At 41.2% G+C, this 127468-nt stretch overlaps 1 long non-coding RNA gene and 7 other non-coding genes across 8 annotated transcripts; 3 read left to right on the top strand and 5 right to left on the bottom strand.

Annotated features, from left to right (window-relative positions):
* Nucleotides 1-7281: 7281 nt before the first annotated feature.
* On the top strand, nt 7282-96541 carry LOC147271460 (uncharacterized). Its single transcript, XR_015115778.1, has 3 exons — nt 7282-7549; nt 96152-96241; nt 96478-96541. It is a non-coding gene; the product is annotated as an uncharacterized LOC147271460 (long non-coding RNA).
* On the bottom strand, nt 30597-30668 carry trnaa-agc (transfer RNA alanine (anticodon AGC)). The gene has a single exon. It is a non-coding gene; the product is annotated as a tRNA-Ala (tRNA).
* trnaa-ugc (transfer RNA alanine (anticodon UGC)) lies at nt 34567-34638 on the bottom strand. The gene has a single exon. It is a non-coding gene; the product is annotated as a tRNA-Ala (tRNA).
* On the top strand, nt 36264-36335 carry trnae-uuc (transfer RNA glutamic acid (anticodon UUC)). Its single transcript has one exon. It is a non-coding gene; the product is annotated as a tRNA-Glu (tRNA).
* On the bottom strand, nt 38466-38547 carry trnal-aag (transfer RNA leucine (anticodon AAG)). The gene has a single exon. It is a non-coding gene; the product is annotated as a tRNA-Leu (tRNA).
* trnak-cuu (transfer RNA lysine (anticodon CUU)) lies at nt 40584-40656 on the bottom strand. The gene has a single exon. It is a non-coding gene; the product is annotated as a tRNA-Lys (tRNA).
* trnas-gcu (transfer RNA serine (anticodon GCU)) lies at nt 44330-44411 on the bottom strand. The gene has a single exon. It is a non-coding gene; the product is annotated as a tRNA-Ser (tRNA).
* Nucleotides 96542-109669: 13128 nt separating the features above from the next.
* On the top strand, nt 109670-109741 carry trnam-cau (transfer RNA methionine (anticodon CAU)). Its single transcript has one exon. It is a non-coding gene; the product is annotated as a tRNA-Met (tRNA).
* The last annotated feature ends 17727 nt before the right edge of the window (nt 109742-127468 follow it).

Raw genomic sequence — 127468 nt, 5'->3', positions numbered from 1 at the left:
GCTCAAGTGATGTAATGAATGTTGCTACTAATTTAAAAATGATGCTAAAGTGATGTAATGAGAGTTGCTACGAACCTAAGAAATGATGCGACAGTGATGTAGTGAGAGTTACTAGGATGCTCAAAATGATGCTGACAGTAATGTAGTGAGAGTTGCTTAAAACCTAAAAATTGACGTTAAAGTCATGGAGTGAGAGTTGCTACGAACCTCAAAATGATGCAGTGATGAAGTAAGAGTTGACACTATCCTCAAATTGAGGCTACAGTAATGTAGTAAGAGTTTCTTCTTAACTGAAAATAAAGCTACAGTGATGTAGTGAGAGTTTCTTCTTAACTGAAAATAAAGCTACAGTGATGTAGTGAGAGTTTCTTCTCACATAAGAAATGATAATCAAGTGATGTAATGAGAGATGCTACGAACCTAAGAAATGATGCTACAGTGTTGTAGTGAGAGTTGCTACTAATGTCAAAATGATGCGGACAGTGATGTAATGAGATTTGATACAAACCTAAGAAATAATACTCCAGTGATATGGGGAGAGTTGCCAAAAACCTAAAAATGATGGTGACAGTGATGTAGTGAGATTTGCTACGAATCTCAAAATGTTGCTAAAGTGATGCATAAGAGTTGCCACTAACCTAAGAAATGATGCTGCAGTGATGTGGTGAGAGTTGCTACGATGCTCAAAATGATGCTAAAGTGATGTAATGACAGTTGCTACTAACCTAAGAAATGATGCTACAGTGATGTAGTGAGAGTTGCTACTGATCTCAAAATGATGCTACAGTGTTGTAAAGAGAGTTGCGACGAACCTCAAAATTATGCTTACAGTGATGTAGTGAAACTGCGACTAATCTCAAAATGATGCTTGCAGTGATGTCGTGAGAGTTGCTACGAACCTCAAAATGATGCGAACGTGATGTAATGAGAGTTGCTATTAACCTAAGAAATGATGCGACAGTGATGTAATGAGATTTGCTTAAAACCTCAAAATGATGCTACAGTGATGTAGTGAGAGTTACTACGAACCTCAAAATGAATCTGCAGTGATGAAGTAAGAGTTTCTGCTTAACTGAAAATAGAGCTACAGTGATGTAGTGAGAGTTGCTACTCATCTAAAAATTATGCTACAGTCATGTAATAAGAGTTTCTTCTCAAATAAGAAATGATAATCAAGTGATGCAATGAGAGATGCGACTAACCTAAGAAATTATGCTACAGTGATGTAGTGAGAGTTGCTACTAATGTCAAAATGATGCTTACAGTGATGTAATGAGAGTTGCTACTAACCTAAGAAATGATGCGACAGTGATATAGTGAGAGTTGCTAGGATGCTCAAAATGATGCTGACAGTGATGTAGTGAGAGTTGCTACTAAGCTAAGAAACGATGCTAAAATGATGTAATGAGAGTTGCTACAAACCTAAGAAGTGATGCTACAGTGATGTGGTGAGAGTTGATAGTAATTTCAAAATAATGCTAAAGCAGTGTAATGAGAGTTGCTACTTCCCTAAGAAATGATGCGACAGTGATGTGGTGAGAGTTGCTACGAACCGCAAAATGATGCTACAGTGATGTGGTGAGAGTTGATAGTAATTTCAAAATCACGCTTAAGTGATGTAATGAGAGTTGCTACTTTCCTAAGAAATGATGCTACAGTGATGTGGTGAGAGTTGCTACGAACCTCAAAATAATGCTACAGTGATGTGGTGAGAGTTGCGAGGAACCTCAAAATGATGCTACAGTGATGTAGTGAGAGTTGCTACTATCCTCAAAATGATGCTAAAGTGATGTAATGAGAGTTGCTACAAACCTAAGAAGTGATGCTACAGTGATGTGGTGAGAGTTGATAGTAATTTCAAAATAATGCTAAAGCGGTGTAATGAGAGTTGCTACTTCCCTCAGAAATGATGCTACAGTGATGTAGTGAGAGTTGCTACGAACCGCAAAATGATGCTACAGTGATGTAATGAGAGTTGCTAATAACCTCAAATTGATGCTACAGTGATGTAGTGAGAGTTGCTCATGACATCAAAATGATACTATCAGTCTTGTGAGCTTCATAAAGACCCAGGCCACTATTGGGGGTCATGCATCATTGTGGCTGACCAATGGTCCAACTTCATCAGTCAGTCAGTCAGAGACATTAGCACTTGTCGGCCTGGCCTGCTGCCAAAGACTAACTCTGCTTTAGTTGATTTACCTGTGCAGCCATGTCACGCTCCTCTCGGCCACCTCCACGGTCAGACGCCTGGTTAAACCAGCCAATGGCGGAAGAATCACTCTCAGAATTTGAAGCGCTCGTAGCTGCAGGGTTTTTCCACACAGCTTCTGTTGAGAGACAAAGTCCATCACTTGATTAACTCTCACCAACAGAAATGTGCAGTTTTCCACTCAGGACAGCTGCTGCATGCTGCTGTTTGTAAAAAGAAGGTCCAGTGGATCCGTTCAGTTCTACATTATTCAGCAGAGAGATGTCACCATTGAATAATGACCATATTTCCTAAAATTATAGCTCAACCACAGAGGGACCAGGCTACTAGAATGACCTCTGTTTACTAGAAGTGCTTCTCCTATGGTGGTGAACTCCTCAGCTGTCAGTGGAGTCAAATCTGTCTTAGAGAGGCCAGAGGTTCCCACACTGGTTCCCTCTCATCATGCAGCCCTGACAGCTGTGTGTGCTGTTCCAGCGTGTTGGCACCTCACTGATGAGTTTCAGGGTTGGCCCTCCCATCTGTTGCTGCACCTGAGCCAGCTTCTCCTTGGCTGTAGTGCTGATCTGAAGGATGTGACAGTGTTCCTGGCTTTGTGTCTGATGATGGAAGTGGGGATCTGATCACAGGATTTTCTGACTCCGAGATTCAGACGATGTGCAGTGCAGACTGAGTGGTGAATTTGGAGCTGTCTAGTGGATGCTGTCATGTTTGGTGCTGCGTCGCTCATAAGACACTTGACTTTGTTGGTGATGGCCCAGTCCTCCATCATGCCTCTTTGGACTGGGGCCAAACTGTCAGCAGGGTGACTTTGTGGAAAGTCTTGCACTCCCAACACATTCATTCTCACGAATGCAGTGACAGGTCAGAGCCAAGGGAGCCTCCATGTCCACAGATGTCCACATGGCAGCTGGACTTCCTTTTTCACTCCTTCCCGTTCCTCCTGGTACTTTTTGGCCACCGTTTGTTTGATGGTCTGAAAATGACACCCAGAGGAAATCAATACATTGAAATTAGAGATGAAATAAACTGGAGATATCAACTACTGCTTTAGATCATTTCCACACAAACCTTTCTGGTTGGCAAACATATGAGGCTCAAGGACCTGAACCAGTTCCCTGAACCCTTCCCTCTCAACAGTGCTGAGGGGCTGGCAGTCCTTCAGGATCAAATTCAGCAGAGCCTCATCCAGCATCTGCTTCCTGGAAGCTGGATGGTTAAAGATGAAGGAGAGAAGAAATGAATAGGAATTAATGATCAATGAAGCAACTGTGAGTCAGTTGGAGAGTGGCTGTTACCTGAGTTCATCCTGGTGGATCTGGGACTTCATTCTCATGCCTGGCCCCATCATGCCTCAGCACTGAAGAGGTGCTTTTGTTGAGATGAGACGCTTCTGTCCAACAAATGCGACATTCAACCTGCAGAAAAGAACATGAGTACTCAGCTAAAAGTTCCTTTCTTCATGGTGACTGGTGTTTCTTAGTCTTAGACCACCAGGTTTCCAATGAGGTGTATCGGATACGTTGTTGTGTGCCGCTGAAATCCGTCCAATTGCGGCGTTGTTTCCTCATGAAATATGTTTGCCTTAAAGCTCATTAAAGTGTTGCACCACAATATCGTTCACCATAACTGAGTCAACTTCAAGATAACCTACTTCTACATTCCAGTCCCGGCTGCTCCTGTTCTGCTGCAGTCCAGAAAACAACAACCCGATACAATTGGCGCTCCTTCCCACAGCTCCGGCCCGGATCCGCATGGTTCCGCTAACTGACTGTGAGACGCGCTCCCCCCAGAGTGGCACAGCCCGATGGGGGTCCTTATCTGGCACGGGGGCGTAAAACAGGTGCGACTGGAAAACCTGGTTTATTCTGCGTCGAGGGAACGCGTTGCTCTGCAATACACCGCCAAGCCGCTAGGGGGTGTGGCTTTGTCTTTATTGTTTACGGGGCTCTTGTCGGATTCCTTGGTTTTCTTCCGGTCACAGACAACAATTGTTGGCCATTTGTCAGTCTTTGTAGTGCCGCGAAGAGGCGTTGTAGAGGTGGTCGTACTTGAGCACCTCCTCGATAATCCTTTCTTCAGCTTGGTCCATTTTTTCTTGGAGCTTTCACCACAGAAACTTTGAAAATGGCGGTGTTGCTTTGCTGCGACTGAACCGGAAACAACGTTCTGAGCGGGACCAATCACAGTCCTCGACGTTGACGTCACCACGCGTCGACGCGATGCGTAAGCAGGATTTTTTGGAGGCACGTTTCAGGCGACGGCGTACGGTCTGCGTCGACGGCGTAGGTACGAATACTACTCGACACAGAAGCATAAATCAGGCTTTATAGTCCAACAGGAAGTTAGCATGTCAGGGATGAGACACGCTTATCGTCCAACAGGAAGTTAGCATGTCAGGGATGAGACACGCTTATCGTCCAACAGGAAGTTAGCATGTCAGGGATGAGACATCCATATAGTCCAACAGGAGGTTAGCATGTCAGGGATGAGACACACTTATTGTCCAACAGGAAGTTAGCATGTCAGGGATGAGACACCCTGATAGTCCAACAGGAAGTTAGCATGTCAGGGATGAGACACCCTGATAGTCCAACAGGAAGTTAGCATGTCAGGGATGAGACACCCTGATAGTCCAACAGGAAGTTAGCATCTCCATGGTTCCCTTGACCAGAAGCCAGTGGGATCGTTCTGACATCTTGATTGACATTTGTCCTTCTCTTAGCTAAATAGCTGGCAATCATTTGAAAAAAACCTTGATTTACTTTTTGTATTTTGATCTTCAGCTCATTTGCATACTTTTGTTAAAATTCTCCCCTTTTTGTCTTTTTTTTCTGCTGTTTTTAGCACAAAGTCCACCTGGTGCCTAAAGACCAGTTCAGCATGGACTACGTTGAACCTTCAGTCCGCTGCATCAGCACCCATGGACGGTTCCCCCCTGACAGGTGGATTCTGGTGAGGAACATTAGTGGGACAGCGCTCTTGTTAGAAGGGTTCTGATCCACCTTCCCTCCTCCTGTAGCTCCTCCTGTGTCCCCTCAGCACTCTTGTTAGAACGGTTCTGATCCACCTTCCCTCCCCCTGTAGCTCCTCCTGTGTCCCCTCAGCGCTCTTGTTCGAAGGGTTCTGATCCACCTTCCCTCCCCCTGTAGCTCCTCCTGTGTCCCCTCAGCGCTCTTGTTAGAACGGTTCTGATCCACCTTCCCTCCCCCTGTAGCTCCTCCTGTGTCCCCTCAGCGCTCTTGTTAGAACGGTTCTGATCCACCTTCCCTCCCCCTGTAGCTCCTCCTGTGTCCCCTCAGCGCTCTTGTTAGAACAGTTCTGATCCACCTTCCCTCCCCCTGTAGCTCCTCCTGTGTCCCCTCACGTTTCCAAACTCCCTCCCACTGGCTGGTGCTGAAGGAGGGCCAGAGCTCCTCCTGCAGGAGCCCATCCTGGCCTCCCCCGCTGTAGCTCCTCCACTGCCCTCCCACCAGAGAGATGAGCCCCCTGGTTCAGAGGTGACAGACCACCTCTGGGAGCAGACAACAGAGACCACATCAGGCTGGACTCCGTGCAGGTACGGAGGCTGACGGCTGCTGAGTGAGTGAGTTTACGACGCTCCCACCACTGCTGCTGGATTGATTTAACACATCTGGAATATTTAGATTTATTCTGGGTCAACATCTGCATCTGTTGAAGTCCTCAGTCTCCATGCAGGTGGTGTTGTTCCAGATAAAAGGTCTCAATAACAGCATCACTCCAGGTGAAACCATTCCAAAGAAGGCTAAGTGGAGCTGGCATATCAGCCCCCAATGGAAGCCTGCTGCTGCTGCCAAGCTCTCCATGTCATCATGGAAAAGTTGATTGTTCAACTCAATGTTTTTCCCATTGGGAGGAGATTTGTTGTTCCACCATGAAGTCTTTTCTGGTGATGAGTTTGTGTGTTGTAGTAGCATGAAGATATCTTGTTATCATGATCAACTCATCTGGCCTGGTGGAAGAACGCTGCTGTGTTTGGATTCAGACGAGTCAAATCTGAACCAGGGACTTGTAGTTTTATCCTCTGTCTCTGGACTCATAAAATGGAGACCGGCCCAGTTTGACACTTTTGAACTCCTCCATGATGTTCAAATCTCATGACTGAGATTCGTGATTGGAAACATCGGCGGTTCAGGAAAGAAAACATGTACCATTGAACATCGCTCTCATCCTTTGACTCAGAACGCTGCGGTGGACTCCACCGTGTCCAGGCTTTGGGCAGATACGTCTTCATCCTCCACCACCACCAGCCACTCCACCCCACCCACCCTGTGCAGGTCTACATTACCAGGGTCGGATCTGGCAGGGTGGAGGATCTTTGATTCATCTTAGCTTTCCTGTTCCGGCTGTTTGAGAAACATTCAAATGGAGATGGTTGTTTTTGTCTTTCAGGCCACGCCAACGCCTCCTTCTGTCCCCACGCTTACGGCTGCCGAAACGTGCCGGTGTCTGAAAACCAGATCATTCTGGATGTGCCGGACCACCAGGTCCTACTCACCTGCAGGTTCCTGCAGGCAGAGCCCTGTGGTGGTAGGTTTCCTGCTCCTCTGCTGGACTGATACCCTCTCCCTTTCCCCACACGTATCTGCTGTTTCTACTCTGTGCCTCCTTCTCCTCTGTCAGGCCTGGACTTCTTCCTTCTGTCTCTCCAGGATTACGTCCTGGTGGTGCCTGAGAGCAGCTCCAGCTCCAGCTCCTTGAACCAAGAACCACTGGAGAAATCTGACCACTTCATCAGCAACTGTGGCCTCAACAGCTTTCATGTCAAGTCGGTGTCTCTCAGCCTGAGTTGGTCCCTGTTCTGTATCCCTGAATGTTCTAGAGGAACTAAACTGGGCCTGACTGGGACGCTTCAGTCTGCTCAGATTTGGGTTGTGAATGCATTCAGATGTCATTTACAAGCATTGGAACTAAAGACCTGAGCCTCAAGAATATTTAGTTCTTGATTTACTTTCTCTTGCAGGGTTTCATTTTGTGCAAATTTTCTTTTGAAGATCTTTGTTTTTTTGTTGTCCTTCCATTGAGCAAGTTTGGCTAAGAACCTTTTCCCCACGAAACTAATTTTCCTAAAATGTCTTGCTAATGTTTCCTTTTTCTCTGTCGTCCCTCCTGTCCTTCGTCTCCATTCTGTCTCAGCTCAGCTGTGTCTCTTGGGCTCTCTTCAACAACGGCGCCCTGCCTTGTGCCTGCCATGAGGTTGGAGCTGAGAGTGACACCTGCGAGTCATTTGCTGGTCGGTGCCGCTGCAGGCCCCATGTGATTGGCCGAGACTGCTCCATGTGGGCCGTGGGTTGCTGGGGATTCCCCTCTGCAGACGTGAGTGTCAGATTGGATGAATGATGAGTAATAAGGGCTTTTAATGATGAGTGAGAGGACGGACCAAACCAACCTGTCCAACCATCAGAGGACAGTTTGTTGTTCTAGTTTCAACTCTTACTACATTTCTGTAAGCATCATTTTGAGTTTATTAGCAACTATCACTACATTACTGTCAGCATCATTTTGGGATCTTCAGCAATTCTTACTACATCACTGTCAGCATCATTTTGAGTTTATTATCAATTCTTACTACATCACTGTCAGCATCATTTTTGAATTCATTAACAATTCTTCCTACATAACTGTAGCATTATTTTGAGGTTTTTAGCAGCTCTTACTAGATTACTGTTAGCATCATTTTGAGGTTATTCAAAAATTTCACTCCATTACTGTTAGCATCATTTTGAGTTCATTAGCAATTCTTACTACATCACTGTAGCATTATTTTGAGGTCATTAGCAACTCTTACTACATGACTCTCAGCATCATTTTTAGGTTACTCGCAACTTTCACTACATTACTGTTAGCATCATTTTGAGTTCATTAGCAATTATTACTACATCACTGTCATATCATTTTAGATCATAACCAATTCTTCTGACATCACTATAGCATTATTTTGAGGTTCGTAGCAACTCTTACGACATGACTGTCAGCATCACTTTGAGGTTGTTCGAAACACTTACTACATCACTGTCACATCATTTTGAGATCATTAGCAATTCTTCTGACATCACTGTCCCATCAGTTTGAGATCATTACCAATTCTTCCGACATCACTGTCGCAATATTTTGAGGTTCGTAGCAACTTTTACTCCATTAATGTCGCATTATTTTTAGGTTCGTAGCAACACTTAGTACATGACTGTCAGCATCACTTTGAGGTTATTCGAAACATTCACTCCATTACTGCTAGCATCATTTTGTGTTCATTAGCAATTCTTACTAAATCACTGTCGCATCATTTTGAGATCTTTAGCAATTCTTCTGACATCACTGTCGCATTATTTTGAGGTTCGTAGCAACTCTTACTACATGACTGTCACCATCACTTTGAGGTTATTCGAAACACTTACTACATTACTGCAAGCATCACTGAGTTGATGAGCAACTATCACTAGATTACTGTTAGCATCATTTTAAGTTCATTAGCAATTCTTACTACATCACTGTCGCATCATTTTGAGGTTCGTAGCAACTTTTACTACATTACTGTCGCATTATTTTGAGGTTCGTAGCAACTGTTTGTACATGACTGTCAGCATCACTTTGAGGTTATTCGAAACGTTCACTCCATTACTGTTAGCATCATTTTGAGTTCATTAGCAATTCTTACTACATCACTGTCGCATCATTTTGATATCATTAGCAAGTCTTCCGAAATCCCTTACGCATTATTTTTAGGTTCGTAGCAACTTTTACTACATTACTGTTGCATTATTTAAAGGTTCGTAGCAACTCTTACTACATTACTGTCAGTATCACTTTGAGTTTATTAGCAACTATCACTACATTACTGTTAGCATCATTTTGAGTTTATTAGCAATTCATAGACATCACTGTAGCATTAAATTGAGGTTAGTAGCAACTCTTAGTACATGACTGTCAGCATCACTTTGAGTTAATTAGCAACTATTACTACATTACTGTGAGCATCATTTTGAGTTCATTAGCAATTCTTCCGACATCACTGTCGCAATATTTTGAGGTTCGTAGCAACACTTACTACATGACTGTCAGCATCACTTTGAGGTTATTCGAAACTTTCACTCCATTACTTTTAGCATCATTTTTTGTTCATCAGCAATTCTTACTACATCACTGTCACATCATTTTGAGGTTCGTAGCAACTCTTTCTACATTACTGTGGCATTATTTTGAGGTTCGTAGCAACACTTACTACATGACTGTCAGCATCACTTTGAGGTTATTCGAAAGTTTCACTACATTACTGTTAGCATCATTTTGAGTTCATTAGCAATTCTTCCGACATCACTGTCGCAATATTTTCAGGTTCGTAGCAACTCTTACTACATTATTGTTGCATTATTTTAAGGTTCGTAGCAACTCTTAATACATTACTGTCATCATCACTTTGAGTTGATTAGCAACTATCACTACATTACTGTCAGCATCATTTTAAGTTCATTAGCAATTCTTCCGACATCACTGTCCCAATATTTTGAGGTACGTAGCAACTTTTACTACATTACTGTCGCATTATTTAAAGGTTCGTAGCAACTCTTAGGACATGACTGTCAGCATCACTTTGAGGTTATTCGAAACGTTCACTCCATTACTGTTAGCATCATCTTGAGTTCATTGGCAATTCTTCTGACATCACTGTCCCAATATTTTGAGGTTCGTAGCAACTTTTACTACATTACTGTCGCATTATTTTGAGGTTCGTAGCAACTGTTTGTACATGACTGTCAGCATCACTTTGAGGTTATTCGAAACGTTCACTCCATTACTGTTAGCATCATTTTGAGTTCATTAGCAATTCTTCCTAAATCACTGTCGCCTCTTTTTGAGATCTTTAGCTATTCTACTGACATCACTGTCGCATTATTTTGAGGTTCGTAGCAACTCTTACTGCATGACCATCAGCATCATTATGAGGTTATTCGAAACTTTCACTCCATTACTGTTAGCATCATTTTGAGTTCATTAGCAATTCTTACTACATCACTGTCGCATCATTTTGATATCATTAGCAAGTCTTCCGAAATCCCTTACGCATTATTTTTAGGTTCGTAGCAACTTTTACTACATTACTGTTGCATTATTTAAAGGTTCGTAGCAACTCTTACTACATTACTGTCAGTATCACTTTGAGTTTATTAGCAACTATCACTACATTACTGTTAGCATCATTTTGAGTTTATTAGCAATTCATAGACATCACTGTAGCATTAAATTGAGGTTAGTAGCAACTCTTACTACATGACTGTCAGCATCACTTTGAGTTAATTAGCAACTATCACTACATTACTGTTAGCATCATTTTGAGTTCATTAGCAATTCTTCCGACATCACTGTCGCAATATTTTGAGGTTCGTAGCAACACTTACTACATGACTGTCAGCATCACTTTGAGGTTATTCGAAACTTTCACTCCATTACTGTTAGCATCATTTTTTGTTCATCAGCAATTCTTACTACATCACTGTCGCATCATTTTGAGATCATTAGCAATTCTTCTGACATCACTGTCGCATTATTTTGAGGTTCGTAGCAACTCTAACTACTTGACTGTGAGCATCACTTTGAGGTTATTCGAAACGTTCACTCCATTACTGTTAGCAATATTTTGAGATCATTACCAATTCTTCTGACATCACTGTCGCATCATTTTGAGATCTTTAGCAATTCTTCTGACATCACTGTCGCATTATTTTGAGGTTCGTAGCAACTCCTACGACATTCCTGTCATCATCACTTTGAGTTTATTAGCAACTATCACTACATTACTGTTAGCATCATTTTGAGTTAATTAGCAATTCTCACGACATCACTGTAGCATTGAATTGAGTTCATTAGCAACTCTTACTAAATGACTGTAAGCATCACTTTGAGGTTGTTCGAAAGTTTCACTCCATTACTGTTAGCATCATTTTGAGTTCATTAGCAATTCTTCCGACATCACTTTCGCAATATTTTGAGGTTCGTAGCAACTCTTACTACATGACTGTCACCATCACTTTGAGGTTATTCGAAAGTTTCACTCCATTCCTGTTAGCATCATTTTGAGTTCATTAGCAATTCTTCCGACATCAATGTCGCAATATTTTGAGGTTCGTTGCAACTCTTACTACATTATTGTTGCATTATTTTAAGGTTCGTAGCAACTCTTACTACATTCCTGTCATCATCACTTTGAGTTTATTAGCAACTATCACTACATTACTTTTAGCATCATTTTGACTTGTTGAGCAATTCTCACGACATCACTGTGGCATTAAATTGAGTTCATTAGCAACTCTTACTAAATGACTGTCAGCATGACTTTGAGGTTGTTCGAAACACTTACTACATTAATGTAAGCATCACTGAGTTAATTAGCAACTATCACTACATTACTGTTAGCATCATTTTAAGTTCATTAGCAATTCTTCCGACATCACTGTCGCAATATTTTGAGGTTCGTAGCAACTTTTACTACATTACTGTCGCATTATTTTGAGGTTCGTAGCAACTCTTAGTACATGACTGTCAGCATCACTTTGAGGTTATTCGAAACGTTCACTCCATTACTGTTCAAATCATTTTGAGATCATTACCAATTCTTCTGACATTACTGTTGCATCATTTTGAGACCTTAACAATTCTTCTGACATCACTGTCGAATTATTTTGAGGTTCGTAGCAACTCCTACTACATGACTGTCAGCATCACTTTGAGGTTGTTCGAAACTTTCACTCCATTACTGTTAGCATCATTTTGAGATCATTAGCAATTCTTCCGACATCACTGTCGCATTATATTGAGGTTCGTAGCAACTCTTACTACATGACTGTCAGCATCACTTTGAGGTTATTCGAAAGTTTCACTACATTACTGTTAGCATCATTTTGAGTTCATTAGCAATTCTTACTACATTACTGTTAGCATCAGTTTGAGATCATAGCAATTCTTCTGACATCACTGTCACATCATTTTGAGGTTCGTAGCAACTCTTTCTACATTACTGTGGCATTATTTTGAGGTTCGTAGCAACACTTACTACATGACTGTCAGCATCACTTTGAGGTTATTCGAAAGTTTCACTACATTACTGTTAGCATCATTTCTAGTTCATTAGCAATTCTTCCGACATCACTGTCGCAATATTTTCAGGTTCGTAGCAACTCTTACTACATTATTGTTGCATTATTTTAAGGTTCGTAGCAACTCTTAATACATTACTGTCATCATCACTTTTAGTTTATTAGCAACTATCACAGTTTATTAGCAACTATACTGTTAGCATCATTTTGAGTTGTTGAGCAATTCTCACGACATCACTGTAGCATTAAATTGAGTTCATTAGCAACTCTTACTAAATGACTGTCAGCATCACTTTGAGGTTGTTCGAAACTCTTTCTACATTACTGTAAGCATCACTGAGTTTCTTAGCAACTATCACTACATTACTGTTAGCATCATCTTGAGTTCATGAGCAATTCTTCCGACATCACTGTCGCAATTTTTTGAGGTTCGTAGTAACTTTTACTACATTACTGTCGCATCACTTTGACGTTCGAAGCAACACTTACTACATGACTGTCTGCATCACTTTGATGTTATTCGAAACTTTCACTCCATTACTGCTAGCATCATTTTGAGTTCATTAGCAAATCTGACTACATCACTGTCGCATCATTTTGAGATCATTAGCAATTCTTCCGACATCACTGTCGCATTATTTTGACGTTCGTGGCAACTCTTACTACATCACTGTCGCATCATTTTGAGATCATTAGCAATTCTTCTGACATCACTGTCACATAATTTTGAGGTTTGTAGCAACTTTTACGACATTACTGTCGCATTATTTTGAGGTTCCTAGCAACTCTTAGTACATGACTGTCAGCATCACTTTGAGGTTGTTCACAACACTTACTACATTACTGTAAGCATCACTGACTTAATTAGCAACTATCACTACATTACTGTCGCATCATTTTGAGATCATTAGCAATTCTTCCGACATCACTGTCGCATTATTTTGACGTTCGTGGCAACTCTTACTACATCACTGTCGCATCATTTTGAGATCATTAGCAATTCTTCTGACATCACTGTCGCAATATTTTGAGGTTTGTAGCAACTTTTACTACATTACTGTCGCATTATTTTGAGGTTCGTAGCAACTCTTACTACATGACTGTCAGCATCACTTTGAGTTTATTAGCAACTATCACTACATTACTGTTAGCATCATTTTGAGTTAATGAGCAATTCTCACGACATCACTGTAGCATTGAATTGAGTTCATGAGCAACTCTTACTAAATGACTGTCAGCATCACTTTGAGGTTGTTGGAAAGTTTCACTCCATTACTGTTAGCATCATTTTGAGTTCATTAGCAATTCTTCCGACATCACTTTCGCAATATTTTGAGGTTCGTAGCAACTTTTACTGCATTACTGTCGCATTATTTTGAGGTTCGTAGGAACTCTTAGTACATCACTGTCAGCATCACTTTGAGGTTATTCGAAACGTTCACTCCATTACTGTTAGCATCATTTTGAGATCATTACCAATTCTTCTGACATCACTGTCGCATCATTTTGAGATCTTTTGCAATTCTTCTGACATCACTGTCGCATTATTTTGAGGTTCGTAGCAACTCTTACTACATGACTGTCACCATCACTTTGAGGTTATTCGAAAGTTTCACTCCATTACTGTTAGCATCATTTTGAGTTCATTAGCAATTCTTCCGACATCAATGTCGCAATATTTTGAGGTTCGTTGCAACTCTTACTACATTATTGTTGCATTATTTTAAGGTTCGTAGCAACTCTTACTACATTCCTGTCATCATCACTTTGAGTTTATTAGCAACTATCACTACATTACTTTTAGCATCATTTTGAGTTGTTGAGCAATTCTCACGACATCACTGTGGCATTAAATTGAGTTCATTAGCAACTCTTATTAAATGACTGTCAGCATCACTTTTAGGTTGTTCGAAACACTTACTACATTACTGTAAGCATCACTGAGTTAATTAGCAACTATCACTACATTACTGTTAGCATCATTTTAAGTTCATTAGCAATTCTTCCGACATCACTGTCGCAATATTTTGAGGTTCGTAGCAACTTTTACGACATTACTGTCGCATTATTTTGAGGTTTGTAGCAACTCTTAGTACATGACTGTCAGCATCACTTTGAGGTTATTCGAAACGTTCACTCCATTACTGTTAGCATCATTTTGAGTTCATTAGCAATTCTTACTAAATCACTTTCGAATCATTTTGAGATCATTAGCAATTCTTCTGACATCACTGTTACATTATTTTGAGGTTCGTCGCAACTCTTACTACATTATTGTTGCATTATTTTAAGGTTCGTAGCAACTCTTACTACATTACTGTCAGCATCACTTTGAGTTTATTAGCAACTATCACTACATTAGTGTTAGCATCATTTTGAGATCATTACCAATTCTTCTGACATCACTGTTGCATCATTTTGAGACCTTAACAATTCTTCTGACATCACTGTCGAATTATTTTGAGGTTCGTAGCAACTCCTACTACATGACTGTCAGCATCACTTTGAGGTTGTTGGAAAGTTTCACTCCATTACTGTTAGCATCATTTTGAGTTCATTCGCAATTCTTCCGACATCACTTTCGCAATATTTTGAGGTTCGTAGCAACTTTTACTACATTACTGTCGCATTATTTTGAGGTTCGTAGCAACTCTTAGTACATCACTGTCAGCATCACTTTGAGGTTATTCGAAACATTCACTCCATTACTGTTAGCATCATTTTGAGATCATTACCAATTCTTCTGACATCACTGTCGCATTATTTTGAGGTTCGTAGCAACTCTTACTACATGACTGTCACCATCACTTTGAGGTTATTCGAAAGTTTCACTCCATTACTGTTAGCATCATTTTGAGTTCATTAGCAATTCTTCCGACATCAATGTCGCAATATTTTGAGGTTCGTTGCAACTCTTACTACATTATTGTTGCATTATTTTAAGGTTCGTAGCAACTCTTACTACATTCCTGTCATCATCACTTTGAGTTTATTAGCAACTATCACTACATTACTTTTAGCATCATTTTGACTTGTTGAGCAATTCTCACGACATCACTGTGGCATTAAATTGAGTTCATTAGCAACTCTTACTAAATGACTGTCAGCATGACTTTGAGGTTGTTCGAAACACTTACTACATTACTGTAAGCATCACTGAGTTAATTAGCAACTATCACTACATTACTGTTAGCATCATTTTGAGTTCATTAGCAATTCTTCCGACATCACTGTCGCATCATTTTGAGATCATTAGCAATTCTTCTGACATCACTGTCACATCATTTTGAGGTTCATAGCAACTCTTTCTACATTACTGTGGCATTATTTTGAGGTTCGTAGCAACTCTTGCTACATGACTGTCAGCATCACTTTGAGGTTATTCGAAACTCTTATTACATTACTTTAAGCATCACTGAGTTTCTTAGCAACTATGGCTACATTATTGTTAGCATCATCTTGAGTTCATTAGCAATTCTTCCGACATCACTGTCGCAATATTTTGAGGTTCGTAGCAACTTAAATACATGACTGTCGCATTATTTTGAGGTGTGTAGCAACACTTACGACATGACTTTCAGCATCACTTTGAGGTTATTCGAAAGTTTCACTCCATTACATTTAGCATCATTTTGAGTTCATTAGCGATTCTTACTACATCACTGTCGCATTATTTTGAGGTTCGTAGAAACTCTTGCTACATGACTGTCAGCATCACTTTGAGGTCATTCGAAACACTTACTACATTACTGCAAGCATCACTGAGTTGATTAGCAACTATCACTACATTACTGTTAGCATCATTTTAAGTTCATTAGCAATTCTTCCGACATCACTGTCGCAATATTTTGAGGTTCGTAGCAACTTTTACTACATTACTGTCGCATTATTTTGAGGTTCGTAGCAACTCTTAGTACATGACTTTCAGCATCACTTTGAGGTTATTCGAAATCTTCACTCCATTACTGTTAGCATCATTTTGAGATCATTACCAATTCTTCTGACTTCACTGTCGCATTATTTTGAGGTTCGTAGCAACTTTTACTACATTACTGTCGCATTATTTTAAGGTTCGTAGCAGCTCTTAGTACATGACTGTCAGCATCACTGAGGTTATTCGAAACACTTACTACATTACTGTAAGCATCACTGAGTTGATTAGCAACTATCACTACATTACTGTTAGCATCATTTTGAGTTCATTAGGAATTCTTCCTACATCACTGTCGCAATATTTTGAGGTTTGTAGTAACTTTTACTACATTACTGTCGCATTATTTTGAGGTTCGTAGCAACTCTTAGTACATGACTGTCAGCATCACTTTGAGGTTATTCGAAAGTTTCACTCCATTACATTTAGCATCATTTTGAGTTCATTAGCGATTCTTACTACATCACTGTCGCATCATTTTGAGATCATTAGCAAGTCTTCCGACATCACTGTCGCATTATTTTGAGGTTCGTAGCAACTCTTGCTACATGACTGTCAGCATCACTTTGAGGTTATTCGAAACACTTACTACATTACTGCAAGCATCACTGAGTTGATTAGCAACTATCACTACATTACTGTTAGCATCATTTTAAGTTCATTAGCAATTCTTCCGACATCACTGTCGCAATATTTTGAGGTTCGTAGCAACTTTTACTACATTACTGTCGCATTATTTTGAGGTTCGTAGCAACTCTTAGTACCTGACTGTCAGCATCACTTTGAGGTTATTCGAAACGTTCACTCCATTACTGTTCAAATCATTTTGAGATCATTACCAATTCTTCTGACATCACTGTCGCATTATTTTGAGGTTCGTAGCAACTATCACTCCATTACTGTCAGCATCATTTTGAGTTCATTAGCAATTCTTTCTAAATCACTGTCGCATCATTTTGAGATCATTAGCAATTCTTCCGACAATCTGTCACATTATTTAGAGTTTCGTAGCAACTCTTACTATATTATTGTTGCATTATTTTAAGGTTCGTAGCAACTCTTACTACATCACTTTCACCATCACTTTGAGGTTATTCGAAACTCTTACTACATTACTGTAAGCATCACTTTGAGGTTGTTCAAAACTCTTACTACATTACTGTTAGCATCACTGAGTTGATTAGCAACTATCACTACATTACTGTTAGCATCATTTTTAGGTGACTCGCAACTTTAATCACATGACTATCAGCCTCACTTTGAGGTTGTTCGAAACACTTAGTACATTACTGAAAGCATCACTGATTTTATTAGCAGCTATCACTACATTACTCTTAGCATCATTTTGAGTTCATTAGCAATTCTTACAAAATAACTGTGGCATTATTTTTAGGTTCGTAGCAACTCTTACTACATGACTGTCAGCATCACTTTGAGGATATTTGCAACTTTCACTACATTACTGTTAGCATTATTTTGAGTGCATAAGCAATTTTTACTCCATCACTGTCGAATCATTTTGAGATGATTATCAATTCTTCCGACATTACAGTCGCATTATTTTAAGGTTCGTATCAACTCTTACTAAATTACTTTTGCATTAGTTTGAGGTGAGTAGTAACTCTTACTACATGACTGTCAGCATCACTTTGAGGTTGTTCGAAACACTTACTACATTACTGTAAGCATCACTGAGTTCATTAGTAACCATCACTACATTACTGTTAGCATCATTTTGAATTCATGAGCAATTCTTACTACATCACTGTCGCATTATTTTTAGCTTCGTAGCAACTCTTTCTACAAAACTGTCAGCATCATTTTTAGGTGACTCGCAACTTTAATCACATGACTTTCAGCCTCACTTTGAGGTTGTTCGAAACACTTAGTACATTACTGAAAGCATCACTGATTTTATTAGCAGCTATCACTACATTACTCTTCGCATCATTTTGAGTTCATTAGCAATTCTTACGAAATAACTGTGGCATTATTTTGAGGTTCGTTGCAACTCTTACTACATGACTGTCAGCATCACTCTGAGGTGGTTCAAAACACTTACTACATTACTGTAAGCATCACTGAGTTTATTATCAACTATCACTACGTTACTGTTCGCATCATTTTGAGTTTAATAGTATTTCTTACGACATCACTGTCAGCTTCATTTTTAGGTTATTAGAAACTTTCACTCCATTATTGTTAGCATCATTTTGAGTTCATTAGAAATTCATGCGACATCACTGTCACATTATTTTGAGGTTCGTAGCAACTCTTACGACATTATTGTTGCATTATTTTAAGGTTCGTAGCAACTCTTACTACATTACTGTCATCATCACTTTGAGGTTGTTCGAAACAGTTACTACATTACTGTCAGCATCACTGAGTTTTTTAGCAACTATCACTACATTACTGTTAGCATCATTTTGAGTTCATTCGCAATTCTTACGACATCACTGTAGCATTATTTTGAGGTTTGTAGCAACTCTTACTACATGACTGTCAGCATCACTTTGAGGTTGTTTGAAACACTTACTACATTACTGTAAGCATCACTGAGTTTATTAGCAACTATCACTACGTTAATGTTAGCATCTTTTTGAGTTTAATAGCAGTTCTTATGACATCACTGTCAGCATCATTTTTAGGTTACTTGCAACTCCAACAGCATGACTGTCAGCATCACTTTGAGGTTATTCGAAACTTTCACTCCATTACTATTCGCATCATTTTGAGTACATTAGCAATTCTTACTACATCACTGTCGCATCATTTTGAGATCATTAGCAATTCTTCCGACATCACTGTCGCATTACTTTGAGGTTTGTAGCAACTCTTACTACATCACTGTAGCATTATTTTGAGGTCATTAATAACTCTAACTACATTACTTTCAGCATCATTTTTAGGTTACTCGCAACTCAAACCACATGACTGTCAGCATCACTTTGAGGTTATTCGAAACTTTCACTACATTACAGTTAGCATCATTTTGAGATCATTATCAATTCTTCTGACATCACTGTCGCATTATTTTGATATTCGTAGCAACTCTTACTACATTACTGTCAGCATCACTTTGAGGTTGTTCGAAACATTTACTACATTACTGTCAGCATCACTGAGTTTATTAGCAACTATCACTACATTACTGTTAGCATCATTTTGAGGTTAATGGCAATTCTTACGACATCGCTGTCAGCATCATTTTTAGGTTACTCGCAACTCTAACCACATGACTTTCAGCATTACTTTGAGGTTATTCGAATTTTTCACTACATTACTGTTAGCATCATTTTGAGTACATTAGCAATTCTTACTCCATCACTGTCGCATCATTTTGAGATCATTAGCAATTCTTCCGACATCACTGTCGCATTATTTTGAGGTTTGTAGCAACTCTTACTACATGACTGTCAGCATCACTTTGAGGTTGTTCGAAACACTTAGTACATTACTGTAAGCATCACTGAGTTTATTAGTAACCATCACTACATGACTGTTAGCATCATTTTGAGTTCATTCGCAACACTTACTACATGACTGTCAGCATCACTCTGAGGTTTTTCGAAACACTTACTACATTACTGTCAGCTTCACTGAGTTTATCAACTATCACTACGTCATTGTTAACATCATTTTGAGTTCATTAGCAATTCTTACGACATGACTGTCAGCATCATTTTGAGGTTCGTAGCAACTCTTACTACATGACTGTCAGCATCACTTTGAGTTTATTAGCAACTATCACTACATTACTGTTAGCATCCTTTTGAGATGATAAGCAATTCTTACGACATCACTGTCGCATCATTTTGAGATCATTACCAATTCTTCTGACATCACTGTCGCATTATTTTGATATACGTAGCAACTCTTATAACGTTACTGTTGCATTATTTTAAGGTTCGTAGCAACTCTAACCACATGACTGTCAGCATCACTTTGAGGTTGTTCGAAACACTTACTACATTACTTTCAGCATCACTGAGTTTATTAGCAACTCTCACTACATTACTGTTAGCATCATTTTGAGTTCATTAGCAATTCTTACGACTTCACTGTAGCATTATTTTGAGGTTTGTAGCAACTCTTACTACATCACTGTAGCATTATTTTGAGGTTCGTAGCAACTCTTACTACATCACTGTAGCATTATTTTGAGGTTATTAGCAACTCTTACTACATCACTGTCAGCATCATTTTTAGGTTACTTGCAACTCCAACAGCATGACTGTCAGCATCACTTTGACGTTATTCGAAACTTTCACTCCATTATTATTCGCATCATTTTGAGTTCATTAGCAATATTTACTACATCACTGTCGCATCATTTTGGGATCATTAGCAATTCTTCCGACATCACTGTCGCATTATTTTAAGGTTCGTAGCAACTCTAACCACATGACTGTCAGCATCACTTTGAGGTTGTTCGAAACACTGACTACATTACTGTAAGCATCACTGAGTTTTTTAGCAACTATCACTTCGTTACTGTTAGCATCTTTTTGAGTTTAATAGCAGTTCTTAAGACATCACTGTCAGCATCATTTTTAGGTTACTTGCAACTCCAACAGCATGACTGTCAGCATCACTTTGAGGTTATTCGAAACTTTCACTCCATTATTATTCGCATCATTTTGAGTACATTAGCAATTCTTACGACATCACTGTCGCATCATTTTGAGATCATTACCAATTCTTCTGACATCACTGTCGCATTATTTTGATATTCGTAGCAACTCTTAATACGTTACTGTTGCATTATTTTAAGGTTCGTAGCAACTCTAACCACATGACTGTCAGCATCACTTTGAGGTTGTTCGAAACACTTACTACATTACTTTCAGCATCACTGAGTTTATTAGCAACTCTCACTACATTACTGTTAGCATCATTTTGAGTTCATTAGCAACTCTTACTACATCACTGTAGCATTATTTTGAGGTTTGTAGCAGCTCTTACAACATGACTGTCAGCATCACTTTGAGGTTGTTTGAAACACTTACTACATTACTGTAAGCATCACTGAGTTTATTAGCAACTATCACTACGTTACTGTTAGCATCTTTTTGAGTTTAATAGCAGTTCTTAAGACATCACTGTCAGCATTATTTTTAGGTTACTTGCAACTCCAACAGCATGACTGTCAGCATCACTTTGAGGTTATTCGAAACTTTCACTCCATTATTATTCGCATCATTTTGAGTACATTAGCAATTCTTACTACATCACCGTCGCATCATTTTGAGATCATTAGCAATTCTTCCGACATCACTGTCGCATTATTTTGAGGTTCGTAGCAACTCTTACTACATCACTGTAGCATTATTTTGAGGTTATTAGCAACTCTTACTACATCACTGTCAGCATCATTTTTAGGTTACTCGCAACTCAAACCACATGACTGTCAGCATCACTTTGTGGTTATTCGAAACTTTCACTACATTACAGTTAGCATCATTTTGAGATAATTATCAATTCTTCTGACATCACTGTCGCATTATTTTGAGGTTCGTAGCAACTCTTACTACATCACTGTAGCATTATTTTGAGGTTAGTAGCAACTCTTACTCCATGACTGTCAGCATCACTTTGAGGTTGTTCGAAACACTGACTACATTACTGTAAGCATCACTGAGTTTTTTAGCAACTATCACTTCGTTACTGTTAGCATCGTTTTGAGTTTAATAGCAATTCTTACGACATCACTGTCAGCATCATTTTTAGGTTACTCGCAACTCTAACCACATGACTGTCAGCATCACTTTGAGGTTATTCGAAACTTTCACTACATTACAGTTAGCATCCTTTTGAGATGATAAGCAATTCTTACGACATCACTGTCGCATCATTTTGAGATCATTACCAATTCTTCTGACATCACTGTCGCATTATTTTGATATTCGTAGCAACTCTTAATACGTTACTGTTCCATTATTTTAAGGTTAGGAGCAACTCTTACTACATGACTGTCAGCATCATTTTGAGATGATTAGCAATTCTTCCGACATCACGGTCGCATTATTTTAAGGTTCGTAGCAACTCTATCCACATGACTGTCAGCATCACTTTGAGGTTGTTCGAAACACTTACTACATTACTTTCAGCATCACTGAGTTTATTAGCAACTATCACTTCGTTACTGTTAGCATCATTTTGAGTTCATTAGCAATTCTTACGACTTCACTGTAGCATTATTTTGAGGTTTGTAGCAACTCTTACTACATCACTGTAGCATTATTTTGAGGTTTGTAGCAACTCTTTCTACATGACTGTCAGCATCACTTTGAGGTTGTTTGAAACACTTACTACATTACTGAAAGCATCACTGAGTTTATTAGCAACTATCACTACGTTACTCTTAGCATCTTTTTGAGTTTAATAGCAGTTCTTAAGACATCACTGTCAGCATCATTTTTAGGTTACTTGCAACTCCAACAGCATGACTGTCAGCATCACTTTGAGGTTATTCGAAACTTTCACTCCATTACTATTCGCATCATTTTGAGTACATTAGCAATTCTTACTACATCACTGTCGCATCATTTTGAGATCATTAGCAATTCTTCCGACATCACTGTCGCATTATTTTGAGGTTCGTAGCAACTCTTACTACATCACTGTAGCATTATTTTGAGGTTATTAGCAACTCTTACTACATCACTGTCAGCATCATTTTTAGGTTACTTGCAACTCCAACAGCATGACTGTCAGCATCACTTTGAGGTTATTCGAAACTTTCACTCCATTTTTATTCGCATCATTTTGAGTACATTAGCAATTCTTACTACATCACTGTCGCATCATTTTGAGATCATTAGAAATTCTTCCGACATCACTGTCGCATTATTTTGAGGTTCGTAGCAACTCTTACTACATCACTATAGCATTATTTTAAGGTTTGTAGCAACTCTTACTACATGACTGTCAGCATCACTTTGAGGTTATTCGAAACTTTCACTACATTACAGTTAGCATCCTTTTGAGATGATAAGCAATTCTTACGACATCACTGTCGCATCAATTTGAGATCATTTCCAATTCTTCTGACATCACTGTCGCATTATTTTGATATTCATAGCAACTCTTAATACGTTACTGTTGCATTATTTTAAGGTTCGTAGCAACTCTAACCACATGACTGTCAGCATCACTTTGAGGTTGTTCGAAACACTTACTACATTACTTTCAGCATCACTGAGTTTATGAGCAACTCTCACTACATTACTGTTAGCATCATTTTGAGTTCATGAGCAATTCTTACGACTTCACTGTAGCATTATTTTGAGGTTTGTAGCAACTCTTACTACATCACTGTAGCATTATTTTGAGGTTTGTAGCAACTCTTACTACATGACTGTCAGCATCACTTTGAGGTTGTTTGAAACACTTACTACATTACTGTAAGCATCACTGAGTTTATTAGCAACTATCACTACGTTACTGTTAGCATCTTTTTGAGTTTAATAGCAGTTCTTAAGACATCACTGTCAGCATCATTTTTAGGTTATTCGAAACTTTCACTCCATTATTATTCGCATCATTTTGAGTACATTAGCAATTCTTACTACATCACTGTCGCATCATTTTGAGATCATTAGCAATTCTTCCGACATCACTGTCGCATTATTTTGAGGTTCGTAGCAACTCTTACTACATCACTGTAGCATTATTTTGAGGTTATTAGCAACTCTTACAACATCACTGTCAGCATCATTTTTAGGTTACTCGCAACTCAAACCACATGACTGTCAGCATCACTTTGAGGTTATTCGAAACTTTCACTACATTACAGTTAGCATCATTTTGAGATAATTATCAATTCTTCTGACATCACTGTCGCATTATTTTGAGGTTCGTAGCAACTCTTACTACATCACTGTAGCATTATTTTGAGGTTTGTAGCAACTCTTACTACATCACTGTCAGCATCATTTTTAGGTTACTCGCAACTCAAACCACATGACTGTCAGCATCACTTTGAGGTTATTCGAAACTTTCACTACATTACAGTTAGCATCATTTTGAGATAATTATCAATTCTTCTGACATCACTGTCGCATTATTTTGAGGTTCGTAGCAACTCTTACTACATCACTGTAGCATTTTTTTGAGGTTTGTAGCAACTCTTACTACATGACTGTCAGCATCACTTTGAGGTTATTCGAAACTTTACTCCATTACTGTTAGCATCATTTTGAGTTCATTAGCAATATTTACTACATCACTGTCGCATCATTTAGGGATCATGAACAATTCTTCCGACATCACTGTCGCATTATTTTAAGGTTCGTAGCAACTCTAACCACATGACTGTCAGCATCACTTTGAGGTTGTTTGAAACACTTACTGCATTACTGTAAGCATCACTGAGTTTTTTAGCAACTATCACTTCGTTACTGTTAGCATCGTTTTGAGTTTAATAGCAATTCTTACGACATCACTGTCAGCATCATTTTTAGGTTACTCGCAACTCTAACCACATGACTGTCAGCATCACTTTGAGGTTATTCGAAACTTTCACTACATTACTGTTAGCATCATTTTGAGTTCATTAACAATTCTTACTACATCACTGTCGCATCATTTTGAGATCATTAGCAATTCTTCTGACATCACTTTCGCATTTTTTGAGGTTCGTAGCAACTCTTACTACATTACTGTTGCATTATTTTGAGTTTAGTAGCATCTCTTACTACATCACTGTCAGCATCACTTTGAGGTTGTTAGAAACACTACATTATTGTAAGCATCACTGAGTTCATTAGCAATTCTTTCGACATCACTGTCGCATCATTTTGAGGTCATTCGCAATTCTTACGACATCACTGTAGCATCATTTTGAGATCATTACCAATTCTTCCGATGTCACTTTCGCATTATTTTGAGGTTCGTAGCAACCCTTACTACATGACTTTCAGCATCACTTTGAGGTTATTCGAAACTTTCACTCCATTACTGTTGGCATCATTTTGAGTTCATTAGTAATTCTTACTAGATCACTGTCGCATCATTTTGAGATCATTAGCAATTCTTAAGACATCACTGTAGCATTATTTTGAGGTTATTAGCAACTCTTACTATATTACTGTCAGCATCATTTTTAGGTTACTCGCAACTCTAACCGCATGAGTGTCAACATCACTTTGAGGTTATTAAAAACTTTCACTACATTACTGTTAGCATCATTTTGAGTTCATTAGCAATTCTTCTGACATCACTGTCGCATTATTTTGATATTCGTAGCAACTCTTACTACATTATTGTTGCATTATTTTAAGGTTCGTACCAACTCTTACTACGTGACTGTCAGCATCACTTTGAGGTTGTTGTAAACACTTACTACATTACTGTAAGCATCCCTGAGTTTATTAGCAACTCTCACTACATTACTTTTAGCCTCATTTTTAGTTCATTAGCAATTCTTACGACATCACTGTTGCATTATTTTGAGATTGGTATCAATTCTTACTACATCACTGTCGCATCATTTTGAGAGCTTTAGCAATTCTTCCGACATCACTGTCGCATTATTTTGAGGTTCGTAGCAACTCTTACTACATGACTGTCAGCATCACTTTGAGGTTGTTCGAAACACTTACTACATTACTGTAAGCATCACTGAGTTTATTAGCAACTATCACTACATTACCGTCAGTACCATTTTGAGTTTATTAGCAAGTCTTAAGAATATCACTGTCACCTCATTTTGAGATCATTAGCAATTCTTCTGACATCACTGTCGCATTATTTTTAGGTTCGTAGCAACTCTTACCACATTACTGTGTCATTATTTTAAGGTTTGTTGCAACCCTTACTACATTACTATCAGCATCACTGAGTTTATTAGCAACTATCACTCCATTACTGTTCGCATCATTTTGAGATCATTAGCAATTCTTCCCAAATCACTGTCGCATTTTTAGGTTTGTATCAACTCTTACTACATTACATTCAGCATCACTGAGTTTATTAGCAACTATCACTACATTACTGTTAGCATCATTTTGAGTTCATTAGCAATTCTTACTACATCACTGAAGCATCATTTGGAGATCATTAGCAATTCTTACGACATCACTGTCAGCATCATTTTTAGGTTACTCGCAACTCTAACCACATGACTGTCAACATCACTTTGAGGTTATTCGAAACTTTCACTACATTACTGTTAGCATCATTTTGAGATCATTAGCAATTCTTCCGACATCACTGTCGCATTATTTTGAGGTTAGTAGCAACTCTCACTACATGACTGTCGCATTATTTTGAGGTTCGTAGCAACTCTTAATACAATACTGTTGCATTATTTTAAGTTTAGTAGAAACTCTCACTACATCACTGTAGCATCATTTTGAGGTTTGTAGCAACTCTCACTACATCACTGTAGCGTAATTTTATCCTTGAGATTGGGGACCAATAATTTTATTTTCCATTTTTGGGACATGTACTGTACACAGACACACAGATTTATGAAAGTCACTTTCAGGTGCCTGAAATTCCTTTGGGGACTAAAGTCTAGAAAAGTAATTTGAACATTTGTGTGTACTTTGTTTTGTGATGATAAGATTTACACCGACCAAGTCAGCCATATTGGCACCACAATCCAATTGGCATGTCAATAAACATCACCCAATAAACCAAGGTCTTCTGTCTAAATGTATGTCACTGAAACATACTGTATTGTATTGCCTCACACTTACAGCATACAAGGATGCATGGCGTGGGTGGAACTGCCTGAATCTCTTCTGCAATGGAAGTTTGGTCAACCGTGTGGAACATTCCTGCACGATCCCCTTTGAGTGGGAAAGTAGCATCAACACAGCACCACGTGGTCCACCAGCAGCTTGGATTTCTGCTCCTTGTCTTGTAGTTCCACTTGACTTCTCCAAGGGAAGAGACTGCAAATAGTCAAGAACTCTGGGAAATTTGGTGGCTGTGGCCTCCTCAAATTCCACATTGATGTGGACACCAGTTCAAAGTTTGAAGTGCAGTTATCAACTCTGCACTGAAGTTGTTTCGTTAAAGGATAAATGATTTCCATTGTCCAATGATTATTTTACATTCCAATCCTCTAAAGTGATGGAGTGATACTGTAAATATGTAGAAATTCTCTATTGTTCAAAGTACAGATTCTGTGTTTATACATTGTTGTAGTTTTTATACTTGGAGAAACCAGAATCTAACAGGAAATCACTGTAGAAAGTTGGCTCAGTTTCATAAAGTAACAACTAAATAGCTTCAATTGACAGTGATTGACCTTAAACTTGGCAATTTTAATCACTATGCTTGCTTTTCCACTGTCAAATGAACTTTTTAATGGGAAATTCCTGCTCATAGACTGGTTTGTTTCATACATGAACCAGTAAGAGCCCTGAACTTAGAGAAGAACCTGAAAGGTCCTTGTTCTTCATGTGTTTTTACGTGATGGGCCTTTTTTCCTGCAGTTTAATTCACATTTATCAACAATTAAAGGGCACCTAGAATGAAAATCATTGTTTTTGTGTTTTTGGTGTTTCTTCAACGTCCCCCAGCTGTGGGTAACACACACCAAGTGTGAGGCAGTGTCATAACCTCTGTTTGAAGGATCTCCCCTTTTTTGAATCGCCGTGGGAAAATGGACCAATGCGATTTTGGCTGAAGTGTTACGTCACAGTTCAGTCAGTGCCCCCCCCCCCCCACTCACACACACCCCTTTGACATATTTCGGGGGGGGGGGGGGCGATTATGCGAGCGAGCCGAGTGAGTGCAGCGCTCTTGTGTCGCAACTGGAGCCTGCAGCAGCAGCACTGACTGAGCAGATTGATTGAAGGAATGGCCTCGATACAATTGAGACCTTTGTTTTATCTGCGCTGTCTGTCGCTAGCTGGCCTGGCCTGGCTTGAGGGGGAAGGAATCTCGCCAGCCAGGCAGGCTACCAAGGGGCCAGGCCACCAGGAAAACTCCCAGTTGTCCCGACGGTCACCCCGCCGCTGCATATACGGCTGGATCTGCGAATGGGCCGTGGCTACTTGGTATCTTATCTTACAAATGTTGTTGTATGATATGGAATGTTGTCAATTGACAGTAGCCGTCACACTTAGCACTGGCGACAGTTAGCTGAGAAAGTGGGAGTACTTTCTTTTCAGTGACAGTGAGGGCAGCCAATCACCGAGTAGTAGTTAAATGAGGTTGCCAGATAAACAACTGCAACTGATCTCCGTCAACTCATGCACTTGCATAAATAATGAGGTTGCCAGATGAGGTCAGAAACGACCCCAATAGGGACAAATGAGGCATTCTAAACCCAACATGGTAACATAGCGGTTTCAGAGAGCCTTTTAGGAAGCTTCTGAGCCATCACAGACCCAACCATTTTTTGTGGGGTTACATATCACACCACAGAACAAGAATTAATATCCCTTCAACCTCTCTATGGCACCTTTAATGTACTGTAATTTAATGAGTTGGGACTGTGAAAGCTGCTGTGTATTTTTACAGTTTATTCCATGTAATTTTGTGGAACAGTTCATCACTGTAATTTGACGGTATTCGTCTGGAAACTCTGCTGCCAGACTTTTTACCGTTTTTTTATAGTTTTTTTTCTTGACAGTGTACACAGAGGTCTCGTGGTTGAGCCGGGGCACACAGAGTCCCGCCCCCACACAGCTGAGAAACGCAGCTCTGAGCAGCTGCCTCAGTCACACAGAAGATAGACGCGTTTCCTGGTTGGCGAGTGCAGACACAACTTCTCTGAGTGCAGGGTTCACTTCTCTCATTGCTGTTTGTTCACTGTTGAGGTTTTATTCCTCCACCAACCTGCTTCTGTCTGGAAAGAAACAAATAACTGGAGTGCTGCACATCAACAGACTTGGTGTTTGGACACGGACGAATGAAGTTTGGCTTTTTGTTTCTTCCATCAGATCAGAGCTGATAGGAAAAACAATCAGGTGGTTTATTAAACCAGCAGTGAGCTGGACTTCAGCCCAGGTCCTCAGTCCCACTGTCAGTTCACTTCAACATGGACGAACAAAATCCAACCCTCACCTGGCCTGGAAATCAATAACAATTACATAACAACTCCTTTATTTCTCTCCTGTTCAGGTCCAGTTGGACTCCATCCATCATCATCTTCCGCTTATTCCTTACTATTAAGGGTCGCGGGGGGGCTGGAGCCTATCCCAGCATCTACGGGCAAGAGGCGGGGTACACCCTGGACAGGTCGCCAGTCCCAGTTGGACTCATTCATCTCTATTTGTTAGGATTTCACTTCATGAGTTCAGAAGCATCTTCACATGAGATGCTGGTTCCTCAAATTGATTGATCGTTGAATTCTGTGTTTGATGTCTGAATTCTGTCTTTGATCTCTGGGTTCTGTGCATTGAATTCCTGCTCCAGTCTTTGATCTCTGACTGATTCTAAACTCATCAAAGGATCACATCAGCATCTTGGTCCAGACTCCAGATGGTGATTTTACCAAGTGCACCACAGTCCTTGTTGCTGTCTGCTGTTGGGTCACAGCAAAGTAAGGAAACAGCCTGACGGTCCTCAGGAGGAAATCCAACAACCTCCAAAGATGGAGGCGAATCTAGACCCTCTCATGTTGGCCATCCTTGATGAACTTGGGCGGTACTCTGGTGCAGGGATGAGGTCATGGAGCGTATCTGGGAGCAGTCCTGATGTTAAATGCTGTGATGAAGGACAGTGTGGAGGCAAAATGGACAAAATGTGTCAACATCAAATAAAGTTGTAAACCTGTTTGAAGTCTTATTTTGTGTTTGATGGACATTTTTAAAATCACTAATGATTTTTTTGACTGAACGTCCTGGATCCTGTGGTGCCTGATGAGGAGACAACTTGAGTACAGAGTTGGAGAAGAGGGTTTTTGGAGGGGAGATGATTTTTGCAGTGCTACAAAAACCTCAAAATGTCCTCACTAAGATGGTTATTAATTCTCTCTCTCCCTCATTCTCAGCTGCTACAGCCTTTAAAGAAAACCTTTGACTGGTGGATCTAACAAAGATCAGATGTTGTCTCCTCTAGAACATCAACAGCTTAACGTTGTGGGCAGGACTCCTACCTGAGCAGGGAGACCCCAATGGATTTCTAGTCCTGATAGGGAGAGGGAGCCTCCTGGGTCACGGAGTGGGGAACCTGATAGGGAGTGGGATGACCCGCCCATTGTGGGTGATTGACAGGGCAGGTTTGATCTATGTTTTCATTTTCAAAAGTAATTTTGAATATTTGTGGAAAGTTAGCCCAACTTGAACATGGAGAAGATGTCTTCTGATAGTGAATCGACTGTTGTCACATTTAAGGATCACTTGAGCTGATAAGATGAAGGCTACACAGGACCAGCTGGAGATGCCAGGGATTGAACCCAGGGCCTCATACATGCTCAGCATGCGCTCTACCACTGAGCTACACCCCCTCTGGTAGAGTCACTGTTTAACTGATGCAGGAACACAAACACAGACACAACATTTATTTTCTTCATTTTAGGGATGTCTGTGTAGGTTCTCATTCATCCAGGTCATCGTAGATCGAAGCGAAGTAAAATCTGGTCAAATGGACGTAAGTTTATCTTGAAGACGTTTCACCTCTCATCCGAGAGGCTTCTTCAGTTCTAGTGAAGAGTGTGGAAACTCCAGCTTATAAACCTATGTGGGAGTGGTCAGTGCTATTGTGGTGGAAACGACCCTCCCGAGACTCACCTGGCCTCCCCAAACGACAGTCGTTGTGCGGTGTCAGGGAGTTTCACCGACCACTCAGATGCTAATGGACTGTGCTGGCAGCAGCAACTCAGTCGCGTTTTAAGGTCTCATATGTGTGAATGTCACTGAGAAGAGAACTGATCTTGTCCTGGTAGTCAGTTGTGTCAAGGACCACCATGCATCTTCCTTTGTCAGCCGGAAGGATGGTGATGTTCTCATCTTTGCTCAGTGCATTCAAGGCCTTCCTTTCCTGGACCGAGAGGTTGGCAGAGGGGACCTTCGCTTCGGAGAGGGCCGCTGTGACCTTGAGTCGTAGTTCATCTGCTTTTGTGGTGGAGAGGTTGTTCTTCTTGATGGCGGATTCTGTGGCAGTGATGAGGTCCACCGTCGGGAGATGTTTCGGGGTGACAGCAAAGTTCATTCCTTTGGCAAGGACGCGTTTCTCAGGACTGGTGAGCTCCCTGTTGGATAAGTTCCTTATCCACCTGTCCTGTGAGTCCGCTGGGGTTGGGCCTTCTGCTTCTCGTTCCCGGTCGAGGCGAGACTGGAGGCGAGCGAATGTCCTTTTCTGCCTCTCCTTGCTCTTCTGATGTTGAGATAGTTGGGCTGTCCCAACGAAGGAGGTGACCTTGTCCAAGATGGCGGGTGGCAAAAATGGCGATAACTCTTGATTAAGGTGATCTAGCTTGGTCTTTAGTCCCTCGATGGTGAAATGGACCTGTCTCACTCTCTCGTTGAGAAGCTGATTTTGTGCCCGTTCCAAAATCTTGCTGGCCCTGTGGCCCCTCACGGTGGATCCTAGTAGTAGGCTAGTGGGAATGAGGTTGTGTTGGCGGCATCGGAGGTTGGAACGTAGATGGTTCCTGTAGTCTGCGATTTTCCTTGCAGTCCTTTCGCATTCCCGCACCACACTAAGGATGTCCTTCCCATAGTGTTCGGCAAGATGTCTGTGTAGGTTCTCATTCATCCAGGTCATCGTAGATCGAAGCGAAGTAAAATCTGGTCAACTGGACGTAACTGAGCCTGTGATCTCAAAGGCTCTGTGATCTCTGTCATTTCACTGTGATGTCAGCCCTCACAGTCTGAAGGCGTGTTCACATCAATCGTGACACAAATTTTCGTGCAACAAGTTCACATGTAAAGTCCATGTAGAGAGCTGAACTGGTGTGTGTACTCGCCGGCAACGTGAGTGACGCGTATTCATGCATTTGAAAGTATTCAACTTTTGTGACAAATTCTCATGACAAGGAGTCCAGAGAGCCTGTCAGCGTTGAGATTCCCCTGGCGTCAGGGAAGTCATGTCAACGGTCCTGGAGCCTGGAGTTGGTGTTGGACCTTGATATCCTGGCACCGATCCTCACAAACAGGTCATCGAACAGGAACCTCGTCAGCCTGAAGTATCGCTGGAAACGGCCGTCGTCCAGGCGCAGTTCTTGGAGAAAGAGAGTTAAGAAGTTTAGAGGTCCAAGAAGCTTCTTCAGTTCAAAACTTGCCTTTAACCTTCAGTCTAACGCTGTTCCAGCATTGGATGAAAGAGACTGGTGCTCTTATCTTCTTCAACACTGACTTGTTCTACCAGGACAAGAGAATCTGAGCTTGGATGTCATTTAGCAGTCAAAGGCTTGTTAAACTGGTCAACATCAGCTGGTGTTCACTCTGATGATGTAGCGATGGTCTGGATTCTTCCTTCTGGAGCACCAAGCTGCTGGGAAGAAGCCTGATGATGTCAGAGTTGTGTTCAGTGGCTCCTGCTGGGTCCACCACCTACTGAATTGGATGATAAAATGCATTTGTTGGACTTTTGGTTTTTGGTGACAGCGCCACCTATCGAATTAGATTATAGCAAAATACTACTTTCTAACTGTAGTATTAAAGGTTTATTCCACCAAAATACTACTTCCTGTCCTTTAATTTCTAACTACTGTATAAAAGGTTTATTCCAATTCCTCCAAAATACTTTCTAATTTATAGTTTTAAAGGTTCATTCCACCAAAATACTTTCTAATTTATAGTTTTAAAGGTTCGTTCCACCAAAATACTTTCTAATTTATAGTTTTAAAGGTTCGTTCCACCAAAATACTTTCTAATTTATAGTTTTAAAGGTTCATTCCACCAAAATACTTTATAATTTATAGTTTTAAAGGTTCATTCCACCAAAATACTTTCTAATTTATAGTTTTAAAGGTTCATTCCACCAAAATACTTTCTAATTTATAGTTTTAAAGGTTCATTCCACCAAAATACTTTCTAATTTATAGTTTTAAAGGTTCGTTCCACCAAAATACTTTCTAATTTATAGTTTTAAAGGTTCCTTCAGTTGAGGGCTCCTGGTTCTGTGTGAGGGGTTGAGGGTCGATATGGGATGATGAGGAAGATTTCATGTCACGATGGTCCTGCTAAAGTAACTGTGAGTCATGAAATCAAACAATGTCATCAAAATACGCTTGAACTCTTAAAATGGCAATAAAATCAACTGACTCATTTTACCACAAACACTTTTATTGTGTTTTTGTGAGCATCATTTTTCAAACATTATAACATAAACTTTAAAAAGGGTCCATTCACTAACACTCTTACTTGAAGGTAGTCACTGATATCAGTAAACAGCTGATAAAGATTTGTGTTCATGTTTTAATTCTCTACTCTGACCTGTGCTGAGACACTGGACCAGAGAGGAAGACCTGCTCAGCCTCCTGCATGGACCAATTCTGCAGCTCAGTGATGACGACGAGGGATTCAGCATTGAGTTCATTTTTAAACTTTTTGAGGAAACACCTGTAAATTAACCAGCAGTTACTGGTGATGCTTCACAGTTTCCAAGCTCAAACGGCCTCCTGCTTGTTGGACTCACAATTTCCAAAAAATGTAGACATCAAAAGTCAAATCATGTTTTTGTTTGGTTTTGTGTTGTTTTGTTTTTTACTGGAGGAAAACTTCAAATTGTGATGATGTGTCTGACTTAGAAACTGAACCCCCAAAAATCAAAAAAGTCTCCTTCTTCTGTGCCGTGATCTCTGAGCTGATCATGATTGATCTCATCAATAATCCTTGGCAGCCGACCAGTCACACACAGCCCCCCCACACACACACACACTGAGACATGCAGCAGCTCACAGTAACTGCCTCAGTCACACAGCAGATAGACTCCTTTCTGTAACAGGATAAACAGTAGAAAATGGATGGAAGTGATGATGAACTGATGAACAGGTGATTTGTCCAAAAGTCAACATCAGATTCATTTCCAATCTGTGGAAGCAGTTTCATCTTGAGGTTCCAGGTAAGAACAGCCAGCTGTGGGCTGACACACATCTCTTCAGGAGCACTTCTATGCTCCAAACTTGCCAGGTTGAATTGTGTCTGTATTCTGAGGGCAGCAGGAGGACGGAGGAGTGAGGACACACACATTTGGAACTGAGAGCAGCTGTGTGTGGGATTTCCCCAGCAAAGATAAAACCAGCTCCTTCATGCTGGCTATGAAGGCTCACAGTCACACTGACCCAGCTACAAATACTTTGATATGCAACAGACTGGTTTCTCTTCTGGTAGTTTGTTATCAACTGTTGTCACATTTAAGGATCAATTTAGCTGATAAGATGAAGGCTCCAAAGGACCAGCTGGAGATGCCAGGGATTGAACCCGGGGCCTCATACATGCAAAGCATGCGCTCTACCACTGAGCTACACCCCCTCTGTCAGAGTCACTGTTTAACTGATGCAGCAACACAAACACAGACACAACATTTTTATTCTTCATTTTAGGGATAAAAAGGAAGTCAGCCTGTGATCTCAAAGGCTCTGTGATCTCAGTAGTTTCACTGTGATGTCAGCCCACACAACCTTAGACCACAGAGGCAAGTCAGGCTCCAGGAAGCTGAGGCTGCTCCGTTCTCAGTCCAGTCCAGAGTGAAGGTTTTCCTCTCAGAAGCTTTCCAATCCAGGCCAGATCCTCTCTGACTAGCAGGAGTCTTTGACCAGGAAATGAGAATTATATTGAACGTCTGCTCATCTTCAGAATGAAGTAAAAGTATTTGTGTTCCTAAAATAATCTCCAGATGCTAAGATCAGTTATTAACATTGATTGACAGCTCTAAACTGAGCCACCATCACTATACAGTTGCAACTGAAATATTTAGAAATATTTCAAGGAAGCAGCAGGCCCTCATCCGCCCCGGTCCACCCGACTGTGTCCCCTGAGACAGATGACAGCTCACTTCTGGCAGAGGCAGTTAGGTTGAGGACCGTTGCTGATGTCATCAACTGATGTCTCCATCACCAAAGGTGACAGACAGGATGGTCATGGACATAAAACAGAGGTCGAAGAATGAGAAAGAATGGTTGTCCTGACTGAAGTTTAGCTTGAGCTTTTTAATTTGTTACAAAAGAAAGTATTGGTACAAGTAAAGGCAGGCGAACTTTCCACAAATATTCAGAATTAACTTTGACAACCAAAACATGAACCAAGACGACAAAATAGTGAACATGAAAAAGGGACCAGTCCCACCTTCTTGTGTGTTCCTGCTGAAGTAAATGTTTATGAAGATTTGTTGTGTTCTTTTTCCAAAGGTCCAGCCAGCATTGCAGGTCTCAGGAGGAGGAGCCACTTCAGCAGGATCTGTGGGACAAATCCCCCCACGGTGAGACCTGTCCAGCTCCCTGCAGCTCTGCAAGTGTTACCAACTCTTCATTCCAGCTGTTTGGTTGAATCCCATTTTTTCACCTTTGAACCTTTTGAACACTGATGAGGAGGTGAGGCTGGAGGCAAAACCACAACCTCACGTCATCTCACAGGATGAACCAAAATGCCAGACACTTCCTGTCACTGCTCCAGCACCACCTGTCTCCCCTCCATGTCTTTACCATCTGTGCAGCTTCCTGCTGTCCCTGGACCCTCACAGGTGATCGCTCCACCTGGAGCCTCACAGATGGGTTCAAACCTCCCAATACCTGCAGCCCAGCCTCGACCCACTCAGACACAGTCACCCGTTCAAGCTGGGCCTGGTACCACACTCCAGTACAGACAGAGAGAAAGAAGACACACGGGATCCTTTGAAGAAAATGTAATAAAGACAGGAAGCCCCCATCACATTGTCAGTGTTTCAGTGACTGGCATTGGGAAGAGACTGAGACAAAGTCAGTTATGAATGGAGGGCTGAGTTGGAGCAGAGGGGGACAGGATCCTTGGGGTGGACTGTCTTTAGGAGGCTGAGGTGTCTGGTGGTCTTGGTGGACCCTCTGCATCTCAAGCTGAGACAACAGAGTCCTGTGTTCTTGAGTCATTGTCTATAGTCTCTGTTGTTGGAGAGCTCAGTGTGGTCCCTGGTGGTCTAGTGGCTAGGATTCGGCGCTTTCACCGCCGCAGCCCGGGTTCGATTCCCGGTCAGGGAATGAGTTATTTAGAGGTTGAAGGAGAGGTGATCAGGTGGTCCACATGATGGTGGAGGTGATGAACTGTGAATCCATCATGGCTCCACTCTCACCCCCATTGTAGTGTTCTTGGTTCACTCCGCCATGGCCCCACGTTGAAGGGTGACTGTCTCATTCAGGTTCAACCCTTTGTTAGACTCTATTAAGTCACTGACTCCCAAACTCTGTAATCCTCCTTAGTAGCTTTGGTTCCTTGCAGCACAGAAAGTCTGTTCACTGATGTAGGAACTGAAAATCTTAGAGCTCCGGTCCTTCGTTCCTTCCTCCACTGAGCAGAAGAAACACAGAATAGTGGGCAGTTCCTCCTACAGTTCTCAGAAAGTCTGAGGGCACCAAAGAAAGGAGGGAAATGCAATCAATGTTGAATTATTTTACATTTCTTATATTTGATCAAAGATAGAACTTAATAAGCGTCCATCAACCTGCAGGACAAACTCCTTCACTGTGTGGGAGGTTCAGAGTCCCTGGTTTGATTGCAGCTTTGACCTGAGCAGGTGTTCATCCTCATCTCAGTAACAGGGGACACTTTATCACAGCAGTGGACAAACATCAGCATTCATCACCCAGCAGCTCCTCTGATCAACAGAACAAGCTGAAGTATTCTGAGAATGAGGGCATGGATCCCTCTACCTCCCACATGCTAAGCTAGCACTCTACCATTGGAGCTAAGTCCCCTTTTGAGCTTCCATTTGAGTTTTCTGTTCCCATCTCTATGGTAACGGTCAGTTTTGACCCACATCTTCAATCAGCTGTAAAATTCACTAAAAACAATTTTCTATCATCCAAGTTGTTTCCATCTCTTGGTTTCCTTGTTAGGCTTCCTTATCCATGGAAATATTGGTTTGAATATTTTGTTGTGGGCCTCTGGACCTTTTTTTAGTCAGTAAACCCTCGATTTCAATTAAAAAAATGATAAAATGAACCTTTGGGTTTGGCATAAAAGTCTTTTTTTCAGCAACAGAACTTTAATATAAACACAAAATGAAAAGCAGAACAGGCCAGAACACAAACTCTGCTCTGCCGTCCTTCCTGGTTACTGGGCATGGACTGCTGGAAGGGGCATTTTCCTCAGAAAGGGACAAGACGTTCATCCACTCTCACCTCTGGCCCTGGGATGAATGTTGGTGCAAGGAGCTGCACCCATCTTTCCCAGACATCCCCAATGGGGGCAAGCTTGTCAGTTCTTGCTCCGGTGTCTCTGTCGTCAAATCTGAGGACTCTTGATGTTCGTTGAAAGTTCTGAAGTGGCCTTGTGGCCCGGAAAATATTTCTGCCTGTCGATGCGTCCCAGAGACGATCAGTGGCCTCACTGCAGGATCTGAACACTCCAGGAAGAAGAAGAACACCAACAGAAGCATCCAGGTGTCCCTCATCAATGTCTTTCCACTTGTCACCATGGACTTTTTTTCCTTTGAGGTTTGTCACAGCAATGCTGACTCTTTTTAGTGACAGTGGCATGAACAGAACCATCAACCATAAACAGCTCCAAACATGTCTTGATGTCACTGCCTCTCGTCACAGCAAACCTTGTGATTCCAGGGCTCATTTTGATGACATCAGCAGCAGCTGCCCTGCCATGTACATCAGGAGACACTGAGCTCCAGCCAATGTTCCCTGTAGTTTTTCATGTGTCTGGTTATCCTCACAAGCTCCCTGAGCTCACTGAGGACCACTGTGAGCACTGAAACTGGGAGACGGTTCCACAGGAGGGGAGCCTGATAGCTGAAGGCTCTGGCTCCATTCTACTTCTAGAACTCTAGGAACCAACAGTAACCCTGCATCCTGGGAGCGAAGGGTTCTAGCTGGATAATAGGGGACAAGGAGCTCTGTCAGGTAGGAAGGAGCCTGACTGTTGAGGACTTTGATGGTAGAAGGAGAATTTAGAATTCTATTCTGAATGTGACAGGGAGCCATGCAGAGAAGCCAGTACAGGAGAGACATGGTCTCTTCTACCAGTTCTAGTCAACACACGGGCAGCAGTGTTCTGGACCACCTACTTCTTCTTTTGGTCACAGGTTTGAAGATACCTGTGGAAGTGAAAGGAAAGGCTGCGAGAGACCTGCCACACCTCTCCTGTGACCTGGGACATGATGGCAGTGGTGGGATTTGAACCCACACCTCCTCAGAGACTGGAGCCTTAATCCAGCGCCTTAGACCACTCGGCCACACTACCTCACTGTGCTGTTCTCTGAGTTGGTCTGCTAAAGGCATGTTGAAGAGGAAGTAACAATGATATCAAACTGATTCTGAAGGGGGACCCCTTTCCTCCCACGGTCACAGGAAGTGACGACAGCGCTGCTAGAGGCAGGAAAGAAATGGTAAAAGGACTCAGTTTGTACAGAGCCTTTCTACCTCAGCAGCACTCAAGGAGCTGAACAATGTCCTCTCATTCACACACTCACACACTGATGCTGAAGGCTGCCATGCAAGGAGCCAACCTACTCATCAGAAGTATTTAGGGGTTCAGTATCTCACTCAAGGACACTTTGACATGGTCACTGGAGAAAGTGAGGATCAAACCAGCCACCCTTTGGTTGCCAGACGGCCACGCTAATCCTGAGTCATGTGACCTGGATAAGATTGTGAACTACAGCTGATCGCCACGCTAGCAAACCTCTTTTGTTTGGTTTGGTTGTTGTTTAGTGACTGTGGATGAATACACAGGAGAAGCTGAGCATAAATTTGTGTTCCCTGTTCACTTGAATATATGCAGGAGTGTGAGGTGGAAATACTACTTGGAGGAGAATGAGAGTTAAGTCTCAGCGCTATGACCTGTGCTGACACTAAAACATGTCAGCCCACAGAACAAAGATGGCAGTCCTCTGGGAGATCAGGTACACCACACATACATGAAGAAACCCTACAGGAAACAAATATGTTGCCAGAGACTTTTACTCTGTTTTTGTTGTTTACCAAAGTACAGGATTGGAAGGAGACTGATGGTCGCTGTTTGGGTCATGTGACTGAAGTCATCCAGTCACGTGACTGAAGTCATCCATTCATGTCAGTGATGTCACTTGACAGGACTCTCATTACCAAATCGGCTGCTCTGCAGCACAAGACACAATCATTAGCTCAGTGCTACGTGAGCCAAGAGCAGCAGGTGAGCAGACAAGCCGCGTTACCTGTCCGAAGCAAAACATCCGGCGCGGAAATGACGTCACCCGTCAGGAGCAGCGAGAGAGAGACAGAGAGAGAGATGGGGCAGGGAGGGAATCGCCCCTCTTATGAGTGAGGGCGCCTCCGGTGGTTGGCTGTGCAATTGCCAATTAGGCATGACAGCTCACAGCTGTCTGTGCTGCCACACACCGATTCAGGCCTGGGCTCCTGTCTCGCTGCCAAACTCCGCCTGACTCCGTAGAGCTGGTCAGCCTCCACTCAGTCCTCTTCATTTGTTTGGAGGTCACCATCGTTCATCCTACACACCTTTCCACCTGCCTCTTAGCCGTCTACTTGAAGCTCAGATAAATCCAGGCTAATTCATACCTGCTACTCAATATGGGCCTTAATTACTCTGCTGGAATTATCACTCTGTCTTAAGGGTTTTCTTAATTGTATTAAATCCTCTTTAATTTCCAAGAAGTCTTCCAACTCATTCATTCATGCAAGCCACTGATCCACAAGACCTCATTGATGAGCTTCAACCTGAGACTGAGTGTTTCTCGTTGGACGAGACACCCATTAAATGAGACTCATTGTCAGTCCATTGAAATCTACTGGTGTTCCTGGTGAGTTGATTTAACAACATGAGCTGACAGAATCTACGTTCAGGTAGGAACCACCACATCCAGGGGTCTGGACCTTTGAGCAGGCAGAGCCATCAAAGTAGCAGACTAAGCTAGCAGACATTAGCATTGAGAAGAAACTGATACCTGAGCCTACTTTTGGGTCTGGTCAGGTGATGACACAATAATATGAGATCATTGTCAGACTGACGCCTGCTCAACACTGACCAAACACTATGGCATTGTGGGAAATTTCTGCTTGGCTCGCGCCCATCAATACATATGAAGAAATTTCTCCAGAATCAGAATTGACAGTGGATACAATTGAGTCCACACTGGTTTTTTCATTCTGAGTCGGGTGCAGGTGTGGACCTTCAGACACAGCCTGTGTTTGTGTTGTTCATTCAGTGATTTTTCTTTCAATTCCAATCAAAGCCCCACAGCTGCAGAAAGTGAGAGGACAAGCAGGGATGTTCAAGATGAACGCCCAACGTGTGGCTTGAACCCACGACCCTGAGATTAAGAGTCTCATACTCTACCGACTGAGCTAGTCAGGCAACATCTGAGTAGCTTCAATAGCCTGAACTGATCAGAGTGAGAGACGCTACAAGCTCTCCATCAGACTCACAGTCACATGAGCCATCACATGATTGATGAATGACCACAAACACCTTCATCTTTGACAAAGAAGTCAAATAAAAGGTGAACCACAGATGAGACACCAGTGGTAAAAACACTAAAGTGCTGTCAAGGAGAAACAGGATACGAGCAAACACACACACAAGTTACAGAGAGAGAACTCTCCCAGAGGGAACCACTCAAAGGAGAACCATAGAGATCATCAGGCTGGATGACCTCATCAACATGAGACAGGTGGATAGGAAACAAGCTCAGAGATGTCAGGAACATGAGATCCAAGTGGTGAGAGAGCAAGAACTGGTGAGGTTCCAGAACCAGGAGTGAGGTGAAGCCTGCATCACCTACTGGGAGCTTTTAGTCTAAGGTTCAACTTGGACTTGAATGATTTCTGCAGAGACAACGTGCAGGGAGGGAATTTGGAGATGAAGAACAAGTTCCTCTCAGGCTTTCATGGAGTTTTCAGGAGTCAAACAGACCCTCCTCTGATTGGTTGTCAGATGTGTTCTCATTGCACCACAGCCTCCAGGTTGAGGGTTCTGATCCTAGTCAGACACATTGACTCTGATGCTGCTGAGCCTGAAGGGAGGATGAAGAAAGGAGTGTCTGAGAGAGCTTCACCAGACAAACTGTCCAGTTGAACAACAAACACTAGTCAGTAGGAATGTTGCTGCTGGGACCCTGATTCAAACCAGGGTTGCTGCAGCCACAACACAGAGGACTGACCACTGGAGGATCAGGGCCTCCTGGAGGCTGAGGTTGGAGCTGCTCTGTCTTTGTCTCACTGAGAGATCAGAGACAATTGGAGTCCACAAAGAAATCATTGAGAAATCAAGGAGAGATCAAAGAAAGAATTCTAAGATTAAAAATAGAACTCTGAGATCAAAGGTTGAAGTTCCCCAAGGTTCAGTTTTAGCTCAGACCCTCTTTAATATCTCTGTACTGCCACTTGTCGTCAGGAGACTCAGTATAAACCTCCACAGTCCTGCTGATGTCACTCAGCTGGACATCGCCGTGTCTCCTGGTGACTCAGGACCAGTTGATGTCCATTAACCTGTCATGGAGGCAGAGAACAAAACTGAGGTCTTAATTAAAGCTGGAGGCAGTGTTGTTAGGGCCTGAGCCTCCTTCTGTCCACTGCAGAAAAGTAGCAGGAGTCGTCCTGAATCCAAGGATGTATTTTATGAGAGCGGTGGGACTTGTAGTTTAGGAGGTAGAAGCCTCAGTGTGACACCAAGTGAGAATCAGAGCTGAGCTTCTAAGAGCCCCTCCCCCGCTGCTCTCTGTCAGAGTGGAGAGGAGAGAGGATTTTTGGAGAGTTTGTTGTTTGAAAAAGGCTCATCAATCCCCAGATTGTGGTCAAAAGTTGAATGTAACATATTTTAGTAGGCATTTTTGTCAGGAATGTAGTGAAGTTATTTGTGAAGTGGAGAGAGTTACAGTGTAGACGAGAGAAGCGTCAGTTTGAGGCTATGTGTGTCTGAGGAGACAGCCTCCCATTGGTTTACATTGTAGGGTGAAAAGTGGGTCCTGGACTTTGTCATGACTCAAACAATTTGTAGTTGGTTTCTGTTGGTTTGGTTTGCTTGACTGGTTGTTGTTTGTTGACCTTGCAAATCCATATTTTGGGTTCTGGCTTGTTCTGCTTTTCATTTTGTGTTTGTATTAAAGTTCTGTTGCTGAAAAAATAAATCCAGGGTTTAGTGACTAAAAAAAGGTCCAGAGGCCCACAACTAAATATTCAAGCCAATATTTCCATGGATAAGGAAGCCTAACAAGGTCACCAAGAGATGGAAACAACTTGGAGGATAGAAAACTGTTTTAGTTTATTTGACAGCTGATTGAAGACGTGGGTCAAAACTGACCGTTACCATGGAGATGGGAACAGAAAGCTGACACAAGAGGGAGGTTCCAGCTCTAAAAAAGGAGTTTGATCAAAATCTTGAACTGCCAGTAGAAATATCCTTTTGTATGTTGACCTTTGTTGACAGAAGTCACTTTAGCTTGGCAGTGAAAAGAACGGCTGCTAGCTTGACAAAGAACTGCACAAACCAGGTTCAAGCTGGACTTTGGACCCTGGTATCTGCAACGACTCCATCAACTCCTAATCTAGCAGCTCTGCTGGGTCCAACTATTTTACAGAACATTTGACAGACCTGTGTAGCAGTGAGGACACACATGAGTGGACCTTTGCTATCTGGGTGTCCTCCAGTCACGTGACTGAAGTCATCCATTCATGTCAGTGATGTCACTTGGCAGGACTCTCATTGCCGTCTCATTCCAGAAAAGAATCCAGACTCCACCTGTGGCTCCATGATAACTGATGGACCTCTGGTTGGAGGCTGGACGATGATGTTTGGACTGGAAGGAAAACTCCTTGTCCAAATTCCATGGTGTTCAAGTTTAAAGTCCCACAATAAGAAGTAGCTGAATCTGACAGGTGGAGGTTTGGAACTACAAGATGGTGATGTTTTCTTGACTTGATGCTCTGACTGTCAGGGTGGATGACAGCTTCTTCTGTTGCTGCATCTGAGTGGCTAGGATTGGAGGTTTTACCTCCCAAGGTTGTTTGGTTCCAGGGGAAATTTTAAAATTCCAGTCCCCAACCTGGGCTGTTCTGAAACTCTTCTCCTGAATCACTCCTGAGCTGCAGCAAGAACAAATACCAGTGCCAACCAGATCAACTTCATGGCTGCTAACAGCCTCAGACACTTGATTTCCATCAATCTGGAGCCAAGAAGGCCCTCACCTGTGGTTCTCCTCCAGGAGGGTCCAGGTTCTGCCATTGGGGCTCCTGGTGCCACTGCCAGAGAGCCTCAGCTGCACACTGCAACATTTCAACAGGAGATTGACATTCCTTCAAATGTCCTGACATCTGATTCCAATGGTTCTGTTCCATGTTTATATTTTAAAATCAATCACACAATGAAAGCTGCCTCAGCTGCTTTAAGAGAGAGAACAAGCTAAGAGATCTGAAACCAGTAAAATATGCTTTTCTGTGTGCAAACTAGTGAGGGGCATGGAAGGATATTTTACCACCAATACAGAACCCAGACTTTAGTCATGTGATGAGATGGAGACTCTGATTATGAAGTTAATGGACAAAATGTGACTTGAAAGAAAACACATTAAAAAATACTAACTAAACTAAATAAATAAATAAAGAAGCAGCACAAATAACGTTTTCTTCTGCACAAATTTACTGGTATTAGACTGCATTTTTGGTTAATGAGTAGATGAAAGAGTGTCACATATATATTATATACATGTGATACATGAACGTGGCTTTGGACAAAAGCTCAATGAAACTGTAGGATTGTAGAATTATTTAAACGTTCCAAGTGGACTGTTTCAGGTTTCTGGAAGACGCTTCAGCTCTCATCCAAGAGGCGTCTTCAGTTTTCTTCACTGATGGGAGGATTTATGGCTCTAAGGGGGCGGGACCTTCTACAGAGGTGATTGACACATGTGAGCTCTGGGTGTCAGAGTTGTTTTGGTCAGGTTGTGAAAGGGAAGTTGACTCAACTGGTGTCTGTGTCAGTTAAAAGCCTCACAGTAATTCCAGAATCTAGGAGTAGAAACCAAAGTCTCCTACGACGAGGATGGGATTCGAACCCACGCGTGCAGAGCTCAATGGATCAGCAGTCCATCGCCTTAACCACTCGGCCACCTCGTCTGCTAACAGCAACCCTGACCTTTTAAACAGCTGAACTCTTTGGAGCCCATTTGTCAGAAATGGACCCAGCAGGAGCCACTGAACACAACTCTGACATCATCAGGCTTCTTCCCAGCAGCTTGGTGCTCCAGAAGGAAGAATCCAGACCATCGCTACATCATCAGAGTGAACACCAGCTGATGTTGACCAGTTTAACAAGCCTTTGACTGCTAAATGACATCCAAGCTCAGATTCTCTTGTCCTGATAGAACAAGTCAATGTTGAAGAAGATGAGAGCACCAGTCTCTTTCATCAAGGAAACAAGCCTCCTATCACTGTCCTATGCAGAGTTTCTTTAAAAAAAAAAGTGAGACAACCTCAAGATTTTCTGTTTCCTCTTGTAGGATTTTGCCACAGAGAATCAGAGACAATCAAAAGCTTGTTGGACTTTAATGTGGGAGGACTGAACAAGTCATGACATCATCAGTTTTACCTTCACAGGTGCTCCATTTACTTTACTTTCAATTTTACAGAGGTAGAACCTGAAATCAAAGCTGTCTGTCCAAAGAAGTGAGAGCTTCCCAGGTTGTGATGTTCTTGTCTACAGACTCTGTCTTGTATGGAGCTTCAGTCTTTAATGAAAAGACTCCTCCATTAATAACATCACTGTGCCTCTGCAGTGAATCAGTCACTCCATCCATTTTCTATACCACTGATTTGTTAAAGGTTATGGGGGGGGGGGTGACATTTGGTGAGAGCAGGGTTCACCCTGAACAGGTCACCAGTCCTCAGGTCCACTGAACAGGTCCCCCATGTGGGATGATGGCGTTGAAGCAGAGGAGAAGTCCAGGAAGAAAAGGCGGACATAGGAGTTCCTGCTCTCCAGATGGGTGAGGGCTGCGTGGACCACTGGTGAAATGGCGTCATCAGTGGAGCGGTGTTGCCTGTAGGCGTACTGGTGGGGGTCCACAGAGATGTCGATGGAGAGCTCTATGTGGGCCTTGACCAGCCTCTCAAAGTACTTCATGACTACTGGGGTGAGTGCAATGGGTCGGTAGTCATTTAGGCCTGTCACTGTGGAGCACTTGGGGACAGGGACAATAGTGGCAGTCTTTAGGCAGGTGGGGACAGATGACAGCGCCAGTAAGGTGTTGAAGATGTCCGCCAGCACCTCGGACAGCTGTTGTGCTCAGTCCTCACCCTGGGATGTTGTCAGGGCCTGCAGCTTTGCGAGGGTTGATTCCCTGAAAGGTCTTCCTCACGTCTGCTGTGGTCACACTGAGGGGCGTGTCGTCAGGTGGTGGTGTGAGTCTGGTGCTGGGGGGGGGGGGGGTGTCAGGGTCCTCGAAGCAGAGAAGAAACTCATTGAATGAGTGAGGCGCTGGACCTGCTCTACTTGTGAAGTGTCATGAGATAACATTTGTTGTGATTTGGCGCTGTACAAATAAAACTTACGACTTAAATGGAAATTGTCTGGGGGGGGGTGTAGCCTCCATCGGGGATGTGTTTGATGTCTGAATTCTGTCTTTGATGTCTGAATTCTGTTCATTGATCTCCTGCTTCAGTCTTTGATCTCTGAGTGATCCTAAACTCATCAAAGGATCACATCACCTTCACAATCTGTAAAGAACCTGGGTGTCATTTTGGACTCTGAGCTGAATTTCATTCCACATGTCAAGAACATAACTAAGAGAGGTTTTGATCATCTTAAGAACAGAGCCAGAGTCGCCCGTTCCTCTCAGGCCAACACGGAGGTGCTGATGCATGCTTTTATTTCCAGTCCTTCAGATTCTTGTAGTGCCCTGCTGCTCTCTGGTCTCCCCAAAACAACCATCTATAATCTACAATGACTCCAGAATTCTGCAGCACGTGTGCTGACGAGGACCAGAGGGCGGGAGCTCATTACACCGGTTTTAAAGTCGCTGCATCGGCTCCCCGTGTGCTTCAGGATCAACTTTAAGGTTCTTTTAGTAGTTTTTAAGTGTCTTAATGGTCTTGGCCCACCTTCTTTATCTGAACTGCTTTCATCATATCAACCATCGCGGACCCTGAGGTCCTCTGGCACCGGCCTTCTAGTCGTTCCAAGACTCAGAACTAAAACCCACGGGGAGGCTGCATCCAGCCATTATGGCCCAAAGTTCTGGAACAGCCTGCCAGAGAACATCAGGACCGCAGAGACTGTTGATGTTTTTAAAAGGAGGCTCAAGACTCCCCTTTTTAGCTTAGCTTTTAACTGACTTAGTCTCTCTTGTCCTTTCATTTTATCACAATATCTTATTGTTACTTTTGTCTTTCAATTATTTTATTCTACTTTTTTGTTAGCTCTTAAACTTTTAGATTTTATATATATTCTATGTCATTCTGATATTTTAATATCATTGTAATTTCTGTTCTTTACTGTTCTACCTTCTTTGAGTCTTTTAGTTTTTAGCTCCAGTGTTTCCTGGTGGGGGCCCTCCACACTGGGAGGTGTGTCTGGTCCGCCCGCGGGAGCGTCGTCCTTGGGATCGTCCAGGCCCGGAGAGCTGGGGGGCTCTGCATTATATGTGGAGTGTACCCGTCTGTCCGGGTCGGGGGGGTCTGGGTGGCGGCGCTCCCTGTGGTTGTGGGCTGTGGCACCTCCTGGTGAGGATGGCCCCCCATAGGTGGTCTTTCCTCACTAGGATTTTCAGTGCCCTGCCATGTTCCTACTGACAGTCAGTGTGTGGTTGTGTGTGTGTGTGTGGGAGGGGGGGGGTGGTGTGTGCATGTATGAGGTCATGTGGGTTGGGAAGGCCGGGTTCTTAACATGTATTTATTGTATTGTTTTATATTTTATTAAACATTTTCTCTCAGTTCTGTGAAGCACTTTGTGTTGCAGTCTCTGGATGAAAAGTGCTGTACAAATATAAATAAAGTAAACTAAAGCAGACGGACGACTCGAGAATGAGAGAGGAAAGAGTAAACAAAGCAGACTCTTTTGAGGTCTTCTCCTTGGTCCCTTCATTTTTTGAGAAGACACTGGACTCAACTGCTGTCCATGATTCTGGATTGTGTTGATTGCGTTGTGAACGAGGATTTGGCCAGGTTTTGTAGGCGGGATCACTGGTGTGCGAACACACCTGACGCTGTGGAGAAAAGATGGCGAGCCACCCACAGGAGAGAGAGAGTCGGAGTGGAAAATGGCGCTGCAAACCTCACCCACCCAGGTGACACTGACCCTGACGGTGGGATTGTGGTAGGACAGAACTGACAGGTTTCACAGAGACACCTTGAATTTCTTTTGGACTGATAACGGACTGAACGAAAAGACTGGTGCTGAAAGGGAGAGACTCTGATTATTGATTTGTGAGATTGAGTTGTAAATTGAAATACTTTGGCACTGAGTTTTATTTTTATAACTTTGTTTTGTTCACGTTTCCTGATTGTGTGCCAAATCGGTGTTCCATGAGTGGGTTGTTGAAAGGGAGTTCAAGCTTGGATAGAGCCGGTGAAACAACCCAACAGGAAGAGGGAACGTAGAACTAAAACTCATCAATAGGCTGAACCAAGATCAAATGAGAACCTAGACTGAGGAAACTCAAATAGACACCGTGAAGTAAACAAACAATCATAGAAATCCAGCCACCAAATCAAACCTCAACTCAAATAAGTCGGGTTAACTTCAAATAAGACTCAAAAGAGGTCAATAACCTGATTCTCCTGAGGTCTGATTTCTGTCTGTTGGTTGGAGGGAGACTCCTTTATTGAATGTGTGTGGATGTAAAGGGTTTGGTACCACTAGTTTTTGTTTTTCTGACATTTTCTGTCTATAAAGAAGTCGGCAGTTTTATTCACTGACTAGTCTGTGGTCTGTTATTCTTGCATTAGAATCAACCACTCACATGAGCCTAAAATCTCTGGTCCTCCTCCTGAAGTGAGACACATGGGAACTTTGACCCTCATCAACCATGCAGGGAGGAGTTCTCAGAGTTTGATTGTGCTGATGAATCATCAGAACTCTCCATCACGCCGTGACGAGGACATCTCAGTGTCAAATCTGTCATTTCCTGCTGCCAGTAGGTGGCGCTGTGGTCACTGCTGACCTGTAGATGTGTTCAGACTGGGATGTTGATCAAACCTGGAAGTTTCAAACAGATCTGACAGGTGGAGAGGATTCAGAAGAATTGAAGCTTCATTTTAGTTGGAGCCTGAAAATGAGGTGAGACTGAGGGCTCACAGGAGTTGCAGGTAGGTGCTGCCCCCTAGTGACTCAATGGAGAACAACATGTAATGACGTGAACGTTCTACATTTTTCCAGTTCTTGACTTCATTCATCCTCAAACTTCTTCAAGCTGGAAGAGAGTGAGATCATTTAAAGTAGAGAGTCAATAATCAGCATCTCATCACTCATTTGTTCTCTGGTGGTGACCTCACGACTCTGCAGTGTGACATCACACATTTCGCTGATGTCATCCTCAAGTGTGTCACTCAGTTCATGCAGCCTTCATTGTTTTATTTTATTATTTCCTTTCACTTTGATCTTCACAAAGACGAAGTGCGTCTGATGGAGGCAACACTGATAGAGTGGAATGTTTCCATGTTGCCATGACAACGTGAGGCCCCTCACCTCCTCTGTTCCTTCTGCCGGTCGGCGTCAGAAGAGCAAGATGGCTGCTTCTCCATCTGGGTGGATGAGCAGCTCCTCCCATCTCAGGCAGACGCTCCCTGGCTGCATGTCAGCAGCTCCTCAAAGCTCCTTCTGCTTTCTTTGCTCTCCTGATGCTGCGCTGGTGGATTTGTCCACCTCTCATTCTCCAGGGTTCTCAGCCTCATGTTCTCTCCCTCCTGTTCCAGCTCCTCCAAGTTTCCAGTGGAAGTTTGGCTTTTGTTTGCTACTTTGTCTTTTCTCCTCTGTTGGTGCTTTGAGTTCCTTTGTTGTTCTTTGTCTTTTCATCATTCAAGCCTCCTTTTGTTGAACGCTCCTCTCCCCCGTCTGTATTTGGGTCCTGTTCTCCTCCACTTTGGCCAAGAAGGCGGCCCAACAAGAGTCACCAGTGATGTCACAGCTCCTGGATGCCCCGCCCCTTCACCTGGTGCAGGTCGTGTGATGTCACTGAATCCCACTCAGACCAAACCAGTCAGAGATCAGTGTGTTTGTGTCAGTGATGTCATCGCTGCTGACATCACAGCCCTCCATCCACACACGCCAGACTGAGGTGGAGGAGGTGATGTTGGGGTTTTCAAGGTCTTCGTCATGAGTGGGAGGGGCTGAGCTGGTGAATGATCAGCTGACCAGGTCTGGGCTCAGTTCAGATGTTGAGCCACTGCTGACTGCCGTTTGCCTGAGGAAGACCCAACGTTCCCCTCAAGAAATGGAGGGCAGTTTTTAGTGCAGCGTTCATTCTGGTTGGAGTTTTCCTTTCCTTTGCCCTGCACCTCTCTGGTGGGGAGGTGCTCCCTGTTGACAAGGACTCAGTGGAGAAGACTGGACCAGGACCTTCACTGGTTCAAGGAGCACCGAGGCAAAGGGAGGCCCAGACCAGCAGCCAGGGTGACCAGTTTGAAAACCTGCTCCTCTTCCATGCTGACTTGTTGGTGTCTCCTCTTTTATTCCTGAGAGATTTTAATCTCAGCTCTCTGAACCTGAATGGAGCAGAACCAGGAAATCATTGCAGGAAATCATGGAGGAGAAATGAATGAATGAGACTTCCAGTCAAACTGAGACAAACGTCCAGGTTTGGTCATCAAAGATATCTGACATTCATCAGTAGACTGACAAAGATGCTCATTATTATTGCAGCAGATTAAACGAGAGAATAAAGAGGGTCTCTCTTTGGAAAAAATATTGCAGGATATTTTTGTTTTATCAGAGAGGCTTTAATGTCTGTCTTTGATGTCTAAACTCTGACTCTGATGTCATTGGTGGTGACTGAATTCTACCCCCTGACACACTGAAGGCTCATATTGGTGATGCAGGTAGGTGCTGCCCCCTAGTGACCCAATGGAGAACGACATGTAATGACATGAAGATTCTACATTTTTCCACTTGTGAGATAAAAATACCTCACAGCAAGAAGGTTCAGGGTTCCAGTCCCGGCTGGAGCACAGGATCTTTCTGTGTGAGTCTGCATGTTCTCCTGTTCCTGTGTGGGTTCTCTCTGGTTCTCCAGCTTCCTCCCACAGTCCAAAGACATCAAGAGGGGACGAGGCTGATTGATACTCTAAATTGACTGTAGGTGTGACTGTGAGAGTGAATGGTTGTCTGTGTCTATGTGTTGGTCCTGTGATGGACTGGTGACCTGTCCAGGGTGAACCCTGCCTCTCACCTGTAGATGCTGGGATAGGCTCCACCCCCATGACCCTTATCAGGAATAAGAGGAAGACAACGGATGGATGGATATTGGAAACGACTGCAATACAGTATATAAATATTCTAGTTCCATACATGGGAACCTGGTTCTCCTGCTCTTTAACATCCTCCAATAGGAATGGACCGTCTATGACAAAGTATCAATAAATCTATCAAGGAGGAAGAAGAATTCTGATCAAAGAACTGAAGTCAAGCTGGAGATCAGTTGATCTCTGGAAGGAGGAGGAGGAGGCATCCTGTGCTTTTATCTCTCTGTTCATGTTTCCTGCTGAGTGTGTGTGTGTGTGTGTGTGTGTGTGTGTGTGTGTGTGTGTGTCCCAGCTGCAGCAGTCAGTTCAGGTTCCTTCAGTGTGACTGAGGGAGGTTTCTGTCCGATGGTTTCTCCCAGTGTGAACACAGCCTGACTGCTGATGCTGTGCCGACTCTGACAGTGGTTCAGTTTTTCTCAGTGGCTTTGTTGCTGCTCTCAGATCAGAATGAAAGTTCTCTCAACTCTGAGTTCAGCCTCCACAACATGGAGTCACTTGTTTCTCCTTCCTTTGATCAAATAGCGAACGCTTTTGGACGAGGAGGGAGGAAACCACGGCGTTTCACTGCTTTACATTTAGAATCTCACGCCAAGCCGGAGAAGCAGGTCCTGAATCAGTCACGTGGTCACTGCTGGCTGGAGAGGCTTCGGACGTCACCACATACGTCATCAATACGCGCTTCACAGAACGAGAAGAAGACGCGGGAGGTTTTCAAACAACAAGGAAAGAAGGAGAAGTCCGGGAACCCCCGGCCTCGGTCTTTGTCTCCTGAAGGCTGAGTGGCGCACGCACACACGCACACGCGCACACACACACACACACACACACACAGCCTGTCTTCAGTATAAAATGGTCTGTCACGTTCTCTCACGTTGGAAGATTTCTCTGACTCCATTGTGAATACAGAGATTCTTCATCTGCCACCTGAGTCTTGATCCACTGATTCCTCTGATCCACCTCTTTCTGCTCCAACAAGGCTGACATGGATCAGGTGGGTCCATGTCATCCAATCAGGAGGTTTCTCCTCTCAGTTAATTTTCTTCATCCCAGTTTAGATTGATTCTTCTCAGCCTGATGAAGGAGCATCTGATCAGGTGTTTGACTGCTTGTTGGTTGTAATTCCATAGATTTTAATCTCAGATGTTATAGAATTAAGAATGCAATGGCAGTCCTGCCAAGTGACATCACTGACATGACAGGATGGCCCAGTCATGTGACTGAAGGAGCTGAGAGCTTCTACACATCATTGTTGATGGTGTCTTCCACTGTAGTCAGCAGCCTCAACTCCTCTATCAACACCTGTCAGAGACCTGCTGGAGGCCCCACTGAGGTTTGAACTGGGATCACTGGATTCAGAGTCCAGAGTGCTCACCCTTCCACCATGGAACCATCAAAGATGAAACATGTGAGACAAACTATGGCACTAATCATGTATGAGGGACTGCAGTGGTTTTCTGGATCTAATTTCCACAAACAAATGATGATTTAGGGAAAGGTCTGACAAAGTCTGACAAACATACCCTGATTTTTTCACAAACAAATGATGATTTTTAGACAGTGAGACAGTGCTCTTATTTTGGAGGGCCATCAGGATGTGAAATATCCCAGACCTCTGAGATCAGAGCGTTCACTTTGATCTCAGGGTCCTGAATTTGGAGGTTCCTTCTTTGGTCTCCAAGTTCTAACTCCCATCTGAGTGAATCCTTTTTTTAATGAGCTCCTCAGACCCTGATGATGTCAGGAAGAAATCCAGACATTCAGTTCTCATCTCAGCTGTTCTGACTGAGACGTCAAGCAGTCAGGAAAAAAGTGTTACGACCCAAAGTGGGACCTTTACAGGAGCTAACAAAGTGTCTTTTTCCTAAACTACTTGAGGAACTGGTTAAACCAGTAAAATATGCATTTCTGTGTGCAGACCAGTGGGGAGCCTGGGTGAGTGGAAGGATGTTTACCACCAACACAGAACCCAGACTTTAGTCATGTGATGAGATGGAGACTCTGATGATGAAGTTAATGGACAAAATGTGAATTGAAGGATGAACACAAATGGGTTTTTGAACCAAACACATTTCTTCAGCAGACTTTGATCCAACATTGAAGTTAGAGTTTGGTGGCTGCTCCATGTTGGAGGAAACCAGGCGATGTTGGACCGTCACAGGGAAGCTCTTTTGCCTCCTCTGCTGCCAGTTCAACAACTCACTCCCATCAGTGGAGAGCAGCTTCAACTGGGTTTGGAATTTACCACTGTGGATGCATAGGAATGTGGAGAAAATGTCCTTTGTCAGAAGTGGGATTCAAATCCACGCCTCCAGGAGAGACTGCGACCTGAACGCAGCGCCTTAGACCGCTCGGCCATCCTGACAGAAACTTAGTTGCAGACTGAATTAATTCACTGACAAAGTAGAATTTTTTTCCACAGGAGCTACTGGCTCCTTAGTTGTTGCATTTATTGTTAACATTAAACACACAGTCTGAGTTCATGGCAGTAAGAAATGATTTTCATTTTTCTAAAGGACAAGAAATGAACCAGAACATTAGAACCACGTAACATCTCTTGATCAGTTTGTTACATGGGACACATTCCAGACAGGAAGGTCCTTCTGAGACTTGAACTGGGATCCCTGGACCCAGAGTCCAGAGTGCTCACCATTCCACCATGGAACCAAACACAAGGAGGAGGTTCCTCTAAATACCACTTGACATCACCTGCAATCAACCTGTTGCTATTCAGAGGTTCATCTTGCTCTTGTTCCAGACTAAATTGGCAAAAGGAACAAGAACCACAAGGAAATCATGGAACTCCAGATTGATTCAGGACTTTCTAACTCCATCGTATGACCTGGGAGCAAAGACTGGCCAGGCCTTCCTTAATTTATCAGTTAATTACTGCTTCAACAAACATGCCACTTAATTAAGTTACCAGAATTTCTCTCATTGAAAAACCCACCAGCCTGATTTCTTGACATGACATGAAAAATTCTCCAAGAACCCACAGTTGGGTGGAAAGATACCAGGTTAACCAGGAGGAGTCCTGTTCCTGAACCATGGATGGAACAAAGTCCACTGGAAAACTCAGCAGCTCCTGAGTGCCAGATCCATCCGGGAGCTTGGGTCTCCCCTTGACTGTGGTGATCCATGAGATCAAGGAGGACAGAGGAAAGAAGGATCCTGTTGGAGATCTCCTCCCTTCTTCCTCCACTTCACTACTACTTGGATGTCAGGAATATGAGGTACTTTACTCAAATGAGGTATTAGGAGTTTCCTGTTTGACAAGAAGGAAGTCAGAGGTTCATCCCTCACTTGTTGGTGGTGCCCTCAACCTGCTGAGAGCATCACTTAGTTCTCTACAGAGAAACATGGCAGCTCTGCTGAAGGCTGCAGGAAACCTGCTGGAACTGAGACTTGGACTCAGGTCACTGGATTCAAAGTCCAGGGTGCCAACAGGTCCACCAGGGCATCTGTGCTTTACTTACCGTGTAAAAAGGACCACAGCGGTCGTCTGGTTTTAATTTAACAAACAAATACGCTTGAAAACTTTGAGACAGAGACACAGGGCTCTTATTTGAAGGGCCATGGGATGTGAAATATCCCAGATCTCTGAGATCAGAGCGTTCACTTTGATCTCAGGGTCCTGACTTTGGGGGTTCTTCCTTTGGTCTTCAAATACTTGTGGTTTTTATTGGCATAACTTTCAACTTGCATGCAAAAAGAGAATCACAGTCAATGTAAACCCAGCAGACAGTGTTTATTTCTAATAAATCAGACAATCGCACAAATGAGAATGAAAGGAAAAAACAATGAAAGGTTTTAAAATCCTTCTCCACTCTAAAGCTTTTTAAAGTTCATTTGAAGGTTCAAAGGTGGAGGTGAGGAGGTCACCCTGATCCTCCCTGTCGTCACTGCCAGGATTCTTTCTTCTGTTGCTGTGGTTCTTCTGATGAAGGGGGCGCGATGTTTGCTGTCTCAGGCTCCACCAAATGTCCTCTTCAGGACGCCACAATGTGGCCTCTTCACTGCTCCATCTTCCCTGCATCGGAGACACCAGGGTTCCTCCTGGTGCCGACCCCATCGTCCTGCTACCCAATGGTGCGGCCATGGATCCTCAGAGGAGGCTGGGATCCTTCTTCTCATCGGAACCACAGTTTTTCCTGGAGGGAACAACAGGAGCTTTGTTGTAATGTTTTGCTCGGTGTTTCCTGCTCAGAGCGTCAGGATCTGTGACGCCATCTTGTGGTAGGGGGTCATCATCTTGTTGTGTGGTAGTGGATTCATTGATCTGCTGTTTCAACACATTCAAGTTCATTAACCTACAAGTCAAAGTACATTTGGTGTGGAGTTTTAGTTTCTGGCCTCAATCATAACGTGTGCCTTTCTTCTTCATGAACATTTCTCAGCTTTGTAAGTTTATTCTAGTTTTTCTTCCTCTCTTTTCTATTCCATTGTTGAAGATTCTACTGCAGGTTGGAGTTCCCTGTTGACTGAAGCAGAAACAGGAACAACAAGCTGGAGGCTGTCAGACCTTCAAGTTGGGGGCTGATATTAAAGTAGGAGATGAACACATCCAGGTTAGCATCCCTCTCAGAAGCTGCTACTTTAGCTCTTCAGAATACAGCAGCCTAGCATAGCTTCATCTGGCCAGTTAGTGGCCCACTTTGATGTCTGGGATATCAGGTTCAAGGTTCTTCACAGCTCTGAATGAAGGCTTTCTAAAGTGTTAACCAGTACTCCAGTTGTAAAAAACAATCAGGGGGGATGGTAGATTTTGATGTTTAGGAACAGATCATTTGTGCTGATGACAGCGCATCAGGTGAGAGACCAACAGTGTACCCTTACTCCTCTCAAACAACATGCATGCTATGGATATTACCTGTCTGCTACTCCTGTCATTGATCTTGACCAAGCCCCCAGGCTGACACTGCTACCACTGCTCCTCCATAGTTACAGTCAAATGCAGAGGACATTTTCCCACCGGGTGCAAGTGCAACTTCATACTCATGCTACCTATAAATCTGGGAATTCATCTATATTTTGAAACAAAACATTCTCAAGTCAAGTCCATTTTAATTAAAGTGCAAGAGAAAAAGAATGAAACAAATGTACTGTGGCAGGATAGCGCTACACTCCCCACCATGAGGGGCAGTGTGGCAGACGATAGTGAGTGGTCAACTAGAAATAGACCTGGTCCGACCCTTCTCCGTCCTTTCCACTTCCTCTCCCTCCTTTACGGAGCCGACAGCCGTGCGTGGTGGCGTCTCGCTGGTCAGCAGATCGGTTACAAACAAAGGTACCTCAAAACCTCAAAATAATGCTACAGTGATGTCGGAAGAATTGCGAATGATCTCAAAATGATGCTAACAGTAATGGAGGAAGAGTTGCTAATAACCTCAAAATGATGCTACAGTGATGTCAGAAGAATTGCTAATGATCTCAAAATGATGCTAACAGTAATGGAGGAAGAGTTGCTAATAACCTCAAAATGATGCTACAGTGATGTCGGAAGAATTGCTAATGATCTCAAAATGATGCTAACAGTAATGGAGGAAGAGTTGCTAATAACCTCAAAATAATGCTACAATGATGTCGGAAGAATTGCTAATGATCTCAAAATGATGCTAACAGTAATGGAGGAAGAGTTGCTAATAACCTCAAAATGATGCTACAGTGATGTCGGAAGAATTGCTAATGAACTCAAAATGATGCGACAGTGATGTAGTAAGAATTGCTAATGAACTCAAAATGATGCGAGCAGAAATGTAGTGAAAGTTTCGAATAACCTCAAAGTGATGCTGACAGTCATGTACTAAGAGTTGCTACGAACCTCAAAATATTGCGACAGTGATGTAGTAAGAATTGCTAATGAACTCAAAATGATGCTAACAGTAATGTAGTGATAGTTGCTAATAAACTCAGTGATGCTAAAAGTAATGTAGTGAAAGTTTCGAATAACCTCAAAATAATGCTGACAGTCATGTAGTAAGAGTTGCTTCGAACCTCAAAATAATGCGACAGTGATGTTGGAAACATTGCCAATGATCTCAAAATGATGCGACAGTGATGTAGTGATGGTTGCTAATTAACTCAGTGAGGCTTACAGTAATGTAGTAAGTGTTTCGAACAATTTCAAATGATGCTGAAAGTCATGTAGAAAGAGTTGCTACTACCCTCAAAATAATGCTACAGTGATGTCGCAGGAATTGCTAATGAACGCAAAATAATGCGAAAGTAATGTCGGAAGAATTGCTAATGATCTCAAAATGATGCTACAGTGATGTCATAAGAATTGCTAATGAACTCAAAATGATGCTAACAGGAATGTAGTGATAGTTGCGAATAAACTAAAAGTGATGCTGACAGTCAGGCAGTAAGTGTTTCGAACAACCTCAAAGTAATGCTGACAATCATGTAGAAAGAGTTGCTACGAAGCTCAAAATGATGCGACAGTGATGGAGTAAGAATTGCTGATAAACTCAAAATGATGCTAACAGTAATCTAGTGATAGTTGCTAATGATCTCAAAGTGATGCTGACAGTAATGTAGTAAGTGTTTTGAACAACCTCGAAGTGATGCTAACAGTCATGTAGTAACAGTTGCTTCTAACCTATACAGTAATGTAGGAAGAGTTGAAACTCACCTCAAAATGATGCGACAGTGATGTAGTAAGAATTGCTAATGATCTCAAAATGATGCGACAGTGATGTCGTAAGAATTGCTAATGATCTCAAAATGATGAGACAGTGATGGAGTAAGAATTGCTAATGAACTCAAAATGATGCTAAGAGTAATGTAGTGATAGTTGCTAATGATCTCAAAGTGATGCTAAAAGTAATGTAGTGAAAGTTTCGAACAACCTCAAAGTGATGCTGACAGTCATGTCGTTAGAGTTGCTACGAACCTTAAAATAATGCAACAGTGATGTTAGAAGCATTGCTAAAGATCTCAAAATGATGCGACAGTGATGGAGTAAGAATTGCTAATAAACTCAAAATGATGCTAACAGTAATGTAGTGATAGTTGCTAATGATCTCAAAATGATGCTTACAGTAATGTAGTAAGTGTTTCGAACAACCTCAAAGTGATGCTAACAGTCATGTCGTAAGAGTTGCTAATAAACTCAAAATGATGCTAACAGTAATGTAGGAAGAGTTGAAACTCACCTCAAAATGATGCGACAGTGATGTCGTAAGAATTGCTAATGATCTCAAAATGATGAGACAGTGATGGAGTAAGAATTGCTAATGAACTCAAAATGATGCTAAGAGTAATGTAGTGATAGTTGCTAATGATCTCAAAGTGATGCTAAAAGTAATGTAGTGAAAGTTTCGAACAACCTCAAGGTGATGCTGACAGTCGTGTAGTAAGAGTTGCTACTTACCACAAAATAATAATACAGTGATGTCGGAAGAATTGCTAATGAACTCAAAATGATACTAACAGTAATGTAGTGACAGTTGCTAATCAACTCATTGATGCTGACAGTGATGTAGTAAGTGTTTCGAAAAACCTCAAAGTGATGCTGACAGTCATGTAGTAAGAGTTGCTACTAACCTCATAATGATGCTAACAGTAATGTAGTGAAAGTTGCTAATGAACTCAAAGTGATGCTGACAGTAATGTAGTAAGAGTTTTGAACAACTTCAAAGTGATCCTGATAGTCATGTAGTAAGAGTTGCTACTGACCTCAATTTAATGCTACAGTGACGTCGTGAGAATTGGTAATAAACTTAAAATGATGCTAATAGTAATGTAGTGATAGTTGCTAATTAACTCAGTGATGCTTACAGTAATGTAGTAACAGTTGCTTCTAACCTCAAAATGATGCTAACAATAATGTAGTGATAGTTGCTAATAAACTCAGTGATGCTTAAAGTAATGCAGTAAGAGTTTCGAACAACCTAAAAGTGATTCTGACAGTCATGTAGTAATGGTTGCTACGAACCTTAAAATAATGCAACAGTGATGTCAGAAGAATTGATAATGATCTCAAACTGATGGGACATTGATGTCGTAAGAATTGCTAATGAACTCAAAATGATGCTAACAGTAATGTAGTGATAGTTGCTAATCAACTCAGTGATGCTTAGAGTAATGTAGTAAGTGTTTCGAACAACCTCAAAGTGATGCTGACAGTCATGTCGTAAGAGTTGCTACGAACCTCAAAACAATGCGACAGTGATGTCAGAAAAATTGTTAAAGAACTCAAAATGATGCGACAGTGATTTAGTAAGAATTGCTAATGAACTCAAAATGATGCTAACAGTAATGGAGTGCATGTTTCGAATAACCTCAAAGTGATGCTGACAGTCATGTAGTAAGAGTATCTTCGAACCTCAAACTGATGGGACAGTGATGTCGTCAGAATTGCTAATGAACTCAAAATGATGCGAACAGTAATGGAGTGATAGTTGCTAATAAACTCAGTGATGCTTACAGTAATGTAGTAAGAGTTTCGAACAACCTCAAAGTTATGCTGACAGTCATGTAGTAACAGTTGCTTCTAACCTCAAAATGATGCTAACAGTAATGTAGTGATAGTTGCTAATAAACTCAGTGATGCTAACAGTCATGTAGAAAGTGTTTCGAACAACCTCAAAGTGATGCTAACAGTCATGTAGTAACAGTTGCTTCTAACCTCAAAGTGATGCTGACAATCATGTAGTGACAGTTGCTTCTCACCACAAAATAATGTGACAGTGATGTCAGAAGAATTGGAAATGATCTCAAACTGATGGGACAGTGATGTCGTAAGAATTGCTAATGAACTCAAAATGATGCTAACAGTAATGTAGTGATAGTTGCTAATTAACTCAGTGATGCTTACAGTAATGTAGTAAGTGTTTTGAACAACCTCAAAGTGATGCTGACAGTCGTGTAGTAAGAGTTGCTACGAACCTTAAAATAATGCAACAATAATGTAGTAAGAATTGCTACGAACCTCAAAATAATGTGACAGTGATGTCAGAAGAATTGCTAATGATCTCAAAATGATGCGACAGTGATGTAGTAAGATTTGCTAATGAACTCAAAATGATGCTAACAGTAATGGAGTGAAAGTTTCGAATAACCTCAAAGTGATGCTGACAGTCATGTAGTAAGAGTTGCTACGAACCTCAAAATAATGCGACAGTGATGTCAGAAGAATTGCTAAAGATCTCAAAATGATGCGACAGTGATTTAGTAAGAATTGCAAATGAACTCAAAATGATGCTAACAGTAATGGAGTGAACGTTTCAAATAACCTCAAAGTGATGCTGACAGTCATGTCCTAAGAGTTGCTACGAACCTAAAAATATTGCAACAGTGATGTCGGAAGAATTGCTAATGAACTACAGATGATGCTAACAGTAATGCAGTGATAGTTGCTAAGAAACTCATTGATGCTGACAGTAATGTAGTAAGAGTTGCTACGAACCTTAAAATAATGCAACAATAATGTAGTAAGAGTTGCTACGAAACTCAATATAATGCGACAGTAATGTAGTAAAAGTTTCTACGAACCTCAAAATAATGCGACAGTGATGTCGGAAGAATTGCTAATGATCTGAAAATGATGCGACAGTGATGTAGTAAGAATTGCTAATGAAGTCAAAATGATGCTAACAGTAATGGAGTGAACGTTTCGAATAACGTCAAAGTGATGCTGACAGTCTTGTACTAAGAGTTGCTACGAACCTCAAAATATTACGACAGTGATGTCGGAAGAATTGGTAATGATCTCAAAATGATGCGACAGTGATGTAGTAAGAATTGCTAATGAACTCAAAATGATGCTAACAGTAATGTAGTGATAGTTGCTAATCAACTCAGTGATGCTTACTGTAATGTAGTAAGAGTTTCGAATAACCTCAATGTGATGCTGACAGTCATTTAGTAAGAGTTGCTAATGAACTCAGTTCAATGCTACAGTGATGTCGTGAGAATTGCTCAACAACTCAAAATGATGCTAACAGTAATGTAGTTATAGTTGCTAATAAACTCAAAGTGATGCTGACAGTAATGTAGTAAGAGTTGCTACGAACCTTAAAATAATGCAACAATAATGCAGTAAGAGTTGCTACGAACCTCAAAATATTGCGACAGTGATGTCGGAAGAATTGCTAATGAACTCAAGATGATGCTAACAGTAATGTAGTGACAGTTGCTAAGAAACTCAGTGATGCTAAAAGTAATGTAGTAAGAGTTTCGAACAACCTCAAAGTGATGCTGACAGTAATTTACTAAGAGTTGCTAATGAACTCAATTTAATGCTACAGTGATGTCGTGAGAATTGCTCAACAACTCAAAATGATGCTAACAGTAATGTAGTGATAGTTGCTAATAAACTCAAAGTGATGCTGACAGTAATGTAGTTAGAGTTGCTACGAACCTTAAAATAATGCAACAATAATGTAGTAAGAGTTGCTACGAACCTCAAAATATTGCAACAGTGATGTCGGAAGAATTGCTAATGAACTCAAGATGATGCTAACAGTAATGGAGTGAAACTTTCGAATAACCTCAAAGTGATGCTGACAGTCATGTAGTAAGAGTTGCTAGTGAACTCAATTTAGTGCTACAGTGATGTCGTGAGAATTGCTCAACAACTCAAAATGATGCTAACAGTAATGTAGTGATAGCTGCTAATAAACTCAAAGTGATGCTGACAGTAATGTAGTAAGAGTTGCTACGAACCTTAAAATAATGCAACAATAATGTAGTAAGAGTTGCTACGAACCTCAAAATATTGCGACAGTCATGTCGGAAGAATTGCTAATGATCTCAAAATGATGCGACAGTGATGTAGGAAGAATTGCTAATGAACTCAAAGTGATGCTAACAGTAATGGAGTGAAACTTTCGAATAACCTCAAAGTGATGCTTACAGTCATGTAGTAAGAGTTGCTACGAACCTCAAAATAATGCGTCAGTAATGTAGTAAAAGTTGCTACGAACCTCAAAATATTGCGACAGTGATGTCGGAAGAATTGCTACTGAACTCAAGATGATGCAAACAGTAATGTAGTGATAGTTGCTAAGAAACTCAGTGATGCTTACAGTAATGTAGTAAGAGTTTCGAAAAACCTCAAAGTGATGCTGACAGTCATTTAGTAAGAGTTGCTAATGAACTCAATTCAATGCTACAGTGATGTCGTGAGAATAGCTCATGAACTCAAAATGATGCTCACAGTAATGTAGTGATAGTTGTTAAAAAACTCAAAGTGATGCTGACAGTAATGTCGTAAGAGTTGCTAAGAACTTTAAAATAATCCAACAATAATGTAGTAAGAGTTGCTACAAACCTAAAAATAATGTGACAGTGATGTAAGAAGAATTGCTAATGATCTCAAAATGATCCGACAGTGATGTAGTAAGAATTGCTAATGAACTCAAAATTATGCTAACAGTAATGGAGTGAAAGTTTCGAATAACCTCAAAGTGATGCTGACAGTCATGAAGTAAGAGTTGCTATGAACCTCAAAATAATGCGACAGTCATATAGTAAGTGTTGCTACGAACCTCAAAATAATGCAACAGTAATGTAGTAAAAGTTGCTACGAACCTCAAAATATTGCGACAGTGATGTCGGAAGAATTGCTAATGAACTCAAGATGATGCTAACAGTAATGTAGTGATAGTTGCTAAGAAACTCAGTAATGCTTACAGGAATGTAGTAAGAGTTTCGAACAACCTCAAAGTGATGCTGACAGTCATGTAGTTAGAGTTGCTAATGAACTCAATTTAATGCTACAGTGATGTCATGAGAATATCTCAACAACTCAAAATGATGCTAACAGTAATGTAGTGATAGCTGCTAATAAACTCAAAGTGATGCTGACAGTAATGTAGTAAGAGTTGCTACGAACCTTAAAATAATGCAACAATAATGTAGTCAGAGTTGCTACGAACCTCAAAATGATGCGACAGTGATGTAGTAAGAATTGCTAATGAACTCAAAATGATGCTAACAGTAATGTAGTGATAGTTGCTAATCAAGTCAGTGATGCTTACAGTAATGTAGTAAGTGTTTCGAATAACCTCTAAGTGATGCTGACAGTCATGTAGGAAGAGTTGCTACGAACCTCAATATAATGCGACAGTGATGTCGGAAGAATTGCTCATGAACTCAAAATGATGCTAACAGTAATGTAGTGATAGTTGCTAATCAACTCAGTGATGCTTACTGTAATGTAGTAAGAGTTTCGAATAACCTCAAAGTGATGCTGACAGTCATTTAGTAAGAGTTGCTAATGAACTCAGTTCAATGCTACAGTGATGTCGTGAGAATTGCTCAACAACTCAAAATGATGCTAACAGTAATGTAGTTATAGTTGCTAATAAACTCAAAGTGATGCTGACAGTAATGTAGTAAGAGTTGCTATGAACCTTAAAATAATGCAACAATAATGTAGTAAGAGTTGCTACGAACCTCAAAATATTGCGACAGTCATGTCGGAAGAATTGCTAATGATCTCAAAATGATGCGACAGTGATGTAGGAAGAATTGCTAATGAACTCAAAATGATGCTAACAGTAATGTAGTGATAGTTGCTAATGAACTCAAAGTGATGCTTACAGTCATGTAGTAAGAGTTGCTACGAACCTCAAAATAATGCGTCAGTAATGTAGTAAAAGTTGCTACGAACCTCAAAATATTGCGACAGTGATGTCGGAAGAATTGCTAATGAACTCAAGATGATGCTAACAGTAATGTAGTGATAGTTGCTAAGAAACTCAGTGATGCTTACAGTAATGTAGTAAGAGTTTCGAAAAACCTCAAAGTGATGCTGACAGTCATTTAGTAAGAGTTGCTAATGAACTCAATTCAATGCTACAGTGATGTCGTGAGAATAGCTCATGAACTCAAAATGATGCTCACAGTAATGTAGTGATAGTTGTTAAAAAACTCAAAGTGATGCTGACAGTAATGTAGTAAGAGTTGCTAAGAACTTTAAAATAATGCAACAATAATGTAGTAAGAGTTGCTACGAACCTCAAAATAATGTGACAGTGATGTAAGAAGAATTGCTAATGATCTCAAAATGATCCGACAGTGATGTAGTAAGAATTGCTAATGAACTCAAAATGATGCTAACAGTAATGGAGTGAAAGTTTCGAATAACCTCAAAGTGATGCTGACAGTCATGAAGTAAGAGTTGCTATGAACCTCAAAATAATGCGACAGTCATATAGTAAGTGTTGCTACGAACCTCAAAATAATGCAACAGTAATGTAGTAAAAGTTGCTACGAACCTCAAAATATTGCGACAGTGATGTCGGAAGAATTGCTAATGAACTCAAGATGATGCTAACAGTAATGTAGTGATAGTTGCTAAGAAACTCAGTAATGCTTACAGGAATGTAGTAAGAGTTTCGAACAACCTCAAAGTGATGCTGACAGTCATGTAGTTAGAGTTGCTAATGAACTCAATTTAATGCTACAGTGATGTCATGAGAATATCTCAACAACTCAAAATGATGCTAACAGTAATGTAGTGATAGCTGCTAATAAACTCAAAGTGATGCTGACAGTAATGTAGTAAGAGTTGCTACGAACCTTAAAATAATGCAACAATAATGTAGTAAGAGTTGCTACGAACCTCAAAATGATGCGACAGTGATGTAGTAAGAATTGCTAATGAACTCAAAATGATGCTAACAGTAATGTAGTGATAGTTGCTAATCAAGTAAGTGATGCTTACAGTAATGTAGTAAGTGTTTCGAATAACCTCTAAGTGATGCTGACAGTCATGTAGGAAGAGTTGCTACGAACCTCAATATAATGCGACAGTGATGTCGGAAGAATTGCTAATGAACGCAAGATGATGCTAACAATAATGTACTGATAGTTGCTAATCAACTCAGTGATGTTTAAAGTAATGTAGTAAGTGTTTCGAATAACCTCAAAAGTGATGCTGACAGTAATGTAGTAAGAGTTGCTAGGAACCTTAAAATAATGCAACAATAATGTAGTAAGAGTTGCTACGAACCTCAAAATAATGTGACAGTGATGTCAGAAGTATTGCTAATGATCTCAAAATGATGCGACAGTGATGTAATAAGAATTGCTAATGAACTCCAAATGATGCTCACAGTAATGGAGTGAAACTTTCGAATAACCTCAAAGTGATGCTTACAGTCATGTAGTAAGAGTTGCTACGAACCTCAAAATAATGCGACAGTGATGAAGTAAAAGTTGCAACGAACCTCAAAATATTGCGACAGTGATGTAGTAAAAGTTGCAACGAACCTCAAAATATTGCGACAGTGATGTCGGAAGAATTGCTAATGAACTCAAGATGATGCTAACATTTATGGAGTGAAACTTTCGAATAACCTCAAAGTGATGCTGACAATCATGTACTAAGAGTTGCTACGAACCTCAAAATAATGCGACAGTGATGTCGGAAGAATTGCTAATGATCTCAAAATGATGCGACAGTGATGGAGTAAGAATTGCTAATGAACTCAAAATGATGCTAACAGTAATGGAGTGAAACTTTCAAATAACCTCAAAGTGATGCTTACAGTCATGTAGTAAGTTGCTACGATCCTCAAAATAATGCGACAGTAATGTAGTAAAAGTTGCTACGAACCTCAAAATATTGCGACAGTGATGTCGGAAGAATTGCTAATGAACTCAAAATGATGCCAAGAGTAATGTAGTGATAGTTGCTAATCAACTCAGTGATGATTACAGTAATGCAATCAGTGTTTCGAATAACCTTAAAAGTGATGGTGACAGTCATGTAGGAAGAGTTGCTACGAACCTCAAAATAATGCGACAGTGATGTCAGAAGAATTGCTAAAGATCTCAAAATGATGCGACAGTGATTTAGTAAGAATTGCTAATGAACTCAAAATGATGCTAACAGTAATGGAGTGAACGTTTCGAATAACCTCAAAGTGATGCTGACAGTCATGTACTAAGAGATGCTACAAACCTCAATATAATGCGACAGTAATGTAGTAAAAGTCGCTACGAACCTCAAAATATTGCGACAGTGATGTCGGAAGAATTGCTAATGAACTTAAAATCATGCTAACAGTCATGTAGTGATAGTTGCTAAGAAACTCAGTGATGCTTACAGTAATGTAGTAAGTGTTTCGAATAACCTCAAAAGTGATGGTGACAGTCATGTAGGAAGAGTTGCTACGAACCTCAAAATAATGCGACAGTGATGTCAGAAGAATTGCTAAAGATCTCAAAATGATGCGACAGTGATGTAGTAAGAATTGCTCATGAACTCAAAATGATGCTAACAGTAATGGAGTGAACGTTTCGAACAACCTCAAAGTGATGCTGACAGTCATGTGGTTTGAGTTGCGAGTAACCTAAAAATGATGCTGATTGTAATGTAGTAAGAATTGCTAATGATCTCAAAATGATGCGACATTGATGTCGTAAGAATTGCTATTGAACTCAAAATGATGCTAACAGTAACGTAGTGATAGTTGCTAATACACTCAGTGATGCTTACAGTAATGTAGTAAGTGTTTCGAACAACCTCAAAGTGATGCTAACAGTCATGTAGTAAGAGTTGATACGAACCTCAAAATAATGCAACAGTGATGTCAGAAGAATTGCTAATGAACTCAAAATGATGCTAACAGTGATGTTGAAAGAATTGCTAATAAACTAAAAATGATGCTAACAGTAACGTAGTGATAGCTGCTAAGAACTTAAAAATGATGCTACAGTGATGTAGGAAGATTTTAATAAAATCAAAAATGATTTTGACAGTGATGTCTTATGAATTGCTAATGAACTCAAAATGATGCTAACAGTAATGTAGTGATAGTTGCTAATAACCTCAGTGATGCTTACAGTAATGTAATAAGTGTTTCGAACAACCTCAAAGTGATGCTGACAGTCATGTAGTAAGAGTTGCTACTAACCTCAATTTAATGCTACAGTGATGTCGTAAGAATTGCGAATGAACTCAAAATGATACTAACAATAATGTAGTGATAGATGCTAATACACTCAAAGTGATGCTGACAGTAATGTAGTAAGAGTTGCTACGAACCTTAAAATAATGCAACAGTAATGTAATAAGAGTTGCTACGAACCTCAAAATATTGCGATAGTGATGTTGGAAGAATTGCTAATGAACTCAAAATGATGCTAACAGTAATGTAGTGATAGTTGCTAATCAACTCAGTGATGCTGACAGTCATGTAGTAAGAGTTGCTACGAACCTCAAAATAATGGGACAGTGATGTCGGAAGAATTGCTAATAAACTCAACATGATGCTAACAGTAATGTAGTGATAGTTGCTAATCAACTCAGTGATGCTGACAGTCATGTAGTAAGTGTTTCGAACAACCTCAAAGTGATGCTGACAGTCATGTAGTAAGAGTTGCTACGAACCTCAAAATAATGCGACAGTGATGTCGTAAGAATTGCTAATCATCTAAAAATGATGCAACAGTGATGTCGCAAGAATTGCTAATGAACTCAAAATGATGCTAACAGTAATGTAGTGATAGTTGCTAATAAACTCAAAATAATGCTGACAGTAATGTAGTTAGAGTTGCTACGAACCTTAAAATAATGCAACAGTAATGTAGTAAGAGTTTCTATGAACCTCAAAATAGTGTGAGAGTGATGTCAGAAGACTCGGTAACGATGTCAACATGATGCGACAGTGATGTCGTAAGAATTGCTAATGAACTCAAAATGATGCGACAGTGACGTAGTAAGAATTGTAATGAACTCAAAATGATGCTAACTGTAATGAAGTGAAAGTTTCGAATAACCTCAAAGTGATGCTGACAGTCATGTAGGAAGAGTTGCTACGAACCTCAAAATAATGCGACAGTGATGTCAGAAGAATTGCTAAAGATCTCAAAATGATGCGACATTGATGTCGTAAGAATTGCTATTGAACTCAAAATGATGCTAACAGTAACGTAGTGATAGTTGCTAATACACTCAGTGATGCTTACAGTAATGTAGTAAGTGTTTCGAACAACCTCAAAAGTGATGCTGACAGTAATGTAGTAAGAGTTGCTAGGAACCTTAAAATAATGCAACAATAATGTAGTAAGAGTTGCTACGAACCTCAAAATAATGTGACAGTGATGTCAGAAGTATTGCTAATGATCTCAAAATGATGCGACAGTGATGTAATAAGAATTGCTAATGAACTCCAAATGATGCTCACAGTAATGGAGTGAAACTTTCGAATAACCTCAAAGTGATGCTTACAGTCATGTAGTAAGAGTTGCTACGAACCTCAAAATAATGCGACAGTGATGAAGTAAAAGTTGCAACGAACCTCAAAATATTGCGACAGTGATGTAGTAAAAGTTGCAACGAACCTCAAAATATTGCGACAGTGATGTCGGAAGAATTGCTAATGAACTCAAGATGATGCTAACATTTATGGAGTGAAACTTTCGAATAACCTCAAAGTGATGCTGACAATCATGTACTAAGAGTTGCTACGAACCTCAAAATAATGCGACAGTGATGTCGGAAGAATTGCTAATGATCTCAAAATGATGCGACAGTGATGGAGTAAGAATTGCTAATGAACTCAAAATGATGCTAACAGTAATGGAGTGAAACTTTCAAATAACCTCAAAGTGATGCTTACAGTCATGTAGTAAGTTGCTACGATCCTCAAAATAATGCGACAGTAATGTAGTAAAAGTTGCTACGAACCTCAAAATATTGCGACAGTGATGTCGGAAGAATTGCTAATGAACTCAAAATGATGCCAAGAGTAATGTAGTGATAGTTGCTAATCAACTCAGTGATGATTACAGTAATGCAATCAGTGTTTCGAATAACCTCAAAAGTGATGGTGACAGTCATGTAGGAAGAGTTGCTACGAACCTCAAAATAATGCGACAGTGATGTCAGAAGAATTGCTAAAGATCTCAAAATGATGCGACAGTGATTTAGTAAGAATTGCTAATGAACTCAAAATGATGCTAACAGTAATGGAGTGAACGTTTCGAATAACCTCAAAGTGATGCTGACAGTCATGTACTAAGAGATGCTACAAACCTCAATATAATGCGACAGTAATGTAGTAAAAGTCGCTACGAACCTCAAAATATTGCGACAGTGATGTCGGAAGAATTGCTAATGAACTTAAAATGATGCTAACAGTAATGTAGTGATAGTTGCTAAGAAACTCAGTGATGCTTACAGTAATGTAGTAAGTGTTTCGAATAACCTCAAAAGTGATGGTGACAGTCATGTAGGAAGAGTTGCTACGAACCTCAAAATAATGCGACAGTGATGTCAGAAGAATTGCTAAAGATCTCAAAATGATGCGACAGTGATGTAGTAAGAATTGCTCATGAACTCAAAATGATGCTAACAGTAATGGAGTGAACGTTTCGAACAACCTCAAAGTGATGCTGACAGTCATGTGGTTTGAGTTGCGAGTAACCTAAAAATGATGCTGATTGTAATGTAGTAAGAATTGCGAATGATCTCAAAATGATGCGACATTGATGTCGTAAGAATTGCTATTGAACTCAAAATGATGCTAACAGTAACGTAGTGATAGTTGCTAATACACTCAGTGATGCTTACAGTAATGTAGTAAGTGTTTCGAACAACCTCAAAGTGATGCTAACAGTCATGTAGTAAGAGTTGATACGAACCTCAAAATAATGCAACAGTGATGTCAGAAGAATTGCTAATGAACTCAAAATGATGCTAACAGTGATGTTGAAAGAATTGCTAATAAACTAAAAATGATGCTAACAGTAACGTAGTGATAGCTGCTAAGAACTTAAAAATGATGCTACAGTGATGTAGGAAGATTTTAATAAAATCAAAAATGATTTTGACAGTGATGTCTTATGAATTGCTAATGAACTCAAAATGATGCTAACAGTAATGTAGTGATAGTTGCTAATAACCTCAGTGATGCTTACAGTAATGTAATAAGTGTTTCGAACAACCTCAAAGTGATGCTGACAGTCATGTAGTAAGAGTTGCTACTAACCTCAATTTAATGCTACAGTGATGTCGTAAGAATTGCGACTGAACTCAAAATGATACTAACAATAATGTAGTGATAGATGCTAATACACTCAAAGTGATGCTGACAGTAATGTAGTAAGAGTTGCTACGAACCTTAAAATAATGCAACAGTAATGTAATAAGAGTTGCTACGAACCTCAAAATATTGCGATAGTGATGTTGGAAGAATTGCTAATGAACTCAAAATGATGCTAACAGTAATGTAGTGATAGTTGCTAATCAACTCAGTGATGCTGACAGTCATGTAGTAAGAGTTGCTACGAACCTCAAAATAATGGGACAGTGATGTCGGAAGAATTGCTAATAAACTCAACATGATGCTAACAGTAATGTAGTGATAGTTGCTAATCAACTCAGTGATGCTGACAGTCATGTAGTAAGTGTTTCGAACAACCTCAAAGTGATGCTGACAGTCATGTAGTAAGAGTTGCTACGAACCTCAAAATAATGCGACAGTGATGTCGTAAGAATTGCTAATCATCTAAAAATGATGCAACAGTGATGTCGCAAGAATTGCTAATGAACTCAAAATGATGCTAACAGTAATGTAGTGATAGTTGCTAATAAACTCAAAATAATGCTGACAGTAATGTAGTTAGAGTTGCTACGAACCTTAAAATAATGCAACAGTAATGTAGTAAGAGTTTCTATGAACCTCAAAATAGTGTGAGAGTGATGTCAGAAGACTCGGTAACGATGTCAACATGATGCGACAGTGATGTCGTAAGAATTGCTAATGAACTCAAAATGATGCGACAGTGACGTAGTAAGAATTGTAATGAACTCAAAATGATGCTAACTGTAATGAAGTGAAAGTTTCGAATAACCTCAAAGTGATGCTGACAGTCATGTAGGAAGAGTTGCTACGAACCTCAAAATAATGCGACAGTGATGTCAGAAGAATTGCTAAAGATCTCAAAATGATGCGACAGTGATTTAGTAAGAATTGCTAATGAACTCAAAATGATGCTAACAGTAATGGAGTGAACGTTTCGAATAACCTCAAAGTGATGCTGACAGTCATGTACTAAGAGATGCTACAAACCTCAATATAATGCGACAGTAATGTAATAAAAGTCGCTACGAACCTCAAAATATTGCGACAGTGATGTCGGAAGAATTGCTAATGAACTTAAAATGATGCTAACAGTAATGTAGTGATAGTTGCTAAGAAACTCAGTGATGCTTACAGTAATGTAGTAAGTGTTTCGAATAACCTCAAAAGTGATGGTGACAGTCATGTAGGAAGAGTTGCTACGAACCTCAAAATAATGCGACAGTGATGTCAGAAGAATTGCTAAAGATCTCAAAATGATGCGACAGTGATGTAGTAAGAATTGCTCATGAACTCAAAATGATGCTAACAGTAATGGAGTGAACGTTTCGAACAACCTCAAAGTGATGCTGACAGTCATGTGGTTTGAGTTGCGAGTAACCTAAAAATGATGCTGATTGTAATGTAGTAAGAATTGCTAATGATCTCAAAATGATGCGACATTGATGTCGTAAGAATTGCTATTGAACTCAAAATGATGCTAACAGTAACGTAGTGATAGTTGCTAATACACTCAGTGATGCTTACAGTAATGTAGTAAGTGTTTCGAACAACCTCAAAGTGATGCTGACAGTCATGTAGTAAGAGTTGATACGAACCTCAAAATAATGCAACAGTGATGTCAGAAGAATTGCTAATGAACTCAAAATGATGCTAACAGTGATGTTGAAAGAATTGCTAATAAACTAAAAATGATGCTAACAGTAACGTAGTGATAGCTGCTAAGAACTTAAAAATGATGCTACAGTGATGTAGGAAGATTTTAATAAAATCAAAAATGATTTTGACAGTGATGTCTTATGAATTGCTAATGAACTCAAAATGATGCTAACAGTAATGTAGTGATAGTTGCTAATAACCTCAGTGATGCTTACAGTAATGTAATAAGTGTTTCGAACAACCTCAAAGTGATGCTGACAGTCATGTAGTAAGAGTTGCTACTAACCTCAATTTAATGCTACAGTGATGTCGTAAGAATTGCGAATGAACTCAAAATGATGCTAACAATAATGTAGTGATAGATGCTAATACACTCAAAGTGATGCTGACAGTAATGTAGTAAGAGTTGCTACGAACCTTTAAATAATGCAACAGTAATGTAATAAGAGTTGCTACGAACCTCAAAATATTGCGATAGTGATGTTGGAAGAATTGCTAATGAACTCAAAATGATGCTAACAGTAATGTAGTGATAGTTGCTAATCAACTCAGTGATGCTGACAGTCATGTAGTAAGTGTTTCGAACAACCTCAAAGTGATGCTGACAGTCATGTAGTAAGAGTTGCTACGAACCTCAAAATAATGGGACAGTGATGTCGGAAGAATTGCTAATAAACTCAACATGATGCTAACAGTAATGTAGTGATAGTTGCTAATCAACTCAGTGATGCTGACAGTCATGTAGTAAGTGTTTCGAACAACCTCAAAGTGATGCTGACAGTCATGTAGTAAGAGTTGCTACGAACCTCAAAATAATGCGACAGTGATGTCGTAAGAATTGCTAATCATCTAAAAATGATGCAACAGTGATGTCGCAAGAATTGCTAATGAACTCAAAATGATGCTAACAGTAATGTAGTGATAGTTGCTAATAAACTCAAAATAATGCTGACAGTAATGTAGTTAGAGTTGCTACGAACCTTAAAATAATGCAACAGTAATGTAGTAAGAGTTTCTATGAACCTCAAAATAGTGTGAGAGTGATGTCAGAAGACTCGGTAACGATGTCAACATGATGCGACAGTCATGTCGTAAGAATTGCTAATGAACTCAAAATGATGCGACAGTGATTTAGTAAGAATTGCTAATGAACTCAAAATGATGCTAACAGTAATGGAGTGAACGTTTCGAATAACCTCAAAGTGATGCTGACAGTCATGTACTAAGAGATGCTACAAACCTCAATATAATGCGACAGTAATGTAGTAAAAGTCGCTACGAACCTCAAAATATTGCGACAGTGATGTCGGAAGAATTGCTAATGAACTTAAAATGATGCTAACAGTAATGTAGTGATAGTTGCTAAGAAACTCAGTGATGCTTACAGTAATGTAGTAAGTGTTTCGAATAACCTCAAAAGTGATGGTGACAGTCATGTAGGAAGAGTTGCTACGAACCTCAAAATAATGCGACAGTGATGTCAGAAGAATTGCTAAAGATCTCAAAATGATGCGACAGTGATGTAGTAAGAATTGCTCATGAACTCAAAATGATGCTAACAGTAATGGAGTGAACGTTTCGAACAACCTCAAAGTGATGCTGACAGTCATGTGGTTTGAGTTGCGAGTAACCTAAAAATGATGCTGATTGTAATGTAGTAAGAATTGCTAATGATCTCAAAATGATGCGACATTGATGTCGTAAGAATTGCTATTGAACTCAAAATGATGCTAACAGTAACGTAGTGATAGTTGCTAATACACTCAGTGATGCTTACAGTAATGTAGTAAGTGTTTCGAACAACCTCAAAGTGATGCTGACAGTCATGTCGTAAGAGTTGATACGAACCTCAAAATAATGCAACAGTGATGTCAGAAGAATTGCTAATGAACTCAAAATGATGCTAACAGTGATGTTGAAAGAATTGCTAATAAACTAAAAATGATGCTAACAGTAACGTAGTGATAGCTGCTAAGAACTTAAAAATGATGCTACAGTGATGTAGGAAGATTTTAATAAAATCAAAAATGATTTTGACAGTGATGTCTTATGAATTGCTAATGAACTCAAAATGATGCTAACAGTAATGTAGTGATAGTTGCTAATAACCTCAGTGATGCTTACAGTAATGTAATAAGTGTTTCGAACAACCTCAAAGTGATGCTGACAGTCATGTAGTAAGAGTTGCTACTAACCTCAATTTAATGCCACAGTGATGTCGTAAGAATTGCGAATGAACTCAAAATGATGCTAACAATAATGTAGTGATAGATGCTAATACACTCAAAGTGATGCTGACAGTAATGTAGTAAGAGTTGCTACGAACCTTTAAATAATGCAACAGTAATGTAATAAGAGTTGCTACGAACCTCAAAATATTGCGATAGTGATGTTGGAAGAATTGCTAATGAACTCAAAATGATGCTAACAGTAATGTAGTGATAGTTGCTAATCAACTCAGTGATGCTGACAGTCATGTAGTAAGTGTTTCGAACAACCTCAAAGTGATGCTGACAGTCATGTAGTAAGAGTTGCTACGAACCTCAAAATAATGGGACAGTGATGTCGGAAGAATTGCTAATAAACTCAACATGATGCTAACAGTAATGTAGTGATAGTTGCTAATCAACTCAGTGATGCTGACAGTCATGTAGTAAGTGTTTCGAACAACCTCAAAGTGATGCTGACAGTCATGTAGTAAGAGTTGCTACGAACCTCAAAATAATGCGACAGTGATGTCGTAAGAATTGCTAATCATCTAAAAATGATGCAACAGTGATGTCGCAAGAATTGCTAATGAACTCAAAATGATGCTAACAGTAATGTAGTGATAGTTGCTAATAAACTCAAAATAATGCTGACAGTAATGTAGTAAGAGTTGCTACGAACCTTAAAATAATGCAACAGTAATGTAGTAAGAGTTTCTATGAACCTCAAAATAGTGTGAGAGTGATGTCAGAAGACTCGGTAACGATGTCAACATGATGCGACAGTCATGTCGTAAGAATTGCTAATGAACTCAAAATGATGCGACAGTGACGTAGTAAGAATTGTAATGAACTCAAAATGATGCTAACTGTAATGAAGTGAAAGTTTCGAATAACCTCAAAGTGATGCTGACAGTCATGTAGGAAGAGTTGCTACGAACCTTAAAATAATGCAACACTAATGTAGTAAGAGTTACTACGAACTTCAAAATGATGTGACAGTGATGTAGTAAGAATTGCTTATGATCTGAAATGATCGGACAGTGATGTAGTAAGAATTGCAAATGAACTCAAAATGATGCAAACAGTAATGTAGTGAAAGTTGCGAGTAAACTAAAAATGATGCTGACAGTAATGTAGTAAGAGCTGCTGATAACCTCAAAATAATGCTACAGTGATGTCGGAAGAATTGCTAATGATCTCAAAATGATGCGACAGTGATGGATTAAGAATTGCAAATAAACTCAAAATGATGCTAACAGTAATGTAGTGAAAGTTTTGAATAACCTCAAAGTGATGCTGACAGTCATGTGGTTTGAGTTGCGAGTAAATTAAAAATGATGCTGACAATAATGTAGTAAGAGTTGCTACGAACCTCCAAATAATGCGACAGTGATGTCAGAAGAATTGGTAATGATCTAAAATTATGCGACAGTGATGTTGTAATAATTGCTAATGAACTCAAAATGATGCTAACAGTAATGTAGTGATAGTTGCTAATAACCTCGAAATGATGCTAACAGTAATGTAGTGACAGTTGCGAGTAACCTAAAAATGATGATGAGAGTCATGTAGTAAGAGTTGAAACTAGAACAACAAACTGTCCTCTGATGGTTGGACAGGTTGCTTTGGTCCGTCCTCTCACTCATCATTAAAAGCCCTTATTACTCATCATTCATCCAATCTGACACTCACGTCTGCAGTGGGGAATCCCCAGCAGCCCGCGGCCCACATGGAGCAGTCTCGGCCAATCACGTGGGGCCTGCAGCGGCACCGACCACCAAATGACTCGCAGGTGTCACTCTCAGCTCCAACCTCATGGCAGGCACAAGGCAGGGCGCTGTTGTTGAAGAGAGCCCAAGAGACTCAGCTGAGCTGAGACAGAATGGAGACGAAGGACAGGAGGGACGACAGAGAAAAAGGAAACGTTAGCGAGACATTTTAGGAAAATTAGTTTAGTGGGGAAAAGGTTCTTAGCCAAACTTGCTAAATGGAAGGACAACAAAAAACAAAGATCTTCAAAAGAAAATTAGCACAAAATGAAACCCTGCAAGAGAAAGTAAATCAAGAACTAAATATTCTTGAGGCTCAGGTCTTTAGTTCCAATGCTTGTAAATGACATCTGAATGCATTCACAACCCAAATCTGAGCAGACAGAAGCGTCCCAGTCAGGCCCAGTTTAGTTCCTCTAGAACATTCAGGGATACAGAACAGGGACCAACTCAGGCTTGGAGACACTGACTTGACATGAAAGCTGTTGAGGCCACAGTTGCTGATGAAGTGCACCTGCATGGAGACTGAGGACTTCAACAGATGCAGATGTTGACCCAGAATAAATCTAAATATTCCAGATGTGTTAAATCAATCCAGCAGCAGTGGTGGGAGCGTCGTAAACTCCCTCACTCAGCAGCCGTCAGCCTCCGTACCTGCACGGAGTCCAGCCTGATGTGGTCTCTGTTGTCTGCTCCCAGAGGTGGTCTGTCACCTCTGAACCAGGGGGCTCATCTCTCTGGTGGGAGGTCAGTGGAGGAGCTGCAGCGGGGGAGGCCAGGATGGGCTCCTGTAGGAGGAGCTCTGGCCCTCCTTCAGCACCAGCCAGTGGGAGGGAGTTTGGAAACATGAGGGGACACAGGAGGAGCTACAGGGGGAGGGAAGGTGGATCAGAACCGTTCTAACAAGAGCGCTGAGGGGACACAGGAGGAGCAACAGGGGGAGGGAAGGTGGATCAGAACCGTTCTAACAAGAGCGCTGAGGGGACACAGGAGGAGCTACAGGGGGAGGGAAGGTGGATCAGAACCGTTCTAACAAGAGCGCTGAGGGGACACAGGAGGAGCTACAGGGGGAGGGAAGGTGGATCAGAACCGTTCTAACAAGAGCGCTGAGGGGACACAGGAGGAGCTACAGGGGGAGGGAAGGTGGATCAGAACCGTTCTAACAAGAGCGCTGTCCCACTAATATTCCTCACCAGAATCCTCCTGTCAGGGGGGAACCGTCCATGGGTGCTGATGCAGCGGACTGAAGGTTCAACGTAGTCCATGCTGAACTGGTCTTTAGGCACCACGTGGACCTTGTGCTAAAAACAGCAGAAAAAAAGACAAAAAGGGGAGAATTTTAACAAAAGTATGCAAATGAGCTGAAGAACAAAATAGAAAAAGTAAATCAAGGTTTTTTTCAAATGATTGCCAGCTATTTAGCTCAGAGAAGGACAAATGTCAATCAAGATGTCAGAATGGAACGATCCCACTGGCTTCTGGTCAAGGGAACCATGGAGATGCTAACTTCCTGTTGGACGATAAGCGTGTCTCATCCCTGACATGCTAACTTCCTGTTGGACTATCAGGGTGTCTCATCCCTGACATGCTAACTTCCTGCTGGACGATAAGCGTGTCTCATCCCTGACATGCTAACTTCCTGTTGGACGATCAGGGTGTCTCATCCCTGACATGCTAACTTCCTGTTGGACGATAAGCGTGTCTCATCCCTGACATGCTAACTTCCTGTTGGACGATAAGCGTGTCTCATCCCTGACATGCTAACTTCCTGTTGGACGATAAGCGTGTCTCATCCCTGACATGCTAACTACCTGTTGGACTATGAGGGTGTCTCATCCCTGACATGCTAACTTCCTGTTGGACTATAAAGCCTGATTTATGCTTCTGTGTCGAGTAGTATTCATACCTCCGCCGTAGCCTGAAACGCGCCTCCAAAAAATCCTGCTTACGCATCGCGTCGACGCGTGGTGACGTCAATGTCGAGGACTGCGATTGGTCCGCTCAGAACGTTATTTCCGGTTCAGTTGCAGCACAACACCGCCATTTTCAAAGTTTCTGTGGTGAAGGCTCCAAGAAAAAATGGACCAAGCTGAAGAAAGGATTATCGAGGAGGTGCTCAAGTACGACCACCTCTACAACTCCTCTTCGCGGCACTACAAAGACTGACAAATGGCCAACAATTGTTGTCTGTGACCGGAAGAAAACCAAGGAATCCGACAAGAGCCCCGTAAACAATAAAGACAAAGCCACACCCCCTAGCGGCTTGGCGGTGAATTGCAGAGCAACGCGTTCCCTCGACTCAGAATAAACCAGGCTTTCCAGTCGCACCTGTTTTACGCCCCCGTGCCAGATAAGGACCCCCATCGGGCTGTGCCACTCAGGAGGGAGCGCGTCTCACAGTCAGTCAGCGGAACCATGCGGATCCGGGCCGGAGCTGTGGGAAGGAGCGCCAATTGTATCGGGTTGTTGTTTTCTGGACTGCAGCAGAACAGGAGCAGCCGGGACTGGAATGTAGAAGTAGGTTATCTTGAAGTTGACTCAGTTATGGTGAACGATATTGTGGTTCAACACTTTAATGAGCTTTAAGGCAAACATATTTCATGAGGAAACAACGCCGGAATTGGACGGATTTCAGCGGCACACAACAACGTATCCGATACACCTCATTGGAAACCTGGTGGTCTAAGACTAAGAAACACCAGTCACCATGAAGAAAGGAACTTTTAGCTGAGTACTCATGTTATTTTCTGCAGGTTGAATGTGGCATTTGTTGGACAGAAGCGTCTCATCTCAACAAAAGCACCTCTTCAGTGCTGAGGCATGATGGGGCCAGGCATGAGAATGAAGTCCCAGATCCACCAGGATGAACTCAGGTGTACAGCCACTCTCCAACTGACTCACAGTTGCTTCATTGATCATTAATTCCTCTTCATTTCTTCTCTCCTTCATCTTTAACCATCCAGCTTCCAGGAAGCAGATGCTGGATGAGGCTCTGCTGAATTTCATCCTGAAGGACTGCCAGCCCCTTAGCACTGTTGAGAGGGAAGGGTTCAGGGAACTGGTTCAGGTCCTTGAGCCTCATATATTTGCCAACCAGAAAGGTTTGTGTGGAAATGATCTAAAGCAGTAGTTGATATCTCCAGTTTATTTCATCTTTAATTTCAATGTATTGATTTACTCTGGGTGTCATTTTCAGACCATCAAACAAACGGTGGCCAAAAAGTACCAGGAGGAACGGGAAGGAGTGAAAAAGGAAGTCCAGCTGCCATGTGGACATCTGTTGACATGGAGGCTCCCTTGGCTCTGACCTGTCTCTGCATTCGTGAGAATGATTGTGTTGGGAGTGCAAGATTTTCCACAAAGTCACCCTGCATCATTTTGAGGTTCGTAGCAACTCTCACTACATCACTGTCAGCATCATTTTGACATTTGTAGCAACTCTCATTTCATCACTGTAACATCATTTCTTAGGTTAGTAGCAACTCCCATGACATCACTGTAGCATCATTTTGAGGTTTGTAGCAACTCTCACCACATCACTGTAGCATCATTTTGAGGATAGTCGCAACTCTCGCGACATTACTGCGGCATCATTTTGAGATTCGTAGGAACTCTCATTACATCACTGTAGCATCATTTTGAGGTTCGTAGCAACTCTCACCACATCACTGTCGCATCATTTCTCAGGTAAGTAGCAACTCTCATTACATCACTTTAGCATCATTTGGACATTTGTAGCAACTCTCATTACATCACTGTCGCATCATTTTGAGGATAGTCGCAACTCTCACGACATTACTGGAGCATCATTTTGAGATTCCTAGCAACTGTCATTACATCACTGTACCATCATTTTGAGGTTCGTAGCAACTCTCACCACATCACTGTAGCATCATTTCTTAGGTAAGTAGCAACTCTCATGACATCACTGTAGCATCATTTTGCGGTTCGTAGCAACTCTCACTACACCACTTTAGCATTATTTTGAAATTACTATCAACTCTCACTACATCACTGTAGCATCACTTCTTAGGTTTGTCGCAACTCTCATTACATCACTTAACATCATTTTGAGGAGCGTAGCAACTCTCACGACATGACTGTAGCATTATTTTGAGGTTTTAAGCAACTCTCACAACATTACTGGAAGCATCATTTTGAGCATCGTAGCAACTCTCACTACATCACTGTCGCATCATTTCTTAGGTTAGTAGCAACTCTCACTACATCACTGTCGCATCATTTCTTAGGTTAGTAGCAACGCTCACCACATCACTGTAGCATCATTTCTTAGGTAAATAGCAATCCTCATTACATCACTGTAGCATCATTTCTTAGGTAAATAGCAATCCTCATTACATCACTGTAGCATAATTTTGAGGATAGTCGCAACTCTCGCGACATTACTGCGGCATCATTTTGAGATTCGTAGGAACTCTCATTACATCACTGTAGCATCATTTTGCGGTTCGTAGAAACTCTCACTACATCACTGTAGCATCATTTCTTAGGGAAGAATCAACTCTCATTACACCGCTTTAGCTTTATTTTGAAATTACGATCAACTCTCACTGCATCACTGTAGCTTCATTTCTTAGGTTAGTAGCATCTCCCATGACATCACTGTAGCATCATTTTGATGTTAGTAGCAACTCTCACAACATTACTGGAAGCATCAGTTTGAGCATCGTACCAACTCTGCCTACATCACTGTAGCATAATTTCTTCGGTTATAAGCAACTCTCATGACATCACTTTAGCATGATTTTGAAATTACTATCAACTCTCACCACAACACTGTCAATATAATTTCTTAGGTTAGTAGCAACTGTCATAACATCACTGTAGCATCATTTTGAGGATTGTAGCAGCTCTCACCACATCACTGTAGCATCATTTTGAGGATCGTAGCAACTCTCAATACATCATTGTCGCATCATTTTGAGGATAGTCGCAACTCTCATTACATCACTGTCGCATCATTTCTTAGGTTTGTAGCAAATCTCGTTACATCACTCGAGCATCATTTTGCGATTCGTAGCAAACCTCACTACAACACTGTAGCATCATTTTGAGGATTGTAGCAACTCTCAATACATCATTGTCGCATCATTTTGAGGACAGTCGCAACTTTCACGACATTACTGTAGCATCATTTCTTAGGTTTGTAGCAAATCTCATTACATCACTAGCATCATTTTGAGATTCGTAGCAACTCTCATTACATCACTGTAGCATCATTTTGCGGTTCGTAGCAAACCTCACTACATCACTGTAGCATAATTTCTTAGGGAAGTAGCAACTCTCATTACACAGCTTTAGCATTATTTTGAAATTACTATCAACTCTCACCACATCACTGGAGCATCACTTCTTAGGTTTGTAGCTACTCTCATTAAATCATTTTAGCATCATTTTGAGATTAGTATCAATTGTCACTACATCACTGCCACCTCATTTTGAGGATCGTAGCAACTCTCACTACATCACTGTCGTATCATTTTGAGGATAGTCGCAACTCTCGGGACATAACTGTAGCATCATTTTGAGATTCGTGGCAATTCTCATTACATCACTGTAGCATCATTTTGAGGTTCGTAGCAACTCTCACCACATCACTGTACCATCATTTCCAAGGTAAGTAGCAACTCTCATTACATCACTTTAGCATGATTTTGAAATTACTATCAACTCTCACCACATCACTGTAGCATCATTTCTAAGGTTTGTAGCAACTCTCATTACATCACTTAAGCATCATTTGGACATTTGTAGCAACTCTCATTACATCACTGTCGCATCATTTTGAGGATAGTCGCAACTCTCACGACATTACTGGAGCATCATTTTGAGATTCCTAGCAACTGTCATTACATCACTGTACCATCATTTTGAGGTTCGTAGCAACTCTCACCACATCACTGTAGCATCATTTCTTAGGTAAGTAGCAACTCTCATTACATCACTGTAGCATCATTTTGCGGTTCGTAGCAACTCTCACGACACCACTTTAGCATTATTTTGAAATTAGTATCAACTCTCACCACATCACTGTAGCATCACTTCTTAGGTTTGTCGCAACTCTCATTACATCACTTAACATCATTTTGAGGAGCGTAGCAACTCTCACTACATCACTGTCGCATCATTTTGAGGATAGTCGCAACTCTCACGACATGACTGTAGCATTATTTTGAGGTTTTAAGCAACTCTCACAACATTACTGGAAGCATCATTTTGAGCATCGTAGCAACTCTCACTACATCACTGTCACATCATTTCTTAGGTTAGTAGCAACTCTCACTACATCACTGTCGCATCATTTCTAAGGTTAGTAGCAACTCTCATTACATCACTCTAGCATCATTTGGTCATTTGTAGCAACTCTCATTACATCACTCTAGCATCATTTGGACATTTGTAGCAACTCTCATTACATCATTGTCGCATCATTTTGAGGATAGTCGCAACTCTCAAGACATCACTGTAGCATCATTTTGCAGTTCGTAGCAACTCTCACTACACCACTTTGGCATTATTTTGAAATTAGTATCAACTCTCACCACATCACTGTAGCATCACTTCTTAGGTTATTCGCAACTGTCATAACATCACTGTAGCATCATTTTGAGGATCGTAGCAACTCTCACCACATCACTGTAGCATCATTTTGAGGATCGTAGCAACTCTCATTACATCACTGTAGCATCATTTTGAGGATAGTCGCAACTCTCGCGACATTACTGCGGCATCATTTTGAGATTCGTAGGAACTCTCATTACATCACTGTCGCATCATTTCTTAGGTTAGTAGCAACTCTCACTACATCACTGTCGCATCATTTCTTAGGTTAGTAGCAACTCTCACCACATCACTGTAGCATCATTTCTTAGGTAAATAGCAACCCTCATTACATCACTGTAGCATCATTTTGCGGTTCGTAGCAACTCTCACTACATCACTGTAGCATCATTTCTTAGGGAAGAATCAACTGTCATTACACCGCTTTAGCTTTATTTTGAAATTACTATCAACTCTCACTGCATCACTGTAGCTTCATTTCTTAGGTTAGTAGCATCTCCCATGACATCACTGTAGCATCATTTTGAGGTTAGTAGCAACTCTCACAACATTACTGGAAGCATCAGTTTGAGCATCGTACCAACTCTGCCTACATCACTGTAGCATCATTTCTTCGGTTATAAGCAACTCTCATGACATCACTTTAGCATGAATTTGAAATTACTATCAACTCTCACCACAACACTGTGAGTATAATTTCTTAGGTTAGTAGCAACTGTCATAACATCACTGTAGCATCATTTTGAGGTTCGTAGCAACTCTCACCACATCACTGTAGCATCATTTTGAGGATCGTAGCAACTCTCAATACATCACTGTAGCATCATTTTGCAGTTCGTAGCAACTCTCACTACACCACTTTGGCATTATTTTGAAATTAGTATCAACTCTCACCACATCACTGTAGCATCACTTCTTAGGTTATTCGCAACTGTCATAACATCACTGTAGCATCATTTTGAGGATCGTAGCAACTCTCACCACATCACTGTAGCATCATTTTGAGGATCGTAGCAACTCTCATTACATCACTGTAGCATCATTTTGAGGATAGTCGCAACTCTCGCGACATTACTGCGGCATCATTTTGAGATTCGTAGGAACTCTCATTACATCACTGTAGCATCATTTTGAGGTTCGTAGCAACTCTCACCACATCACTGTCGCATCATTTCTCAGGTAAGTAGCAACTCTCATTACATCACTTTAGCATGATTTTGAAATTACTGTCAACTCTCTGCACATGTCTGTAGCATCATTTCTTAGGTTTGTAGCCACTCTCATTACATCACTTAAGCATCATTTGGACATTTGTAGCAACTCTCATTACATCACTGTCGCATCATTTTGAGGATTGTCGCAACTCTCACGACATTACTGGAGCATCATTTTGAGATTCCTAGCAACTGTCATTACATCACTGTACCATCATTTTGAGGTTCGTAGCAACTCTCACCACATCACTTTAGCATCATTTCTTAGGTAAGTAGCAACTCTCATTACATCACTGTAGCATCATTTTGCGGTTCTTAGCAACTCTCACGACACCACTTTAGCATTATTTTGAAATTAGTATCAACTCTCACCACATCACTGTAGCATCATTTCTTAGGTAAATAGCAACCCTCATTACATCACTGTAGCATCATTTTGCGGTTTGTAGCAACTCTCATAACATCACTCTAGCATCATTTGGTCATTTGTAGCAACTCTCATTACATCACTGTCGCATCATGTCTTAGGTTTGTAGCCACTCTCATGACATCACTTAAGCATCATTTGGACATTTGTAGCAACTCTCATTACATCATTGTCGCATCATTTTGAGGATAGTCGCAACTCTCAAGACATCACTGTAGCATCATTTTGCAGTTCGTAGCAACTCTCACTACACCACTTTGGCATTATTTTGAAATTAGTATCAACTCTCACCACATCACTGTAGCATCACTTCGTAGGTTATTCGCAACTGTCATAACATCACTGTAGCATCATTTTGAGGATCGTAGCAACTCTCACCACATCACTGTAGCATCATTTTGAGGATCGTAGCAACTCTCATGACATCACTGTAGCATAATTTTGAGGATAGTCGCAACTCTCGCGACATTACTGCGGCATCATTTTGAGATTCGTAGGAACTCTCATTACATCACTGTAGCATCATTTTGAGGTTCGTAGCAACTCTCACTACATCACTGTAGCATCATTTCTTTGGGAAGAATCAACTCTCATTACACCGCTTTAGCTTTATTTTGAAATTACTATCAACTCTCACTGCATCACTGTAGCTTCATTTCTTAGGTTAGTCGCATCTCCCATGACATCACTGTAGCATCATTTTGAGGTTAGTAGCAACTCTCACAACATTACTGGAAGCATCAGTTTGAGCATCGTACCAACTCTGCCTACATCACTGTAGCATCATTTCTTCGGTTATAAGCAACTCTCATGACATCACTTTTGCATGATTTTGAAATTACTATCAACTCTCACCACAACACTGTCAGTATAATTTCTTAGGTTAGTAGCAACTCTCACCACATCACTGTAGCATCATTTTGAGGATCGTAGCAACTCTCAATACATCATTGTCGCATCATTTTGAGGATAGTCGCAACTCTCATTTCATCACTGTAGCATCAGTAAGTAGCAATTCTTACTACATCACTGTCGCATCCTTTTGAGATCATTAGCAATTCTTCCGACACCACTGTCGAAACTTTCACTCCATTACTATTAGCATCATTTTGAGATCATTACCAATTCTTCTGACATCACTGTCGCATTATTTTGAGGTTCGTAGCAACTCTTACTACATGACTGTCAGCATCACTTTGAGGTTATTCGAAACACTTACTACAATACTGTAAGCATCAATGAGTTGATTAGCAACTATCACTACATTACTGTTAGCATCATTTTGAGTTCATTAGCAATTCTTCCGACATCACTGTCGCAATATTTTGAGGTTCGTAGCAACTCTTACTACATTTCTGTTGCATTATTTTAAGGTTCGTAGCAACTCTTACTACATTACTGTCAGCATCACTTTGAATTTATTAGCAACTATCACTACATTACTGTTAGAATGATTTTGAGTTTATGAGCAATTCTCACGACATCACTGTAGCATTGAATTGAGTTCATTAGCAACTTTCTAAATGACTGTCAGCACCACTTTGAGGTTGTTCGAAACTCTAACTACATTACTGTAAGCATCACTGAGTTTCTTAGCAACTATCACTACATTACTGTTAGCATCATCTTGAGTTCATTAGCAATTCTTCCGACATCACTGTCGCAATATTTTGAGGTTCGTAGCAACTTTAACTACATTACTGTCGCATTATTTTGAGGTTCGTAGCAACTCTTACTACATGACTGTCAGCATCACTTTGAGGTTCTTCGAAAGTTTCACTCCATTACTGTTAGCATCATTTTGAGTTCATGAGCAATTCTTACTACATTAATGTCGCATCATTTTGAGATCATTAGCAATTCTTCCGACATAGCTGTCGCAATATTTTGAGGTTCGTAGCAACTCTTACTATATTACTGTTGCAGTATTTTAAGGTTCGTAGCAACTCTTAGTACATGACTGTCAGCATCACTTTGAGGTTATTCGAAACGTTCACTCCATTACAGTTAGCATCATTTTGAGTTCATTCGCAATTCTTACTAAATCACTGTCGCATCATTTTGAGATCATTAGCAATTCTTCTGACATCACTGTCGCATTATATTGAGGTTCGTAGCAACTCTTACTCCATGACTGTCAGCATCACTTTGAGGTTATTCGAAACACTTACTACATTACTGTAAGCATCATTGTCTTGATTAGCAACTATCACTACATTACTGTTAGCATCATTTTGAGTTAATGAGCAATTCTCACGACATCACTGTAGCATTGAATTGAGTTCATGAGCAACTCTTACAAAATGACTGTCAGCATCACTTTGAGGTTGTTCAAAACTCTTACTACATTACTGTAAGCATCACTGAGTTTCTTAGCAACTATCACTACATTACTGTTAGCATCATCTTGAGTTCATTAGCAATTCTTCTGACATCACTGTCGCAATATTTTGAGGTTCGTTGCAACTTTTACTGCATGACTGTCAGCATCACTTTGAGGTTTTTCGAAACGTTCACTCCATTACTGTTAGCATCATTTTGAGTTCATTAGCAATTCTTACTAAATCACTGTCGCATCATTTTGAGATCATTAGCAATTCTTCTGACATCACTGTCACATTATTTTGAGGTTCGTAGCAACTCTTAATACATTATTGTTGCATTATTTTAAGGTTCGTAGCAACTCTTACTACATTACTGTCAGCATCACTTTGAGTTTATTAGCAACTGTCACTACATGACTGTAAGCATCACTGAGTTTCTTAGCAACTATCACTACATTACTGTTAGCATCATTTTAAGTTCATTAGCAATTCTTCCGACATCACTGTCGCAATATTTTGAGGTTCGTAGCGACTTTTACTACATTACTGTCGCATTATATTGAGGTCCGTAGCAACTCTTACTACATGACTGTCAGCATCAGTTTGAGGTTATTCGAAACACTTACTACATTACTGTAATCATCACTGAGTTGATTAGCAATTATCACTCCATTACTGTTAGCATCATTTTGAGTTCATGAGCAATTCTTATTAAATCACTGTCTCATCATTTTGAGATCATTAGCAATTCTTCTGACATCACTGTCACATTATTTTGAGGTTCGTAGCAACTCTAACTACATTATTGTTGCATTATTTTAAGGTTCGTAGCAACTCTTACTACATTAATGTCAGCATCACTTTGAGTTTATTAGCAGCTATCACTACATTACTGTTAGCATCATTTTGAGTGTTTGAGCAATTCTCACGACATCACTGCAGCACTAAATAGAGTTCATTAGCAACTCTTACTACATGACTGTCGGCATCACTTTGAGGTTGTTCAAAACTCTTACTACATTACTGTAAGCATTACTGAGTTTCTTAGCAACTATCACTACATTACTGTTAGCATCATCTTGAGTTCATTAGCAATTCTTCCGACATCACTGTCGCAATATTTTGAGGTTCCTAGCAACTTTTACTACATTACTGTCGCATTATTTTGAGGTTCCTAGCAACACTTACTACATGACTGTAAGCATCACTTTGAGGTTATTCGAAAGTTTCACTCCATTACTGTTAGCATCATTTTGAGTTCATTAGCAATTCTTCCGACATCACTGTCGCAATATTTTGAGGTTCGTAGCAACTCTTACTACATTATTGTTGCATTATTTTAAGGTTCGTAGCAACTCTTACTACATTACTTTCAGCATCACTTTGAGTTTATTAGCAACTATCACTACATTACTTTAAGCATCATTTTGAGTTGTTGACCAATTATTCCGACATCACTGTCTCAATATTTTGAGGTTCGTAGCTACTTTTATTACATTACTGTCGCATTATTTTGAGGTTCATAGCAACTTTTACTACATGACATTCAGCATCACTTTGAGGTTATTCGAAACTTTCACTCCATTACTGTTAGCATCATTTTGAGTTCATTAGCAATTCTTATTACATCACTGTTGCATTATTTTGAGGTTCGTAGCAACTCTTCCTACATGACTGTTAGCATCACTTTGAGGTTATTCGAAACACTTACTACATTACTGTTAGCATCATTTTGAGTTCATGAGCAATTCTTACTACATCACTGTCGCATCATTTTGAGATCATTAGCAATTCTTCTTACGTCACTGTCGCATTATTTTGAGGTTCGTAGCAACTCTTACTACATTACTGTCAGCATCACTTTGAGGTTGTTCCAAACACTTACTACAATACTGTTAGCGTCACTGAGTTTATTAGCAACTATCACTACATTACTGTCAGCATCACTTTGATTTCATTAGCAACTCTTACTACATTACTGTCAGCATCACTTTGAGTTTATTAGCAACTTTCACTCCATTAATGTTAGCATCATTTTGAGTTCATTAGCAATTCTTACTAAATCACTGTAGCATCATTTTGAGATCATTAGCAATTCTTCCGACATCACTGTCGCATTATTTTGAGGTTCGTCGCAACTCTTACTACATGACTTTCAGCATCACTTTGAAGTTGTTCGAAACACTTACTACATTACTGTTAGCATCGTTTTGAGTTCAATAGCAATTCTTGCGACATCACTGTCAGCATCATTTTTAATTTACTCGCAACTCAAACCACATGACTGTCAGCATCACTTTGAGGTTGTTCGAAATGTTCACTCCATTACTGTTAGCATCATTTTGAGTTCATTAGCAATTCTGACTAAATCACTGTAGCATCATTTTGAGATCATTAGGAAGTCTTACTACATCACTGTCGCATCATTTTGAGATCATTAGCAATTCTTCTGACATCACTGTCGCATTATTTTGAGGTTCGTAGCAACTCTTAGTACATGACTGTCAGCATCACTTTGAGGTTGTTCGAAACGTTTACTCCCATACTGTTAGCATCATTTTGAGTTCATTAGCAATTCTTACTAAATCACTGTCGCATCATTTTGAGATCTTTTGCAATTCTTCTGGCATCACTGTTGCATTATTTTTAGGTTCGTAGCAACTCTTACTACATGACTGTCAGCATCACTTTGAGGTTATTCGAAACTTTCACTCCATTACTTTTAGCATCATTTTGAATTCATTAGCAATTCTTACGACATCACTGTCCCATCAGTTTGAGATCATTACCAATTCTTCTGACATCACTGTCTCATTATTTTGAGGTTCGAAGCAACTCTTTCTACTTTACTGTTGCATTTTTTAAAGTTCGTAGCAACTCTTACTACATGACTGTCAGCATCACTTTGAGGTTGTTCGAAACTCTTACTACATTACTGTAAGCATCACTGAGTTTCTTAGCAACGACCACTACATTACCGTGAGCATCATTTTGAGTTCATTAGCAATTCTTCCGACATCACTGTCGCAATGTTTTGAGGTTCGTAGCAACACTTACTACATGACTGTCAGCATCACTTTGAGGTTATTCGAACCGTTCACTCCATTACTGTTAGCATCATTTTGAGTTCATTAGCAATTCTTACGAAATCACTGTCGCATCATTTTGAGATCTTTAGCAATTCTTCTGACATCACTGTCGCATTATTTTGATGTATGTAGCAACTCTTACTACATTACTCTAAGCATCACTGAGTTGATTAGCAACTATCACTACATTACTGTTAGCATCATTTTGAGTTCATTAGCAATTCTTACGACATCACTGTCCCATCAGTTTCAGATCATTACCAATTCTTCTGACATCACTGTTGCATTATTTTGAGGTTCGAAGCAACTCTTACTACTTTACTGTTGCATTTTTTAAGGTTCGTAGCAACTTTTATTACATTACTGTCGAATTATTTTGAGGTTCGTAGCAACTCTTACTACATGACCGTCAGCATCACTTTGAGGTTATTCGAAACTTTCACTCCATTACTTTTAGCATCATTTTGAGTTCATTAGCAATTCTTCTGACATCACTGTCGCATTATTTTGATGTTCGTAGCAACTCTAACTACATTACTTTTGCATTATTTAAAGGTTTGTAGCAACTATTACTACATTACTCTCAGCATCAGTTTGAGTTTATTAGCAACTTTCACTCCATTAATGTTAGGATCATTTTGAGTTCATTAGCAATTCTTACTAAATCACTGTTAGCATCATTTTGAGATCATTAGGAATTCTCACTCAATCACTGTCGCATCATTTTGAGATCTTTAGCAATTCTTCTGACATCACTGTCGCATTATTTTGAGGTTCGTAGCAACTCCTACTACATGACTGTCAGCATCACTTTGAGGTTTTTCGAAACACTTACTACATTACTGTAAGCATCACTGAGTTGATTAGCAACTATCACTACATTACTGTTAGCATCGTTTTGAGTTCAATAGCAAATCTTACGACATCACTGTCAGCATCATTTTTAATTTACTCGCAACTCAAACCACATGACTGTCAGCATCACTTTGAGCTTGTTCGAAATGTTCACTCCATTACTGTTAGCATCATTTTGAGTTCATTAGCAATTCTTACTAAATCACTGTCGCATCATTTTGAGATCTTTAGCAATTCTTCTGACATCACTGTCGCATTATTTTGAGGTTCGTAGCAACTCTTACTACATGACCGTCAGCATCACTTTGAGGTTATTCGAAACTTTCACTCCATTACTTTTAGCATCATTTTGAGTTCATTAGCAATTCTTACTACATCACTGTCGCATCATTGTGAGATCATTAGCAATTGTTCTGACATCACTGTCACATTATTTTGAGGTTCGTAGCAACTCTTACGACATTATTGTTGCATTATTTAAAGGTTCGTAGCAACTCTTACTACATGACTGTCAGCATCACTTTGAGGTTGTTCGAAACTCTTACTACATTACTGTAAGCATCACTGAGTTTTTTAGCAACTATCACTACATTACTGTTAGCATCATTTTGAGGTTAGAAGCAACTGTTACTACATGACTGTAAGCATCACTGAGTTGATTAGCAACGATCACTACATTACTGTGAGCATCATTTTGAGTTCATTAGCAATTCTTCCGACATCACTGTCGCAATGTTTTGAGGTTCCTAGCAACACTTACTACATGACTGTCAGCATCACTTTGAGGTTATTCGAAACGTTCACTCCATTACTGTTTGCATTATTTTGAGTTCATTAGCAATTCTTACGAAATCACTGTCGCATCATTTTAAGATCTTTAGCAATTCTTCTGACATCACTGTCGCATTATTTTGATGTTCGTAGCAACTTTTACTACATTACTTTCGCAATATTTTGAGGTTCGTAGCAACTTTTACTACATGACTGTCAGCATCACTTTGAGGTTATTCGAAACGTTCACTCCATTACTGTTAGCATTATTTTGAGTTCATTAGCAATTCTTACTACATCACTGTCGCATCATTTTGAGATCATTAGCAATTCTTCTTACATCACTGTCACAATATTTTGAGGTTCGTAGCTACTCTTACTACATTATTGTTGCATTATTTGAAGGTTCGTAGCAACTCTTACTACATTACTTTCAGCATCACTTTGAGGTTGTTCAAAACTCTTACTACATTACTGTAAGCATCACTGTGTTTATTAGCAACTATCACTACATTACTTTTAGCATCATCTTGAGTTCATTAGCAATTCTTATGACATCACTGTCCCAACAGTTTGAGATCATTACCAATTCTTCTGACATCACTGTCGCATTATTTTGAGGTTCGAAGTAACTCTTACTATTTTACTGTTGCATTTTTTGAGGTTCGTAGCAACCATTACTACATGACTGTCAGCATCACTTTGAGGTTGTTCGAAACACTTACTACATTACTGTAAGCATCACTGAGTTTATTAGGAACTATCACTACATTACTGTTAGCATCATTTTGAGGTTAGAAGCAACTGTTACTACATGACTGTCAGCATCACTGAGTTGATTAGCAACTATCACTACATTACTGTAAGCATCACTGAGTTGATTAGCAACTGTCACTACACATCATTTTGAGTTCATTAGCAATTCTTCCGACATCACTGTCGCAATATTTTGAGGTTCATAGCAACACTTACTACATTACTGTCGCATTATTTTGAGGTTCGTAGCAACTCTTAGTACATGACTGTCAGCATCACTTTGAGGTTATTCGAAAACTTTAACTCCATTACTGTTAGCATCTTTTTGAATTCATTAGCAATTCTGACTACATCACTATCGAATCATTTTTAGATCATTAGCAATTCTTCTGACATCACTGTCACATTATTTTGATGTTCGTAGCAACTCTCACTACATTACTGTCAGCATCACTTTGAGTTTATTAGCAACTATCACTACATTACTGTTAGCATCATTTTGAGTTTATTAGCAACTCTTACGACATCACTGTAGCATTAAATTGAGTTCATTAGCAACTCTTACTACATGACTGTCAGCATCACTTTGAGGTTGTTCGAAACTCTTACTACATTACTGTAAGCATCACTGAGTTTATTAGCACCTATCACTACATTACTGTTAACATCATCTTGAGTTCATTTGCAATTCTTACGACATCACTGTCGCAATATTTTGAGGTTCGTAGCAACTTTTACTACATTACTGTCAGCATCACTTTGAGGTTATTCGAAACGTTCACTCCATTACTTTTAGCATCATTTTGTGTTCATTAGCAATTCTAACTACATCACTGTCGCATCATTTTGAGATCATTAGCAATTCTCTGACATCACTGTCGCATTATTTTGAGGATCGTTGCAACTCTTTCTACATTATTGTTGCATTATTTAAAGGTTCATAGCAACTCTTACTACATTACTTTCAGCATCACTTTGAGTTTATGAGCAACTATCACTACATTACTGTTAGCATCATTTTGAGTTAATTAGCAATTCTCACGACATCACTGTAGCATTAAATTTAGTTCATTAGCAACTCTTACTACATGACTGTCAGCATCACTTTGAATTTGTTCGATACACTTACTACATTACTGTAAGCATCACTGAGTTTCTTAGCAACTATCACTACATTACTGTTAGCATCATCTTGAGTTCATTAGCAATTCTTACAACATCACTGTCCAATCAGTTTGAGATCATTACCAATTCTTCTGACATCACTGTTGCATTATTTTGAGGTTCGAAGCAACTCTTACTACTTTACTGTTACATTTTTTAAGGTTCGTAGCAACCATTACTACATGACAGTCAGCATCACTTTGAGGTTGTTCGAAACACTTACTACATTACTGTAAGTATCACTGAGTTTATTAGGAACTATCACTACATTACTGTTAGCATCATTTTGAGGTTAGAAGCAACTCTTACTACATTACTGTAAGCATCATTTTGAGGTTAGAAGCAACTGTTACTACATGACTGTCAGCATCACTTTGAGGTTGTTCGAAACACTTACTACATTACTGTAAGCATCACTGAATTTATTAGCAACTATCACTACATTACTGTTAGCATCATTTTGAGGTTAGAAGCAACTCTTACTACATTACTGTAAGCATCACTGAGTTTATTAGCAACTATCACTACATTACTGTTTGCATCATTTTGAGTTCATTCGCAATTCTTACTACATCACTTTCACATCATTTTGAGATCATTAGCAATTCTTCCGACATCACTGTCGCATTTTTTTGAGGTTCGTAGCAACTCTTACTACATGACTGTCAGCATCACTTTGAGGTCATTCGAAACGTTCACTCCATTACTGTTAGCATCCTTTTGAGTTCATTAGCCATTCTTACTAAATCACTGTCGCATCATTTTGAGATCTTTAGCAGTTCTTCTGACATCACTGTTGCATTATTTTGAGGTTCGTAGCAACTCTTACTACATTATTGTTGCATTATTTAAAGGTTCGTAGCAACTCTTACTACATTACTGTCAGCATCACTTTGAGTTTATTAGCAACTATCACTAAATCACTGTTAGCATCATTTTGAGTTCATTTGCAACTATCACTACATCACTGTTAGTATCATTTTGAGTTCATTTGCAATTCTTACGACATCACTGTAGCAATATTTTGAGGTTCTTAGCAACGTTTACTACATTACTGTCGCATTATTTCGAGGTTCGTAGCAACTCTTACTACATGACTGTCAGCATCACTTTGAAGTTGTTCGAAACACTTACTACATGACTGTCAGCATCACTTTGAGGTTGTTCGAAACTTTTACTACATTACTGTAAGCATCACTGAGTTTATTAGCAACTATCACTACATTTCTGTTAGCATCATTTTGAGTTCATTAGCAATTCTTCCGACATCACTGTCGCAATATTTTTAGGTTCGTAGCAACTTTTACTACATTACTGTCGCATTATTATGAGGTTCCTAGCAACTCTTAGTACATGACTGTCAGCATAACTTTGAGGTTATTCGAAACGTTCACTCCATTACTGTTAGCATCATTTTGAGTTCATGAGCAATTCTTCTGACATCACTGTCGCATTATTTGGAGTTTCGTAGCAACTTTTACGTCATCACTGTTGCATTATTTTTAGGTTAGTATCAACTCTTATTTGACTGTCAGCATCACTTTGAGGTTGTTCGAAACACTTACTACATTACTGTAAGCATCACTGAGTTTAATAGCAACTATCACTATGTTACTGTTAGCATCATTTTGAGTTTAATAGCAATTCTCACGACATTACTTCCAGCATCATTTTTAATTTACTCGCAACTCTAACCAAATGACTGTCAGCATCACTTTGAGGTTATTCGAAACTTTCACTCCATTACTGTTAGCATCATTTTGAGTTCATTAGCAATTCTTACTACATCAGTGTCGCATCATTTTGAGATCATTAGCAATTCTTACTACATCACTTTCACATTATTTTGAGGTTATTAGCAACTCTTACTACATTACGATCAGCATCACTTTTAGTTTATTAGCAATTCTTACGACATCACTGTCGCATCATTTTGAGATCATTAGCAATTCTTACTAAATCACTGTCGCATCATTTTGAGATCTTTAGCAATTCTTCTGACATCACTGTCGCATTATTTTGAGGATTGTAGCAACTCTTACTACATTACTGTTAGCATCATTTTGAGTTCATTAGCAATTCTTACTACATCACTGTAGCATTATTTTGAGGTTATTCGCAACTCTTACTACATTACTGTAGCATTATTTTGTGTTCATTAGCAATTCTTACAACATCACTGTCGCATTATTTTGAGGTTCGTAGTGTGGCAAGGCGAGCGGTGGAGAACAGTTGCCAACAACGCCACCTGGGGGCTTTCACCCCAGGATATAAACAAAATTTCAAAATGACCAGGCTTCCATTTGAACAAAGGCACACAGGTCGAGAGATACAACAGGACAGGAAAGTGATTTCCAATTATAAGAATACTTTTATTCGAAAAATAGTTTAAAATGAGCAACAGACTAAATGAATACCAATGGATATAATAAGGAGTGCAAGAGGAATGACCAAAAGGAAAAGGGGACAGGGCTGGGGCTTACCACGACAGCGGTAACGAAAAGGGGAGGGATAAAAAAAAAAAACTACACTGCACCCGTGACACAGCAAACCAAAAAAACATGAATAAGGAACCACCACCAGGGGGACCGCTGCCGCTCTGGGCCCTCAACACCTGTCAAAGAAAAGAAAAGAACACCATCAAAAAAATGAAATCAAAGCAACCCTCACACACGAACTAAATATCACTACCACAAATAACCCAACAGAAACTGTTTTAAATCCAAATGATCAAAATGGGGAGCAAAAGGCAACAATAATAATAATAATAATAATAATCATAATAATAAGGGTTCTAAACAATAAATCAAATGTAACCCACAAAAACTAACAGTAATAATTCAAAGAAAGAAATAACAAATAGAAAAGGAATAAACTCAAGTAATTAAGGAAATGTCTGCCCCTCTAATTAAAACCAGGCTCCAAGGGGGATGGCTCAGCGCCGATGAGGGTCGGGATGCCCTCTCTTGGCCCACGTTGAGGCTCTTATAAAGGCCGTAGTGCACGGCTTTAACCGCCGTCACTGGGAGCAGAGCCGTTATGAGCCGAATCAGCAAGAATCCAGACTGAAGAAGAGGAGAAGAGAAGAAGAAGAAGAAGCAAAACAGCAGCGAGGCTCACAGCAGCAATTGACGGCTGCGCACTGCAAAATAAACAAGTTAACCTAATTAAAATTTGGATGAAGGACATTAAAGAATAACAAAAGCTAAGAATAAACATTTCCTACCGGAGAGCAGAATCGTGGCGTCAGACGAGGCAGGAGGAGGAAGCCCGCAGCCCAGACTACACAAACGATGGCCGGGAGAGGATAATCAGAACACCACAGACCATCGGCAGCTTGATATGAAAGGCAGACAACTACGCGTCTTACCCACAGAAAGCGCACCACACACACACCGGCCCCAGGGAGACAGCCCAGCTCCCGGTAACACCACACCGCTGGACGGAGCAAAACTGGAGTAAACAGGGGGCCGATGACACTGAATAATGGAGCAGAGCAAGCATGCATACCTTTGTTTGTAACCAATCTGCTGACCAGCGAGACGCCACCACGCACGGCTGTCGGCTCCGTAAAGGAGGGAGAGGAAGTGGAAAGGACGGAGAAGGGTCGGACCAGGTCTACTTCTAGGTGACCACTCACTATCGTCTGCCATACTGCCCCTCACAGTGGGGAGTGTAGCGCTATCCTGCCACAGTACATTTGTTTCATTCTTTTGCTCTTGCACTTTCATTAAAATGGACTTGACTTGAGAATGTTTTGTTTCAAAATATAGATGAATTCCCAGATTTATAGGTAGCATGAGTATGAAGTTGCACTTGCACCCAGTGGGAAAATGTCCTCTGCATTTGACTCTAACTATGTAGGAGCAGTGGTAGCAGTGTCAGCCTGGGGGCTTGGTCAAGATCAATGACAGGAGTAGCAGACAGGTAATATCCATAGCATGCATGTTGTTTTAGAGGAGTAAGGGTACACTGTTGGTCTCTCACCTGATGCGCTGTCATCAGCACAAATGATCTGTTCCTAAACATCAAAATCTACCGTCCCCCTGATTGTTTTTTACAACTGGAGTACTGGTTAACACTTTAGAAAGCCTTCATTCAGAGCTGTGAAGAACCTTGAACCTGATATCCCAGACATCAAAGTGGGCCACTAACTGGCCAGATGAAGCTATGCTAGGCTGCTGTATCCTGAAGAGCTAAAGTAGCAGCTTCTGAGAGGGATGCTAACCTGGATGTGTTCATCTCCTACTTTAATATCAGCCCCCAACTTGGAGCTCTGACAGCCTCCAGCTTGTTGTTCCTGTTTCTGCTTCAGTCAACAGGGAACTCCAACCTGCAGTAGAATCTTCAACAACAATGGAATAGAAAAGTGAGGAAGAAAAACTAGAATAAACTTACAAAGCTGAGAAATGTTCATGAAGAAGAAAGGCACACGTTATGATTGAGGCCAGAAACTAAAACTCCACACCAAATGTACTTTGACTTGTAGGGTAATGAACTTGAATGTGTTGAAACAGCAGATCAATGAATCCACTACCACACAACAAGATGATGACCCCCTACCACAAGATGGCGTCACAGATCCTGACGCTCTGAGCAGGAAACACCGAGCAAAACATTACAACAAAGCTCCTGTTGTTCCCTCCAGGAAAAACTGTGGCTCTGATGAGAAGAAGGATCCCAGCCTCCTCTGAGGATCCATGGCCGCACCATTGGGTAGAAGGACGATGGGGTCGGCACCAGGAGGAACCCTGGTGTCTCCGATGCAGGGAAGATGGAGCAGTGAAGAGGCCACATTGTGGCGTCCTAAAGAGGACATTTGGTGGAGCCTGAGACAGCAAACATCACGCCCCCTTCATCAGAAGAACCACAGCACCAGAAGAAAGAATCCTGGCAGTGACGACAGGGAGGATCAGGGTGACCTCCTCACCTCCACCTTTGAACCTTCAAGTGAACTTTAAAAAGCTTTAGAGTGGAGAAGGATTTTAAAACATTTTATTGTTTTTTCCTTTCATTCTCATTTGTGCGATTGTCTGATTTATTAGAAATAAACACTGTCTGCTGGGTTTACATTGACTGTGATTCTCTTTTTGCATGCAAGTTGAAAGTTCTGCCAATAAAAACCACAAGTATTTGAAGACCAAAGGAAGAACCCCCAAAGTCAGGACCCTGAGATCAAAGTGAACGCTCTGATCTCAGAGGTCTGGGATATTTCCCATCCCATGGTCCTTCAAATAAGAGCCCTGTGTCTCTGTCTCAAAGTTTTCAACCGTATTTGTTTGTTAAATTAAAACCAGATGACCACTGTGGTCCTTTTTACACGGTAAGTAAAGCACAGATGCCCTGGTAGACCTGTTGGCACCCTGGACTTTGAATCGAGTGACCTGAGTCCAAGTCTCAGTTCCAGCAGGTTTCCTGCAGCCTTCAGCAGAGCTGCCATGTTTCTCTGTAGAGAACTAAGTGATGCTCTCAGCAGGTTGAGGGCACCACCAACAAGTGAGGTATGAACCTCTGACTTCCTTCTTGTCAAACAGGAAACTCCTAATACCTCATTTGAGTAAAGTACCTCATATTCCTGACATCCAAGTAGTAGTGAAGTGGAGGAAGAAGGGAGGAGATCTCCAACAGGATCCTTCTTCCCTCTGTCCTCCTTGATCTCATGGATCACCACAGTCAAGGGGAGACCCAAGCTCCCGGATGGATCTGGCACTCAGGAACTGCTGAGTTTTCCAGTGGACTTTGTTCCATCCATGGTTCAGGAACAGGACTCCTCCTGGTTAACCTGGTATCTTTCCACCCAACTGTGGGTTCTTGGAGAATTTTTCATGTCATGTCAAGAAATCAGGCTGGTGGGTTTTTCAATGAGAGAAATTCTGGTAACTTAATTAAGTGGCATGTTTGTTGAAGCAGTAATTAACTGATAAATTAAGGAAGGCCTGGCCAGTCTTTGCTCCCAGGTCATACGATGGAGTTAGAAAGTCCTGAATAAATCTGGAGTTCCATGATTTCCTTGTGGTTCATGATCCTTTTGCCAATGTAGTCTGGAACAAGAGCAAGATGAACCTCCAAATATCAACAGGTTGATTGCAGGTGATGTCAAGTGGTATTTAGAGGAACCTCCTCCTTGTGTTTGGTTACATGGTGGAAGGGTGAGAACTCTGGATCCAGTGATCCCAGTTCAAGTCTTGGTGGGACCTTCCTGTCTGGAAGGTGTCCCATGTAACAAACTGATCAAGAGATGCAATGTGGTTCTAATGTTCTGGTTCATTTCTTGTCCTTTAGAAAAATGAAAATCATTTCTTCCTGCCATGAACTCAGACTGTGTGTTTAATGTTAACAATAAATGCAACAACTAAGGAGCCAGTAGCTCCTGTGGAAAAAAATTCTACTTTGTCAGTGAATTAATTCAGTCTGCAACTGTGCTGCTTCTTTATTCATTTATTTAGTTTAGTTAGTATTTTTAATGTGTTTTCTTTCAAGTCACATTTTGTCCATTAACTTCATAATCAGAGACTCCATCTCATCACATGACTAAAGTCTGGGTTCTGTATTGGTGGTAAAATATCCTTCCATGCCCCTCACTAGTTTGCACACAGAAAAGCATATTTTACTGGTTTCAGATCTCTTAGCTTGTTCTCTCTCTTAAAGCAGCTGAGGCAGCTTTCATTGTGTGATTTATTTTAAATATTTTAAATTTTTCCTGGAGGAGAACCACAGGTGAGGGCCTTCTTGGCTCCAGATTGATGGAAATCAAGTGTCTGAGGCTGTTAGCAGCCATGAAGTTGATCTGGTTGGCACTGGTATTTGTTCTTGCTGCAGCTCAGGAGTGATTCAGGAGAAGCGTTTCAGAACAGCCCAGGTTGGGGACTGGAATTCTAAAATTTCCCCTGGAACCAAACAACCTTGGGGGGTAAAAGCTCCAATCCTAGCCACTCAGATGCAGCAGCAGAAGAAGCTGTCATCCACCCTGACAGTCAGAGCATCAAGTCAAGGAAACATCACCATCTCGTAGTTCCAAACCTCCACCTGTCAGATTCAGCTACTTCTTATTGTGGGACTTTAAACTTGAACACAATGGAATTTGGACAAGGAGTTTTCCTTCCAGTCCAAACATCATCGTCCAGCCTCCAACCAGAGGTCCATCAGTTATCATGGAGCCACAGGTGGAGTCTGGATTCTTTTCTAGAATGAGACGGCAATGACAGTCCTGCCAAGTGACATCACTGACATGAATGGATGACTTCAGTCATGTGACTGGATGACTTCAGTCATGTGACTGGATGGCAGTGCAGATTCCAATGTAGAGGTTGGGGAAATAGTCTCTGAGAATCCAACTTGAAGCCACGCCCTCCTTGTTCTTCAAAAACCCAAACAGCGACCATCAGTCTCCCTCCAATCCTGTACTTGGTTCAATGTTGCTGTTCCATTTTGCAGCATTCATCCCCTCATTCTGGAGGCTTTAACATGAAAATGAAAATGCTGTGAGACACAAATGCAAATCAGGGTATTTGACCAGAGGTGACATATCTTTTAATGCCTTTCTTGTTATATTTGTTATATATGTTCTGTATGGTTATATTTGTTATGGTTGTTATGGAGTTTATGGTTATTATCTCTGTTTCTTGTGTCTTTGTCTTTGTTGTCCTCCCCTTCGTCCGTCCTGGATTTTTGACCTTGGTTGCAGGAAGCGTGTGACCTCAACTCCTTTTTCTGTGTTGCTGAACGTAGAGCCTTGCTTCATTGTGCTCGCTAAAGTGTGATCCTCCCTGCTAATTCCTTATTTCGTTGACTAATTACCCACCAAAAATTAATACCTTCTTGCTTTATTTGGCTGAAGTTTAAAAGACCATCATTCTGGTAGCAACAGTCTTTCTGCCTTGTAAAAACGCTAAGCTAACGATGGCTTCTCCCTCTTGTTCTCCTCTCTCCTGCTCAGAGTGCCACATGTTTTCTTCCTCCTCTGCCTCCTTTAGTGATACTGATAAGTGTGTTAAATGTAGTTTTCTTGTTGTGTTGGAGGTGAGGCTTAGCGAGGTTGAATTGGACCTGCAGCGGCTCTGCACCAAAAGCTGCGAGAGCTAGCCAATGCTCACTAGCTGGTGCAGACCAACTTAGCTTAGCTCCTGGCTTAGGCCCAACTAGCGCTCCCCAAGAAGCTCCCAAGCATCTGGGAGAGCGCCAAGAAAAGTTGGGCCTAAGCTAGGATGTGCTTGCTCATGAAGAATTGTTGGGTGTAAATTCATTTAAGGAGTGTTGAACTGGACCTGTTCTACTTGTAAAGTGTAACTTTTGTTATTTGGTGCTTTACAGGGTGATGACTTGCTGGGGACACTTTATCACAGCAGTGGACAAACATCAGCATTCATCACGCAGCAGCTCCTCTGATCAACAGAACAAGTTAAAGTGTTCTGAGAAGGAGGGCATCGATCCCTCTACTGCTCACATGCTAAGCTAGCGCTCTACCATTGGAGCTAATTCCCCTGTTAAGGAGCACAGCAGATAATGCACCTTGACCTTCATGCATGGTTTAATGAGCGTCACCAGTTGAAGCTTCTCTGGTTGACCAATGTAATGGAGACCAAGGGTTCCATGACATAAATGATGAATTGAAGGTAGCATTTGTCTTGGTATTAACAGTTTATGTAAATTAGAGGATCACACACATGTTAATGGTGAGGTTTATTGAATCAGCAAACAAGTGAAACATTTTCTATGCCATGTGTTCCAGGGAGGGACCTGGGAAGCACAGGGGGACCGGCCATCCTGCCTGTGGAAAATGAAGACCCCAGTGTCAGTCAGTGGGAATCACTGTGCAAGGCCTGGTATTTAGTGTTTGTCAAGTTTGTCTCATGTAAATGTGGCAGTTTCAGTCGTCACGTCAGTCCTCACCTCTTCCTGGTGGTTTCCTTAAAGGGGGTGGAGCCAAAAGGGGAGAGTGGCCCAAGGAAGCTCCTTAAGAGCTGTAGGTGCAAACCTTTGCTCCCAGATGGGGGAGGGGGTACAATCACAGACAAGGTTCATTGAATGATTATGTGGATGTATGACTGAGTTGGTGTAGTAGTCTGGAATCATGTATATATTTAGTCAGGTTAAGTTGTTGCTGGTTTGATGTAAATATTGATTGTAGAGCATGGTTGTGGTCTCACCTCCAGTCTATGGGCCATCCATCGTCATCTTCTGCTTATTCCTTACTAGTAAGGGTCGCGGGGGGGCTGGAGCCTATCCCAGCATCTATGGGCGAGAGGCGGGGTTCACCCTGGACAGGTCACCAGTCCATCGCAGGGCCAACACACGGAGACGAACAACCATTCACGCTCACGCCTACGGTCAATTTAGAGTATCAATCAGCCTCGTCCCCAAATTGCATGTTTTTGGACTGTGGGAGGAAGCTGGAGTACCAGAGAGGACACACGCAGGCACGGGGAGAACATGGAGACTCCACACAGAAAGATCCCGCGCCCGAGCCAGGACTTGAACCCGGAACCTTCTTGCTGTGAGGGCACAGTGCTGACCACTGCACCACCGTGCAGGCCCGCTATGGGGGCTGGTCTGTCTAATTTCCTGCAGCCAGGAGGGAATTAAAGGCAGTCAGGGGTTTTTAATGTAAGTTGATGGTGTCTCATGCAATCTCTTTCAATACTCCAGTGGTGGTTTAAGTGAAGAAATACATGGGTTAGTCAGTAGGACTCTGTGTGTGTGTGTGTGTGTGTGTGTGTGTGTGTGTGTGTGTGTGTGTGTGTGTGTGTGTGTTTCCATGCAGACTTTCCCTTGTGACAACCGATTTGATTTGGAAACCATCTCATCTAAATCTCCTCTCCAAAAACCCTCTTCTGCAACTTTGTACCCAAGTTGTCTCCTCATCAGGCACCACAGTATCCAGTAGGTTCAGTTCAAACAGTCATCAGTGATTAATGTTTGTTTGTTTGTTTGATAGTATATTTATTTGTACCTAGAATTCTGTCTTTGATCTCAGGAGGACATGAAAGAAACCCAATTGAGGAAAGTAGAGGAGAACATTCAGCTTCATTAGAAACACTTGAACTGTTGAACAGTAGAATTTGTTTGAAACAGTTTACAACACTGAGTGACAGGATTGAAGAGGGGAGATTTTTGTATTTTCAGTTTAATTCTAACTTTAAACTGGGCATGAACATTTTTAGTCGTTCATATTCTAACATACAGAGGAAGTCATGACATTCCCTTTTTTTTAACCTGTCCTGTTCAGGAAATGGAAATGGAAATTTAGCTGCTATGTTGAATCAGAAGAACCTTTTGAAGTCTACTTTTGCTTCAGTCAGAAAGTAGACTGTTGTTAACTCTCACAATGGTTGGTGATTGTGGAGGAAGACAAAATCCTTATGAACCTCTTTTTAACAGACACACATTTCTAAAGACACTGGTTCATTTTATTTTTCTTCTTCTAGCAGAGGATGGTTTTGATCCATCGACCTCTGGGTTCTGGGCCCAGCACGCTTCCTCTGCACCACTCTGCTCTACCATTGTCTGAACAGTCCTTGTTTTATGAGAGCATTCTCTGTGTGTGTCTCTGCCCTGCTCTCCTGCTCTCTTTCCCCTCATTTAGTCCTTGACATGATCCATGCTCTACAGCTCTGCGGGTGGAATGAAGACCTGCGTCTGCTCTGCCCGTGCCGTCCTTCGTCTCAACCTAAATTGTTTGACCCACCTTTATAATGCTGCAGACAACACAACCAAACTGGCCCCGATCAGGATTTGACAGGCCGAAACATGCCCTAAAAACACCAAGAATAATATCCACCACCTTCTGAACGGAGCCTGGCCCGTCTCCTGCATCAGGGGCCGCCGCAGTCGCGCATCAGCTGTTCAACAGCTGTTCGCCGCAACACTCAATGAGACAAAGACATCGAAGCTCAAACTGCTGTTGAGGAAGTCGTGATCGTATAGTGGTTAGTACTCTGCGTTGTGGCCGCAGCAACCCCGGTTCAAATCCGGGTCACGGCAGCATGAGATAAATTTCTTTGTGTGTATTGATGGACACAAGCCAAGCAGAAATTTCCCACAATGCAATAGGGCAGTGTTTGGTCAGTGTTGAGCAGGCGTCAGTCTGACAATGATGTCATATTATTGTGTCATCACTTGACCAGACCCAAAAGTAGACTCAGGTATCAGTTTCTTCTCAATGCTAATGTCTGCTAGCTTAGTCTGCTACTTTGATGGCTCTGTCTGCTCTAAGGTCCAGACCCCTGGATGTGGTGGTTCCTACCTGAACGTAGGTTCTGTCAGCTCATGTTGTTAAATCAACTCACCAGGAACACCAGTAGATTTCAATGGACTGACAATGAGTCTCATTGAATGGTAAACATGTCAAATATGAAGTCATCACCTGAAGAGGTCTGCTGCTGGAATGAAGCTCCAGATATTCACAAGATATTCTAGATCTTAAAATAAAGCATTTTTATATTTGATTTCTTATTCATTCAGGTCATCCAGTCACGTGACTGAAGTCATCCAGTCATGTGACTGAAGTCATTCAGTGATGTCACTTGGCAGTCATTGCCGTCTCATTCTAGAAAAGAATCCAGACTCCACATACAAGATGGTTGATGTTTTCTTGACTTGATGCTCTGACTGTCAGGGTAGATGACAGCTTCTTCTGCTGCTGCATCTGAGTGGCTAGGATTGGAGGTTTTACCTCCCAAGGTTGTTTGGTTCCAGGGGAAACTTCAAAATTCCAGTCCCCAACCTGGGCTGTTCTGAAACTCTTCTCCTGAATCACTCCTGAGTTCTTGTTAAGAGCTGGAAATGAGCTGCTGCAAGAAAAAATACCAGTGCCAACCAGATCAACTTCATGGCTGTTTTTGTAGTGATTTGATGCCTCATGAGGAGAAAATTTGGGCACAAATGTTGGACAAGAGTGTTTGTGGAGGGTGTTTTTTGTTGTTGTTGCAGTGTTGTAAGTCACTGTACCTGCAGCTAAAAGATTGAACTTTCTCAAAATGTCCTCAAGATGGTTTCCAATGACATCAGTTGTCACAAGAGGAAGTCTGCATGTAAACACACTCAGGTGTGCCCAGCTATTCTTATGAGAACATTCGATCAACTTCATTCTATGTGCAGCCTAACCTTAATCTTAATCTTAATCTTAACCAACTGAATCTTAATCTTTATTTGAAACTAAACTCAATCCAGACCTTGACTCTGAAATTCATGCAAGAACTCACAAACTGCATTGCGCTGCATCAGGGCCGGTCTTTGGTCCCCATGAGGACGGGGACTCCTGATCAGTGTTGATGATGGAAATGGTCTCCAACACAATAAAACAAGAAATACACACACGTGTAAACACACACAGTGACCCCGCATGTCGTTTCAGTCCAACTTAAATTTTCATTCATTACCCAGAACCTCTCAAAAGCCCTGAAGAAAAATTGAATATTTGGAGTTTGAAAGCCATAAATCACATCCATATCATCTCGTCCATCTCAGTCTGACCTCATCTTTGTTTGTTGTTTTTTTTAAAGAGGGACAAATTGGTACTTGGTCAAAAAAGCACTCTGGGAAAATGATCCTGCTTTCAGGGAGGTCTTTGGTGAGTTTGCTAACAATGCAGAGAACCATGACGGAACCAAGCACAAGGCTGCTGCCCTCTGCATCACAGCTACACTTTGGAGTCTGTTTGAACTGAATGTGAAGGGCCTGACATCATCACACCAGTACGACAAAAACTGACCGTGAAACAAAGAAAACCTTCACTGATGAGTCCATGGATCTCATTGATCTGTGCCATTTTCTGATCTTCAGGGTCTGTCTTTGATTTCTTTCTTTGATCTCTAAATTCTGAGCTTTGGTGTCCTTGGTCAGTCTTTGAATTTCTGTTAATGAAAAAAAAAGAACTCCCAGCATATTTCTGCAGACCATTGATAGGGATTTTACCAACTGCACCATAGCAACCCTCTTGCTGTCTGCTGTTGTGCCATTGAAAAGTAAGACAGCCTGACAGTCAACAAACTGGGCTCAACAGAAAAATGTCAACTAAAGATGGATTAAAGACCAGGAGGAAATGTAACCAACCTACAAAGATGGAGGGGAATTGAGACCCACATGTTTGCCATCCTTGATGAACTGTCCACTGGTGCAGGGGATGAGGTCATGGCGATGATCTGGGAGCCAGTCCTGGATGTTAAATGCCCTGATGATGGACAGTCTAGTGGCAAAATGTCCGGTCCACTGACTGAACTCTGCCACAAATGAGGAACAACAGTCAGCAAGGAGTAGAAACGAAGAGGAGAAATGGAGAGAACAGAAAAAATGAGAGATCATGGAGGAAAGAGGCTGATATTTGCAAGTGTCCTGACTACAACACAGCAATCTAGAGAAACCATGACCTGGATTACTGAGGACCTCCACTGGCAGTTCATTTCTGTTGATCATAGGGCCATGCTGGGTGAAGCAGGAATGAATCCTGGGACTGAGGTTGTGGAGCAATGGTCACCTTTCCTGCTGAAACTGTCAATTCTTCTGCTTGGTTCTCTCCACAAAACCAGTCCCTTAACGGAGCTCAAACCCCAGTTACAGCTGTGAGAGCCCAGAATCTGACACACTGGACCATCAGGAACAGCTTTGTGCTTTCAAACAACAGAGACGACACTCAAGGACTCAGGGAACGCAGGAATCTCTGGCCTCAGCTGACATGTTGAATTTCAGCAACACTTCATGATGCTGAGTTTAGCAAACCAATGAGAAGATGAAGGAGGCCGTCAACTCCTTCAAGCTCAACATCTCCACTGCTTTACCTCAGGAGGTCAAAGCAGAACCTGCACCCTCCTCCTCTGATGTTTACTCCACACAGAGATGGGGGTCGGTTCAGAAGAGTGAGCAGGAGTCTGGGCAAGTCTTTTCATTCAGTCAATTGTCTCCACCATCTTCAATATGGGTCTAGACCTGCACGGGTTCCAATTCCTGTCTTGGTCCCAAGGGTTTGTTGAACCAGAGAAGCTTCAAGTGGTGACGCTCATTCAACCATGCATGAAGGTCAACCTCCATCATCTGCTGCTCATTAGCAGGGACTTAGCTCCAATGGTAGAGTGCTAGCTTAGCATGTGAGAGGTAGAGGGATCGATGCCCTCATTCTCCAGAATACTTCAGCTTGTTCTGTTGATCAGAGGAGCTGCTGGGTGATGAATGCTGATGTTTGTCTACTGGTGTGACAAAGTGTCCCCTGTTACTGAGATGAGGATGAACACCTGCTCAGGTCAAAGCTGCAATCAAACCAGGGACTCTGAACCACACAGTGAAGGAGTTTGTTATCAAGATTTATGGCAGCTTTTAAACTTCCCACCATCTCCTGAATGTGGAGCAACTTGTCCTGCCAAAACTGTCCCCTCTTCCATTCTTAATAACACCTGTCCTGACTGGCAATCACGCTGGGCTGCAGCAGTGAAAGTGCTGAATGCAGCCAGGATACACAATGACTCAGGATACACAGGAATCTGTTGACTCAGCTGGAGAAGCAGAGGGTCCACCAAGACCAGCAGACACCTTCATTCTTGATTCTTGATTTCAAGGGCAGCCCCTTGAGATGCACCATCTCATTTTGGAGGGGGTCCTGACAAATAATGACCAACAATACAACAATAATAAAAGTAGATTCTAAACAAAATACCAAACATTTCAACACAAGGACACACACATCATACATCCAGGTACAGGCCAACAATGTTCCCCAAAGCCCCCCCCCACCATCCAGTATTATACAAAGTATGATCAGAGATCCCACTGCAAAGTAGGAGTGGGCCTGTGTTCACATACGCATACATTTAAACACCCATCTAAATAAATACTGCTTCCATGCACCATTAAAGTACACAATGCATATTCATACACAAATATCCACATATTTACAGTACAGAGAACAAACAAGAACAAGTCGAGAGTGAATCCTGGAGAGAAAAGGGGAGGTGCATCAGAAACAAGAGCAGATGTTTGAAAATGCTTGATGATTTGAAGATGAAAAGGAAGTGAGAGACCAAAGTGAGGAGGAAAGGTTGTTCCAATCTGATGGAGCTTTAAATACAACCGGTCAAAGCAGAAGGCCGTCCCCACTGATCCTGGATCTGCTCGACCTTCCTGCCTGTTAAAAGGAAGGTTTTCCTCACCACTGTTGCAGGATTTGCTGCTGGTGGAGAATTGTTGGGTGTAGATTCATTGAAGCAGTTTGGTGCTGGACCTGCTCTACTAGTAAAGAGTCATGAGAGAACTTTGTTGTGATTTGGTTCTAACAAATAAAATGACTTGACTTGATTTGGTGCCTCAGGAGGAGAAAATTTGGGCACAAAAGTTGGACAAGAGTGTTTGTGGAGGTTGTGGACCAAAGTTCTATTTATATACAACACATAGAATCAAACAATGTGAAGCAGGCTAATGAACAATAAATCAAACATAAAAATGCTATATTTCAAGATCTAGAATATCTTGTGAATATCTGGAGCTTCATTCCAGCAGCAGACCTCCTCAGGTGATGACTTCATATTTGACATGTTTAACATTCAATGAGACTCATTGTCAGTCCATTGAAATCTACTGGTGTTCCTGGTGAGTTGATTTAACAACATGAGCTGACAGAATCTACATTCAGGTAGGAACCACCACATCCAGGGGTCTGGACCTTAGAGCAGGCAGAGCCATCAAAGTAGCAGACTAAGCTAGCAGACATTAGCATTGAGAAGAAACTGATACCTGAGCCTACTTTTGGGTCTGGTCAAGTGATGACACAATAATATGACATCATTGTCAGACTGACGCCTGCTCAACACTGACCAAACACTGCCCTATTGCATTGTGGGAAATTTCTGCTTGGCTTGTGTCCATCAATACACACAAAGAAATTTATCTCATGCTGCCGTGACCCGGATTCGAACCGGGTTGCTGCGGCCAAAACACAGAGTACTAACCACTCTAGGATCAGGGCCTCCTCAACAGCAGTGTGAGCTTCTATGTCTTTGTCTCATTGAGTGTGGCGGCGAACCGCTGTTGAACAGCTGATGCGCGACTGCGGCGGCCCCTGATGCAGGACACGAGCCAGGCCCCGTTCAGAAGGTGGTGGATATTATTCTTGGTGTTTTTAGGGCATGTTCCCACCCATCTTCACGTGGGTGACAAAAATGGATTTTTTGTAAAGATTTCGGCGCGAGTTCGGCCTGTCAAATCCTGATCGGGGCCAGTTTGGTTGTGTTGTCTGCAGCGCCTGGCGCGCTCAGCGGGAGCGAGTCCGATCATTATAAAGGTGGGTCAAACAATTTAGGTTGAGACGAAGGACGGCACGGGCAGAGCAGACGCAGGTCTTCAGGCAGACTAAGCTAGCAGATGTTAGCATTGAGAAGAAACTGATACCTGAGCCTACTTTTGGGTCTGGTCAAGTGATGACACAATAATATGACATTGTTGTCAGACTGACGCCTGCTCAACACTGACCAAACACCGCCCTATTGCATTGTGGGAAGTTTCTGCTTGGCTTGTGTCCATCAATACACACAAAAAAATTTGTCTCATGCTGCCGTGACCCGGATTTGAACCAGGGTTGCTGCGGCCACAACACAGAGTACTAACCACTCTAGGATCACGGCCTCCTCAACAGCAGCTTGAGCTTCTATATCTTTGTCTCATTGAGTGTTAGGGCGAACAGCTGTTGAACAGCTGAGGCGCGACTGCGGCGGCCCCTGATGCAGGAGACGGGCCAGGCCCCGTTCAGAAGGTGGTGGATATTATTCTTGGTGTTTTTAGGGCATGTTTCGGCCTGTCAAATCCTGATCGGGGCCAGTTTGGTTGTGTTGTCTGCAGCGCCTGGCGCGCTCAGCGGGAGCGAGTCCGATCATTATAAAGGTGGGTCAAACAATTTAGGTTGAGACAAAGGACGGCACGGGCAGAGCAGACGCAGGTCTTCATTCCACCCGCAGAGCTGTAGAGCATGGATCATGTCAAGGACTAAATGAGGGGAAAGAGAGCAGGAGAGCAGGGGAGCAGGGCAGAGACAAAGACAGATAATGCTCTCCTAAAACAAGGACTGTTCCGTCAATGGCAGAGCAGAGTGGCGCAGAGGAAGCGTGCTGGGCCCATAACCCAGAGGTCGATGGATCGAAACCATCCTCTGCTAGAAGAAGAAAAATAAAATGAACCTGCATCTTTAGGAATGTGTGTCTGTTAAAAAGAGGTTCATAAGGATTTTGTCTTCCTCCACAATCACCAACCATTGTGAGAGTTAACAACAGTCCACTTTCTGACTGAAGCAAAAGTAGACTTCAAAAGGTTTTTCTGATTCAACATAGCAGCTAAATTTCCATTTCCATTTCCTGAACAGGACAGGTTAAAAAAAGGGAATGTCATGACTTCCTCTGTATATTAGAATATGAACGACTAAAAATGTTCATGCCCAGTTTTAAGTTAGAATTAAACTGAAAATACAAAAACCTTCCCTCTTCAATCCTGTCACTCAGTGTTGTAAACTGTTTCTAACAAAGTCTACTGTTCAACAGTTCAAGTGTTTCTAATGAAGCTGAATGTTCTCCTCTGCTTTCCTCAATTGGGTTTCTTTCATGTCCTCCTGAGATCAAAGACAGAATTCTAGGTACAAATAAATATACTATCAAAGCCCTCTGATGACGTCATCATCAATTCTGACTTTGATCTGGAGGCTCTTGCTTTAATCTTGGCTTTGATCTGACTAATGTTTCCTGACAGGTTGCTGTTTCCACTCCAGAGCAACCAGTAGTTGATCCTATCAGACCAGTCTGATGAACGAAGCTTTTCACTGTCAGTGGAATCACTGGGAAAAGAAACTCCTCCTGTCAGATGAAGGCTTCACAGTGTTGAGGAGGGTTTGTTCAGATGATTCTGGAAGAATAAATCAAAACCTCATCATTGAACATGAACATTAATCACTGATGACTGTTTGAACTGAACCTACTGGATACTGTGGTGCCTGATGAGGAGACAACTTTGGTACAAAGTTGCAGAAGAGGGTTTTTGGAGAGGAGATTTAGATGAGATGGTTTCCAAATCAAATCGGTTGTCACAAGGAAAAGTCTGCATGGAAACACACACACACACAAACACACACACACACACACACACACACACACACACAGAGTCCTACTGACTAACCCATGTTTTTCTTCACTTAAACTTACTTAAAAAGTATTGAAAGAGATTGCATGACACACCATCAACTTACATTAAAAACCCCTGACTGCCTTTAATTCCCTCCTGGCTGCAGGAAATTAGACAGACCAGCCCCTAGAGCGAGGCTGCACGGTGGTGCAGTGGTCAGCACTGTGCCCTCACAGCAAGAAGGTTCCGGGTTCAAGTCCTGGCTCGGGCGCGGGATCTTTCTGTGTGGAGTCTCCATGTTCTCCCCGGGCCTGCGTGCGTCCTCTCTGGTACTCCGGCTTCCTACCACAGTCCAAAGACATGCAATTTGGGGACGACGCTGATTGATACTCTAAATTGACCGTAGGTGTGAGTGTGAATGTTTGTTCGTCTCTGTGTGTTGGCCCTGCGATGGACTGGCGACCTGTCCAGGGTGAACACCGCCTCTCGCCTGTAGATGCTGGGATAGGCTCCAGCCCCCCCCCCCCCCCCGTGACCCTTACTAGTAAGGAATAAGCAGAAGATGATGATGGATGGCCCATAGAGTGGAGATGAGACCACAACCATGCTCCACAATCAATATTTACATCAAACCAGCACCATCTCAACAACTTAACCTGACTAAATATATACATGATTCCAGACTACTACACCAACTCAATCATACATCCACATAATCATTCAATGAACCTTGCCTGTGATTGTACCCCCTCCCCCATCTGGGAGCAAAGGTTTGCACCTACAGCTCTTAAGGAGCTTCCTTGGGCCACTCTCCCCTTTTGGCTCCACCCCCTTTCAGGAAACCACCAGGAAGAGGTGAGGACTGACCGTGACGACTGAAACTGCCACATTTACATGAGACAAACTAGATCAACACAAAATACCAGGCCTTGCACAGTGATTACCACTGACTGACACTGGGGTCTTCATTTTCCACAGGCAGGATGGCCGGTCCCCCTGTGCTTCCCAGGTCCCTCCCTGGAACACATGGCATAGAAAATGTTTCACTTGTTTGCTGATTCAATAAACCTGACCATTAACATGTGTGTGATCCTCTAATTTACATAAACTGTTAATACCAAGACAAATGCTACCTTCAATTAATCATTGATGTCATGGAACCCTGGGTCTCCATTACATTGGCCAACCAGAGAAGCTTCAACTGGTGACGCTCATTCAACCATGAAGGTCAACCTGCATTATCTGCTGTGCTCCTTAACAGGGGAATTAGCTCCAATGGTAGAGTGCTAGCTTAGCATGTGAGAGGTAGAGGGATCGATGCCCTCATTCTCCAGAATACTTTAACTTGTTCTGTTGATCAGAGGAGCTGCTGGGTGATGAATGCTGATGTTTGTCCACTGGTGTGATAAAGTGTCCCCTGTTACTGAGATGTGAATGAACACCTGCTCAGGTCAAAGCTGCAATGAAGTCAAGTCATCACCCTGTAAAGCACCAAACAACAACCAAAGTTACACTTTACAAGTAGAACAGGTCCAGTTCCACACTCCTTAAATGAATTTACACCCAACAATTCTTCATGATCAAGCACATCCTAGCTTAGGCCCAACTTTTCTTGGCGCTCTCCCAGATGCTTGGGAGCTGCTGGGGGAGCGCTAGTTGGGCCTAAGCTAGGAGCTAAGCTAAGGTGGTCTGCACCAGCTAGTGAGGGCTGGCTAGCTCTCGCAGCTGTTGGTGCAGAGCCGCTGCAGGTCCAATTCAACCTCGCTAAGCCTCACCTCCAACACAACAAAAAAACTACATTTAACACACTTATCAGTATCACTAAAGAAGACAGAGGAGGAACAAAACATGTGGCACCCTGAGCAGGAGAGAGGAGAACAAGAGGGAGAAGCCATCGTTAGCTTAGCGTGTTTACAAGGCAGAAAGACTGTTGCTACCAGAATGATGGTCTTTTAAACTTCAGCCAAATAAAGCAAGTAGGTATTAATTTTTGGTGGGTAATTAGTCAACGAAATAAGGAATTAGCAGGGAGGATCACACTTTAGCGAGCACAATGAAGCAAGGCTCTACATTCAGCAACACAGGAAAAGGAGTTGAGGTCACAGGCTTCCTGTAACCAAGGTCAAAAATCCAGGACGGACGAAGGGGAGGACAACAAAGACAAAGACACAAGAAACAGAGATAATAACCATCAACTCCATAACAACCATAACAAATATAACCATACAGAACAGATAGAACAAATATAACAAGAAAAGCATTAAAAAATATGTCACCTCTGGTCAAATACCCTGATTTGCATTTGTGTCTGTCAGCATTTTCATTTTCATGTTAAAGCCTCCAGAATGAGGGGAGGGGTCAGGGGCAGTTTTCTGTGTTGTCTGCAAACTGAATTACAGGAAACCTGAACTTCCACTGTCAATGTATCCAACTGATGAATAATTGTTTGATTTATACATAGATAACTTGTAGTTATTGCCCACACACACACACACACACACACACACGCACGCACACGCACACGCACACGCACACATTTTGTGAAACAACTCAGGAGTCATCAGGTGTTTTACTCAGAGGGATTCATTCATGATAAATGAGCATGGAGGAGACGCAGTAATCATCGACACAAGCATCACATGAGCAGGTCACCACCCACTTTTATTGATTGGTTCTTGTAAGAATCACTCCTAACGCCATCAGGAGGTCATTTTGTCCTGCCCTGTCTCAACTGTTGGAGCACAACTACAGCCTGAACTCTGCCACTACCTTATCCCTCCCTAACAACCTCATACGACCCACTATCTGGACTAGCCTGACCCCCCTGACCCTCATCAGTCACTCGTAGTGCCTCCCACTGGAGGGAATAGGAGCATCTGTGAGCTCTGACTGTTGGGATGCACATCCATGTGATTGAAGAGCTGTTTTAAACAGGGAATCATTTGACCTCTTGACCTGTGTGGGCAGGTACAGAGGGACTATTCCATCATGAACAATAATATTACTAAACAAATGGGTCTTTAGCTTCTTTCTGAAGGCGTCCTCAGCGTCCTCATGTCCAGTGGGAGAGCGTTCCAGATTCTAGGAGCTGCAACCTGGAAGGTTCCCTCTCCTTCAGTGAGGCTGAATCCCTGTGGTCAGGGAGGATAAGGGACCCCACAGGTATCACTAAAGTGCTTTAGACTGCAAAGGACACAGCTGATCAAGCTGGGATCAACTGCTGTGGTGATCAAGGTATCATCATATATAACAAACAAAGAAAACAAAGTTGAGGAAAAGCACACAAAGAAAAAACTATGAACATGAACAGAGCATCTTCTACACCAGATGTCACATGGCTCAGTAGACCTCTGGTTTGACCCCTAGCAGGTCCAGTCTCCAGGGTGCCCCCATCATTCTGCTTTTCAGTTGCAGGACATGCAGCAGAATCCCGTCGCTCCTCTGCAGAAGAACATGTGAGAGCGTCTGCTTGCTCTCCTCTGGCTAGACGTAGGGGAGAGTCTGTTTGCTCTTCTCTGGCTGGACATAGGGGAGAGTCTGCTTGCTCTTCTCTGGCTGGACGTAGGGGAGAGTCTGCTTGCTCTTCTCTGGCTGGACGTAGGCGAGAGTCTGTTTGCTCTTCTCTGGCTGGACGTAGGGGAGAGTCTGTTTGCTCTTCCCTGGCTGGACGTAGGGGAGAGTCTACTTGCTCTTCCCTGGCTGGACGTAGGGGAGAGTCTGCTTGCTTTCCTCTGGCTGGACGTAGGGGAGAGTCTGCTTGCTCTCCTCTGGCAGGACGTAGGGGAGAGTCTGTTTGCTCTTCTCTGGCTGGACGTAGGCGAGAGTCTGTTTGCTCTTCTCTGGCTGGACGTAGGGGAGAGTCTGTTTGCTCTTCTCTGGCTGGACGTAGGGGAGAGTCTGTTTGCTCTTCTCTGGCTGGACGTAGGCGAGAGTCTGTTTGCTCTTCTCTGGCTGGACGTAGGGGAGAGTCTGTTTGCTCTTCTCTGGCTGGACGTAGGGGAGAGTCTGCTTGCTCTTCTCTGGCTGGACGTAGGGGAGAGTCTGCTTGCTCTTCTCTGGCTGGACGTAGGGGAGAGTCTGCTTGCTCTTCTCTGGCTGGACGTAGGGGAGAGTCTGTTTGCTCTTCAGAAGTTTGCTGGACCTTCACTTGAAGGTCATGATTTTCCTCTTTCAAACAGCTTTTTAAATCATTAAGATTTCCCAGGATTTCCCACTGAGCACTGCTCCTTTTCTTCTTTTGTGCTGTCACTGCACATAGAAGACTCTGAACTTCACCGTTCAGACTACCAGTCTTTGTGGGGTCCTGGTCCTTCCTTGATTCGAGGTGGGCCAACTCTGCAGTGAAGGTCTCTGTCTCCTGAGATGCAGTAGAAACTCGTCTCCTCAAACATCCATTTTCTGCCTCTCTCTCCTCACTCTGGGATCTCAGCTGTTCAAGAGTTGTCTTCTTCTCAGTGAGTTCTTCTCTCATTTTGTTCTTCTCTGCCTGGATGGAGGTGAGCTCACACTTGAGGTCACACTTCTCCTTGTAAACCATCTTCACCTCAAGCTGAAGATTGTGGACTTGTGTGTTCAGGTCTCTGATCTGAGTCTGGTTCTCCTCCCTCACAGATTCAAGGTTGCCCACCATGGCAGACATGTTCTCTACCAGCTGATATGCAATGATCTTCTCTTGTCCAAGACTAGAAACCTGTCCCCACAAATTCTGGTTTTCTGTCCATCTCTTGTCACACAGAGAGTGAAGCTGATCAAGTGCACTTTTCTTCTCAGTCAGGTCTTCCTCATGACATTTCATCTCCACCTGTTCTCTCTCCCTCAGAGACTGAACCTGGGTCAGCTCTTTTCTGAGCTCATTGTTCTCTTCATCAACCTTCCTCCCCTCACACTGAAGACTGTGGACTGTTGCGTTCAGATCTTCTATCTGAGTCTGGTTCTTGTCCTGGACCGTTTGGAGGTTGGCCACCACAGCAGTGAGGTTCTGTAGCTCCTGGATTGCTCTTTTATTCTCACGTTCAAGAGTAGAAACTTGTTCCCTCAAATTCTGGTTTTCTGCCTGTGTGTTGTCACACAGAGACTGAAGCTGCTCAAGGGCAGCTTTCTTCTCAGTCAGGTCCTCCTGCTCTGTCAGCCTGAGAGATGGAGGAGCAGGATCACATTGACCAGGATCATTCAGTGGATAAATACAGCTCCTACTGAGATCCACCAGATCTCTGAATGCTCCAACTACACAATCCAATGGAGTCATAGCCTTCTGTCCTGGGTTGATCTGAAGATCTTGAGCCAGACTAAATCTCCTGGAACTGTCAAGTGTTTAAAGACCAAAACTGCCCCAGAAATGTGGAGTCTGGATTCTTTTCTATAATGTGACGGTAATTACAGTCCTGCAGAGTGACATCACTGACATGACTGGATGACTTCAGTCACATGACTGGATGACTTCAGTCATGTGACTGGATGACTTCAGTCACATGACTGGATGACAGTGCAGATTCAAATGTAGAGGTTGGGGAAATAGTCTCTGAGAATCCAGCTTGAACCCACGCCCTCCTTGTTCTTCAAAAACCCAAACAGCGACCATCAGTCTCCCTCCAATCCTGTACTTGGTTCAATGTTGCTGTTCCATTTTGCAGCAGCAGGTGTCGCTGTGATACCAGGTTCAGTTCAAGATTCCCAACTCCAGCTCATGTTGATGACCTCAGTGGCAGGTAAAATGGTGCTTCAGTGGATCATGTGATCAACTCATGTGTGTCCTCACTGCTCCACAGGTCTGTCAAATGTTCTGTAAAATAGTTGGACCCAGCAGAGCTGCTAGATTAGGAGTTGATGGAGTCGTTGCAGATACCAGGGTCCAAAGTCCAGCTTGAACCTGGTTTGTGCAGTTCTTTGTCAGCCATAGCAGCCATTCTTGTCACTGCCAAGCTAAAGTGACTTCTGTCAACAAAGGTCAACATACAAAAGGATATTTCTACTGGCAGTTCAAGATTTTGATCAAACTCCTTTTTCAGAGCTGGAACCTTCCTCTTGTGTCAGCTTTCTGTTCCCATCTCTATGGTAACGGTCGGTTTTGACCCACGTCTTCAATCAGCTGTCAAATAAACTAATACAATTTTCTATCCTCCAAGTTGTTTCCATCTCTTGGTGACCTTGTCAGGCTTCCTTATCCATGGAAATATTGATTGATTGATTGATTGTTTGTGTTCAGATTCATGTGTGACACTTCTGTGTGTTCTCTGCAGAGATGTTTCCTGCAGTTGAAGCACAATCCATTTGTCCTGCTGTCCTGACTGCTTGGGCAGTCCTGACACCTCTTTCTTTTGGAATCAGGTCCTGAGTGGGGTTGTGGCTGTGGCTGTTCTGGTTGGTGTTGAGGCAGGGCTGCTGAGGAGGATGCTGTTGCACTCTTGGTGGATGTGGGTCCACAACACAAATGCATTCTATGCAGACACATCAAGGATGGTCTTTGTTTGTTGTGTTGTTGTGCAGGTCGATGGGAGAACGAGGCTGATGAGAGTCCCTGAAGCTCCCATGACTGGGAGAGGAGCTGCTGGCAGTGTTGCTGACAGTGCACTTCTGACTTCAGGTTTGGCTCTGATTGTTGCTTTGTCATCTTATTTTGATAACTGGGTCTAAACCAATCCTTATGATTTTATAATTCAGTGAAAAACATTTTTTCTTTTATTTTGTTGAACTAGAGGTTCCTGACAAAGTCAAAAATCCTTGATACAATAAACAAATTGATGTGGTTCTTTGATGCATTTAAATCCTAAAACAGGTCCCACAGGAGGAAGGTTAAATCATGTGACCATCATCATAACAGCTGTTGACCTTGTTTAACTACTTGGTGGTGCTAAATATCACCAGCTTGCTAACATTAACTAGCTAACATTGCTAGCTAGCGAATATTATTTTCTAACTTCAGGCCTAAATTTGGGATTGACTGTTAAAATTGCTCACCTCACCTTTGTAACACCAGGTTTTGTCTTGATGATGTCACTGTCACTGCCTTTCTGATTCTAAAATATAAATGCATCCAAGAATAAAAAGTCAAACTGCCCCTCCATGGAAACATCATATTTAATATACTGCAATATTCTTTTCCAGTGTACTACACTATATTTTTGTTTTATCAGAGAGACTTTAATGTCTGTCTTTGATCTCTAAACTCTGACTCTGATGTCATTGGTGGTGACTGAATTCTACCCCCTGACAGACTGGGAAGGCTCATATTGGTGATGTCATCATGAATATATGAAGGTCTTGTTTCAGTGAATTGAAGTGAAATAACTTGTTATTTTGTTTGTGGTTGTCATGGTGATTCGTGGTATCAGGGCTCCATTGATGATGTCATTTTGTCATGGTTGTACACGTGTGACACTCAAGGTGAACATACTCACAGCTGATTGAGTATCAGGTTCAGAACAGCTGATCTGAGTTGGTCCAGAGTTTCCATCTCAGTGTCAACTCAGGAGTGACTGAGGAGAAGAGTTTCAGAACAGCCACAGTTGGGGGACTTCCATCCAGCAGCCATTTTCTATCCCTGTAAGGGAGTGAAGGGATCTGGAGCTGCTGGGTTCAGGTGGATCCAGAACACAAGATGGAGGTCAGTCAGGACCCCAGAAGGAGACCAGCATCTGGAAGGTGGAGATGCTTTAATCTGACACCGTTGTGTCAACAGTTCTGAAATCAGAACAAAAATAAACAGTCGTATTTCCACCTGCTACTCCTGCATGTATTCAAGTGAACAGGAACACAGATTCATGCTCAACTTCTCCTGTGTGTTCATCCACTGTCACCAAACAACAACCAGACTGAAGAACTCCTTCATCCCCCGAGCCATTAAACTGTGAAACTCCTCACTGGAGGGGGGGAGGGCCAACAGAAGGACTGTAGGAGAGGGCTGAGCACCATCAGCTTAACCCAATAACAACCGGACACTCGTGCAATATAAGAGACTGTACATTATTATTATTATTATTATTATTATTATTATTATTATTATTATTATTATTATTATTACTACTGCTATTATTATTATTATTATAACTATTATATTTTTTATTATATTATATCATCATCACCATTATTATATTATAACATCATCATTATTAGTGTTATAATTATTATTATTGTTATAATAAATGTTAAGAACAATTAATATTATGATTATTCCTGTCACTATGCATATATACATAACCATCCAGGTACACACAGGCACACGCACATGTATATATGTATATATATATATATATATATATATATATATATATATATATATATATATATATATATATATATATATATACACACATATATATATGTGTGTATATATGTATATATATATATATATATATATATATATATATATATATATATATATATATACAAAAACACAGTATATAGTCTTTGTTTTCTCTTCTTTGCAATTCATAGTCTATTCTATGGTAACAGTGCTGTGTATGTATGTTGAGGAGTGTGCAATTTCCCTCGCGGTACGTCCAAAAGGGATTAATAAAGTAGTCTGTCTGTCTGTCTGTCTGTCTGTCTGTCTGTCCAAACCAGACAAAAGGGGGTTGGCTAGCATGGCTGCTGAGATAGAAAGGCTCTGTTTAAATTGAGTCCTTTTACCATTTCTTTCCTGGCTTCTTCAAGCGGTGCTGTCGTCACTTCCTGTGACCACGGGAGTGAAGGGGTCACACTTCAGAATAAGTCTGATACCATTAACAGGTCCACCAGGGCATCTGTGCTTTACTTACCGTGTAAAAAGGACCACAGTGGTCGTCTGGTTTTAATTTAACAAACAAATACGGTTGAAAACTTTGAGACAGTGACACAGGGCTCTTATTTGAAGGGCCATGGGATGGGAAATATCCCAGACCTCTGAGACCAGAGCGCTCACTTTGATCTCAGGGTCCTGACTTTGGGGGTTCTTCCTTTGGTCTTCAAATACTTGTGGTTTTTTTTGGCATAACTTTCAACTTGCATGCAAAAAGAGAATCACAGTCAATGTAAACCCAGCAGACAGTGTTTATTTCTAATAAATCAGACAATCGCACAAATGAGAATGAAAGGAAAAAACAATAAAATGTTTAAAATCCTTCTCCACTCTAAAGCTTTTTAAAGTTCACTTGAAGGTTCAAAGGTGGAGGTGAGGAGGTCACCCTGATCCTCCCTGTCGTCACTGCCAGGATTCTTTCTTCTGGTGCTGTGGTTCTTCTGATGAAGGGGGCGTGATGTTTGCTGTCTCAGGCTCCACCAAATGTCCTCTTTAGCACGCCACAATGTGGCCTCTTCACTGCTCCATCTTCCCTGCATCGGAGACACCAGGGTTCCTCCTGGTGCCGACCCCATCGTCCTTCTACCCAATGGTGCGGCCATGGATCCTCAGAGGAGGCTAGGATCCTTCTTCTCATCAGAGCCACAGTTTTTCCTGGAGGGAACAACAGGAGCTTTGTTGTAATGTTTTGCTCAGTGTTTCCTGCTCAGAGCATCAGGATCTGTGACGCCATCTTGTGGTAGGGGGTCATCATCTTGTTGTGTGGTAGTGGATTCATTGATCTGCTGTTTCAACACATTCAAGTTCATTATCCTACAAGTCAAAGTACATTTGGTGTGGAGTTTTAGTTTCTGGCCTCAATCATAACGTGTGCCTTTCTTCTTCATGAACATTTCTCAGCTTTGTAAGTTTATTCTAGTTTTTCTTCCTCACTTTTCTATTCCATTGTTGTTGAAGATTCTATTGCAGGTTGGAGTTCCCTGTTGACTGAAGCAGAAACAGGAACAACAAGCTGGAGGCTGTCAGAGCTCCAAGTTGGGGGCTGATATTGAAGTAGGAGATGAACACATCCAGGTTAGCATCCCTCTCAGAAGCTGCTACTTTAGCTCTTCAGAATACAGCAGCCTAGCATAGCTTCATCTGGCCAGTTAGTGGCCCACTTTGATGTCTGGGATATCAGGTTCAAGGTTCTTCACAGCTCTGAATGAAGGCTTTCTAAAGTGTTAACCAGTACTCCAGTTGTAAAAAACAATCAGGGGGGATGGTAGATTTTGATGTTTAGGAACAGATCATTTGTGCTGATGACAGCGCATCAGGTGAGAGACCAAGAGTGTACCCTTACTCCTCTAAAACAACATGCATGCTATGGATATTACCTGTCTGCTACTCCTGTCATTGATCTTGACCAAGCCCCCAGGCTGACACTGCTACCACTGCTCCTACATAGTTAGAGTCAAATGCAGAGGACATTTTCCCACCGGGTGCAAGTGCAACTTCATACTCATGCTACCTATAAATCTGGGAATTCATCTATATTTTGAAACAAAACATTCTCAAGTCAAGTCCATTTTAATTAAAGTGCAAGAGCAAAAGAATGAAACAAATGTACTGTGGCAGGATGGCGCTACACTCCCCACCGTGAGGGGCAGTGTGGCAGACGATAGTGAGTGGTCACCTAGCAGTAGACCTGGTCTGACCCTTCTCCGTCCTTTCCACTTCCTCTCCCTCCTTCACGGAGCCGACAGCCGTGCGTGGTGGCGTCTCGCTGGTCAGCAGATCGGTTACAAACAAAGGTACCTCAAAACCTCAAAATAATGCTACAGTGATGTCGGAAGAATTGCTAATGAACTCAAAATGATGCTAACAGTAATGGAGGAAGAGTTGCAAATAACCTCAAAATAATGCTACAATGATGTTGTAAAAATTGCTAATGATCTCAAAATGATGCGACAGTGATGTCGTAAGAATTGCTAATGAACTCAAAATGATGCGAACAGAAATGTAGTGAAAGTTTCGAATAACCTCAAAGTGATGCTGACAGTCATGTACTAAGAGTTGCTACGAACCTTAAAATAATGCGACAGTGATGTCGGAAGAATTCCTAATGATCTCAAAATGATGCGACAGTGATGTCATAAGAATTGCTAATGAACTCAAAATTATGCTAGCAGTAATGTAGTGATAGTTGCTAATAAACTCAGTGATGCTAACAGTAATGTAGTAAGAGTTGCTACAAACCACAAAATAATGCTACAGTGATGTCAGAAGAATTGCTAATGAACTCAAAATGATGCTAACAGTAATGTAGTGATACTTGCTCATAAACTCAGTGATGCTAACAGTAATGTAGTGAAAGTTTCGAATATCCTCAAAGTGATGCTGACAGTGATGTAGTTAGAGTTGCTTCGAACCTCAAAATAATGCGACAGTGATGTCGGAAGAATTGCCAATGATCTCAAAATGATGCGACAGTGATGTAGTAAGAATTGCTAATGAAGTCAAAATGACGCTAACAGTGATGTACTTAAAGTGGCTAATCAACTCAGTGATGCCTACAGTAATGCAGTACGTGTTTCGAAAAACCTCTAAGTGATGCTGACAGTCATGTAGTAAGAGTTGCTACGAACCTCAAATAATGCGACAGTGATGTCAGAAGAATTTCTAAAGATCTCAAAATGATGCATAAGTAATTTAGTAAGAATTGCTAATGAACTCCAAATGATGCTAACAGTAATGGAGTGAACGTTTCGAATAACCTCAAAGTGATGCTGACAATCATGTAGTAAGAGTTGCTACGAACCTCAAAATAATGCGACAGTGATGTCGGAAGAATTGCTAATGATCTCAAAATGATGCGACAGTGATGTAGTAAGAATTGCTAATGAACTCAAAAGGGTGCTAACAGTAATGGAGTGAAAGTTTCGAATAACCTCAAAGTGATGCTGACAGTCATGTAGTAAGAGTTGCTACGAACCTCAAAATAATGCTACAGTGATGTCAGAAGAATTGCTAATGAACTCAAAATGATGCTAACAGTAATGGAGGAAGAGTTGCTAATAACCTCAAAATAATGCTACAATGATGTTGTAAAAATTGCTAATGATCTCAAAATGATGCGACAGTGATGTCGTAAGAATTGCTAATGAACTCAAACTTATGCTAACAGTAATGTAGTGATAGTTGCTAATAAACTCAGTGATGCTAACAGTAATGTAGTAAGAGTTGCTACAAACCACAAAATAATGCTACAGTGATGTCGGAAGAATTGCTAATGAACTCAAAATGATGCTAACAGTAATGTAGTGATAGTTGCTAATAAACTCAGTGATGCTAACAGTAATGTAGTGAAAGTTTCGAATAACCTCAAAGTAATGCTGACAGTGATGTAGTAAGAGTTGCTTCGAACCTCAAAATAATGCGACAGTGATGTTGGAAACATAGCCAATGATCTCAAAATGATGCTAACAGTAATGGAGTGAAAGTTTAGAACAACCTCAAAGTGATGCTGACAGTCATATACAAAGAGTTGCTACTAACCTCAAAACAATGCAAAAGTAATGTAGTAAGAGTTCCTACGAACCTCCAAATAATGCGAAAGTGATGTCGGAAGAATTGCGAATGATCTCAAAATGATGTGACAGTGATGTCGTAAGAATTACTATTGAACACAAAATAATGCTAAAAGTAATGTAGTGATAGTTGCTAATAAACTCAGTGAGGCTTACAGTAATGTAGTAAGTGTTTCGAACAATTTCAAATGATGCTGAAAGTCATGTAGTAAGAGTTGCTACTACCCTCAAAATAATGCTACAGTGATGTCGTAGGAATAGTTAATGAACTACAAATAATGCGAAAGTAATGTCGGAAGAATTCCTAATGATCTCAAAATGATGTGACAGTGATGTCATAAGAATTGCTAATGAACTCAAAATGATGCTAACAGTAATGTAGTGATAGTTGCTAATCAACTCAGTGATGCTGACAGTGATGTAGTAAGAGTTGCTACTAACCTCAAAATAATGCTACAGTGATGTCGGAAGAATTGCTAATGAACTCAAAATGTTGCTAACACTAATGTAGTGATAGTTGCTAATAAACTCAGTGATGCTAACAGTAATGTCGTGAAAGTTTCGAATAACCTCAAAGTAATGCTGACAGTGATGTAGTAAAAGTTGCTTCGAACCTCAAAATAATGCGACAGTGATGTAGTAAGAATTGCTGATGAACTCAAAATGTTGCTAACACTAATGTAGTGATAGTTGCTAATAAACTCAGTGATGCTAACAGTAATGTCGTGAAAGTTTCGAATAACCTCAAAGTAATGCTGACAGTGATGTAGTAAAAAGTTGCTTCGAACCTCAAAATAATGCGACAGTGATGGAGTGATAGTTGGTATAAACTCAGTGATGCTTTCAGTAATGAAGTGAAAGTTTAGAACAACCTCAAAGTGATGCTGACAGTCATGTACTACGAGTTGCTACGAACCTCCAAATAATGCGACAGTGATGTCGAAGGAATTGCTAATGAACGCAAAATAATGCGAAAGTAATGTCGGAAGAATTGCTAATGATCACGAAATGATGCTACAGTGATGTCATAAGAATTGCTAATGAACTCAAAATGATGCTAACAGTAATGTAGTGATAGTTGCTAATAAACTCAGTGATGCTTACAGTAATGTAGTAAGAGTTTCGAACAACCTCAAAGTGATGCCGACAGTCATGAAGTAAGAGTTGCTACTAACCTCAATTTAATGCTACAGTGATGTCGTAAGAATTGCGAACAAACTCAAAAGGATGCTAACAGTAATGTAGTGATAGTTGCGAATGAACTCAAAGTGATGGTAACAGTAATGTAGTAAGAGTTGCTACGAACCTTTAAATAATGCAACAGTAATGTAGTAAGAGTTGCTTCGAACCTCAAAATATTGCGACAGTGATGTCGGAAGAATTGCTAATGAACTTAAAATGATGCTAACAGTAATGTAGTAAGTGTTTCGAATAACCTCAAAGGGATGGTGACAGTCATGTAGTAAGAGTTGCTACGAACCTCAAAATAATGCGACAGTGATGTCAGAAAAATTGCTAATGATATGAAAATGATGCGACAGTGATTTTGTAAGAATTGCTAATGAACTCAAAATGATGCTAACAGTAATGGAGTGAAACTTTCGAATAACCTCAAAATTATGCTAACAGTAATGTAGTGATAGTTGCTAATAAACTCAAAGTGATGCTGACAGTCGTGTAGTAAGAGTTGCTACTAACCACAAAATAATGCGACAGTGATGTCGGAAGAATTGCTAATGATCTCAAAATGATGTATTAGTGATTTAGTAAGAATTGCTAATGATCTCAAAATGATGCATAAGTGATTTTGTAAGAATTGCTAATGAACTCAAAATGATGCGAACAGTAATGGAGTGAACATTTCGAATAACCTCAAAGTGATGCTGACAATCATGTAGTAAGAGTTGCTACCAACCTCAAAATAATGCGACAGTGATGTCAGAAGAATTGCTAATGAACTCAAAATGATGCTAACAGTAATGGAGTGAAAGTTTCGAATAACCTCAAAGTGATGCTGAAAGTCATGTAGTAAGTGTTGCTACGAACCTCAATATAATGCGACAGTAATGTAGTCAAAGTTGCTACGAACCTCAAAATATTGCGACAGTGATGTCGGAAGAATTGCAAATGAACTCAAAATGATGCTCACAGTAATGTAGTGATAGTTCCTAATAAACTCAGTGATGCTTACAGTAATGTAGGAAGAGTTTCGAACAACCTCAAAGTGATGCTGACAGTCATGAAGTAAGAGTTGCTACTAACCTCAATTTAATGCTACAGTGATGTCGTAAGAATTGCGAATAAACTCAAAATGATGCTAACAGTAATGTAGTGATAGTTGCGAATGAACTCAAAGTGATGGTAACAGTAATGTAGTAAGAGTTGCTACGAACCTTTAAATAATGCAACAGTAATGTAGTAAGAGTTGCTACGAACCTCAAAATAATGCGACAGTGATGTCGGAAGAATGCTAATGATCTCAAAATGATGCGACAGTGATGTAGTAAGGATTGCTAATTAAGTCAAAATGACGCGAACAGTGATGTACTTAAAGTTGCTAATCAACTCGGTGACGCTTACAGTAATGCAGTTCGTGTTTCGAACAACCTCAAAGTGATGCTGACAGTCATGTAGTAACAGTTGCTACGAACCTCAAATAATGCGACAGTGATGTAAGAAGAATTTCTAAAGATCTCAAAATGATGCGTAAGTGATTTAGTAAGAATTGCTAATGAATTCAAAATGATGCTAACCGTAATGGAGTGAATGTTTCGAATAACCTCAAAGTGATGCTGACAATCACATAGTAAGAGTATCTTCGAACCTCAAAATAATGCGACAGTGATGTCAGAAGAATTGCTAATAATCTCAAAATGATGCGACAGTGATGTCACAAGAATTGGTAATGATCTCAAAAAGATGCTAACAGTAATGGAGTGAACGTTTCGAATGACCTCAAAGTGATGCTGACAGTCATGTACTAAGAGTTGCTACGAACCTCAAAATAATGCGACAGTAATGCAGTAAAAGATGCTAGGAACCTCAAAATATTGCGACAGTGATGTCGGAAGAATTGATAATGAACTGTAAATGATGCGACAGTGATGTAGTAAGAATTGCTAATGAACTCAAAATGATGTTAACAGTAATGGAGTGAAACTTTCGAATAACCTCAAAGTGATGCTGACAGTCATGTAGTAAGAGTTGCTACGAACCTCAAAATATTGCGACAGTGATGTCGGAAGAATTGCTCATGAACTCAAAATGATGCTAACAGTAATGTCGTGATAGTTTTTAATCAACTCAGTGATGTTTACAGTAATGTAGTAAGTGTTTCGAATAACCTCAAAGTGATGCTGACAGTCATGTAGTAAGAGTGGCTACGAACCTCAAAATAATGCGACAGTAATGTAGTAAAAGTTGCTACGAACCTCAAAATATTGCGACAGTGATGTCGGAAGAATTGCTAATGAACTCAAAATGATGCTAACAGTAATGTAGTGATAGTTGCTAATCAAGTCAGTGATGCTTACAGTTATTTAGTAAGTGTTCCGAATAACCTCAAAGTGATGCTGACAGTCATGTAGTAAGAGTTGCTACGAACCTGAAAATAATGCGACAGTAATGCAGTAAAAGTTGCTACGAACCTCAAAATATTGCGACAGTGATGTCGGAAGAATTGCTAATGAACTCAAAATGATGCTAACAGTAATGTAGTGATAGTTGCTAATAAACTTAGTGATGCTTACAGTAATGTAGTAAGTGTTTCGAACAACCTCAAAGTGATGCTGACAGTCATGTAGTAAGAGTTGCTACGAACCTCAAAATAATGTGACAGTGATGTCAGAAGAATTGCTAATGATCTGTAAATGATGCGACAGTGATGTAGTAAGAATTGCTAATGAACTCAAAATGATGCTAACAGTAATGGAGTAAAACTTTCGAATAACCTCAAAGTGATGCTGACAGTCATGTAGTAAGAGTTGCTACGAACCTCAAAATATTGCGACAGTGATGTCGGAAGAATTGCTAATGAACTCAAAATGATGCTAACAGTAATGTAGTGATGGTTGCGAATCAACTCAGTGATGCTTACAGTATTGTAGTAAGTGTTTCGAATAACCTCAAAGTGATGCTGACAGTAATGTAGTAAGAGTTGCTACGAACCTTAAAATAATGCGACAGTGATGTCGGAAGAATTGCTAATGAACTCAAGATGATGCTAACAGTAATGGAGTGAAACTTTCGAATAATCTCAAAGTGATGCTGACAGTCATGTAGTAAGAGTTGCTACGAACCTTAAAATAATGCGACAGTAATGTAGTAAAAGTTGCTACGAACCTCAAAATATTGCGACAGTGATGTCGGAAGAATTGCTAATGAACTCAAAATGATGCTAACAGTAATGTAGTGATAGTTGCTAATGAACTCA

Source organism: Aulostomus chinensis, chromosome 1, assembly GCF_037954235.1.
Source record: "Aulostomus chinensis isolate RoL2024-O1b breed Wild chromosome 1, RoL_Achi_v1.0, whole genome shotgun sequence".
Classification (NCBI taxonomy): Eukaryota; Metazoa; Chordata; class Actinopteri; order Syngnathiformes; family Aulostomidae; genus Aulostomus; species Aulostomus chinensis.
Note: the sequence above shows the minus strand (reverse complement) of the source record. Positions and strands in the feature narration are given on the sequence as shown.